The sequence below is a fragment of the Schistocerca americana genome, chromosome 1, assembly GCF_021461395.2.
Source record: "Schistocerca americana isolate TAMUIC-IGC-003095 chromosome 1, iqSchAmer2.1, whole genome shotgun sequence".
Lineage (NCBI taxonomy): Eukaryota > Metazoa > Arthropoda > Insecta > Orthoptera > Acrididae > Schistocerca > Schistocerca americana.
The window spans coordinates 736,888,181-737,032,359 of record NC_060119.1 but is presented as its reverse complement, the minus strand read 5'-3'; positions in this window follow the sequence as shown (position 1 = coordinate 737,032,359).

Here is a 144,179-nt window from a genome sequence, read left to right as displayed (position 1 = left end):
GTTCTCCAAGGAACCGCTCATGGCGCCTCCCGCCGTTGACCACGTCAAATGCAGAGAGAACCAGCCGATTTACTCCATTTGCCTAAGCCGGACAAAATATGTAATATTCCTATTTTGTCCCTGTACCCTAGGATAGTGACACTAAGACGATCCTTCTGCTGGAAATACAAATAGTCCGTACCCCAAAGAAGATTCAAAACTCTTGACTACCTTTTTAGCACCAATACAATACGCGGTATGAGCACCGGAAAATTCCGTTTCTATGAGCGGCGTTTTGGAATATATCAAGTACGCATACCGTCGCATGCATATCGATTTCAGCAGCTTCTGTTATTTTCCGCTGCCACATACGTAGCGACAACTCTCTCAGTTCCGTCGTAGCATGGAAAACATTTACGGAATCCTTTGTGGACATCAGCAGCTCTTAGATGTTGCGGCCAGTTGGAATTACGGGCTTAAATCGCCAGTGGCACAGCACGTTGCCACATTGCCTCATTGCCGCTGATGGTTATCAGGTAAAGCCGTATGAGCATAGACTGTGCTTTCGAACGCCAACGTTGAGCGTGTGGAGTTCTACGAGCCTCTGAACGTTTGGAAACGATGCGACTTGTGCTTACGGTACGTGTCCCTCAAAGTGGTATATGCGGTCGCAGTTGACGGATGTATCTGACTAGCAAATGACTCTGTACACACATTTCGTCCCTTGTCTACATGGTAGTCATATTTTTTCTTTGTGTGTGTGTGTGTGTGTGTGTGTGTGTGTGTGTGTGTATAAATAAAAACGGCAACAACCATGAACATGTTACAAAACAAAAAGGAGACTACCATGTCCAGATATCGGCTTATAGAGTCACATTACAAATAGTGCGATACAAATTTATAATTGTTCTTCATAAGATAAAAATTATTTAATCACTTTCACTTTTTAGTAAAATCCTGAGATCGTCCTTAGTTGATCACTGTTGCCAGTCAACAGCTGAATCTTTACAAAATGTGATATAAGTATCAGAGCCTATAAGAAAACAAGAAGGTTAGTAAAAAAATGTTTGGATCATGTGAGATACGAAACAGCAAGACATCACCCATTTGCCTACAACTCTGCGTGTCTACTCATTACGCTCCGTCGACGATGACTGCTCTACGACCATATTTTCCATCTCACAATCTCCTGAAAGCTTTAATCGTAGGTACGTTATTAACGGATCTTTGATTGCAAGAAATTTTACCAAGAATAATGCGTTTTTCATGCATGCTGAATGTGCCGTTGCCTCGAAACGGCATACTTCCATAATATACAATAATTCTTCGACCATCAATACGGCGTTACCCGTTACTTTACTACAGCAAATAGTAGAATGAACGACGGGTTTTCGAGAGCTCCTCAATTTGCTGGTGCTTAAAAATGGCTCCGAGCACTATGGGACTTAACTTCTGAGGTGAACTGTCCTATACAACTTATAACTACTTAAATCTAACTAACCTAAGGACCTCACACACATCCATGCCCGAGGCAGGATTCGAACCTGCGACCGTAGCGGGGTGCATAAAAACGGCATGTTTTTATGTACATATGAACTTCATATAAAAGCCAATATGGCGTGTCACGACCCTGTACTCAAGAGAGATGGCGTCATGTGAAGCATGTGGCGTTCTTCCATGTCATTCGTCTACTTTCAGAACCACGTTGAGAATATCTGACAAGCTGAATATTGCTCTGCACATTCGGAAAGTCTCACAAAAGTGCTTTTTCTATACTATGGCATCATAAAGTCGGTTCAAACGCACGGTCCACGTGACGACGGCTTAAGGCAAGCGAGTAACAAGGAGCTGTTCTCCTGCTCCTTTATCTGGTTTGCCTTCGCTGTACCTCACAGATCGCGATGAGACGTTCCGCACTACATCTGAGTGACGAGGAGTGAAAAAGTACGAGGGACAACGGGGATGGATTATGTAGCATAGATTATCCACGACAATGGATGTTGGCTGATTGCAGAGTTATCAGTACTGGACACGGCAACCAGTGGAAAGAATGAAAGGAAAACGGCGAGACACGGCGCCGATTCGCCTGTCTCAGGTCGCGCGTGTGCCAGCTACCAGTAGAACGTGCGTTCGGCTGAGCGGGCCGCCGCTGACAGCCGATTCGGGGCGACCTGTGGATCGCAGCGGGGCGCGTGATCCTCACTTGCGGGCTTTCGCGCCTGTTGCGTAACGCATCCTGCCCGACCTCACGCAGCGCCTACTCGCCTCCGCCCCCGCAATGCTTGTTCGGCGTTAAAGACTGTGCTGTCAGCTCTCGGGGAACTTCTGCGCCCACTCAGCGACCCTAGTCCCCTGTCATTTTCATTGCCGTAGTGTGAACATCTTTAGCGACAGCCGATTTATGTGTATGTGAATGTGTGTGTGTGTGTGTGTGTGTGTGTGTGTGTGTGTGTTTGTGTTTGTGTGTGGACGGGTAGGTTGGGTTTGTATAGTTGACGTCACATCACTTAAGTCAACATTGAAGACTTAAGGAGTGGAACACAAGTTGGGATTGTTTGCCGAACGGGATTAACTGTGGCCTTAACTTCAGATGACTGTACTCCCCGATAGCTGAGTGGTCAGCGTGTCGGTCTGCCGTCCTACGGGCCCGGGTTCCATTCCTGGCTGGGTGTTGTGCTGTCTTCATCATCGTTTCATCCCCAACCGGTGCTCAGGTCGCCCAATGTGGCGTCGAATGTAATAAGACCTGCACCAAGGCGGCCGGACCTGCATCGCAAGGGGTCTTCCGGCCAATGATGCCAAACGCTCATTTCCATTTCCATTTTTCAGTTGACTAAGCACAACAGAAGTTTCGATTAGGACGATTGGACGAATGCGGACCAATTTCCAGAAGAAAGATGGGCGGAATAGAAACATCTCATCTCGGGGGAGACTGCGCTGTCGGAATCAACGCGCTTTTGGCGTACGAGACGAATCTAGAGACTTATTCGTTCGAAAATTAAACAGGAAACCATATGGAGGATTTGTAGGGGCTTCCCAACGAAGGTTTGACAGTGTATTATTAACAACCTTAGCAAAATGTGGGTGGGCATCACAGTGATGCTGTCTGTCAACATTCCTTAGCGTTTGGACTTTATGGCAAGCTTCAATTTTTGTAAAGCTGTGCGGTAGTTTTAGCGCCGTGTTCCAAAAAGTTAATGAACAGTGGGTCCTTGCACTTAAAAAAAAGGCACATCATGACTTTCCCGGAGCTTCTGTGTCTGTTATTTCGAACACACTGCAGAAGTTCCGGTGGGTAGCCTTTAGACATCCGTCACACAGACTCGATGTCCCACCATGCGATTTTCAAATGTTTGGCCCTGACGAAGGACCCTCGTGGCCGTCTATTTGCCTTGGACGACGAAAAGGGCACGCTTTGGTGCAATCATGGTTCTGTAGGCGTCGACAAACATATTTCTATGAAGGCAGTGACCTGATGTCTCAAATTGGGATAAGTATATTAACAGTTATAACTATCACTTTTGGAATAAAAAACAGTTTATTTACTTTTTCCCCGTGTTTCGTTTTCATTAGACTGAGCACTATGTAACTGTAATTTAGTTTAATATAAATATATAGTAACTAGCTTTACGATGGGTTGTTCAACTAGAAAAAATTGTAACCACTCCATGCTCGTGCCATCTCTTAATTTACATCCTTTTTTTTTCGTGTTGCCACCTCGTTTTGTTAGTTTTATTTTCTGTTGTCCTGAGTTGCTGCTTTGTCTGTCCGTCAGCGGCAGCAGCAGCGCCTATCGATATAACCCTCACGTGTTATCATTGCTGCACTGCTATGGCTTCCCGGTTGTGGCCTGTCGTGGAGGCAATAGGAACGCGCCAGGAGGGCTGTTAGGACCTGCCAGTCGTGGAGTTGGAACGAGGCACTAGTTCAGTCAGGTTGGAGTAGCAGTGAGGCCTGGATGTCCATGGCTCGCCCGACTCATGCCGCCACGCAAAACTTGAGCCAGGCACGGTCTTCGTGGATTGTCGGTCGGTTGTCCTACTGGACGACGTGAGTTGGCTCTCCGATCGTTTATTGGTTGGCTGTGTGTGCGTGTGTCTCGTCTCCAGATTTATCTTCATGATTGCACAGCCACTGCTGAGTGTCGTTCAAGTCTTCGTGCAAATGTTTGTCGAACTGTGTGTGTAGTTGGTGTCTTTTCCACTGACAACTTGTTTCAAATGTTGTCGGCGAACTGGCAGTGAGTCAGTCGGTTGGAGCGGATCAGCAAGCAAGTCTCCGCGCGGCGCAGTCGGCCAGGCCCGCTGGCGGTCTCTATGCAGTGTCGGAGCGTGTGGGGGCTGTTCCAAGTGCTACGAGGTTCGTGGCTCACCGACCCAGTACATTAAAGTTGAGTGGTGATTTAATTACCCGAGTCACGTCTGTTCATGTTGTCTCCTTGGATGGGGGTTTGCTGTTGGCGGTATTCCTGGGAGCAGAACCGAGTGTTAGAGTTGGTGAAGATTTAGCTGCCATGTGGTGAAATTAACTATATTTGTCGGTTTGAAATTCATGTGCCTTGTGGCCGTTGGTGTTCCGGTTACCTGCCCTGGTCGCTGACGTAATTTCAGGCAGTGTCCTTTCCTCACCTGTTGTCGCTGTCCAACATGGTGTGTAGTTTTTGACAGCTCAATGTATTTTTGGTTGTGGGCGGCTATGTCTGTAATGTTTTGGCTTTGGAATTCTCATATACTGGTCGGTGGTAAGCAAGACGTCTTGTCAGTGGGTCCCTGACTGTCTCTTGGTTGTGTTGCCGGTAGATAGAGTATAGCTGGGGCGACTTGTTGTCTCACCTAAGCGAACGTTAAGATTTGAAGGGCAAACCGAGCCCCCTGGAAACTTCTGAGCGCCGTTGCCTATACTGCCTTTCTTGTTGGCTTTAATTGTGTATTTTTAATGGCTCATAGCCGAGGGTTGGAACATGTATGTTTGTAATTGTGTTTTTAAAATCAAAGGCCTTCAGCTGTTTTAAAAGTAAGTTTTTCTAAATTGGGCAAGTCTTACATTGTCTGAAGATAAAGCTTGGGCTTTCTGCCTGTTCAAAATTTATTGTAGTGTATTGTTTTTAAAAGCATCGGCCTTCAGCCGCTTTAAGTTTTAAGGTTCTTACTTCTCAAGTATTACATTCTTTCAAGATAAAGCTGTGGGCCTTCTGCCTGTTGAAAATTTATTGTAGTTGTTCTTAAAATGATGGGCCTTCAGCCGCTTTAAAATTTTGGATTCTTACTTATCAAGTCTTACACCACTTGGGCTTAAATACTATTTAAGGTTAAAAGCTTTGGGCCTTCTGCCTTTGAAAATTGGTTGCAGTTTTTTTTTTTTTTTTCAAACAAAGACCTTCAGCCGTTTTGGAGTAAGGTTTCTTATTTGTCATAAATCTTGGGCCTTCTGCCTATTGAGAGGTTATTTTAGTTATGTTGTTTTAAATTTATCTGCTTTCAGCCGCTTTTAAAAAACTTGATCTATCTGACTAGTCAAGTTTTACATCGCTTGGCTTTAAATACTATTTAAGGTTAAAGCCTAGAGCCTTCTGTCTCAAAAAAAATATATATTTATAGCAATTGTATTTAGTTCATGGGCCTTCAGCCGTTTTAGATTTAAAGACGTTTTCTGTCGATAGTCAAGTTATAAGTTGCGCTGTAATGTTTGGACAACTAAATAAAGGGTTACGTTTGGAGTTTAACTGACAGCCGCTCATTCTGCCCCCCTTTCACAATTCCTACTACTGGTCCTGTCCTGCGGGTTTAGCAGGGCGTCTCAGATGATTTGACGGATCTCTCAATAACTGGACTACAAATTTTATTTATAATATCAGATGCTTAATGTAAGATCATTAGAATCAAATACATTTTGCTCGGAACGTGTATTGCCTTCTGACTTACTGAGTCAAGCATTAGTCGAAGGGCAAATGGCCTACAGAGATGTAATTGTGGTGTCACCGCCAGACACCACGCTTGCTAGGTGGTAGCCTTTAAATCGGCCGCGGTCCGTTAGTATACGTCGGACCTGCGTGTCGCCACTATCAGTGATTGTAGACCGAGCGCCGCCACACGGCAGGTCTAGAGAGACTTCCTAGCACTCGCCCCAGTTGTACAGCCGACTTTGCTAGCGATGGTTCACTGACAAATTACGCTCTCATTTGCCGAGACGATAGTTAGCATAGCCTTCAGCTACGTCATTTGCTACGACCTAGCAAGGCGCCTTTACCAGTTACTATTGATGCTGTAAAACATGTACCGTCAAGAGCGATGTTCACCAATTATGGATTAAAGTTAAGTATTCCAACAGATACGTACTATTTTTGCTAGTCTCATTTCCATGACCTGTTCCAGTTCTCACGCCAGCCTGCGTGAGCTTAAACGCGTGCCTTTCGGCTTCCTGTCATAGTGGATTGGCTGTCTTGCCAGTCCACAACAGTAATATCTACAGGAAATGTACAGCTGGCTCTGTGTGTAGGTTTTCTCTCACTCGGTGCAGGCAAAACTCGAAAACATGCCGACGCAGCGTGGGAGCAGGGATGCAACATTCAGGTGCGATCAGTAACTATTTTAGCTTTCAACTACAGGGCGGACGTTTCTTTATATCAATATTAGTGATTTCTTGATCTGGTCTACCCACTTACGAAACAAGATAAAGAGGCTACATCGCTCAGTATGCAGCCAAATATAAACGTCAATCTTTTTCGAGAAATAATATTTTTAAAGCAGAAGACAATATTACTTCGCGACAGACAAGTCTGTCTAGATGACCAAGGAAGGAAAAAAATATCCTCGAGACAGGACACACTAAACAACTTACAAGAAACAACTTTGCCGCGCAGGTGATGTCTCTAGTCTTTCGTCTATAGCTACCGAATAACAAAGTAATGCACATAGTGAATTGCGTAGCAAAGTAGGGCTTTCGATTTGAAAATTGATCTTTAATTAAACAGCACAGTCTACAGCGTTAGGAAATAAAGAGGTTGTCAGTTCAGTAGCAAAGAACGTTATGTGCATAAGGTAATGGTCTGGATTCGAATCCTATGATGTACAGCAGTTAGGATCCGATTTTAATTCTGGTTGTTCTGTTTGGTGCATTGTGTTTTACCATTTTACCCACTGTTGCATCTGTGACAAGTAGCTATCTTCAGTGGATTAACTACTTTACTATTTACACTAACAATTTAATACCTGATGAAAATAACAGAGTCATGGTTTTTGAAATATTTTTCTAGAACGGCGCTGATATCTGGCGGAATACCCAACACCACAAAATGTCAACAGATCGTCGGGAAAGTCTGAAGAATTACAACAATTTAATAATTATATTACACGTTATTAACCAAAATAAATAGTATTATGATGGAGAGCGAGAAATAGAATAACTATGCAGGGTGGTCCATTGATAGTGTCCGGGCCAAATATCGCACGAAATAAGCGTCAAACGAAAAAACTACAAAGAACGAAACTCGTCTAGCTTGAAGAGGGAAAACAGATGGTTCTATGATTGGCCCGCTAGATGGCGCTGCCATAGGTCAACCGGATATCAACTGCGTTTTTTAAAAAATAGGAACCCCTATTTTTATTACATATTCGTGTAGTACGTAAAGAAATATGAATGTTTTAGTTGGACCACTTTTATCGCTTTGTGATAGAGGGCGCTGTAATAGTTACAAGAGTATAAGTACTTGATATCACGTAACATTCCGCCAGTGCGGACGGTATTTGCTTCGTGATACATTACTGGTGTTAAAATGGACCGTTTACCAATTGCGGAAAAGGTCGATATCGTGTTGATGTATGGCTATTGTGATCAAAATGCCCAACCGGCGTGTGCTATGTATGCTGCTCGGTATCATGGACGACATCATCCAAGTGTCCGGACCGTTCGCCGGATAGTTACGTTATTTAAGGAAACAGGAAGTGTTCAGCCACATGTGAAACGTCAACCACGACCTGCAACAAATGATGATGCCCAAGTAGGTGTTTTAGCTGCTGTCGTGGCTAATCCGCAAATCAGTAACAGACAAAATGCGCGAGAATCGGGAATCTCAAAAACGTCGGTGTTGAGAATGCTACATCAACGTCGATTGCACCCGTACCATGTTTCTGTGTTCCAGGAATTGCATGGCGACGACTTTCAACGTCGCGTACAGTTCTGCCACTGGGCACAAGAGAAATTACGGGACGATGACGGATTTTTTGCACGCGTTCTGTTTAGCGACTAAGCGTCATTCACCACCAGCGGTAACGTAAACCTTCCGCATATGCACTATTGGACAACGGAAAATTCACGATGCCTGCGACAAGTGGAACAGCAGCGACCTTGACGGATTAATGTATGCCCGCATCTCGTGGTCGTGCGGTAGCGTTCTCGCTTCCCACGCCCGGGTTCCCGGGTTCGATTCCCGGCGGGGTCAGGGATTTTCTCTGCCTCGTGATGGCTGGGTGTTGTGTGCTGTCCTTAGGTTAGTTAGGTTTAAGTAGTTCTAAGTTCTAGGGGACTTATGACCACAGCAGTTGAGTCCCATAGTGCTCAGAGCCATTTTTTTTTATTAATGTATGGTGTGGCATTATGGGAGGAAGGATAATTGGCCCCTATTTTATCGATGGCAATCTAAATGGTGTAATGTATGCTGACTTCCTACAAAATGTTCTACCGATGTTTTAAAAGATGTTTCACTGCATGACAGAATGGCGATGTACTTCCAACATGATGGACTTACAAGGATAATGACACTACACATTGTTAGTCGTCCTAGAAAAAGCCTTCGACGGTATGAAATGGCGCGAGATATGTGAAAACCATCAGAAAGAAAATGTATACGTTACAGGGAAAGACGAGTAACCGTTAGAACGCGGAAATGTTTTGACAAGCATATATGAGAAGGCCGCTCGCAAAATCGTGGTGCTTTGTTCCTATTTGAGCTATGAACAGGGGGCGAAAAGTTCTTGGTTTATCCCGGAACAGCGGCCATTCGTCTAACCATTCGGTACTACTGTAGCCATGTTACAGAATACAAAGGAAGGTTTGAATAACGAATCGGAGCTGGCGCCCAGACAAATCAAGCGAAGCGATTAATTCCTTTTGCAAATGATCACCTAATGGCACCATTTGTATGTGCACTGTTCCGATTTCACGAGCAAGTAGCGGTCAACCTCGTGGATTTTACGCACAAAACACCGAACTGGAGCGAGACTGGTGGTTCAAATTTGGTGCATCGGTGTAACAGGCCTTGGTCTAAGATAAGCTTTAGCCATTTGAAAAAATGTTGATTCGTTTGGAATTTACGTGAAAAAAATATGTTTTTCATGGAGGTTTTTGAAGCGCGCCGCTTCTGTGCTTTAAAATTGTACGAATCGGTTGAAACTTTGCACGGAGGTAAATAAATGGACAAAGTAAAACGAAATTTATCCATCCAGTAATCTTCATCTGTTGTGGAGATATGATGGTTTACAGTCGAGCTAAATGTAACATGTAAAATTCGTTCTTAGGAGGACTGAATGCCGGAAAACAGTTCAAAGTGAATCAAATTTAAAAAAATGCATTCCAACGCTAAAATTGAAAACTTGCTTTCCAAAATCTAGCTCCATTCGGATATTACATGCAAAAACATTTTTGTTAGTTTACGCTCACCACTTCTACGTTTCAGACTTCTGCGAATCAGCTCCAATTTTGTAAGAAGGTAAACAAACGCATGTAAATAATGGTCGTTGTGTTGTTTTTTGAAAAATTTATCCGTTGCCACGATACAGCAGTCTAAATTTACACGTAAAATCTGGTTTTGAGCGAATAGCACGTTCTGAGACTCTTTAAAGTGATACAGACGATGATAAAAAATGTATTCTTACGTTAATTATAAGAAGCGTTGGCAAAATCGTAGTACATATTCTAGGTGCGAAAAATTCATGCGTTTGCACATGAAACTGTGTTTCGAAGAAATGCGTTACATTTTAAGCGCTGCATTTGGATATAATTTAAAAAACTGATTATTACAGTTGATTATCTTTCGTTCTTTATACATTAAAAATTTTTTTGGCTAGCGGCTTAAAATCATCGAAAAACCTTTGGATGTGCAAAACAATGCATGTACCGTACCAGAATTATGCCTAGCCCAGTACAAATTGACATATTGTTTGACTGAGCATTTAAAGCTTTATCGATGGGTCACGGCGAAAATTAAACTATCGCGAAAATTGCTATAGAAATAATTGTCAGAAAAAAGTCACCTAATTTCTAATCAATAGAAAATGTTTTACTCTGCTTTCTTCAAAAACTACTATGCTATTTTGGAGAAAATTTATTTTCGTTCAAAATAAGCTTAAGTTCGTCGATTGTCGCACATTACTGAAAAATTAATTATGTTTCGTCGTGCATACATTGTTTCGTAGTTCTTCTGTTTATTTCAGCCAATCATATTTAATTCGAATTGGTTGTAGCAACATTTCGCACCGTAATTAGTCGCGTGAGTTGGCGCCGGTTTTTTACTTTTCAATTTTATTATTGCATACTTTAAACAGTGACAAGAATTTTAATATGAGAAATAATATCGGATGTACGTATGCGTTTCAATAGTTTGGTTATTTGCTGAGCGAATTGTTCAGCTTGCGATACAGTAAGCTTTTAAAAAATTTCAGCTGTGTAATCTGGTCGTATCGTAAGATTATCTACGTAATATAAACTATTTACATACATTATTATCATAAACTCCGTACAGTATTTAATATTTCGTTCGGTATAATATTTATGTTTGCTGTTACTTTATTCAGTGTAGTAATGATTTGTGGTTATTTTTCACAATTTAAAAAAATTAAAAATATGAAATAAAATAACAGAATAATAAAAATAACAAAAATATACGAGAAAGATGTCAAAAATTAGAACATTACACCAAAAGCCTCTTGTGAGCATGTGACTGTCTGCTCTGAGGACACAGAACGCTATACCGGGCAGGTTCAGCCATCCCAGGCGAATAAACGTAGAGGCTCCAGACTAACGACGCCGAATTATAACAACGAAGTTCAAGAGACACCAGAAAACCTATGCCGGATCAGTCGTTGCCCGAGTCAACGAAAATTTACAACGATTGTCAAGCGGTGGCGGTCAAACGTGAAAATTATGGCAGAGTAAAAGTTGGGAGCCAGAATGAAAAATTCTACTATCATAGCACAAAAGAAGCGAATATGTCCTGAGCAGAGTTAGGGATGTAAAATAAGGGAACTAGCTTTTCGACGTATCTGGCAACTTTAAAAACATTTAGATCAAAACATCCTAACATATTCGCGCTTTTTACGAATTAACTCTACTTTCCCAGCGTGGCAAGCTCTGTTAGCTGCTAGATATTGGCACACCTGCATCTTGCAATTTATGGGCTAATGTCTCTCATCCTGTGCCCAAAATTCAGAAGATTCGCCAGCCATAGTAAACGATTTTTATTATTATAAAGCTGAAGAGCATGTATGTAATAGCTAAAAACTTTTTTTGGGAAGAGTGGGCTAAAATTTCTGGGGATGGATTCGTTATGAGGAGGGGGGGGGGGGGGGGGTTGGCAGGAGGAGTACATTAAAACAATTTCTTTTATTTCTGTGGGGTAGGGTGGGGGGGTTTGAATTTTCCCAAAGGGGATCCTTTCTCCCCTAAACACACCCCTATTACACATATGGTGAGGGGTGTAACAACGAACAGACACAAACTTGTAATCCTTCTAGAGAAAAGGACACCTCTACAATAGGAAGTATCCGTGAGTAGGGTACATCTATAATAGAAAGTATCTCAGAGTGCATGCATCCTAAACTTTAATGACACTTTGTTTCATACTGCGCGGCTTGACAAATACTATGCTGGATGACATAACAGGCATCATATTATACGACATGACATCATATATGATGTTACTTTATTTGGCATGGTGCATTATCTTACACAACATGAGTCCTAATACTAAAATAAATAAGCGCGAATATGTAAAGATGTTTTGATTTAAATGTCTTTGAAGCTGCCAGACAAGTCGAAAAGCTAGTTCCCTACACTTACATTTCCAACTCTGCTCTGGACATATTCGCCTTTTTCATGCAGTGATAAGAGCATTTTTCATTCGGGTATACACTCCTGGAAATGGAAAAAAGAACACATTGACACCGGTGTGTCAGACCCACCATACTTGCTCCGGACACTGCGAGAGGGCTGTACAAGCAATGATCACACGCACGGCACAGCGGACACACCAGGAACCGCGGTGTTGGCCGTCGAATGGCGCTAGCTGCGCAGCATTTGTGCACCGCCGCCGTCAATGTCAGCCAGTTTGCCGTGGCATACGGAGCTCCATCGCAGTTTTTAACACTGGTAGCATGCCGCGACAGCGTGGACATGAACCGTATGTGCAGTTGACGGACTTTGAGCGAGGGCGTATAGTGGGCATGCGGGAGGCCGGGTGGACGTACCGCCGAATTGCTCAACACGTGGGGCGTGAGGTCTCCACAGTACATCGATGTTGTCGCCAGTGGTCGGCGGAAGGTGCACGTGCCCGTCGACCTGGGACCGGACCGCAGCGACGCACGGATGCACGCCAAGACCGTAGGATCCTACGCAGTGCCGTAGGGGACCGCACCGCCACTTCCCAGCAAATTAGGGACACTGTTGCCCCTGGGGTATCGGCGAGGACCATTCGCAACCGTCTCCATGAAGCTGGGCTACGGTCCCGCACACCGTTAGGCCGTCTTCCGCTCACGCCCCAACATCGTGCAGCCCGCCTCCAGTGGTGTCGCGACAGGCGTGAATGGAGGGACGAATGGAGACGTGTCGTCTTCAGCGATGAGAGTCGCTTCTGCCTTGGTGCCAATGATGGTCGTATGCGTGTTTCGCGCCGTGCAGGTGAGCGCCACAATCAGGACTCCATACGACCGAGGCACACAGGGCCAACACCCGGCATCATGGTGTGGGGAGCGATCTCCTACACTGGCCGTACACCACTGGTGATCGTCGAGGGGACACTGAATAGTGCACGGTACATCCAAACCGTCATCGAACCCATCATTCTACCATTCCTAGACCGGCAAGGGAACTTGCTGTTCCAACAGGACAATGCACGTCCGCATGTATCCCGTGCCACCCGACGTGCTCTAGAATGTGTAAGTCAACTACCCTGGCCACCAAGATCTCCGGATCTGTCCCCCATTGAGCATGTTTGGGACTGGATGAAGCGTCGTCTCACGCGGTCTGCACGTCCAGCACGAACGCTGGTCCAACTGAGGCGCCAGGTGGAAATGGCATGGCAAGCTGTTCCACAGGACTACATCCAGCATCTCTACGATCGTCTCCATGGGAGAATAGCAGCCTGCATTGCTGCGAAAGGTGGATATACACTGTACTAGTGCCGACATTGTGCATGCTCTGTTGCCTGTGTCTATGTGCCCGTGGTTCTGTCAGTGTGATCATGTGATGTATCTGACCCCAGGAATGTGTCAATAAAGTTTCCCCTTCCTGGGACAATGAATTCACGGTGTTCTTATTTCAATTTCCAGGAGTGTATGTTATGTGCAAGTGCCGAGATGGAGTAATGAGACTGGAAAGCAAAGACAGAAATCCTCGGAATGAAAACTGTGAACGCAGGTATGCAGTCTTTCTCATCAGTTCTTCAGCCAGTATGTGAATCGATGTAATTAAGGAAATAAAAGAAAGGTAGGATTAAATTTCATGGTGAAAGTAAATCAAAGAATTGAAGGATGCGTTAGTGGAACGAACAGGGTACTGACCAAATAGTAAGGATCGGGAATGAATAAAGAATAAAGTAGTGAAGATCAGCAGAAATGTGATTAACGATAAACTTTACAAAAAAATTATGGATGCCGTAGGGATGACGTGCAGGGATTTTGTTAATCTGAAAACAAACTACCGCATGACAGACAAAGCAAGGAACACACGAGAAAGAGACTATTACCGGCAAATCATCAATGGCGGTAGAAGACTTCCGGCGTAAGAAGTCATCCACTTTAAGCCAACGGCCTTGTGTAGAACGGCGGAGGAACGGACAGAGGTTCAGGTGATGGGAAACTACTGCTTCAGGCAGAAGAACCAGCAATGATCAACGGTATGAGGATGCAGAAGGCAATGGAAACCAATACATTAAAGACATATAATGTGTATCCACAGGTCATATGGCCTGTAAGAAAAAGTGTCATGATTATCTCTCCATTGGCAAAAGATTCCGCCGAACTAGTCCCCCATTGGGACTTCCAGGAGGGGACTACCAAGGGGGAGGTGACCATGAAAAAAAGATTGATTAACCAACGGAAGGATAATGTCCTACGAGTCGGGAGTGGAACGGCAGATTTTTAATGTGATACAGAGGTTATAAAATCTGAAAACGGAAATGATACGGCTCAATCTACATATAGTTGGGATCAGTGAAGTGGAAAGGAAGGAAGACCGGGATTTCTGGTCAGATGAGTGTAGGGTACTATCAACAGCAGCAGAAAATAGTATAACAGGAGTGAGATTCGTTGTGAATAGGAAGACAGGGTATAGAGTGAGTTATTGTGAACAGCTTAGTGACAGGGTTCTCTTATGAAAATCGACAGCAAACCAACACCGACAACGATAGTTCAGGTATGCATGCCGACATCGCAATACGAAGATGCAGACACAGAGAAAGTATATGAGGATATTGAAAGGGTAATTCAGTATGTAAAGTGAGATGAAAATGTGATCGTCATGGGGGACTGGAATGCGGCTGTAGGGGGAGAAGTAGAAGAAAGGGTTAAAGGAGAATATGGGTATACTACATATGACAAAGGGGAAAGATTAATCGAGTTCTACAATAAATTTCAGCTGGTAGTAGCGAATACTCAGTTCAAGAAAGAAAGAGCTATACTTGGAAAAGGCCGGGAAGTACGAGAAGATTTCAGTTAGATTATTTCGGAATCAGATACTGAGTTGTAAGGCGTACCCAGCAGCAGATATAGACTCAGATCACATTTTAGTAGTGATGAAGAGTGAGCTGAAGTCTAGCAGACTAGTGAGAAAAAACAAATTCCCAAAGAAGTGGGATACAAAATACTCAGGAATGAAGAGATACGCTTGAAGTTCTCTGGGGCTACAGACACTGCGACAGGGAATAGCTCAGAGCGGTTCGGCTGAAGAGAAATGGACATCTCTGAAAAGGGCACACACAGAAACTGTAACGAAAAACATAGATACAAAAAAGATAAAGAAGTAAAAACCTTGGGTAACACAAATACTCTAGTTGATCGATGAAAGAAGTAAGTACAAACATGTAGACATACACGTCACTTAGAAATGAAATAAATAGGAAATGCATGTAGACTAAGGCGAAATGGCTGCATGAAAAATGTGAAGAAATCGGAAAAGAGAAGATTGTTGAAGGACTGAATCAGCTTATATGAAAGTCAAAACAATCATCGGTGAAATTAAAACCAAGGGTGGTAACATTAAGAGTGCAATGGAATTTACACTGTTAAATGCAGAGGAGAGAGCAGACAACTGGAAAGAGTACATTGGAGGCCTCTATGAGGGGGAAGACTCGTCTGATGACGTGGTTGGAGGGGACACAGGAGTCCACATAGAAGAAATAGGTAATTAAGTGCTAGAACCAGAATTTAAAAGGGCTTTGGAACACTTAAGATGGAATAAGGCCGAAGAGATAGATAATTTTCACCAGAATTTCTAAAATCATTTGGGGAAGTGGCAACAAAGCGACTATTCGCGTTGGTGTGTAGAATGTATGAGTGTGGCGATGTACCATCTGATTTTCGGAAAAACATCATCCACACAATTCGGAAGATTACAAGAGCCAACAAATGCGAGAATTATCGCACATTAGGTTAACAGCTCATCATCAAAGTACCTGAAAAAATATGCGAAAGAATGCAAAACAAAACTGAAAATCTCTTGGACCACTATCAATTTGCCTTTAGGAAAGGTAAAGTTATCAGAGAGCTAGTTCTGACGTTGCGGTTGATAATGGAAGCAAGAGTGAAGGAAATTGAAGACACGTTCATACGATATGTTGACTTGGAAAACGCGTTCGACAATGTGAAATGTTGCAAGATTTTTCAAATTCTGAGAAAGGTAGAGGTAAGATATCCGGAAAGACGGGTAATTGCAATATGTACAAGAACCAAAATGGAACAAGAGGACTGGACGACCAAGATTGAACTCCACAATTTAGAAAGCGTGTAATATAGGGAGGTAGTCCGACAGAGACTGAAATATGTACTGTAAACGATTGAGGTCGTTTCGTCAAAGCAATACTCTAAAATGAAGAAGTGACACGTAATAGGATATAAGGGAGGATGCGTCAATGCATCAAAGTAAACAGAAGCTAGATGATAAAAAAAAATAGTATTGCAGAGGAAGATTTATTTGGAAAGTAACAGTAGTAGTTTCCGTTGTAATTTAGAGTCATTTGTTAAAATATACTGTAATTAGAATGAGATTTTCACTCTGCAGCGGAGTGTGCGCTGATATGAAACTTCCTGGCAGATTAAATTTGTGTGTCGGACCGAGACTCGAACTCGGGACCTTTGCCCTTCGCGGGCAAGTGCTGTACCATCTGAGCTACCCAAGCACGACTCACGCCCCGTCCTCACGGCTCGTCTCCTTGTTTCCAAACTTCACAGAAGCTCTCCTGCGACCCTTGAAGTACTAGCACTCCTGGGAGAAAGGATATTGCGGGGACATGACTTAGCCACAGCCTGGCGGATGTTTCCAGAATGAGATTTTCACTCTGCAGCGGAGTGTGCGCTGATATGAAACTTTCTGGCATATTAAAACTGTGTGCCGGACCGAGACTGGAACTCGGGACCTTTCCCTTTCGCTACCCAAGCACGACTCACACCCCGTCCCGTAAAAGACGAGGTAAGGGCGGAAGTAAAGCTGTGAGGACGGGTCGTGAGTCGTGCTTGGGTAGCTCAGTTGGTAGAGCACTTGCCCGCGAAAGGCAAAGGTCCCGAGTTCGAGTCAAGGTCCGGCACTTAGTTTTAATCTGCCACGAATTTTCATACTGTAATGAATTTGTCAAAAGTAAACAGCTGAAGAATACTGCTCATATATTCGTATAATGGTCACATGTTTATGAGAAGTTTTAAGTATGCATAAGCTGTGTGAAATAGTCTTTAGAAATTTATGTGTTCTGGGAGCCCTGTTGGCATGAAGCAACCTTTGCTACTGCGTAAGACAAAATAGTATCGCACAATCAGCATTACGACTGATGCGTCCAAAACTGATGACTGGGATAGTACACAGAAAAATTAAAAGTCGGTGTCTATTAGAATATTAGTTCAACTTTATGATGAAATATCAGTGCTAGTAGTGACCATCTTCTCATATATTTGTGAATGTTGTGCATGTCGTATAGCATGTGGAAATACTGATATTCACGCCTTGATTTGAAGCCGTGTTATATGTGCCTAGATATGTGACGTCATTACACGGAAGTGTTAAAAGTCATGGAATAGCGTTATGCACACATACAGATGGCGGTAGTATCGCGTACACAAGGTATAAAAGGGCAATGCGTTGACGGAGCTGTCATTTGCATTCAAGTGATTCATGCGAAAAGGTTTCCGACGTCATTATGGCCGCACTAAGGGATTTAACAGACACTGAACGTGGAATGGCAGTTGGAGCTAGACGCATGGAGCAATGCTATCGGAAATCGTTACAGAATTCAATATTCCGAGATCCACAGTGTCACGAGAGTGCCTCTCGCCACGCACAACACAGTAGGCGAATGCTTTCACTTAACGACCAACAGCAGCAGCCTTTGTGAATAGTTTTCAGTGCTAAGAGACAAGCAATATTGCCTGAAATAACGCAGAAATCAATGTGGGACGTACGACGTATCTATTACTTATGACAACAGAGTGAAATTTGATGTTAATGCCTTATGGCAGCAGACTACCGACGCGAGTACCTTTGCTAGCAGCACAAAATCGCCTGAAGCGCCTCTCCTAGGCTCATGACCATATCGGTTCGACCCTTGGCAACAAGAAAACCGTAGCCTGGTCAGATGATTTCTGGTTTCAATTGTCAAGAATTGGTGGTAGGGTTCGAGTGTGGTGAACAAGGCAGTGTGCAAGCTAGCGGTGGTGACATAATGGTGTGAGTTGTGTTTGCATGGAATGGACTGGGTCCTCATGTCCAACTGAAACGATCATTGACTAGAGATTTTTGTGGATAACAATGCACCATATCTCCGGGCCACAGCTGTTGTTCCCGATTGGTTTGAAGAACACACTGGACAGTTCGACCGAATGATTTGATCACCTAAAATGAATCGTATAGAAAATTTATGGGACATACACGAGAGGTCAGTTGTGGCCCAAAATTCTGCACCGGTAACTCTTCCATAATTACATCTACATTTACATCCATACTCCGCAAGTCACCTGACGGTGAGTGACGGAGAGTACCTTGAGTACCTCTATCGGTTCTCCCTCCTATTCCAGTCTAGTATTGTTCGTGGAAAGAAAGATTGTCGGTATGCCTCAGTGTGGGCTCTAATCTCTCTGATTTTATCCTCATGGTCTCTTCGAGAGATATACGTAGGAGGGAGCACTATACTGCTCGAATCCTCTGTGAAGGTATGTTCTCGAAACTTCAACAAAAGCTCGTACCGAGCTAAGGATGCCTATAGAGGCAGCATGGCTCCATATTTCTACAAGGGCTTCCAACGACTGGTTGAGTCCATGCCACATCGAGTTCTGCAATACACCGGCCAAAACGAGGTCTGACACAATGTTAGGGGGTATCCCACGACTTCTGTCACCTCAGAGTATGATGTAAAACTGTATTACGTCGCGAGCATGGAAGTGCTAATTTATAAGTCTTTTGGTGTATCAGTATTTGCTAACAGGTTATTAGCTCTCCAGGTATCATGAGATAATAGTGTCATGGAAAATCAAGCGGAGGAGCATTTTGATACTTAATGACTATGATTAACAGAAATCGAGGATTAGTGGATCGTTTTCCACGACACGTCTGCCATGTGATAATTGGGCGAATAAAGTTAAATACCCGATATTTCAAAATTAAATCGAAATTTCGTGCAGGTGGCCCCGAGAGGAACCAACTTATGACAGGAAATCATATTCGGCAACGCCATGTTACATAACACAGGAATATGGAGACGGAGCAAGGCCTACCAGCGGGTACCAGCTCCGCGCGACACTGAAATTAAGCCATGACGGATTGCAGGTGGTATTCGTCGCATATGAAATCGAATTCCTTTGCAGTAGATATTTAGCCTTTAGAGATCACCACTTGCATTGCTGAGAGGGGCAGACTACAAATGCATATCCAGTGGGAATTAGAGACCTGCTTCTTTTTTGGCACGTGTTACTGGGCCTCACTTCACCCGAGTAGCGTAAAGTGTGCTTCGTTTGCGAGAAAGCCAAAGGAAACTAGGTTGCTGTTTCAGGTATACTTACAGGCTTCAACTATGTCACAGTACAAAGTAAATGACGTTTTTCAAAGAGATGGATGTCGTATGTACACAGAAATATCAAGAGGACATGTTGAAGAGATGCAACACAATCCCATCCACAGACACGCGCACAACACGTATTGCGGACAGATTGTGTAACCGTTCGGAGAGTGCAGCATGATGCAAGCCAAACATACATACCACTTTGCGTAAAGTAAAGTGCTTAGTCCTGTTATGTTGATGAAGATGACACAATGGCAAGGCACTGGGCTCGTATTCAGGAAGACGGCGGTTCATGCCTCGTCTGTCAATCGATAGTTAGGCTTTCCAAGGCTTAACTAAATCGCTTAACACCAATGGTGCGACTGTTGGTTTGCAGAGAACATTCTTGATTTCCTTCCCATTCCTTGATCATTTTAAGCATTTTTTCTTCACGTATGACCCCGATATCGATGAAACGTTAAACTCTAATAATCTTTTTTCTGCGCTCTAGAAGTGCACGAGATGGCCTTCTATCCATGAATCCCTGTCCACCCATTGCACAGCAGAGAAGAGAAATTTTTTCCTATTTCCCACTATGTGTGACGACGTTAACATTTCTTCAAATTTTGAACGCTAAAGCTGTGCCTCGTTTGTTGTTCAGCTGTACCAGCTCGCATTTTAACAAATTACAATTTCATGTTTCATCCCTTTGGCGTGGACGACTGATACACTTCTCTTTTCGTATAACTACCTTAGGATTACGATTAAGATAGGATTAAATTACTTCAATTAGCAGTGGTGGATCCTCTTGTGACACAACTGTCCAACTGTCCAATGAACCACCACCGAAATATTTCCTACTTACATAATACTCCCCAAGGAGTTCACCTGCCTCTATGACAAATTGTTTGATAGAACAAATAGATTTCCAAATACTTGTTTGACATTAGTGGTCCTATCTTACCTATTCTGCTCAACCCGTACGCTAAACCCATTTGTGCAAGCCGGATCCAGTATTCCAGCCCAGTAGTTCAGTGGCAAGGTGTGAAAAAGGAGCGGAGAAGGAGGTGACTCCTACTGTAACAACTGGAGCAACGCTCCAGCGTGTATCCAGCAGTCTCACCTTCCCCTGCTGCTGCTGCTGCTGCTGCTGAGCTTCGCCAGAGCGGGATTCCTCTGTTCCTTTCCGGACGTTACGCCAATCGGACATATACATAGCACGTTTCTAAAATAACCGTCTTCGGACTGGTTTGATGCGGCTCGCCGTGTACCCTCTCCCGCGTCAAATTTTTGGCATCAGAGTAGCACTTGCAAACCATGTCTTCAATTACTTGCTCAGTGTATCTCAATCTCTGCCTTCCCCTACAATTTTTACTCTCTACAGCTCTTTCTAGTGCCATCGAAATTATTCCTTAATATCTTAACAAATGTCTTGTAATCATGTCCCTTTTCCTTGTCCATGTTTTCCATATATTCCTTTTCTCCGCGCTTCTGCGGAGAACTGCTACATTCCTTACTTTACCGGTCCATGTAAAATTTGTCATGCTTCCGCAACACCACATCTCCCATCCTTAGATCATCTCTGTTACGGATTTCCCACAGTTCAGTACCGTATTATGCTGTGCTGCAAACGTACATTCGCAGAAATTTCTTTCTCAAATTTAGGCCTACGTTTGATACTAATGGGCTTCTCTTGGTCAGGAACGTCCTTTTTGCCAGTGTTAGTCTACTTTTTGCGACCTCCTTGTTCCATCCGTAAGGGATTATTTTGCTGCCTAGTTAGCAGATTTCCTTCAATTCTGCTACTTCGTGATCAGCAATTCAGATGTTAAGTTTCTCGCTGTTCTCATTTCTGCTACTTCTCACTACTTTCGCCTTTCTTCGATCTACTCTCAATCCATATTCTGTACTCATTAGACTATTCATTCCTTTCGGCAGACCCTCTAATTCTTCTTCTCCTTCACCGAGGCCAGAAATGTCTTCAGTGAGTCTTAACATTGACATCCACCTTGAAATTTAATTCGACTCTTGTCCGTTTATTTCCATCATTGCTTCTCGATTTATATGCTCACCAGCAGAGGCCAAAGACTACCTCCCTGTTTTACACACTTTTTAATTCGAGCGACTCATTCTTGTTCGTCCAATCCTGTTGTCCTATCTTGGTTCTTGTACATGCTGCATATTATCCGTCTTTCCCTATATCTCATACCTACCTCTCTCAGAATTTGGAACATCTTGAACATTTTACAGTGTCGAACGCGTTTTCCACGTCGACAAACCTAAGAGCGTGTCTTGAATTTTCTTCAGTCTTGCTTCCGTTATCAATCGCAACGTCAGAACTGCCTCTCTAGTGACTTTACCTTCCCTAAAGCCCAACTGATCTTCATCCAGGATATCTTCAATTTTCTTATCCATTCTTCTGTATATCATTCTTGTCAGCAGCTTTGATGCATGAGCTGTTAAGCTGATTGTGCGATAATTCTCGCGCTTGTTGGCTATTGCAATCTTCTGAACTGTGTGGATGATGTTTTTCAGAAAGTCAGATGGTATATCGCCACACTCATACATTCTACACATCAACGTGAATACTCGCTTTGTCCCCCAATGATTCGAGAAATTCCAAATGGAATTTTATCTATCCCTTCTGCCTTCGAAAGCCCTTTTAAATTCTGATTCTAATACTCGATCCCCTACCTCTTCACTATCGACGCCTGTTTCTTCTCCTATCACGTCATCAGACAAGTCTTCCCACTCATAGAGGCCTTCAGTGTTGTTTTTCCACCTGTCTGCACTTTCCTCTGCATTTAACAGTGGAATTTCCGTTTCACTCTTTATTGTTACAATCCTTGCTTTTAATTTCACCGATCGAAATTTTGACTTCCCTATATGCTGATTCAGTATTTCCGACAATCATTTCTTTTTAGATGTCGTCACATTTTTCCTGTAGCCATTTCGCCTGTTTCCCTGCGCTTCCCATTAATTTCACTTGTAAGTGAGTTGTATTTCTGTATTCTTGAATTTTCCTGGACGTTTTTATTGTTCCTTCTTTCGTTGATCAACTAAAGTATTGCTTCTGTTACCCATGGTGTCTTCGCAGTTACCTTCCACGTACCTGTGTTTTTCTTTCCAATTTTTGTGATTGCCCTTTTTAGAGATGTCCATTCCTCTTCAACTGAACTGCCTGCTGAGCTATTTATTATTGCATTTTCTACAGACTCGGAGAACTTCAAGCGTATCACTTCATTTCTTAATATTTGCATATCCCACTTCTTTGTGCATCGATTCTTCTCGATTAGTCTCTGAAACTTCAGCCTACTCCTCACCATTACTAAATTGTGATCTGTGTCCGTAATTGCTATTGGGTACGCCTTAAAATCCAGTATCTGATTTCCGAATCTCTGCCTGACTACGATGTAATCTAACTGAAATCTTCCTGTATCTCCGATCTTTTCCAATTACATCTCCTCCTCTTTTTGATTATTGAACAGAGCATTGACTAATACCAGTTGAAAGATATTAAAAAGTTGAATTAGCCTTTCTCCTCTCTCAATCCTGCTACCATATCCATATTCTCCCGTAACCATTTCTTCCAGTCTTTCCCATACAGCCCCATTCCAGTTCCCCATGGCTATTAAATTTTCATTTCCCTTTTCGTACTGAATAATACGTTCAGTGTCCTCATTTAGTTTCTGTGTTTCTTCACCTCATATTTGCAAAATCAGCATGCATATGTGAACTATTGTTGTCACTGTTGGTTTGCTGTCGATTCTAATGAGAACAACCCTCTCACTGAAATGTTTATAGTAACTCACTCTCTGCCCTACTCTCTTATTCATAACGAGTCATATTCACTTTATATCATTTTCTGCTGCTATTCATATCTCCTTATACTCTTCTGACCAGAAATTCTTGTTTACTTTCCATTTCACTTCACCGACCTCCAATATGTCTAAACTGAACCTCTGCATTTCCCTTTTCAGATTCAATAGCTTCCTTACCGCTTTCAAACTTTTGAAATTCTCTGCCCCGAGTCGCCTTTCGTTGCTATTCCATCATTTTCTCATGGTCACCTACCCCTTGACAGTCCCCTCTCGGAGATCCGTATGGTGGACTAGTCCCGAATGTTTTGCCAGTGGAGAGATTATCATGATACTTTTTCAATTTCAGGCCACATGTCCCGTGGCAGATGATGTGTGTTTAATATAATGGTTTCCAGCCGTTGATTATTGCTGAGTCTTCCGCCTTTTAGGAGCAATTTTTTCACTTTAAAGACAAGAGAGTGCTCTGAACCTCTGTCCGTTTCTCCGCCCACACTGATAAGCTCGTTGGCAGAATGAGGGTGACTTCTTATGCTGGAACTCTTAGAACGTCATGTTGATGATTTTTATTCGCAATTTAAGCAGTGGTATGTTCGAACCCGGTCCCCAGGACGTTTTCATTTGTAATCAAAGCCGCTACTCCTAGATCAGTTGTAATATCTGCAATGTCAGTGGTCACTAAAATATATTTATAGAGCTGTAATAACAGCAATAGTCTAATCAGTAACTCAAGGCAAGAGTTATCTCTCATTTGTTCCAGTAACAAACACGGTGACCAGACATTACTGTGTTCCGTGAGATGAATTGGTGTGCAGTTTTGAGTTTGATGACGTGAGATCCTATGTGTACTGTGGCTAGCCTTAGAAGGTAAAACATGTGAAAATTCGGATAAAAGACCAAGGGAAACTTTCTCTCACGTAAAGATAGAAGATAAGCTCCATATTAAGGATGAAGGGAAACCGTCGCTTAGAATCAGATTAGTGAAGCATCATCGTAGAGCTCGAAGTTTAAGAAGAGGAGGATGAATTTTTTGTACAAGCAATCAGACTAACGTAAGTGCATTTTTGTATAGATTTTATGAAGGTACTCATTTCCAGGCACTTTATGTTGCGGAGAACGCCTGAAAAAACTCCACGACCTAACGAGCAATTGTTCATTATCATTCCTCAGTGAAGAGTGACGTCTTAAGCTGCGCTTAGAATTTAATGTTTATTGTAGTATAATTTTCAGTATTTGGTAGATAAAAAAGTTTAGCGACATCACTAGCTTTCATCAAATTGTTCAGCTGCCATCAACGCATCTTCAGTCCATTCGCTCAGTCCTCTAGATCAACTGCTTTTGTAATTTTTTCTGAAACAGAGGAGTATACAAAAAATAAACTATATTGTCATGATAATTCAAACTAAAACTAATTTTCGTCTGTTTCATGCACATTTTGGCACTTCGTCAGTACCTCCCAGACACCCTCGGTCTGAAGTAAACCCCTGATGTCCAAGAGAAACAAATCACCACGACTTTATTTACAGGTAGAGAATTCGTAGGCATTTTCTGTAACGTCGAGGCATTTCGCTACAATCGACGTTGTGAAAAGTAAACTTTTGAAACGAGGAAAGAAACTAAGAGAAGCAGTAATGAGTTTCACGCGACGAAATTAATATAGTAGGCGAAGCGAAAGAACTCTGCTACCCTGCAGGCAAAATAACGCTTGGAGGACGGAGCAAGGAATTCGTGAGAAGCAGACTAGCACAGACAAAGAGAGAATCCTCCGCTAAAAGAAGTCTAATGTCAAACTTAGGCCTTAACGTGAGGGCTAAATAATAAAACGTCTGGAGCACACTGTTGTACTGAAGTGAATCATGGACTTCGGGAAAATCGGAGAAGAAGAGACTCGAAGCGTCTCAGGTGTGGTGTTACAGAAGGATTCTGAAAATAAAGTGTAGAGATAAGATAAGAAATGAGAAAGCCTTCGCAGTATTGAGGAGGAAAGTAATGCGTTTAAAACAATGACAAGAAAAGAGGGCAAGATGATAAGTCATGCATTAAGACATCAGGAAGTGACCTTCGTATAATTAAACGGGACGTAGAGGGCAAGAAAGGTAGAACAAGGCAGCGATTGGAATATATCCAACAAATACTCGAAGACATTAGGTGTAAATGCTACTCTGAGATGAAATAATGTGAACAGGAGAGCCGCATCAAACCAGACTGAGGAATCATAACCCGAAAATATAGGCTTAGCCGTGTCTGGTTCAAATGGCTCTGAGCACTATGGGACTCAACTGCTGAGGTCATTAGTCCCCTAGAACTTAGAACTAGTTAAACCTAACGAACCTAAGGACATCACAAACATCCATGCCCGAGGCAGGATTCGAACCTGCGACCGTAGCGGTCTTGCGGTTCCAGGCTGCAGCGCCTTTAACCACACGGCCACTTCGGCCGGCTAGCCGTGTCTGTATTTTTCATTGTCTGCCGATGACTTGCAGACGCAGTAAATTTAAGAAATATATTCACAAATTGCGAATACGAATATATACGTCAGCTGTCAAATGATTAATTACATAAATGGAAGTTTGCTTCTGTCCGGAAGGCGTGCATGGATAGCCAATGTGGTTAAGGCGACCGCTAGCGTTAAGCGACAAATCCGGATTTGAGTCCCAGCCTGACACAAATTTTCATGCGTCATTTGTCATTTATACAGCTTACGTATAATCGTATGCGCAATTTGAGAAACATTTCTTCGACCTGAAAATAATTACTAACCCTCATCTGGGTTCACCATATATCTGTAGTGCTGTGGGGTCCATATGCTATATATCTTCACCCAGTCGTAAGACAAGACAGAAACGTATTTGCATGCAGAGGAGGAGGAACTCCAGAGCACATTATATGGGAATGCCTTCTGTAAATGGACGTAGTTAGTGCTGAGCGACAACTGACTCGGAAAACATGTTACGATATTTGGTACCACAAGTCAGCCTCGTACATCATTGTCAAGATTTATGCTTCTGTGTACATAAAGGTTTCAGAGTCACATCATCATCTGAATTAACTTGTTCCCCGTGTGCAACAGGAACAGCAGGGCCGCTAGATCATCCGTCTGCACAGCAAGGAAACCGACAGAACAGGGTGAGTCGGGTCGTCATCACGGCAACGGACCGTGTCACAGATATCGCAAAATCGAGGGTATCTTTCCTGCAACTAGAGCATCCATGAGAAAAAGTGAGGACAAACTCTGTCGTCCAAAGATAAATAAACGAAGTCGGTAACGGATTCTTTTAAAACCTTCTCTGAAATGACCGCTGAGCCGACGGGATGCACCAAATAACCAAACACCACTTATTGCGAGTAACGAATACCCGTTAGCGATTAGGATAGAGCAAATAAATAAATCATGGATATACTAAAACTTTTCTGATTCGAAAATGTAAATTTCCCGCAAAATTAACACATTAAAAAGAAGTTCCTGACAAGAAGGATAGTAGCGTTCTGGTGGTACATTCTGTTGGTCCGTTTGAGCATTACAGCTTTGGTCCTTGAGAACTAGTAGTCCATTTCTCACCTTTTAGCAATGTGATACATGGCATGCGAATACACAGAAGAGAAGGAGCAGGAGGAGGAGGAGGAGGAAATGATAGGAAACTTCACTGGTTGAGTAGGTATTGATATTTCGGTAAATAAAAAATTGAGTCAAATTTACTAATAACTTGGAACTATGAGCCCATTTATTAGTATGACGTTGCACTTCATCTGTCCTGAATGAATGTACTGATTCAAGGTTTTCGAGAAATCGTTGTACACTCTTCAGAGGCAAACTAGCCGACGACTACTGTAACTGGTCCTTGATATCCCCAGTATTCACAGTGGGACGGAGATGGCGTCCGAGCTGGTCCAACAGATATTCTATCGGGGACAGATCTGGGGATCTTGCTGGCTACGGCACACAGCTCATAGACACGTGACTCTTGTAGAAGAGCTCTCTCCTGTTCAAAATATTCTCGCACGACAGGTAGCAATGAGGATGCAGTATATCCGTCAGAGTTCCTTCAATCGTCAACAGCCGTCACCTGAAGTCATACACGATGCCTCCCCACGCTACTGTGCCCCTCCAAAACATTGCAAGAGGTTGTCGCCATACTCGTTGACGATGGTTACCCAAGGTAGTGCAGATCCCCTGATCATCGTTGAACACATTGCTACGTCATTCATCAGCAGTTCATGCCTTACATTCACAGTACCACTCCAAGTGCAGGCATTTGTTTTGCGGTGTTAACTGAAGGGCTGTGCTTGTGGACAATATGGCAATCCTCCCTTGTGCAGACGTGATCGACCAGAACCTGATCGCTAACATGGCTGCCCTTCACAGTGATCACTCAACATCTAACGCTATTCACGCCCTTCATACCCAACCAAGCCTGTTAACGGTGAGCACCCTGACGCTCGTTCTAACCGTCGCAGAGAACTGCATCTCTTAGTCATTTACATATCTACCAAGGTTTGCGAAGAAAAAAATGAGCAGCCAATCAGTTGCAAAATTATAGGTTTATTTAATACGCTTGACCATGGTTTCAACCATTATAAAAAAACGTCTTCTTCTGAAGGATATCACTAACAACCTAAACAGGTTAACAGTGAATTATTATTATTATTATTATTATTATTATTATTATGTAGTATTCTGCCTAGTGGCAGGTCCTTGTCTTCGTACGGAGAATTTCTGATCCCACTGTTCCCTGTCTTCAGCTTCTTCCTTCAGTCTCTTATATCTCCTTCCATCTTTCATGTCGTCCAGATGTTGAATTCTTCTTCTTCCTCGTCCTACGTTTCCTCTGGGTTTTCCTTCGATGACATCGTGTATGAGTCCCTCGTGTCTAAGTACATGTCCAATCCAGTTGGCCTTTCTCTGAAGAATTGTACGCGGAATACTTCTCTTCTCTACTACTCTTCGCAGTTCATCGTCATTTTTTATGAGATCTGTCCACTTGATCTTTTCCATTCTCCTTCAGCACCACATTTCAAAGCTCTCCAAGTATTTTTCCTCCTTCTTTCTCATGGTCCATGTCTCTGCTCCATACAGTGCAATGCTCCAGATGTAGCACTTTATCAGTTTTTTCCTCAATGCCAAACTCAACTTGCTGGTCAACAGAGTCCTCTTCGTGTTGAAAGCAGCTTTGGCCATGGCGATTCTTGCTCGGATTTCGTTGATGCAGTGGGAATCCTTTGTGATAAAACTTCCCAGGTGGTTGAACTGATTCACAATTTCCAGTTCCCGATTGTCAACAGTTATCTTCAAGTGTTTCTCACGTTTTGATATGCGCATCACTTTTGATTTTTCGATGTTGATTTCCATGCCATATTTTCTTCCCGATTTCACCAAATTGTTCATCATGTGTTGCAGCTGCGTCTGATTTTTGGCGAGCACTACCAAGTCGTCCGCATACTTGATGGTGTTGATGAGACGTCCTCCTACTTTGAAGTTTCCGCATCCTTTCAGCGCTTCTCTCGCCAGCATTTCTCCATACAGGTTGAAGAGACTTGGCGGAAGACAACATCCTTGTCTCACACCCCTTCCTATTTCCACACTGTTCGTTTCTCCATAGTTCAGTCGCACCTTTACCCTTTGTCCCAGGTACAAGTTCCTTATAAGTCACCGATCTCTCCAGTTGATTCCTATTTCCTTAAGGATGTTCATCAATATATTCCAATTGACTCTGTCGAAGGCCTTCTGCCAGTCTATAAAACAAGCGCAAATTTCTTCGTTAACGGCCAAAACTCTCTCTGACAATATCCTCATCATGCCAATGGCGTCTCTGGTACCTTTCCCTTTCCTGAAGCAAAACTGGTCTTCTCCCAGCACTTCTTCAACAGTGAATACATGTTAAGAGTGTGTGTGTGTGTGTGTGTTTGTGTGTTTTTTTTGGTCATCAGTCTACTGACTGCTTTGATGCGGCCCGCCACGAATTCCTTTCCTGTGCTAACCTCTTCATCTCAAAGTAGCACTTGCAACCTACGTCCTCAATTATTTGCTTGACGTATTCCAATCTCTGTCTTCCTCTACAGTTTTTGCCCTCTACAGATCCCTCTAGTACCATGGAAGTCATTCCCTCATGTCTTAGCAGATGTCCTATCATCCTGTCCCTTCTCCTTATCAGTGTTTTCCACATATTCCTCTCCTCTCCGATTCTGCGTAGAACCTCCTCATTCTTTACCTTATCAATCCACCTAATTTTCAACATTCGTCTATAGCACCACATCTCAAATGCTTCGATTCTCTTCTGTTCCGGTTTTCCCACAGTCCGTGTTTCACTACCATACAATGCTATATTCCAGACGTACATCCTCAGAAATTTCTTCCTCAAATTATGGCCGGTATTTGATATTAGTAGACTTCTCTTGGCCAGAAATGCCTTTTTTGCCATAGCGAGTCTGCTTTTGATGTCCTCCTTGCTCCGTCCGTCATTGGTTATTTTACTGCCTAGGTAGCAGAATTCCTTAACTTCATTGACTTCGTAACCATCAATCCTGATGTTAAGTTTCTCGCTATTCTCATTTCTACTACTTCTCATTACCTTCGTCTTTCTCCGATTTACTCTCAAACCATGCTGAGTACTCATTAGACTGTTCATTCCGTTCAGAAGATCATTTAATTCTTCTTCACTTTCACTCAGGATAGCAATGTCATCAGCGAATCGTATCATTGACATCCTTTCACCTTGTATTTTAATTCCACTCCTGAACCTTTCTTTTATTTCCATCATTGCTTCCTCGATGTACAGATTGAAGAGTAGGGGCGAAAGGCTACAGCCTTGTCTTACACCCTTCTTAATACGAGCACTTCGTTCTTGATCGTCCACTCTTATTATTCCCTCTTGGTTGTTGTACATTTGTACATATTGTATATGACCCGTCTCTCCCTATAGCTTACCCCTACTTTTTCAGAATCTCGAACAGCTTGCACCATTTTATATTGTCGAACGCTTTTTCCAGGTCGACAAATCCTATGAAAGTGTCTTGTTTTTTTCTTTAGCCTTGCTTCCATTATTAGCCGTAACGTCAGAATTGCCTCTCTCGTCCCTTTACTTTCCCTAAAGCCAAACTGATCTTCACCTAGCGCATTCTCAATTTTCTTTTCCATTCTTCTGTATATTATTCTTGTAAGCAACTTCGATGCATGAGCTGTTAAGCTGATTGTGCGATAATTCTCGCACTTGTCAGCTCTTGTCGTCTTCGGAATTGTGTGGATGATGCTTTTCCGAAAGTCAAATGGTATATCGCCAGACTCATATAGTCTACACACCAACGTGAATAGTCGTTTTGTTGCCACTTCCCCCAATGATTTTAGAAATTCTGATGGAATGTTATCCATCCCTTCTGCCTTATTTGACCGTAAGTCCTCCAAAGCTCTTTTTAAATTCCGATTCTAATACTGGATCCCCTATCTCTTCTAAATCGACTCCTGTTTCTTCTTCTATCACATCAGACAAACCTTCGCCCTCATAGAGGCTTTCAATGTATTCTTTCCACCTATCTGCTCTCTCCTCTGCATTTAACAGTGGAATTCCCGTTGCACTCTTAATGTTACCACCGTTGCTTTTAATGTCACCAAAGGTTGTTTTGACTTTCCTGTATGCTGAATCTGTCCTTCCGACAATCACATCTTTTTCGATGTCTTCACATTTTTCCTGCAGCCATTTCGTCTTAGCTTCCCTGCACTTCCTATTTATTTCATTCATCAGCGACTTGTATTTCTGTATTCCTGATTTTCCCGGAACATGTTTGTACTTCCTCCTTTCATCAATCAACTGAAGTATTTCTTGTGTTACCCATGGTTTCTTCACAGCTACCTTCTTTGTACTTATGTTTTCCTTCTCAACTTCTGTGATGGCCCTTTTTAGAGATGTCCATTCCTCTTCAACTGTACTGCCTACTGCGCTATTCCTTATTGCTGTATCTATAGCGTTAGAGAACTTTAAACGTATCTCGTCATTCCTTAGTACTTCCGTATCCCACTTCTTTGCGTATTGATTCTTCCTGACTAATGTCTTGAACTTCAGCCTACTCTTCATCACTACTATATTGTGATCTGAGTCTACATCTGCTCCTGGGTACGCCTTACAATCCAGTATCTGATTTCGTAATCTCTGTCTGACCATACATAATCTAATTGAAATCTTCCCGTATCTCCCGGCCTTTTCCAAGTATACCTCCTCCTCTTGTGATTCTTGAACAGGGTATTCGCTATTACTAACTTGTTACAGAACTCAATTAGTCTTTCTCCTCTTTCATTCCTTGTCCCAAGCCCATATTATCCGGTAACCTTTTCTTTTACTCCTTCCCTTACAACTGCATTCCAGTCGCCCATGACTATTAGATTTTCGTCCCCCTTTACATACTGCATTACCCTTTCAATATCCTCATACACTTTCTCTATCTGTTCATCTTCAGCTTGCGACGTCGGCATGTATACCTGAACTATCGTTGTCGGTGTTGGTCTGCTGTCGATTCTAATTAGAACAACTCGGTCACAGAACTGTTCACAGTAACACACCCTATGCCCTACCTTCCAATTTATAGCGAATCCTGCACCTGTTATACCATTTTCTGCTGCTGTTGATATTACCCGATACTCATCTGACCAGAAATCCTTGTCTTCCTTCCACTTCACTTCACTGACCTCTACTATATCTAGATTGAGCCTTTGCATTTCCCTTTTCAGATTTACTAGTTTCCCTACCACGTTCAAGCTTCTGACATTCCACGCCCCGACTCGTAGAACGTTATCCTTTCGTAGATTATTCAATCTTTTTCTCATGGTAACCTCCCCCTTGGCAGTCCCCTCCCGGAGATCCGAATGGGGGACTGTTCCGGAATCTTTTGCCAATGGAGAGATCATCATGACACTTCTTCAATTACAGGCCACATGTGCTGTGGATACACGTTACGTGTCTTTAATGCAGTGGTTTCCATTGCCTTCTGCATCCTCATGTCGTTGATCATTGCCGATTCTTCTGCCTTTAGGGGCAATTTCCCACCCCTAGGACAAGAGAGTGCCCTGAACCTCTATCCGCTCCTCCGCCCTCTTTGACAAGGCCGTTGGCAGAATGAGGCTGACTTCTTATGCCGGAAGTCTTCGGCCGCCAATGCTGATTATTTATCAAAATTTAGGCAGTGGCGGGGATCGAACCCGGGACCGAAGACGTTTTGATTATGAATCAAAGACGCTACCCCTAGACCACGCGTACCATGTGTTTCTGTAGACAGGAACATCTCAAACTTATTTGTTTTTTGTTTGTTGGTTTGTTTTTTAATCGTTTCTACCATTTACAAATGACTCACTGTCTAGTTACTAAGGTATGAAATTGCACATGTACAGAAAGTGAAACTTATTTGTAATAAGGATTAATCATAATGCAGTTTTAAATACTTATAGACTTACAAATAATTAAGAAATGAAAATCTTAAACTTATCCGTTTATGAATAGAAGTTAGAAATTAAGGAAGATAAAAAGATATTGTGACATACCACTTTATGACATTATAAATTCGGAAAAATTTTCTAAAATAACGACAATCTTGCATTTAATAAGAATAAATGGTTCAAATGGCTCTGAGCACTATGAGAGTTAACTGCTGAGGTCATCAGTCCCCTAGAACTTAGAACTACTTAAACCTAACTAACCTAAGGACATCACACACGTCCATGCGCCAGGCATGATTCGAACCTGCGATCGTAGCGGTCGCGCGGTTCCAGGCTGAAGCGTCTAGAACCGCTAGGCTACAGCGGCCGGCCAGTAATAATACATAAAAGAGAATAGGAAAGTAAATAGATCTGTCTTAGAGATCCCACAACCTAGCTGTCTCGGACGTGAGGGCTGGGCAAATCATCGATCCTGTTTCATTCGAGGCAGCGTACAAAATATTTTTAATATTCATTTGATAAACTTATGTGTACAAATGTGTATTTGTATTACGCTTACATTACATTTGTTAGCGGTCGTATGTGCTTTTCATAGGGCATAATCGCTATATTATTTGCGCACCTTCGACCTCCTTATTTCTACATGTTGTGTGCATGGTGTTTGTGTTGTCTGTAAGGTAAAACCCAATCCAACTTTAATTACCAATTGCATCATTTTCATCACAGGTATTGTTTCACCTAAGCTTAACAACAATTATATCATTTAAATTGCACGTATTACTCAAGTATCTACATATTAAAATAACAGTTGATCCATTTCCGTGGCCGGCCGCGGTGGTCTAGCGGTTCTAGGCGCGCAGTCCGGAACCGCGCGGCTGCTACGGTCGCAGGTTCGAATCCTGCCTCGGGCATGGATGTGTGTGATGTCCTTAGGTTAGTTAGGTTTAAGTAGTTCTAAGTTCTAGGGGACTGATGACCACAGTAGTTAAGTCCCATAGTGCTCAGAGCCATTTGAACCATTTTTTAATCCATTTCCGTGTTACTTACTGGGTGACATGTTGTAGCGGAGCTACATTAAAAAATAGCCGAAAGGCGTCAGCGAAATAAAAACTTTCGCCTCTATAATATTAAAAATATGCCCAAAATGGTGGTCGTCATTGATTAATACTTCACCAGTGTACAGCTCATGCACTGGCATCGCATACCTAACGCTTTGGCTAAGGAAAGCTTCCAGCTAGAGAGAGCACTAGTAATATGTACGAGGATGTTGTGTAGTAATTAATACACATTATTACGTTAAACTTGCTTCAAAAACTTGAAATTAAAATTGTGAAAATAAAAACTAGGTCACATTTAGCTACGCACACAAGTAAAATTAATAAAATGGCAATAAATAATAAGTTATTTTAGTGTAGAAAAAACGAACTATGCAAACTGTGAAACAGCGTAAATACTGTACTATACAATAATATCAAGGGGAGGGAGGGGGGGAAGAGAGAAGATGGTAACCACGTATGTAATAAAAAAAAAAGTGTGTGAGAAACTGTGAACATCAAAACCTCGAGGAATATATTATCATTAATAAAGAATATCATCAAAATTAACTGACCGCTGCTTATTTTTTCTTCACGAAGATTTCATCCTACGGCTGCTATTCCAGCCACATACAAAATTTAAAATATCCACCACTGTTATCTAAATGTTCGAAGTTACATTGGCGCCCGACTGTACCTTCTGGGTCAGGTAGTGTGTTATGACATTCATCTGCAACAGCTGACAGAAGAATTTTTATCGGCTGAAAAATAAATCTTCAGTACCAGGAATAAAACTTTTTGTTGACAGGCATGGAATATGGAGCTTCAGTACCAGCAGTGGGCCGAGCTAAAGAGCAGCAGAGATTAGGCTTCCACCGTCGGAGGGAGAAGAGAGAATAATTTTTCAAGCAGAGGGATCCCACAAATCTTATAAGACCTATACAGGGTTTCTATATGGATAAAAGTAGTAAAAGTAAGCAGCAGGCATAAATGTTTGCAATAAACCGAGGAGTTAGGCAAGGGTGGCCTATCTCACTCAGTATTTTAACATATATATATATATATATATATATATATATATATATATATATATATATATATTGATGTAACCAAAACTTGAGTACAGAAATTAAAACATTTTAAAATTAACGATATGAATATTAATACACTACTTTTTGCTGAGAACCATGTAATTGTTAGTGAGAATGAAAATGAGTAGAAGAAACTGTCTTTCACTTAAGTAAAACAGTCAGAAAATATTATCTGAACGTCTCCATCACAAGGACAAAATCAATAGCATTTTAAGGATACCAGCAAATGCGAATTAAGATTTAAATTGACAAGCAGATCATAGAGCAAGATAATAGATTTAAATATTTAGGAAGCAGTATTATTACATACAGGGAAAACAGTGATATAAAAAATCAGTTAGAACTGTTTAATTATTTCTGTGGAACTCTACACAGAAAGTTGTGAAAGAAAGTCCACAGAGAACTTTACTAAAGTTCTATATGGTTATATGTATGGTTACGAAAAGTGGACCCTCAAGGAGAGAGATGAAAAGACTGTAGAAGCATGTAAAATGAATTTCGTTACATACGTGGCTGGATCTGCTTTGATGGATAAAAAGAGAAATGATGACATCCGAGCAGAGCTGAATATGCAAATTATAACTGATATAATAAAATGGTATCAGTTAAGACGGAAAGAACATACAGACCGCGTGCAAGATACAGGACTTACTAAAGCTATAAAAGAACATAAAACAAGTGGCAAAAGATCTTTAGGCAGACCAATGAAGTGATGCCTTGATCGATTTTGAAGGACATCGAACGGAACAAATGGCCCAATCCTTGGTGTAGATGATGATGATGATGAGACGAAGCAAAGATAGGCCGGCCGCTGTGACCGAGCGGCTCTAGGCAATTCAGTCTGGAACCGCGTGACCGCTATGGTCGCAGGTTCGAATCTGCCTTGGGCATGGATGTGTGTGATGTCCTTAGGTTAGTTAGGTTTAAGTATTTCTAAGTTGTAGGGGACTTATGACCTCAGATGTTAAGTCTCATAGTGCTCAGAGCCATTTGAACAATTAGAATCAGAATTTAAAAGGGCTATCGACGGCAGAAGGGATAGTTAAAATTTCATTGGAATTTCTCGAGTCACTGGGAGACAAAGCGAACATTGACGTTGGTGAGGAGAAGAAACAGGCGTCGATAGTGAAGAGGCAGAGGATCGAGTATTAGAATCAGAGCCGGCCAAGGTGGCCGAGCGGTTCTAGGCGCTTCAGTATGGAACCGCGTGACCGCTCCGTTAACGGGTTCGAATCTGCCTCGGCCATGGATATGTGTGATGTCCTTAGGTTAGTCAGGTTTAAGTAGTTCTAAGTTCTAGATGACTGATGACCTAAGATGTTAAGTCCCATAGTGCTCAGAGGCATTTGAACCATTTCGAAGCAAAGATAATCGTCCTCTTTCGGATCAGGTAGGCCAAAGGTGTTCGCTTTAAAAGTGCAAGACAACATCTCGAGCTATATTGTCAGCGGGGGATCTGTTGGTGCTTTTTCGAATTCAGCTACTGCGGTCCGCTCGCAGTCCTGCAATAAGCCATGCAGCTTCCAAAATAAGCGACTCTGTGTCCCACGTAAATGGAATGCGACAATATTTGGTATAGGTGATGTAAACGCGAAAGCGTGCAAGCCCGGGCCTTATATAAGCGGACAGCGTGTACCGTACGGTGAGTGCGCGGCATTTTACATAACGCCGCGCCGCGGTACAGCTACGGCGCGGCGGCAGATACAAGTACACGCCCTTGTCCCGGCTCGCCTTACGTAAGGCGCGGCTCCCACGCCGGCCCGCGATACCGCTCCAGGGGTCGAAGCGGGCACCCGGCAGACTGCCTCCTCCCGCTGCCGCTGTTCCGTCTCCGTTACGCGCCGCTCTAGTTCCTGTTAACTCCTGTCCGCGCCGTCTCGCGTTCCTGTTACAGGAGATCCCACTGAACTGTCTCCGTGTAGTTCTTTCCTAACATGGGTACCGAGTTGTCAAAGGAGGTTTCATCGGCTTCATCTGCATGCTGTGACAACTGCTTCTCTCATGGATAGACGCAAGAAAACAAGTAACAAAAATCCACACGCAGTGTGTGTTGTAATGGCATAAAAAGACTTCTGCGCTCATTCTGTCTCCTGGCAATCGTAGTAGGTCGTACCACTCGCTCCTTCCGGCTCATGGATTTCTCCCTTACTATCTGCGCCCATCCTGTCCACCATTTCCCAACCCTCATCTACCTTGGCCTTACCATTGACCGTCACCTCACCTGGATCCCTCATCTCCGCTCCATCCAATCCAAAGCCCACAACCACCTCCGACTCCTCAAACTCCTCTCTGGCCGGACATGGGGGTTAAACCCCTCTACCATCCTCCACACCTACAAATCCTTAGTCTGTCCATCCTCTGTTATGCCAGTCCCGCTTGGATATCCGTCTCTAACCCAAATTCTATAACTCCCTCCAGATCCTTGAGCGCCATGTACTCTGCCTCGCCTTCCATATATGCCTCCCGACCCCCACGCGGATCCTCTACGACCTGATTCCTTTCCCCCATCTGCTCCTATTCCTCGAACATATCTGCATCCTCTACACCTCCCGCCGCCTTGATCCCCCTCATCCCCTGGTTGCTCCTCTCCTCTCCAACCCCCGCCCTCTGCCCTGCCTTCACTGTTGTCCCCCCCCCCCCCTACCCTCCATCTCTACACTATTCATCTCCTTTCCCAAGGTGGCTCCCATCAACTCCCTCTCTCGGATGATGCCCTCTCTCCCTCTTTATCCCTCCTATCAACTCTGATCCACATCTCCCCCTCCTTTCCTCTGTCCTTTCCCTGGGCTGCCTCTACCCCCCCCCCCCCACCCTTCCATCCTGTTTTCTCCCTGCCTAACCACTCTCTGCCTCCCTTCTCCCACCCCCCGAGTCCTTTTGCATTCCCCTTCTCTGCCTTTCCCCACTCTTTGTCACGTCTGCCCAGCCCTCCCCCGCCCCCCCCCCCTCTTATGGGTCCTCGTCTTCCATCGGCTCCTTCCCCTCTCCCCCCAATTCGTTTTTTCCTCTCCTTCCCCCCTTTTCTTTCCCAACATCTGTCCAGGTTTTGCCCATCTGCCCTCAGCTGTGGTATGTCATATTTGTACCAACTTTTTGGTGCAGTGTTCAAGTGAGTGTTCAGTGTTGTGCGTCCTTCCAAAGAGTTGCGAACAGAAACCAGACTGTCGCTGGGTGTGAATTTTATATCTCTTGCGAACAGAAACCAGACTGTCGCTGTGTTTTTTTAATTGTCTGTTTTTTATTTTTCTGCTTCCTGTGTATTTTATTAGCATCATCAACTCTTTGTTTTACGTTTTAAGTTCCACAATTTTCCGCCATTTTACCATTTAAGTCGCCGATTTTATCGCCAGCTTTTATTATTTATTATCTTCATCTTTTTAAAACAAATTCTTTAGGCTGAAGAGCGGCATACTAAGCTGCTGCCAGCCCACCCCATTCGGGGGGAATCGAGACTCAATAATGAAAAAAAAACATTCTGCCTCGCTTTCCGCATCAACCTATAGTCTCCCGCCGAGACCTGAATCGGCTGATTAATTTCCCTCTCATGTTCCACACTGAGAACTATTGTATCATGAACCACCTATTAATTGCATCCCTGTTTGCCTACTTTCTTATTATGCTAGGTTTGTAGAGCCACATTCCTTTCATTTTATGCTAGCGCTCCTACACACACTCAATATCCTCTATCAATGTCTATCCAGCCTCCTCTTCCTGACCATGGTGTATACCCATAGTGCTATTTATCTCCTCATCCTTCCAGATTTACCTGACAGGTACTTTTCCTCTCCTCCAAGAGATGAATCCTTTTCCACGCACTCCTCTGCTTCCATTTCAAACTGCTAGGTTCAGGATCCCGTCCCTCATAATTCCTACCACATTTTCTTTTCACTCTCCCACGAAACACACATCACCCACTGCATACTTCATCTTCAAAATTAACAGTTCCCATTCTCCTTCCTTCCGTCTGAAAATCACAAATTCACGCTTAGGCAGCACCACCGACAATTTCACAAAATTACAAAAAGACATTAGATTTTACATAATTAATCAAAAACAAAAACCGTCTTTTAAAAAATCTAGGTAAATTATCTGTTGTTTGTAAACAATATATAATTTCAACGCAGTTTTTAGGCTCCTACAAGTGGGCACAGGCTTTGCAACGAATTTCTAGTTAGCTATAACATTTAGCCTGTTGGACGCACTATCAAATATCTCATACATCTGGCGAAAATATTTCCAAGATGTAGAACGAATCTTAGACTTTGCAGCGGAGTGTGCACTGTTTTGAAAGCTACTGTCGTATTAGAACTGTTTGCTGGACTCACATTCTAAAGCGCGTCGCAAAAATCCGTTTTTAAAGCAACAAACTACATCCTACAAACGTTGTCATATACTGAGTAATACGCTATGAAAACATTTATATAGAAAGTGGTGAAAAACAATCCACCGATGATATTTGCACAAGGTTAAAAAACGTCTCTATAGCGATACATTCAATTTTTCTGTAAAAGAAGCGATTGAAGGACGGAAACGTCGACTTCCTTTTATCCGATTTACTTCTGTCTTGGCTGCCGTAAGATGAACAGGTAAACTTCCGAAATTTCCATGAATAATGATTACTTTCATTTTAATTAAATGGTGTCTACGAATTACTGTAGTACTCCTTTTGAATGTCACAAATATATTTTAATATGTTTATAAGTTGTTATTTTCCAGATGCATCTATCAAGATATAGTGCACACATTGTTTGAAAACGGAACCATCGCATCGTGTCATTTAAATATTTAATCAACCATAAGTCAAAGTTGTAGATTTTCCTTCACGTAGTCCGATTCAAGATTTTTTAAAATTTTTATCTAGTAGTAATAACAGTCTTCTCACGGTCATTACGCCTTCAACCAGTGATGAATCACAACAACTACCAGGGCTTGATACATCGCGAGCGATGGCACGAAAACATCAGAAATAACAGGAACTAAAAGAATCCATAAACTTATTGCTAGATGTGTATTACAAATCTAACTACATCGTGCCAATGCATTTGTAGCGTGTCTTCCCCAAGGTAAACCTTTATTCATGTACAGCATAATTTTAACATTATTTAAGTATTTCTCTTTCTTTATCCACCAGAATCGTTAAGATACGTTACAATCCTATGCTGCAACCTCGTCTTCCTTAGGCGGTACTATCACTGTGAATTTTGAATGTAGGAGAGCGGTACAATCAGAAGTGAAACTACATTACTGGGCATTAAAATTGCCACATCACGAAGATGACGCGCTACAAACGCGAAATTTAACCGACAGAAAGTGATATGCAAATGATTCGTTTTTCAGAGCATTCACACAAGGTTGGCGCCGGTGGCGACACCTAAAACGTGCTGACATGAGGAAAGTTTCCAACCGATTTCTCATACACAAACAGCAGTTGACCGGCGTTGCCTGGTGAAACGTTGTTGTGATGCCTCCTGTAAGGAGGAGAAATGCGTACCATCACGTTTCCGACTTTGATAAAGGTCTGATTGTAGCCTATCGCAATTGCGGTTTCTCGTATCGCGACATTACTGCTCACGTTGGTCGAGATCCAATGACTGTTAGCAGAATATGGAATCGGTGGGTTCAGGAGGGTGATACTGAACGCCGTGCTGGATCCCAACGGCCTCGTATCACTAGCAATCGAGATGACAGGCATCTTATCAGCATGGCTGTAACGGATCGTGCAGCCACGTCTCGATCACTGAGTCAACAGATGGGGACGTTTGCAAGACAACAACCATCTGCACGAACAGTTCGACGACGTTTGCAGCAGCATTGACTATCAGTTCGGAGACGATGGCTGCGGTTACCCTTGACGCTGCATCACAGACAGGAGCGCCTGCGATGGTGTACTCAACGACGAACCTGGGTGCACGAATGGCAAAACGGCACTTTTTCGGATGAATCCAAGTACTGTTTACAGCATCATGGTGGTCGCATCCGTGTTTGGCGACATCGCGGTAAACGCACATTGGAAGCGTGTATTCGTCATCGCCATACTGGCGTATCACCCGGCGTGATGGTATGGGGTGCCATTGGTTACACGTCTCGGTCACCTCTTGTTCGCATTGACGGCAATTTGGACAGTGGACGTTACATTTCAGATGTATTATGACCCGTGGCTCTACCCTTCATTCGATTCCTGCGAAACCATACATTTCAGCAGGATAATCCACGACCGCATGTTGCAGGTCCTGTACGGGCCTTTCTGGACACAGAAAATGTTCGACTGCTGCACTGGCCAGCACATTCTCCAGATCTCTCACCAATTGAAAACGTCTGGTCAATGGTGACCGAGTAACTGGCTCGTCACAATACGCCAGTCACTACTCTTGATGAACTTTGGTATCGTGTTGAAGCTGCATGGGCAGCTCTACCTGTACACATCATCCAAGCTCTGTTTGGCTCAATACCCCGGCGTATTAAGGCCATAATTACGGACAGTGGTGGTTGCTCAGGGTACTGAGTTCTCAGGATCTATGTACCTAAATTGCGTGAAAATGCAATGACATGTCAGTTCTAGTATAATATATCTGTCCAATGGATACCCCTTTATCACCTGGATTTCTTCTTGGTGTAGCAATTTTAATGGCCAGTAGTGTATTAAGGAAGGTTGTGTACTGTGCCCGAGTAAATTAGTCGAACAGAGCATTGTCAACCAAATGCAAGGTTTCGTGCTCGAGTTATGTTCCGTTACCATTAATCTGACAGGAACATCCATATTTTCTAAAGATAGAACCCCTAGGACAACCGTTCCACTGAACTTCGAACGTCGACACCGACGGAATGGCGAGAACATTTGAAATGCTTAACAGTAAGCTTTGAGAAACGCTTCCACGGAAACACTCACAGCAGTTTTGAGCCTGTATGGAGGCACTAGAGAGAACAGCAAGAGCTCAGTAGAAGTACTTCACAGAAGGGCAGGGCAGAAACTGCTGGACGTTCTCCGGCCCACATCTACGGCCACGAATCTACATCTGTACTCTGTTATCCATTGTATGGTTTGTAGTGGAAGGGGCTTTGTGTACATCTGTTACATCACCCTTTCCTGTTCCAGTAGCGAATAGTGCTCTGGAAAAACGATTGTTGTTAATTCTCAGAGTGAGCTAGAGTATCTCCAATTTTACCTTCATGCCATACACACACACACATATATATATATATATATATATATATATATATATATATATAGGAGGCAACGAGGAATCCCAGACCATCGGAGACGGAAAAAAAAGAAAACCATGTTATTTAATGACGTATGTCTTTGGTGATACTCTAAAGAAGGCCTTCAAGATGAAGTGACCACTTGGTCAGAAGCTGCTGAATTATGTAAGCTCATCTTCAGCAAGAGGAATAGTGAGGTGATGATCGTGAAACATATATGCAACTAATGGGTCATGTCGTAATGGAGCGGAAACAGCTAAAGATGACCCATCATTTCAAACAACCTGGCAGTTTTGTCTCTGTTACCGGTCCTATAAGCAATGAAATCATTTAGCACGTAGTAACTTCTATCAAATTGTTGACAACCTATTGTGGAACAAGAAAAATCACTAAAATCTAAGTGAGTCATCAATGGATCGTATTAAGTGGCCATTTTCATATACTGTTGTCAAACATGAATCATGAGAAGTAATGACATAAGTACAACTCAGGTAACTGAGATGAGGTTCATTCTTAGCATGGCCGGAAAGGCACGAAGTGGCAGGAACCGGTCCGGAATGAGGAATTCCGAAAACAGGTTAAAGTTGTAAGACTACAAGACAAAATAACCTCGCACCGGTTGGGATGGTATGGACATACGCGAAGCTTGGATGCTAACAACCCACTAAGATTAGCGCAAAGATCAAAAAGAAGAGAAGAATCAAGTACAAGGACCTGGGACAGTACCGGAGAGAAAGTTTAAGGACTGTAAAGGGTGGAGACTCCGTGTTCACCGAGCCTTTGAATAACCCGGAACGATGTGGGATATGATGATGATGATGATGATGATGGTAATACGTAGGAAAAAGTAATATATTGGTCAACTCTTCTAGAAGTCTACACTCTCTGAAGTTTAACTGTAAACTACATCGTGATGTGGAACACCTCTCTTGTATTGCCTGCCACTGGACTTGGACGAGCATCTCTATGGAGCCTTCGCGCTTGATAAATGAACCTGAAAGGAAACGCTCTGAGCTTGTTTGGATCTTCCCTATTTCCTCTATCAATTCTGTTGGTACGGATCCTTGATTGATGAGCAATATTAAAGTACAGGTCGAACGAGGATTTTTAAGGTACATCGTTTGTGTGTGAATTACATTTACTGAGGATTCTTCCAATGGGTCTCATTTTGGCATCTGCCTTACCTGCGATTAGAACGCATTATTTTTATTTCGTGATTCCACTTTAAATCACTGTGTACACGTAATTCCAGTTATTTAATGGATTTGACCGTTCACAGTAATTGAAATGCAATTGTGATATTATATAATAATGGTCTTTCTGCCTTTCTCAGTGCAATACGTTACATTTCTTTTTGTTGAGGGTCGACTGCGAAACCCAGCATCCTCTGCAGATCTGACTGCATTTCGCTGTAATTTCTCTGTATATATCAATTTCTCTGTATACATCACCATCGTCTACATCTACATTCACAAACATACTCCACCAGCCACCGTATGGTGCGTGGCGGAGAGTACCTTGTACTACTAATAGTTATATCCCTTATAGTCACAGAGCGAGGGAAAAACCGACTACATGCCACAGTACGACTCCTAATTTCTCTTTTCTTATCTCTGTGGTCCTTACGTGAGCTGCAGGTTGGCGGCAGTAAAATCGTTATGCAGTCAACTTCAAATGCCAGCTCTCTAATTTTCTCAATAGTGTTCCTCAGAAATAATGTAGCCTTCCCCCTCCCTCCAGGGCTTCGCACTTGAGTTCCCACAGCGTCTCCGTAATACCTGCGTTTCGATCGAACCTACCTCTGAATTACTTCAATATCTTCCTTTAATACGACATAGTGGGGCTCTAAAACACTCGATCAGTACTCAAAATTCAGTTTCACCAATGTCCTGTACGCGGTTTCCCTTATCGCATGAACCATACCTTACGAAAGTTCTCCTAAAAAATCGAAGTCCCCGTTTGCCTTCCCTACTACACTCCTTGCAAACTCGTTCAATTTTATATCGGTTTGCGACGTTACACGTAGATATTTCAGTGACGTGACTGTGTCAAGCAGCATTCTACTGACACTGAATTCGAACATTACGTGGTTATTTTTCCTACTCACAGATTTTTCTACTTCCAAAGTTACCTCCCATTCATGACACCAAATTTTGTCCAGGTCATCTTGTGTCTTTCCTTAGTCACTCAACTACGACACCTCGCCGTACGTCACAGCGTCTTCAGCAAACAGTCGCAGATTGCTGCTCAGCCTGTCTGTCAGACCTTTTATCTAGATATAGAATAATAGCGGCCCTGTCACACTTCCGATGGGCACTCATGACGATACGCTTGTCTCTGGTAAGCACGCGTCGTCGAGGACAACGTACTGGTTCTACTGTATTACATAAGAAGTCTTCGAGGCACTCACGTACCTGGAACCTATCCCATATGCTTGTACCTTCGTGAACAATCTGCGGTGTGGCACTGTGTTAAAAGCTTTTTGGAAATCTAGGAATATGAAATCAGCCTGTTGTCCTTCATCCAAGGCCCGCAGGATATTGTGTGAGGAAAGGTAAAGCTGAGTTTCACAAGAGCGATGCTTTCTAAAAGCGTGCTGCTTTGTAAACACAAGCTTTTCCGTCTCAAGGAAATTTATATTAGAACTAAGAATATGTTCAAGGATTCTGCAGCAAACCGATGTTCTTTTGCTCTTCTTATACTATACGGGAGTCACTTCCACTTTTTTTCGTATCACTTGGGGCCTTGCGCTGAACGAGAGGTTCGCGATAACTGCAAACTAAGTAAGGGGCCAATGCCGTAGAGTACTCTCGGTAAAACAGAAATGCCATTTCGTCCGGATCAGCAGAGTTATTTCTTTGCAACTCTATCAGTTGTTTCTCTACACCAGGGATGCCTGTCCTTCATATGGGAGTCCGTTCGATGGTCAGACAGTGATATTTGAACAATCCTCCAGCATGAACGATTTCTTAAACAGTAAATTTAAAACTTCAGCTTTCCTTTTGGTATCCTCTATTGCCACAGCAGATTGTTAAACGACCTCCTGGACAGAAGCTTTCAACCCGCATTGTGATTTTACGTAGGACCAGAATTTTCTCGGGTTCTCGTCAAGATTCTTTGCTAAGCTATGACGGCAGTAGTTTATGCTTCGCGCATCACTCTTTTTACAGACGCACGAATCTCTACTAAAGTTTTCCTGTCTTCATTTCCAAGTTCTCTTTCGAGCGGACAGTGCAACGTCTTTGCTTTCTCTGCATTCTCTGAATTTTGTTATTAGACCACTGTGGGTCTTTACCATCCTTAATCCACTTACTCGGCACATACTTCTCCAGGGTGTGATTTACAGTCCGAGTAAACTTTCCCCTTTATTCCTCTACGCCCATCACACTGGAACGAAATGATGTCCATTCATTTTCTATGTTTGTTGCCAACATCTGCTTATCTGCTATTTCTATCAAAATTATTCTCCTAGCCTTTTTGATTGTTTTGTTAACTTCTGTAACCATCATTGCTATTATGACATCGTTGAGTACTAATACCTATCTCAACATTGACACCGTCAGTAAGTTCGGACTGTTTGAAGCTACAAGCTCCAAAATATTACCATTTCGCGTGGGCTTTCGAACTAGATGCTCAAGACAGTTTTCGGAAAACTGGTTCGAAAGATCTTCGCAAGGCTGTCTGTCCACACCCATTGCGATGAACCCATAGACTTTCCAGTCTACACTCGTTAGGTTTAAGTCGCCTCGAACTAATATTGCATGCTCTGGGTATTTCCGCGCTACTGAGCATAGACTTTCATTGAATGACTCTGAAGCTGTCACGGTGGAATCGGGTGGACAAAAGAAACATCCAACAATTAACTCGATTTCACCTAAACCACATAACTCCTGTCCGTAACGTTACGCATAGGTAAGAGAGCGATTGGGATGCCCACAATTGGTACAAGCGAAGGTGAATTTACTGCACGGCTGAACGCTAGCGGAACCAGGGCTCAAGGCACGCCACGGCCAGCCCTGCTACGTGGCCAGTTCTGTAGGGGAATTTTGACAGCTCTTGCTCACATGGCCTTTGTGCAGGAGATGCTCCAGGAGATGGCGGAGTCACAGACAATCTTAAAGAGGGCAGAGTTGCAGCTGCTTTGAGATTCGACAATAATTCACAGTCAAATATTAACGCAAATCTGAATACCTAGGTGACCTAAGGTAAATGAGGAGCATCCAATTCTATCTATCTATCGCTTGAACCTTGTCCCGCAGATATGCAGGGTCAGCCATGGCTAATCGGATTTGGCATGTTAATGGTTAAGGGGTGGCCGGATGCTCTTCCTGCCGCCACCCCGTACCCCCCGGGGACGGAATTAGTGTACCCCAACTGTCTGCGTCGACACGGAATAGTGCGAAAGTGTTCAGACGTCTGCGAGCGGTGTAACTGGGGCGGAACATGGGGACCAGCACGGTATTCACCTAGCGGGATGTGGAAAACCGCCTAAAAACCACATCCAGACTGGCCGGCACATCGGCCCTCGTCGTCAATCCGCCTACCCGAGTCCAGGAAGCAGCGTGTTAGCGCTGTCTGCTACCCTGGAGGGTCAAATGAGGCGCATCCAATGCTACCACAATATTTTCAATAATTTTAAAACTACAGAAGTGAATAAACATTTTCCCAATGAATTTCTGAATTAATAACAACAAATACTTCATGCAATTTCAACATACGGTATCTCACATGACAGCGCTGCAATACGTCTCTGAAAGCTATGTATCTGTCTCTATTTTATTTCTTGATTTATTGCGTTTTTCATATCTTTTCATTATGCAAATGTTTGTCAGAAAATCGTATCCTCCACAGTTGTAGCAAATGAATACAGCATGAATACCTCACATTTTGTCATACTTATGTACTTATTTAATGAATGCTATTTTTCCAGTAACTGTATTTAAATGTCTCTTACAACTGGTAATACGAAATCGTGGTAATTTAAGAAATGGTCAGAGGCATGTGTTAGTTGACGCCACGTTTATAAAAGAATGCCAAAAGAAATATCTGACGTACAACCTTAGATAATTGTTTAATCAATACTTAACGAAAATCCGTTCTCATTTATCATGTGCAAACTTGTGCAAGAAAATGGTTCAAATGGCTCTGAGCACTATGGGACTTAACTTCTGAGGTCATCAGTCACCTAGAACTTAGAACTACTTAAACCTAACTAATCTAAAGACATCACACACATCCATGCCCGAGGCAGGATTCGAACCTGCGACCGTAGCGGTCGCGCGGTTCCATACTGTAGCGCCTAGAACCGCTCGGCCACTCCGGCCGGCACTTGTGCAAGAATTGTGGCTTATCGATATATGGACAAACCTATATTTATATTTATTGTGAATCTTCTGAGTATGATCGAATGCTTATAACATTTTGTCTACTTCAGTATTGTTGTAATATATTGATTTAGTTCAGGAAGTGGTCAACATGAGTCAAATGTTGTCTGTAGAACTTAAGAACCTTCAGCCAATGGAAAAACAGACAGTAGCGGAACACTATGGAAGTAAAGTGGAGACCGGGAGCGATTCGCGAGACTTGGATGTCGTTCTGGAAGCAGGCACACCTGCCTGTGATAACGTGTGATATTCGTTCATGTCGGTGATAGACTCAGGGCGGTGAAAGGCCACTACAATACTTTATCTCCAGAAGGGACTTTATGTTTCGAGAGATCTGAATGTGTCCAGGGTACGAGCTTGCATTATGAAACTGAGGATAGAGTATGAGTTACTGTTCTTTGTATCACGTGTGTTAATTTATAAATCATCGTGCTGAACACTGAATTCTTTTTAGCTGATGAATATTTCGTGTATTGTACAGGGTGTTTCAAAAATGACCGGTATATTTGAAACGGCAATAAAAACTAAACGAGCAGCGATAGAAATACACCGTTTGTTGCATTATGCTTGGGACAACAGTACGTTTTCAGGAGGACAAACTTTCGAAATTACAGTAGTTTTGAAACACCCTGTATTTATGAAACGGGCTTAATTTGCCCAGATCTTTGGCGACCATTCAGTTAGGGGATTCTGCTGCCATTTTCATAACGCTCTCGACGTAACGTTACTGCATTTGAAAAGGGTATTTTCTGACTTCATTTTAAATGAATACTTTAGGACCACTTGCCATTTATTTGAGATGTCCTTTCATGAAGAAACATTATTCAACATACTTCTACATCTACATCTACGTGATTACTCTGCTAATCACAAAAAAGTGCATGGCAGAGGGTTCTATGAACCATCTTCATGCTGTGCGATCCCTGATTTCTCTTATTTTATCGTGATGACCATTTCTCCCTGTGTAGGTGGATGCCAACAGAATGTTTCCGCAATCGGAGGAGAAAACTGGTGGTTGAAATTTCATGAGAAGATCCCGTCGCAACGAAAAACGCTTTTCTTTTAATGACTGCCACTCCAGTTCACTTATCATGTCTGTGATACTATCTCCTCTATTTCACGATAATAAAAAACGAGCTGTCCTTCTTTGTACTTTTCCGATGTCATCCGTCAGTCCCACCTGATGCGGATCCCACACCGCACAGCAATACTCCAGAATATGGCGGACAACATAGTGTAAGCAGTCTCTTTGGTAGACCTGCTGCATCTTCTAAGTGTTCTGCCAATGAATCGCAGTCTTTGGTTTGCTCTATCCACAATATTATCTATGTGATCGCTCCAATTTAGGTTATTTGTAATTGTAATCGCTAAGTATTAAGTTGAATTTACAGCCATCAAATTTGTGTGACTTATCGCGTAATCGAAATTTAGCTGATTTCTTTTAGCACTCATGTGAATAAATTCACACTTTTCTTTATTCAGGGTCAATTGCCACTTTTCGCACCATATCATTAGCAAGTCGTTTTGATCATCTGATGACTTTACAAGAAAATTCATCTGCAAACGATCTAAGACGGCTACTCAGATTGTCTCCTACGTCGTTAATATAGATCAGGAACAATGAAGGGCCTATAACACTTCCTTGGGGAACGCCGGATATTACTTCTGCTTTACTCAATGACTTTCTGTCTATTACTACGAACTGTGACCTTTCTGACAGGAAATCACGAATCCAGTCGTATAACTGAGGCAATACTCCGTAGGCACGCTGTTTGGTTAGAAGTCGCTTGTGAGGAACGGTGTCGAAAGCCTTCTGGAGATCTAAAAATACGGAATCAATATGACATCCCCTGTCGATAGCACTTATTACTTCATGAGTATAAAGAGCTAGGTGTGTTTCACAAGACCGATATTTTCTGAATCCGTGCTGACTATATGTCAATATATCGTTTTCTTCGAGGTACTTCATAATGTTCTCTGTCGTCTACATCACAGAATCTTTCTTATTAAGTTGTTCATTTAACTTTTCTTTTGTATTTCTGTGTATTTTAATCACTCGCAATTCTAGTTAAAGCACAGACTATTTGACTGCAAGATCGCAGCTACATACCCCCGTTGGAGGTTCGAATCCTCACTCGGGCATGGGTGTGTGTGTCGCTCTTAGCGTAAAGTTAATTTAAATTAGATTAAGTAGTGTGTAAGCTTAGGGACCGATGACCTCAGCAGTTTTGTCCCATAAGATCATACCACAACTTTCCAATTTTATTCGCAGTTACGGGTTATTAATTGCAGTGAATTAGCTGTGGAGCATGAAATCAGACATCAACAGTTCGACCCTACGACTACTTCAAGCTATTTTTGTAAACATAACCGTGCATAGTCCAACTAACTAAGGAACGAGTAGCGACAGGTAAAGACGCAACTGGTTTGCTTGTGTTGAATGGTGTTTAGAAGAGAAGCTACACTAGCGGTAACCGTTAGGTACCATTGCAAGTCACAGAACAAATTCGATCCCAATAGAGTCAATATTTTGGTCGACTGCAGTGAACACACCTCATCTTATGGCATCCATTCTGTCTTTCCAATATACGTTCCATGACTCGATAAATATTCCAGAGATTTCTACCTCAGGTATCAGCCAGATTTTGGTACCTGGAGTAATTTGAGCGTGAAAAATTTCCTGGAAGACATTAAATTCGAGAACTTTGTTTCGGATCCTTCGATGATTTACTGACAAAATTTTGACAATCGAAGTGACGTTACTGAACACTTTCTAATTTCGCTGTCAGCATGTCGAGTGCTCATCAGAGTACCTCAAACTACTGCAAAACTACAGCCTAGCGTTAAAAAGACGTCTGTGTTCTCCACAAGAACTGCAAAGCACTCTGCTACCCGAGTAACTCCTTCCTTTCTGTAGTACACCTCTAACTTATCCAGATGAGTCCTACAATTCTCCAACTGGTGAAGCAGGTCCAGAAATCTGCTGCCAAGACCGTCACAGAGTCGACGGAGCCCTTGGTGAGACGCTCCACTCTGCTCCAAACCAAAGGATAACTAGCACACCCGTCTCCTCGTGTGGCTGCCCAGACCGTGCAGAAAGGAGCGGCCACCTGTCCACTCCCAGGGTGAATCGGTAAGCTCATGCGGCAGCCTCCACACTGACCTTCCGCCTCGCTCAATGCGAACATGTTACCATCTGCCACTCACTGAAAGTCAGTAAACACGGCATTTACCTGCACGACGGAGTTTGCAGCCTGCTGGTTCTCCTGGATGAACAGAGCGAACTGGGACTCACACGATCACTGTTTGAGGAATACATGCCGACATCTAAGGAAATGTTATACTACGCGAGCTTAAAACGTGTTCCCAAATTCTACAACAGACCGACATTAGAGATTTAAGTCTATACTTTTGTACGCCTGTACGACTACTCTTCTTGAAAACGGGAAGCCCTGAGCATTTTGCCAACCTGCTCCAGCGACCTACGATACACAATTGGTAGAAGAAGAGCAAGTTGTTTCACATAGTCTACGTAGAATCTTATGTTCATGTTCTCAAGCCCGGTGGCCTTTCATCTGTTGAGGGATATTACCTGAATTTCTATCCCCTTGTCACTATCATTTTGACGTTCGTGGGACGATTTAACGGAGGAACACCAGCAGATCTTCCTCAGTAACACAGTTTTGAAAAAAGGAGTTTAGTATCTCGGCCTCCACTCTGCCATTCTCTGTTCTAATACCTTCATAGGCGCAAATTGTCTGGACAAACGGTTTTGCTCCGCTTACTGATTTAATATAAGAATGGAACTTTTTTCGAATTCGTTGATCGCTTCAAGGTGGCCTTCCTTATTGTAATTTTGGATATGTTCAGTTTTTGTTGTCTATGAGGCTTTAATAATGTTTATATCTGCAGTGAATTTCTCTTTGTTTTCTACTTTCCTCGGTAAATAGATGTCTTAGGCGAACTGTAGAATATTCTTGAACTTCTCGAGTTTATGCCCAACGTTTACAGTCCCGGAGACGAATGTTTCGTGCTGACTGCTCAGTTAATACGAAATCTGTTTCTTGGCGCTCCTAATAAGTAGAAATAACTGCCTACCTTTCTTTGTATTCCTGTTTACAGCCTAATTCAGTGATTCTGTGACGGCCTTATGACCACTGATTCTCTGTTTTACGTTAACTGAGTGGAAACGTTTTGGCTGGTTGATAATCAGTGAATAACCAGATAACCAGAACCTCACAAGCCGGTTCACTAACGAACTGCTCAAGGTAATTTTCGTTCCCTACTACCAACCGTAATCTCTTGAGTCTCCCAGTATATAGCTAATAAATTGAAATTTCTCCCTAGTACTCAAAATTGACGAGGAAATTTACGCACAATTTTCTCTAAGTTTTCCCTGAAATGATCCATTATTGCTGCTCCTGAGGCAAGGGGCCTAGAAGAGCAACAGATTACCATGTTTGATCCACCACATTATTTCACATACGGAATCCGCATTAGCCTTACTACCGCATTAATCACGGCTATAAACACATATCCAAGCTGTCAGCCTGCCTTTGCGATTAACGTTCTAATCGGCGTTTAGCATTTCAATGCTGTTAAAGTCTGATGTCAGCTAGCGCTCTGTCTCTAATACAATTGTAGGAACGTCTCCATTTCAATGCAAAGTCGCTATGGTAGTCACCCGGCACCGATGCGCGGCGTTGAGACTGTACGCTGCTCATAATCTACGTCGTAAGTGGCTGCTTTATGCACCTCCAAACTGAACTGCGATCAAAATGATGAAGGAAACCTTACCAGCAAGCCAGGAGACGACTTCGGGCATCACACGTACTACCTACAATATTCGAAAAGTGTCTGGATCTACAATCAACATCTATGTTGTTACTAAACACAGCCTTCCGAAATGCCTTCACAAAAGAAGACGAAGTAAATATTTCACAATTCGAAACGAGAACAGCTGCCAACATGAGTAACGTAGAAGTAAATATCCTCGGAGTAGTGAAGCAACTTAAATCACTTAATAAAAGTAAGTCTTCTGGTCCAGACTGTACACCAATTAGGTTCCTTTCGGAGTATACTGATGCATTAGCTCCATACTTAACAATCATATACAACCGTTCGCTCGACGAAAGATCCGTACCCAGAGACTGGAAAGTTGCACAGGTCACATCAATATTCAAGAAAGGTAGTAGGAGTAATCCACTAAATTACAGGCCCATATCGTTAACGTCGATATGCAGCAAGATTTTGGAACATTTATTGTGTTCGAACATTATGAATTATCTCGAAGAAAACGGTCTATTGACACACAGTCAACGTGGGTTTAGAAAACATAGTTCTTGTAAAACACAACTAGCTTTTTATCCACATGAAGTGCTGAGTGCTATTGACAAGGAATTTCATATCGATTCCGTATTTATGGATTTCCGGAAGGCTTTTGACACTGTACCACACAAGCAGCTGGTAGTGAAATTGCGTGCTTTTGGAATATCGTCTCAGTTATGTGACTGGATCTGTGATTTCCTGTCAGAGAGGTCATAGTTCGTAGTAATTGACGGAAAGTCGTCGAGTAAAACAGAAGTGATTTCTGGCGTTCCCAAAGGTAGTGTTATAGGCCCTTTGCTGTTCTTTATCTATATAAACGATTTGGGAGACAATCTGAGCAGCCGTCTTCGGTTGTTTGCAGATGACGCTGTGGTTTATCGACTAATAAAGTCATCAGAAGATCAAAACAAACTGCAAAATTAGTTAGAAGACATATCGGAATGGCGCGAAAAGCGGCAGTTGACCTTAAATAACGAAAAGTGTGAGGTCATCCACATGAGTGCTAAAAGGAACTCGTTAAACTTCCGTTACACGTTAAATCAGTCTAATCTAAAAGCCGTAAATTCAACTAAATACCAAGGTATTACAATTACGAACAACTCAAATTGGAAGGAACACGGAAAATGTTGTGGGGAAGGTTAACCAAAGACTACGTTTTATTTGCAGGACACTTAGAAAATGCAACAGACCTACTAAGGAGACTGCCTATACTGCGCTTGTCCGTCCTCTTTTGGAATACTGTTCTGCGGTGTGGGATCCTTATCAGATAGGACTAACTGAGTACATCGAAAAAGTTCAAAGAAAGGCAGCACGTTTTGTATTATCGCGAAATATGGGACAGAGTGTCACAGAAATGATACAGGATTTGGGATGGAGATCATTAAAAGGAAGGCGTTTTTCGTTACGACGAAATCTTCTCACGAAATTCCGATCACCAACTTTCTCCTCCGAATGCGAAAATAGAGAATTGTGAAGGTGGTTCGGTGAACCCTCTGCCAGGCACTTAAATGTGATTTGCAGAGTATCGATGTAGATGTAGATATGGAAGCACATCCCCAACACCATGTTCAGGGGCGCTCTGGAACACACAATTGACATACATGAAGGAAAAATTACTACCTCCATGCCACTACCTGATCAGTCCAGCGTACAGTACGGGACATGGTGCCTGTCATGGAGAAACGTTGACATGGGTCTAGTCTCTCCCCTATGACTGCATTACAAGTTCGGTCGGTACTACCATCATTTAAAGGGCAAACGCAGCAGCTATATTGTAATTCTTCCGGTGCTCCAATGATACCTGAGAAAGACACCTTGTACTAAACCGGATGTAATAATGTATCCTGTATCTGTAGTGCCATTAATAATAATAATAACATGCGCGCTGTGGCCGCGCGGTTAGAGGCGCCATGTCTCGAATGGTTCTGCCCCTACCGCCGGAGGTTCGAGTCCTCCCTCGGGCATCGGTGTCTGTGTTGTCCTCAGCTTAAGTTAGGTTAAGTAGTGTGTAAGTCTAGGGACCGATGACCTGAGCAGTTTGGTCCCTTAGGGATTCACACACATTTGAACATTTTAAGGAGGCCTATAAATTGGACAGTATCTCGATGACTTGCGTGTCACTAACATAATACGGCTATCCAACCGGAGAAAGGGGACCTACAGTTTAAAGTGGAAGAGAAACGACATGTCGTTTTCTGGAATTTTTCGTATGAGTGAGAGGTGAAGACTAGGTTAACACTCAGACTGAAAAAATCCATCGCGCGACCTTGGTTTGTGCTCGCGACGTTTCGGCTTCCAAGAACGCGCTTTTATGCTAGACGACCAGACCAGATGAGTTCCATAATGAAATATATGTTGAATTCTATACAAAAAAACACCGACTAAATGAAACTTTCAGTGCACAGTATTCATCAAAGGCAGAACGCTGTTTGGGAGAGGGATCGCAATGCTTTTAATTCGCAACAGCAAATATAGATAATCTCACCTTATTCCAGTCCCTTACCGTCTTTCCCTGAATATTTTATTTACCGAACCAGAAAGACGAATTTTAGGTCACCAGCTCCCTTCTCCGCAATTTTATACGTATAAGTTTTTGAAAACAGCCACAAGTCGCACTTCCTTTTATTAATTTTATTTTTTTATGGTACATAAACTTACGTTTAAAGTACAGTAGTAGATGATAATGACAGCGCCAAAGATTACACACAGTAGTACTTCTATCGTCTATGGTATGGTGTGTCCAAAGATAATTTACGATTACACAAAACGAAATTTATATTTTAATCAAAAGGCTCTGAGCACTATGGGACTCAACTTCTCAGGTCATTAGTCCCCTAGAACTTAGAACTAGTTAAACCTAACTAACCTAAGGACATCACACACATCCATGCCCGAGGCAGGATTCGAACCTGCGACCGTAGCGGTCTCGCGGTTCCAGACTGCAGTGCCTAGAACCGCACGGCCACTTCGGCCGGCCATATTTTAATCGCCTCTTTCATGGGGGTGATTATAGACATGTCTGTACATACATCTTCAAACAAGTGTTCAGTGCATAGTGCTGTGGAATGTGGAAAAAATCGCAAATTGGCGTTCATAAGAAGAAGAACAACACCAAAAATGTGACAGGAGCGTAATATGTAAGAAATTGTCCACGCAACCTGTAAGTACAGTTCAAAATATTACTACTTAATAGGAAATACCAACCACCAGAACTGTTTATAACCTATAGGCACAGTGCCAAAAATGTAAATAAAATAGCTAACATATGTACATATTCCAGGCCACTGATGATGCCTTGCAGAAAATAAAGGCGAAACGCGTATGGCACTAAATTGTGTTTTATTCAGTTGCTGTCAGACGGTCCATAAGTAAAAATTATCAATATACCGTAATATCTGTACATGTCTGCTTATCTTTCAAAATACATCTTTAAAAGTTACAATATCTTTCAAAATACATTATAAAAAATAATTATTTCAAATGTCTTTCAAAAATGACTCTGAGCACTATGGGACTTAACTTCTAAGGTCATCAGTCCCCTAGAACTTAGAACTACTTAAACCTAAGTAGCCTAAGGACATCACACACACGCACGCCTGAGGCAGGATTCGAACCTGCGACCGTAGCGGTCGCGCCGTTCCAGACTGTAGCGCCTAGAACCGCTCGGCCACCCAGGCCGGCTCAAATGTCTTTGTAAAGACGCAAATTAAAATGTAAATTTCTTTTTCTGTAGTTGCAAATTATCTTTGGAAACAATATACGAAGAACAAGTACTGTTGTACAGTCAGTTTTGTGTGGTGTTGTCAATGTCATTGTTTACTACTGCACTTTAAACGTGCTTGAAAGGTAAGTTTAAGTACTATAGTACAGCCAGTTTAGTCTTCAGTGCTGTCAGCCGACTTGAAAAGTAGGTCACCATACCGGAAATATAATAGGTACTTTAAGTTATGTCTGTATAAGTTTTCCATATTATCTCAATTTGTTATTTTTACATTGTATATTCTGATGATTCTCTTGTTCATTTGAAGAGCTAAGTCGATAAATAAAAAATACCAAGTGTGACTTGTGGCTATTTTCAGAAAGTTAGTTTCAACAATTGCTCAGTCCCTGCAGGCAATGTTTGGTCTTGCTAAAAAAGTTTTGTATGTCTCCAGTCTACTGGTTTCCGTCTACGGTCGTTCGTCCAGTAAATGATGCCTTTCGATCAATACCGACGGCGCAGGTGTTTTGTAACACTTGCAGAATCAGTTGCCACCTTACCGTCGGACAACCAGCCTCTTGCTGGAAACAGATATTGCTGACAAATTGCAGAGCAGCGATTTTGCATATCACAACCCGGAAAAAAGTGACACATTGTAAAACAGCATCTTTAGTTTATGTTTGAAAAATTGATGTAAAGTGCCCCAACGTGCTCGAAAAATATAATGTAATTTATGCCAAGAATACTTCTTTGAAATTTAAAGGAAGCTTATACTATTTCAACATAGGTTTTTTTGAATTAATCGTTTAAGTCGAGTTTGCTCAAGTATTTTTGAGTTGCCAGTGTTCTCGACCGCTTTTGATACGATGGTTCTGAGCAACTTACTCAACTTACATGTCAATTTTTAGTGTTCTCAGAAATTCTTGTTTTTTGTTTTTTTTTTTTGTTTTTAATTTGTGGCACCCACGATCCAAAAAGTACAAAAGAAGTTAGACAAAGTCACCATCTCGAAAACAGCAAAACTCGCTCGACACTTAGAAGCTCTAATCATGCTGCGTGGTAGTGTGTGTTCACCTTCATATGAAGCTGAAACTTTAACTCTGTTTCTCCCGCCGGAGGTTCGAGTCCTCCCTCGGGCATGGGTGTGTGTGTGTGTGTGTGTGTGTGTGTGTGTGTGTGTGTGTGTGTGTGTGGTTCTTAGCATAAGTTAGTTTAATTAGTGTGTAAGTCTAGGGACCGATGACGTCAGCAGTGTTTGGTCGCTTAGCAATTCACACTCATTTTTTATCGCTTCAATGTGTTCATAATTAAGCTCCTACACAACTGTCGTGTGAACAGCACATTATCTATCTATATCAAGAATATACATTACTCCCTTACTGCATACTACACCTATTTAATTTCCATTAACGTTTTATGAGATGCCACGAAACAAGAACTTTCCTAAGTCCTGCGTGGTTGGTTTCGGTGCTAATGCTCCTAATATCGATGCAGCAAGCTACGCATGAATTTAGTTACAAGTTTCTCAACTTCATTTTGGACTAAAATTTCTTTCGACTGTTTCTGTTTCCTTACACCATGATGGACGTAAGCAATATCGAAAAATCTTCGTTTATTGACTCCTGTTTAAGTTATTAAGTCTCCTACGTACATGTAATACCCGCCCCGCCCCCCCTCCCCCCCTCTATCAATGGGGCGTCCACGTATATTAAGAACAATCTACTTTACAATTAGACTTAAATTTTATTAAATTATTAACGCTGTCGAACTAAAAACAAAAAACAAAACCCCATTGAAGAAACAAAATGGTACCGTTCAATCGCCCTGGTCGCGTGAAATAGAATGCGGTGGGTTGTCTGTAGGGTTATCAAGAACGCGTTGTACCACTTACACAAGTTTTCATAGCTTGTCACGTCCACAGACGAGATAGAAACTGGGAATACTTGTCTCGCAAATGAAATGTGAAGCCAAGTACTCCAACTTGGGCATTTCTTAAAAGCGTACCTAGTCGCTGTCTGGAGTGAGAGACATACATTGACGCTAACAGAATAAAATATTCGCCACAACATTAAATCTAAACTAATGTCTCCTCCAGACGACACTGAACCTAACCATACATAGAAAAGCGCCGAGCCACCTGGCACTCAAGTGTAACAGACGTAAAGCTCGCCTCCAAAAGAGGGGGCACAAGGCTTCCGCCTTACATCTCACAAATAGTTCCTAAGTGACTAAAGCTTCTCCTAATTGAAATGAGAAGGAACAATCTGTATGTACCTTAAATAAATTTTTTAAAGGTAAGATCACATTCAAAATTGTGTTTTTTTTTTAATGACAGGTTTCCGCAGGTAAGACTGTCATCTTCAGATTTTTTCTTTTTTTTACGTCATGTTGCATTACTCATGCCATCTTAACATTTCAGTGGAGCAGTGCAGTGTATGCTGCACGTTCCACATAGGTTTGTAATTTTATTTTTGATAAACCCATGTGGAATTCTCAATACACACTCCACTGAAATGTTAACATGGAATGAGTAATTAACGCATAATGGAACATGATGCACAGCCAAAAATTTTTAAACACCGGACGATGACACATTTACTTGTCGAAACTGGCCAACTAAAAACAGTTTGGAACAAGATCTTGGCTATAAAAAATTTCTTTAAAGTTCTCTAGTACACTCCATCCACCAAACGTGGATCCAAACTGTTACACAGCACCTCTCACACTGTTTCAACGCAGACAGTATCTACAGTTAACTATTTGTAAAGTTTCTGCTAATAAATTATTGTAAGTTGTTGCTAATCTGTGTTGCTGTCAATTTTCCAGAGATGTTGCCTGACCCGATTGGCCTGTGACGAGGCTGTATAGTTGCTGCGTGCAAGCAAGTCACATAACCAGTAAATGTAGAAATAAACAAAAGTAACGTTTTGGACCGCAGGCAATGTATTTAGGAAGCAACGATCTTCAGAACTGAGCTCATAAAGACGAACTACCGCGCTTTGAAATGTTCTTCAAGGATCCAAAATTATTATTTAAAATTTTGATTTGAAAAACGAGGTGAGACGATATTCTACAACTTTCACAACTTACTGCATCAGCCAAAAGTATTTAATCTGTTAACACTGCAGACCTGCCAACATAAATTAAGCTAACACGCTAATACACACCGGAGAAGTGCAAACCGCTTCACAAAAAGTTCACTACAGCCAAAAGCAGTGGTTCGAACAGACATAGCGCTCCGTTTACTGTACTCCCTGTTGAAACTAACCAAACTGTTTGCGTTCATAACACACGTGTCGCAATTTGTTTGCTAGATTTCATGGGGATTATTTCTGTTTGTCGTCCAGATAAGGGAGGCAGGTGGTGCGCTACATTGTGTATTGCAAGATACGCGGTTTACTTTTCTTTGTTCTTATGAGGACATAACCCGTTTCGAACTGAAATGTCTATGGCACGTCGAGTTGACTTCCATTTCGATTATCGAACTGCCTGCTTCGTTCGGCGGAAGCAATAAGTTTCTGAAGGTCGTCCATCATAAAGCTAAAGTCTGCTTTTCATAACTACTTCTCCAGGTTGTAGGAACAATTAAACGAATAATGTGAGACTTGGATCAATCAATCCATGAACAATTCGCTATAGAAAGACATCCTGCCGCGCACCGGATAAGAAAGAGGAAAAGAGTTGATGATTTGACTGAAAGAATTCTTTCGCCAGCCATCATAAGTAATTTGCAGAATCCGTTGGCAATCAACGTACTAGTTCAGCGCCCATGCTTTTGAACAACATGAAGGACTTGGCTAAAAAGACAAGAACAAGGGCAAACTTCGGATGCGATATATCTTGAAGAGATCTGCGGGAATAACATTTTACTACTGCCGCCATATTCAAATGCTACAGGCAATTGAAAGCAATGATTTACTGTTTTGTACTATCATAGCTTCGGTCTTTAATCTACGGTGCCAAAGAAGTACAATACTCACGGGAGCCTAGAGTCGTCGGTTTTCATGGTTGCTATAGTGCAGCTGCTACAACTATAATTTTACGTTTATCTCACTAGTCGTGGTTTAGCGCCAAGATTTGTTGAATGACACAGTAGCAGTACAGTTTGGTCATATTGTCCGAACTACATTGAGATTCGACATGTCATAGAACTCATCCACCTGAAACGTGCAGGTTGTTCCAACATGTTGAAAACCTTGAAATATCTACTGGTGTGCGTAAAACGTCAAGAGGGGCGCAGTGAACATTTATAACAACTGCGCCACTAAAACGTAGAAATATTATGAGATTCTCTATTACATGAACAAATGAAGATTCCATAAAACCATTTCAGTGGTCTACTGTTTTAGTCTACCAACGATATCTGTTCTTATGATGCAATATCCAACCTGACTTAATTTTAAGAATGTTTTTGCATCGAAAAACTTGCAGCTATCCCACAAGATTTACTAAAGAATACCTCATGACCAGGACACAAGACTGTATATTCTGTAATAGAGCTTCAACCAATGAACAGAGCTTTCGAATAACTGACACAACAGGCCCTACAAAATAACCTATTTTATGATTTATGGGGACGAAAGAATGTAGGAAAATAATATCTAAAGATTGGCTTAGTACGTATGACAGCAGTGTTCCCAGTATATCTCAGCGACACATCATTTGTACAGAACACGAAAAACAGCGTGGCTAAGTGTGCCGCACCTCCAAGACGCCATAAGCCATTTTACGGCTGATTCTGGAAACAGAGGTAGACTCTCGGGACATTTGAGGAAGAAGTAATTATAGCAACAGCCTAAACATTACATACAAATGTCCAAGCTTTGACCCACCTTTTTCTGCAATAGGTTTCCTATGTAACTAAAATCACCTAGTCTGATTTCTGTAGCAGAGCACACAGTAGTCATATACATTCGAAAATTTTATCTCCCGTTTATGTCAGGAATGGACTATATTTCCAGATTCTGGAAAGTACTTAAAAATCAAAAAGTCAAAACGCTGATGTTCTGTGGGATGTTTCCATTATACGTATGAAATTATTCTACCAAGCACCGAAAGAAGGTTCAGAATTAACATGTGATACATGCGACTGAGATTAGGGTCCGAACCTGCTCTCCTATCACTGTCTACGTCTGTAGTGCTGGTGAGATCCACATTAGAACAGAAATGTTTTGTAGGATAAAATTTTCACTCTGCAACAGAATGTGCGCTGATATGAAACTTCCTGGCAGATTAAAACTATGCGCCGGACCGAGACTCGAACTCCGGACCTTTGTAGGAGACGAGGTAATGGCGGGATTAAAGCTGCGAGGACGGGTGGTCAGTCGTGCTTGGGTAGCTCAGATGGTAGAGCACTTGCCCGAGAAGGGAAAGTTCCCGAGTTCGAGTCTAGGTCTGGCACAGATAAATGTCTTCGCCACAACCTTTCTTCCAGGAGTGCTAGTTCTGTGAGTCTGCAGGAGACGAAGTACTGGAGAAATTAAAGCTGTGAGGACGGGGCGTGAGTCGTGCTTGGGTTGCTCAGATGGTTGAGTACTTGCTCGCGATGGGCAAAGGTCCCGAGTTCGAGGCTCGGTGCGGCACACAGTGTTATTCCGAGGTCGCACAGTAACAACGAGACTTGGCCCTTTGCTACAGATGCTTTGTGTGCTGTTGCTCACTAGGGAGACTTCCCTTTCAAAAAGAATCAGAGTTCACGCATTTATTGTGTCACCGAGAGAAAGTACTGATGTACTTGTCTCGTGACCCTGATGTCGGCAGCCCTGCACTAAAGACCTGCGCGGTCGCAGAAGGATGGGAAACACAGGCAGTTCAGCGGATCTAGTCATCGTCAGAACAGCAAAACAGTTCGTGCCTGCTTCCCTCCAAATTAACATTTATCTGTGCCACTTTCTGGCTACCGCGTAAAGGATGTAGAGTTAATTAACTCGATTTTGATCAAACCGCCGTCGAGAAGGTCGACTGTCAAAGTTCACGACGTATAGGTGACTGAGAACGCCACACAGTAGACGCGATTTTACGTGCAGGTAGACTCCATCAGACACACTTCACTACTTCAGTCGCCTTACAGCGGCTGTCAAGCGTACTTGGGAGAAGTGTACTCTATCTCATTAACGTGAGATTCAGAAGTTGCCGTGCTAATGGCAGATGTTCATTTACGGAAGCGAGGAAGCCAGGACCCAGTCAGGGGTAGCGGCTATTGTGTATTTTTGCTGCCTCGCCTTGCCCAGCGACCAAAATGGGTCGGGGTGGCGGTACTAAACAGCGATAGTGCGGAGCTCTTTCATGTTCTTCGGAGGGTCTTCGCAGATAGGCATCTGACGCTTTCAGGTCGAAAACATGGCCGGCAGAAAATAATGGCCTAGCGAGCTGCTCTTGGAATTTCAGGGGACCTCTGATTCAAGGCTAGTGGCTGGTCAAAACATGTGTCATCAGTATATTAGTCACGGATATGCCAATGAAGCGGCCGATTTCTTAGTAGCAGGAGGAGGTTTTGTGGTGTGACTGGTGTCAGATAGCAATGCGTTGCTTTTGGCCAGATTTCGTACATAGAAAAAGCCTCGCGATTGGACCATTGTGTTTTGCATTTTCTTTTATGGGCAGGCAGGCATGTTTCGGTGGGAAAAGGTAGCAGGACCTTCTTGCAGAGACACGGACGAGTGTTGCATCTAGACTTCTTACAGGGAATCAGAGCTGTACACAACTTGTGCCTTTCAACTGCGGGTGAAGGATCAGCGCATTTTAGCAGACGAGCAGGGAGCACAATTGCAGCAGTAGAAGCGCGCCCTCGTCTTCAATCGAGAGCCATCCGCATGAAGGCAGCGTTCACTCTTGTAGCTGTGTATAATTACGGTGAACGTAAGTAGCAGCACTGGAGTCACAGAGCATTCTTGACCAGCACTTGGGATATTCTGTACGAGTATCTGTCTCAGTTTCAGTCTTGGTGCGTTGTATGTGTGAGCTTTGCAATTAGTCACCAGGCTCACAGTCATTGTTTTTCGTGTGGGGTTAACAAGCTTTGTGACTGATTTTCTGATCGACATTAGCATCAGCAGGGCATACACTTTTTTTTATTGTTGGAGTGTTGGAGTGCTGACACATTATCTGCGTATCCAGTAAAGCTGGCAACTGATGTTTTATGCATGGGGATCACACCAAACTGTATCGCATCAAAAACAGCCTGAAGATGACGTACTGAGGCGTTGAAACTGTTAGCGACAAAATAAAATAAAATCATATGGACGGCTATAGGTGTTTTTATTTATTTGTCACTCTAGTATTTGTGTCTGCAAACCATTCCACATTTTCTCATTACTTATACACATTATTTATGTTTTCAGTGACTAAATTAAAGTGTTTAAATTAAATATTCTAAGTGTAAATCTCCACGTTAGTATCTTTAGCTAGGGTCACAAAAATAAGTGTTATCGAGGTAAGATGTAAACCTTAAACACTTAGTGTAGATCTTAAAGGCGTGGCAGGCTCACAGTTAGGTTCCTGGGTTGGCGTAACATCTCATGCGCGGGAGTTTTGCAGTATCTGAAACATACAGGGTGAGTCAGAAGGAAAGGTGCGTGCTTTTATGAATGATAGCATTACTGATTCTAAAACAAAAAAACTTGATTTGGACATATGCCCTATTCCGAATGGTTTCCGAGATAGAACACTTTTACTGTACATATCTATTTATTTTCTGTTTTATTCATTGTCATTGTTTACAAGGTACCACAGTAATATAGAGGAAATTGTCGTCAACCACGTTGGCCGGCCGCGCACTACTTCAGGTTGTGACCACGAAGGCCATGCCTGTTCTAAATATCTCCGACGTAGACTGGTTCAGACGCAGATCGGAGACGTCGCTCTCCCACTGTGTTGCCTCTGTCTCACGTGTTAGCAGTGAGGCTGCCTGCTGCGCCCACTCTGAACCAGTCGGAGCCGGCCTCGACTCCTCTCGACGACGTAATGAGCGTTTTGCCTGTCTCTCCTACACTGCCGTACGAGGCAGTACCAACGGACAATGACCGTCAGCAGACACAAGCCATCTGTCCCAACCCCAAGGTTGCTGAATATGGAGCTGTACTGACTTCCGCTTTTATGCCGTTTGGCCACATGCCAGATGACGGCCTTCCATCCAACATCGAACATCATGTTAGCTGAGCCGTAATAAAAATTACTGTTTTGAAAAGCGCGCCGCAGCACGTAGTGTAAAGCAATCACCCTCCGTTGCTCGTGGTGGCACCGCTGTCGCAGTCGCAGCTTTGGTGTCTCCCTCTGGTGGGAAAGGGGAAAGGTTGCCTGTTTACGAGCATTTAAGGTGCGCTATGAGGTCGCTAGGGAGTAGTCTGTCAGTCAGTCTGTGAGTCTCGGCGGGTCGGTCGGAGGCAGTTGGTCAGCCAAGTCAGTCTGAGACGGTCAGTCGGAGTGAGTCTGCGGGTAGTTGTCAGTCTCGGCGAGTCGGTCAGTTGGTCAGCCGGGTCAATGTGGGGCATTCAGTGCCTGTCTGTCGTCCGCAGTGCTAGTATGTGTTAGGCCGCCAATCTGCTCGAGTTTGTTCAGGTAATGGACATTGGCGGTTGGATTGATCGGTAGGTCGGTCTCTTCCCGGGGCAGGGATGTCGAGTAGCCTGAGGGGATGTTTCCTTCGCAGGGGCGAGTCCAACCGAGTGATCGCGTAGTAAATGTCGGTCTGCCGTCTGGAGTGCGAGGATGTCTGTCGTTCGGATCGACCTTAAGGCCGGTTGGATCGATCGGTTCGTCGGTCGTGCACTGAGACACAAGATGCCTTGTCCGTCTTGAGCATCGGCGCATGCGAGATCGCCACGCGGCCACAAACTGGCTTTACTCCATGAAATGCTGTATGCTCTGGACTTTTACATTTCCCTTTTCAGGAGGTTCATATTGGAACCTTTTGTGCTCCCCATGCTTCCTCTACTGGTAGTGGTGTGGCGACTCTCCTGTCTGACGGTATCGTCGCTGATGCAGTTACCTCTCTCCCTGGTGCCGGCCTTATGGCCCTCCCGTTTAGTGGTGTCAGGATCATTAACGTTTATGTGCCATTTGACATGGGTGGCCTCCGCAAACGTTACATTTCCTTCTCTGAGGTGGTCATCCTCTCTTCCTGGGTCGGCAAGTGGCAGTGATTATGAGGTACGATTTCAATCCCACAGACCAACTTCTGCATCACTCTCCGTGCACGGCGCTAGCGGTAATTCCCAGTAACTCAACCTTGTGGACTCCTGGAAGCATGTTCATGGTGATCGTCCATGGTTTATGCTTTTCTAACCATTCTTCCAGTCGCCTCGATCGTATTTATGTCTCCTGTGGTATTGTTGGTGAGGTGCAGGCTTTTGCAGTATGGGCAATTGCGATCTCTGACCATGAAGTATGTTTCACTGCCATCAACGTTTGACGCCAAAGGGTGTGGCGCGGCCAAGAACCATGGAAACAGAACCTGATCCATCTTACTTCACCTGAATGCCGGCATCTCATTGAGGCCACATGGACAGCTTGTGGCCGACGCCGTGATGCATAACAGTCTCGAATGGCGCCACCGACAGAAGACTTTGATTAGTTGTCTTACGACTGATGATGGGTGGCGCTCACATACCCCATGCGTTATAGTGACCGTTCTCCACGCACATTATGTTTGCTGTACTCTGCACAACGTCACCACCATGCCAACATCACGGCGGTATCCCGATTTGCCTTTGGCTCGGTTTCTGGGGATGCAACGATGAATCTGCTAGGTGGCGTCACAGACATGTCGTTGGCCCTGATGGCCTCCCACTGGAGTTTTATCGGACATTTCGTCCGCTAATGTCATCTGTGTGGACGGAAATTTGTCGGGGCTTTATGTTACCTCTCGTGCAGATAAGACGGTTTCCTTGACTGTCTTCTCATTCCCATCCACAAGCTTCAGGGATATGAGATTATCACTTTCTGACATTGCTCAACAGCGACACGAAAATATTTACCTGGCTATTGGCTGCATGGCTTAAACGGATGGTCCAGTACGTGGTATGCCCTGATCAAACTTGTTTGGAAGGTGCCAATAATGTCCGCACTGCCCTCTGTTGCTACCGGGACACAATCGCTCTTGCTCTCGCTCGTCGTGTGCTTGGATTACTGGCAGCCAGGCGTTCGATCGCGTCGATCACGACTACCTGGAAGGGGTACTCCGCAATGTGGGATACCCTGATACCACCATCGACGTCGTAATGTGTCTCCTTTGTGGAGCTACGTACCATAATCTCTTCAATGGCCGTCTTATTCCTGCCATCTTGATCCATCATTCGGTGCGCCGTGGCTACCTGCTCTCTGCACTGTTGTATGATTTCGCCATGGAACCTTTGCTCTGTGGCGTCCGTCAACGCCTATCTGGGATCTCTCTCAGGGGTCATGTATTCAGCTGCACTGCTTACGAGAACGATCTCGTGACCGTTCTTCGTAGCAGCGCTTAGGTCGGGTAGTCACTGGCATCGGTTAACACCTATGGCAAAGCTTCTGGTATCTGTCTTAACGTCTGCAAATCGAGTCCCAGGTGCGGGGCTGCTGCTATTCGATGTTTAGGATTCGATTTCGCAAGAAATCTGTGGCGTACGATTGCCCTCAGCTGCCGGCGGCTACTCTTCCTAAAATGAGCTCAGCCCATAGATCATCGTTTACGAGCCATCGATCTTCTGCAATGGACACAATATCAAAACGCATATTTGGCATCACGTATCACCCACGTGACACAGACACTTCCAGTTCCATGGTTCATGGTCCGCCGCATTCTAGCGACATTGCGTTCATATGTTTTCCACGGTCTACTGTTCAAGATAAGGTACAAAACCCTCACCCTCCCACGCTTCAGGGTCAGTTTAGACCTATATCAAGCGACCTTTCCGTCAGCTCTCAAGTGGTGCTGTGGCGCCGTTTTCCTACTTGCGTTACCAGCCTGTTGCTGGAGGCGTTTGCACCACGCTTTTTCTAAGCTCCTATCCAGCTTCCGTACGTCCCGCCACCCTTCTTTTACTTCCACCTTTTTTTTGCTCGAATTGAGCTACGTCTGTACTGCGATATTGGCAATGTAGCTGACATCCACGAAGGTGACCTATGGCTTTCGTAAGCTGTATAGGTCACCGAATGTGGTTGAGGTGAAGCATCTCCACGTCGACTGGCGTGCCGTGTGGCGATTGAAACGTGCTCCTTATCTTGCCAATGACGTCCGGTGTGTGTGATACCTTACGGTTAATGGGAAGCAAGTATTCCGGTCACACCTTCATGGGATTCACTGTGTGTCGCCTGCGATAGTTTTGACATGGACGACATCGTTTGGTGTGCGGACAGGTGTCTCGTTCTTAGGGCGACAGATGTTACGGCTCTAATTACCCGTACGATTCTCCCATCAGATGCCACACCCGCTCCTCTTTCCGGACTCTGAGTACTTCACACAAACGAAGACAAACCCCGTGAAGTGGATTTGGGCACACGCAGTTCACTACTTGTTTGCTGACGGCGAGAAAAATGTCCTTGATTTGGCACTTACTTAATGAACGCTATTGTACAGCTGTCCGCAATCACAAATACAGACAATTTTTCTCAAATTTCCTTTGCACTGTCCTCCTTAACCCACCAAAGAGTTGGGGTTTTTCTGCAGTGAGGAGCTGATCCACCCCTTTTCAACTCTTAAAACTGGTCATTCTGCGGTTCTCCGAAAACGCATTCGTCAGTCTCACCCAGCCTGGCGACTTGCCGCTCACTCCACCTAGCAGTACCGGTTTCCTAGTATTCTCGGTGCTATACGAAAAAGAAAAAGAAAAAAAGAAAGAAATCACTGATGTTCTTCGTATCTCTTCTCCACGTTCCCTACATTTGCTTCCGTTACTGAGAGGGAGGGGGCCCACTTTGCCTCCACCCCTCCCTTTGGGGGTGAGGAAGATCCCGTTTGGGGAAAAAAAAGAAAAAAACTATGTTCGAACCCCGTCACAGCTTAAATTTTGAATAAAAATCATCAGTAATGGTGACTGCAGATTTCCTGCATAAGAAGTCACCCTTATCCTGCCAAAGGCCTCCTCATAGAGAGCGGAAGAGCGGACAGGGATAGGCGACCTTTTCTTGCCGTTGATTAGAAAAATTGTCCTTGAAAGACAGAAGAATCTGAAATTAACGACGACATAAGGATGCAGAAGGAAATGGAAACCATTGCATTAAACACACATAATCTGTATCCACGGGACATGTGACCTGAAACTGAAAAAGTGTCATGATAATCTTTCTACTGGCAACACATTCTGGATTAACCCACCATTAGGATCTCCGGAAGCAGACTGCCAACAGATAGGTGACGACGAGAAAAAGATGGAACCATCGAAAAGGGCGGATCATCTCCTGCGAGTCGGAGTGCGGTTTTTTAGCTGTTTGAACGCGGTAGGGACGCTAGCAATTCTGGAAAGGGAAATGCAAAGGCTCAATCTAGATATATTAGGGGTCACTGAAGTGAAATTGAAAGAAAACAAGGATTTCTGGTCAAACGAGAACAGGGTAATATCAACAGCAGCAGAAAATGATATAACGGAAGTAGAATGTTCAAATGTGTGTGAAATCTTATGGGACTTAATTGCTAAGGTCATCAGTCCCTAAGCTTACGCACTACTTAACCTAAATTATCCTAAGGACAAAGGCGCACACACATGCCCTAGGGAGGACTCGAACCTCCGCCGGGACCAGCCGCACAGTCTCTATGACTGTAGCGCCCTAGAGCGCGCGGTGGAAGTAGAATGAATAAGAGATTAGGGCAGAGAGTGAGTTACTATGGACGGTTCAGTGATCGGGTTGTTCTCATCAGAACAGACAGTAAACCAACAGTGACAACAACAGATCAGGTATACATGTCGACGTCGCCAGGAGAAGATGAAGAGATAGGGAAAGTATATGAGGCTACTGAACGGGTAATTCAAAGCGTAAAGGAAAACCAAATAGACATGGGCGACTGGAATGTGGCTGTAGGAGAAAGAGTAGAACAAAGTGGTACAAGAACACATGAGGTTGTTAGAGAGAGAGGAAAAACAGTAATTGAGTTCTGTAATAAATTTCAGCTAGTGACAGCGAATACTCTGTTCAAGAATCAAAAGAAGGGGAGGTATTCTTGGAAAAGATCGGAAGATACGGGAAGGTTGCAGTTAGACTGCATCATGGTCAGGCAAAGTTTCCACAATCAGATACTGAATTGTAAGGCGAACCCTGGAGCAGATATAGACTCAGATCGCAATTTAGTAATGACGAAGAGTAGGCTGAAGTTTAAGAGACTTATCGGGAAGAATCAGTGCGCAAAGTTGTGGATTACGGAGGTACTGAAGAATGAAGTAATACCCTTGAAGTTCTCTGCAAAAATTAATAGCGGTTCAGTTAAAGAGGAATGGACATCTCTAGGTCAGGCAGTGAAAGTAGCTGGAAAGAAAACCGTAGGAACAAAGATAGAGATGAAGTCCCATACTCCTTGACAGAGCGTAGGGGAACGGTGCGGAAGACCCGCAGCGCCGACTAGGCAAGGTCCTAGTGGAGGTGGTTTGCCATTGCCTTCCTCCAACCGTAATGGGGACGAATGATGATGATAAAGGCGACACAACAACACCCAGTCATCTCGAGGCAGATGAAAACCCCTGACCCCGCCAGGAATCCAACTCGGGACCCCGTGCTCGGGAAGAGATAACGATACCGCGAGACGACGAGTTACGGACAGGAACAAAGAAAGTAACTGCAAAGAAACCGTGGATAACGGAAGAAATGTTTCAGTTATCGACGAAAAATGGATGAACAAAAACGTTCAGGGAAATCCAGGAATGCAGAAGTACAAGTCGCAAAAGATTGAAATGAACAGGAAGAGCGGGGAACCTATGGCTAAATGGCTGCATGAAAAAACTGAAGAAATCGAAAAAGATATGACTGTCGACGGCCTCAGCATCCAAGAAATTAAAAGCAATCTTCGGTATATTTAAAAGCAAGAGCGGTAACATTAAGACTGCAATGGGAACTCCACTGTTAAATGCAGTGGGAGAGAGCGACATCTTTGAAGTGATGGAAGATGAAACAGGAGTCAATAGGGAAGAGACAGGAGATTCAGTCTTAGATTCACAATAAAAAGGAGCTCTGGACGACTTAAGGACAAATAAGGCAGATGGGATAGTTAACATTCCATCGGACTAAAATCAGTGGGAGAAGTGGCAACAAAACGACTGTTTTTGTTGGTTGTAGAATCTGTGAGACTGGCGATATACAATCAGACATTCGGTACACATCATCCATAAAATTCCGAAGATAACAAGAGCCGACAAGTGTGAGAATTATAGCACAATCGGCTTTCCAGCTCATTTATCCAAGTTACCGACAGAAATAATATACAGAAGAATGGAAAAGAAAGTTGAGGATCTGTTATGTGCCGGTCAGTTTGGCTTCAGAGTAGGTAGAGGCACCAGAGTGGCAGTTCTAACGTTGCGACTGATGATAGGAGGAAGACTGAAGAACAATCGTAGACACGTTTATAGAATTTGTCGACTTGGAAGAGGGGTTCGAAAATGTCAAATGGCGCAAGATGTTCGAAATTCTGAGAAAATAATGGTAAGCTATACGAAAGACAGTTAAAAATCAATATGCACGAGAGCAAAGGGGGGCCAAGACTAGAGGGGGAACAATACTAGAAGACCACGTACAAAATGCTCGGATTAAAAAGACAGGGATGTGGTCCTTTGGCTGTACTGTTCAATCTATACACCGAAGAACACAGAAATGAAAGGAAGGTTCAACATTAGGATTAAAATTCACGGTGAAAGAATACCAGTGATAAGATTCGCTGATGGTATTGGTATCCTCTGCGAAAGTGAAGAGGAATTACAGGATCTGTTGAATGGAATTAACGGTCTCACGCGTGCAGAATATGGATTAAGAGTAAATTAAAGAAAGACTAAGGTGATGAGAGGTAGCTTAAATGAGAACGCCGAGAGACTTCACATCAGAATTAGGGATCACGTAAGTAGACAAAATTAAGGAATTCTGCAACATGGGCAGCAAAAAAACCCACAATAGACAGAGTAAGGATGACATAAAAAGTAGACTAACAATGGCAAAAAAGCATTCCTGGCTAAGAGAAGCCTCTAGTACCAAACATGGGCCTAAATTTGAGGAAGAAATATCTGACAACATACGTTTGGAACATAGCAATGTGTGGTGGTGAAACATGTACCGGGGAAATATCAGAATCGAAGCATCTGAGAACATGGAAAATTAGGTGGACTGATGAGGTAAGCAATGAGGAGAAATATATGGGAAACGCTGGCAGGATAAAGGGATAGGATAATGGGGCATCTTAAGACATCAGGAAATAACTTCTGTGATACTTGTGATAGCTGTAGAGGATACAAACTGAAGAGGAAAACAGATATTGGGATACATTCAGCAAATAATGGAGGCCGTAGATTGCAAATGCTACTCTGATACGCCTCAAAAATGAGATCGACAGGAAGTGCAAAATGGCTAAGCAGGCATGGCTAGAGGACAAATGTGAGGATGTGGAGGCTTATCTCACTAGGGGTAAGATAGATACTGCCTACAGGAAAATTAAAGAGACCTTTGGAGGAAAGAGAGCCACTTGTATGAATATCAAGAGCTCAGATGGAAACCTAGTTCTAAGCAAAGAGGAGAAAGCAGAAAGGTGGAAGGAGTATATAGAGGGTCAATACAAGGGCGATGTACTTGAGGACAATATTATGGAAATGGAAGAGGATGTAGATGAAGATGAAATGGGAGATACGATACTGCGTGAAGAGTTTGACAGAGCACTGAAAGACCTGAGTCGAAACAAGGCCCCGGGAGTAGACAACATTCCATTAGAACTACTGACGGCCTTGGGAGAGCCATTCCTGACAAAACTCTACCTCTGGTGAGCAAGATGTACGACTTCAAGAAGAATATAATAATTCCAATCCGAAAGAAAGCAGGTGTTGACAGATGTGAAAATTACCGAACTATCAGTTTAATAAGTCACAGCTGCAAAATACTAACACGAATTATTTACAGACGAATGGAAAAACTGGTAGAAGCCGACCTCGGGGAAGATCAGTTTGGATTCCGTAGAAATGTTAGAACACGTGAGGCAATACTGGCCTTACGACTTATCTTAGAAGAAAGATTAAGGAAAGGCAAACCTACGTTTCAAAGCATTTGTAGACTTAGAGAAAGCTTTTGACAATGTTGACTGGAATACTCTCTTTAGAATTCTAAAGGTGGCAGGGGTAAAATACAGGGAGCGAAAGGCTATTTACAATTTGTACAGAAACCAGATGGCAGTTATAAGAGTCGAGGGGCATGAAAGGGAAGCAGTGGTTTGGGGGGAGTGAGACAGGGTTGTAGCCTCTCCCCGATGTTATTCAATCTGTATATTGAGCAAGCGGTAAAGGAAACAAAAGAAAAATTTGGAGTAGGTATTAAAATCCAGGGAGAGGAAATAAAAACTTTGAGGTTCGCCGATGTCAGAGACAGCAAAGGACTTGGAAGAGCAGTTGAATGGAATGGACAGTGTCTTGAAAGGAGGATATAAGATGAACATCAACAAAAGCAAAACAAGGATAATGGAATGTAGTCGAATTAAGTCGGGTGATGCTGAGGGAATTGGATTAGGAAATGAGACGCTTAAAGTAGTAAAGCAGTTTTGCTATTTGGGGAGCAAAATAACTGATGATGGTCGAAGTAGAGAGGATATAAAATGTAGACTGGCAATGGCAAGGAAAGCGTTTCTGAAGAAGAGAAATTTGTTAACATGGAGTATAGATTTAAGTGTCAGGAAGTCGTTTGTGAAAGTATTTGTATGGAGTGTAGCCATGTATGGAAGTGAAACATGGACAATAAATAGTTTGGACAAGAAGAGAATAGAAGCTTTCGAAATGTGGTGCTACAGAAGAATGTTGAAGATTAGATGGGTAGATCACGTAACTAACGAGGAGGTATTGAACAGGATTGGGGAGAAGAGAAGTTTGTGGCACAACTTGACTAGAAGAAGGGATCGGTTGGTAGGACATGTCCTGAGGCATCAAGGGATCACAAATTTAGCATTGGAGGGCATCGTGGAGGGTAAAAATCGTAGAGGGAGACCAAGAGATGAATACACTAAGCAGATTCAGAAGGATGTAGGTTGCAGTAGGTACTGGGAGATGAAGGATCTTGCACGGGATAGATTAGCATGCAGAGCTGCATCAAACCAGTCTCAGGACTGAAGACCACAACAACAACAACTCTGATATGAAGTGGTTGGTATAGGAGAGAAATTCGTGGCGGGTTGTATCAAAGCAGAAAGATGGCTAATTACTCAAAAAACAGAAAATCTTTCGTAGAAGTCAAAATACAAGGCTACCGACGCAAGAAACATGTTTAAAAAATCGACCACGACATTGGATAAATATTTCAGCCAACAAAAGACATCAGTTACGTCCAAAAAGACTGGCTTGGCGTTACGGAAGACGACTATAAAACTGGTCAACAACTCATAGAGATTTCGGTAGTTAGGGGTTCGGGGTGACTCTTGTACAGTCATCACGATTACGTTCAGAATAATGTCTGGGCGGTTTTTCTATAACACTACTATCTGTTTCTTGTACCATATTTATCCACCCGAGGTTGGATTCCCCCTCTGATACCCACTACCGATGTTCAAATCATCAACTAGTCATCCACATTTGGGTTTTCTGCAGAGTTGCTAAGGCGCTCAAACTCATACTAACGTCATTAGCGCATTACAACCTAACTTCCCTCTATCGTCTCTTCATCACTAAGTCGATAAGACGATAATCTTCAATTACAACCACATTATGTGAGTGAGCCTCTACGGAAACTGGTAAGAATGAGGAAGTTATCCACAGACCGAGCTGTAGGGAGGCTGTGAGTCAACCTGGATTATTGACTTAGTGAGAGTATTTCTAGGGCAACGCCGTTTTCCGGCTTTGATAACGTATGAGGAAATCTAAAACCAAACCTGTCGACTGAAAGATTATTTTGATCACACATCTAAGGTAACTTCACCGCATTCAAGGCCACGAGTATGAGCAAAATAACAACTTGTACAGTATTTCGGATTTCATGTTAAATTCAATTTTTCCCACAAATTGCTGGGTGAGCCGTTCATGTAATGCTGTCAAGCCTAGTAAACCACTAGTGTGTTCAAACCGACGTTCCAGTTGATAACGAACTTAACTATTCAGAAATAAATTGTCAGTGTAACGCTAAATATATAGACAAAGGCGGTCAAATGAATTATAAAAATTAATTATGTGGGGACTGCAGTATAGTTGAGATATCATTACAGCTTACAAGGGAACCTCCCCATCGCACCCCCCTCAGATTTAGTTATGAGTTGGCACAGTGGATAGGCCTTGATAAACTGAACACAGATCAATTGAGAAAACAGTAAGAGGTTGCGTGGAACTGTGAAAAAATATCATAACATGCGAACTGAGTAGTCCATGGGCCACATAAGCAACATAATGGACAATGTGAGCTTAGGAGCGATGTGGTCTCGTGGTAGCGTGAGCAGCTGCTGAATGAGAGGTCCTTGGTTCAAGTCTTCCCTCGAATGAATATTTTACTTTATTTTTTCACAGTTATTATCTGTCCGTTCGTTCATTGACATCTCTGTTCACCGCGCGTTTAGTAGACGAAAGGACGTGCCTCTCCAATGGGAACAGAAAACATTTGATCGCAAGGTCATAGGTCAACCGATTCCTCCACAGTAAAACACATCTGATATATTCTATACGACACTGGTGACGGCATGTGCGTCACATGACAGGAATATGTTGTCGACCCACCTAACTTGTACACTTGGCGAATGGGTAAAAAGATTCTTCTACCTTGCCCGATTTAGGTTTTCTTGTGGATGTGATAATCACTCCCAAAAAAGTGATGAAAACATAAGAGTTTGTCACATAAACTGAAAATAAAAAAATTAAACTTGTAACTCGATAAAAGATTTGAACCAAGGACCTTTCGTTCCGCAGCTGCTCACGTTACCACGAGACCACTGCGCTCCTGCGTTTTCATCGTCCTTAATGTTGCCTATGTTCCCTTGAACTACTCAGTTTGTATATTTTGCTTATTTTTTGATAGTTACACACAACTTATTCCTGTTTTCTCAATTGATCTGTGTTCAGTTTTCCAAAACCTATCCACTGTGCCAACTTATAACTAAATCTGAGGGGGGTGCGATGGGGAGGTTCCCTTGTTAGAAGGAAATGTCACATTATTACAGAAATAGTCAAAATAGCAAATAAGTTGTTACCTACTGTCTTTTCACATTCAGCGCATCTTCAAAATATTTGCCACACGTAGGCGAGACCGTCAAACTAGAGCCATAATTAACAGAAGTGATTAAGTTTTGTTAATGAATTTAGTCTACATTACAAATATTTTTATATTTTATACTTTAAATATAACTAGTTTCGGTCGTCCGCTGTCACAATTTCGCTCATAATGAAACGATATTTATTGTTGTAACATGGGATAAACGTAAACTCCTGATAGGGGAAATAATGACTACTTTGCATAACATTTCGTCACAACATTGTCGTTATTGGTATGTTAACAACGTCTTGTATTTAAGACCTGTTCTCTGGTTGGACAAGCGGCTCTTGTGTCCCGTGGTGTTTCAATACGTTAACTGTGCAATTAGGCATAAATAAACACGTGGTATATCCGCGAGGCAAATGCCGGGATGGTTCCTTGGAAAGGGCACGGCCGATTTCCTTCCCCATCCTTACCTAACCCGAGCTTGCGCTCCGTCTCAAATACGTCGTTGTCGACGGGACGTTAAACAACACTAACCTAACCTGGTATATCCGCAATACCCACTTGATGACACAGTGAACGCCGCAGCTATCAAGTATCATACTTCGTTCAAAGTCAAACAGGAAACACTGCAAAGTCGAAGCATAATAGGAAAAACAAATTATTACAAAATTTTAAGAACAATATACTGATATTTCTCGTTGCACAAGTGCTATATACCGGATTTTGGAGACAATCTCTAATACAGTGCCTTGTAAACGAGACCATAATACACTACTGCCCATTAAAATTGCTACACCACGAAGATGACGTGCTGCAGACGCGAAATTTAACCGACAGGAAGAAGATGCTGTGATATGCAGATGATTAGCTTTTCAGAGCATTCACACAAGGCTGGCGCCGGTGTGAACGTGCTGACATGAGGAAAGTTTCCAACCGATTTCTCATACACAAAAAGCAGGTGACCGGCGCTGCCTGGTGAAACGCTGTTGTGATGCCTCGTGTAAGGAGGAGAAATGCGTACCATCACGTTTCCGACTTTGATAAAGGTCGGATTCTAGCTTATCGCGATTGCGGTTTCTCGTATCGCGACATTGCTGCTCGCATTAGTCGAGATCCAATGACTGTTAGCAGAATATGGAACCGGTGGGTTCAGGAGGGTAATACGGAACGCCGTGCTGGATCCAAACGGCCTCGTATCACTAGCAGTCGAGATGGCAGGCATCTCATCCGCATAGCTGTAACGGATCGTGCAGCCACGTCTCGATCCCTGAGTCAAGAGATGGGGACGTTTGCAAGACAACAACCATCTGCGCGAACAGTTCGACGACGTTTGCAGCAGCATGGACTACCAGTTCCGGAGACCGTGGCTGCCGTTACCCTTGACGCTGCATCATAGACAGGAGCGCCTGCGATGGTGTATTCAAAGACGAACCTGGGTGCACGAATGGCAAAACATTTTTTCGGATGAATCCAGGTTCTGTTTACAGCATCATGACGGTCGCATCCGTGTTTGGCGACATCGCGGTGAACTCACGTTGGAAGCGCGTATTCATCAGCGCCATACTGGGGTATCACCCGGCGTGATGGTATGGGGATCCGCTGGTTACACGTCTCGGTCACCTATTGTTCGCATTGACGGGACTTTGAAAAGTGGACGTTACATTTCATACATTCCTGCAAAACCCAACATTTCAGCAGGATAATGCACGACCTCATGTAACAGGTCCTGTACGGGCCTTTCTGGATACAGAAAATGTTCGACTGCTGCCCTGGCCAGCACATTCTCCAGATCTCTCACCAATTCAAAACGTCTGGTCAATGGTGGCCGAGCAACTGGCTCGTCACAATACGCCAGTCACTACTCTTGACGAACTGTGGTATCGTGTTGAAGCTGCATGGGCAGCTGTACCTGTACACGCCATCCAAGCTCTGTGTGACTCAATGCCCAGGCGTATCAAGACCATTATTACGGCCGGAGGTGGTTGTTCTGGGTACTGATTTCTCAGGATCTATGCACCCAAATTGCTTGAAAATGTAATCACATGTCAGTTCTAGTATAATATATTTTCCCAATGAATACCCGTTTATCATCTGCATTTCTTCTTGGTGTAGCAATTTTAATGGCCAGTAGTGTACTTGACCGTAACTACCTGTAACCTAAACGTGGTAACCATGACGAGATACATTGTATCGTCTGACGTCGTGTATGTTAGGCACCTTCATCTTTCTATGTTCCTCGTCCTTGTATCCTAGTGTATCTTAACAGTAAGCATTATTTCATTTTGACTAACCTGTTGATGAAATACTGTTATTTTGACTAGGATGTAGCGATGGCAATGTTGTTAGTAATAACAACATTTTTACCTTTTTTCTGGCTCCATTATGAAATATTTTCATTAACATACGGGCAGTTCAGATGTTTCATGCACCACAACAAATGTAAACCACTCGTGTATGAATGGAACACCAATGTGAATTATGGTATTGCAGGCAGCAGACTAAAGTCTATGAGAGCCTTTGCGACATGTGCTCCTTGAGCTGCTATTCATAGCCAACAATTTTATACAAAATGTTTTCTTTAAACTGTGTTGCACAGATTCATTGTATTGAAAGAGTGGCACCATTATCAGGTAACCACCTTCAATTCACGGATTAACGTTACATCAGGCTAAACGAAGGTTGCTTGGTTTCTATACCGTGTTTCATGACTATCGCATATTTCTGTGACCTATTGTTTCATTTTTCATGATTATTTTATTGAGAGTACTGGGCACGTTTGCTTGAGAGGCAAGATTTGGAAGGAGCCCTCCCAGTGCGGTCTCTAGTTCCCCTTTGTCGGCAGAAGGCAGTCAGTGAGTCTCATTAGTAGGAGCCGAGCTCCTCAGCAAGCTGAGCAGTTTCGCGGAAGTGGAGTCGAGGCAGTCTCCATGCTTTTCTTGGCTAGAGCCGGTGTATGTCCTCACTGAGGGCAGAGACCGCTATGACACCACTATCGTCCTCAGGGAATAGTTGATATTTTTGCCTTTTCTGTACAGACATTAAAGAATGGAACGCCTTAGTGCCGCCCATGAGAAAGTCGGTTACTTTCGCTTCTAATTTTTTGTGTATGCCGTCGAATGAGTGACCCCCACCACTGTCCTTGGCGCAAAGGGGTAAACCAATTGGTGGCACACCGCTCCAGGCCAGTACGAATCACTTGTTTGTGAATGGTGGGCTCCATTTGGTTCCCAAGTCGTGCAGCGACCGTAAACCATAAAATTACCAAATATGCAGCTACCAGTCGCAAAATCATGTTTTATTTATTCACTTTTGGAAATCGATTTCAACTGATTAACAGCCATCATCGGTGCTTTCAACCAATATGTGCCCCGAGTAGTAATACTGTCTGAAACTGTTTAAGACAGTATTACTACTTAGGGCACATATTGGTTGAAAGCACCGATGATGGCTGTTAATCAGTTGAAATCGATTTCCAAAAGTGAATAAATAAAACATGATTTTGCGAATGGTTGCTGCATATTTGGTAATTTTAATCTCTTGTTTGTTAATGTGCGTCTTTTACACAAAGAGTGGGAAGCTTTTGCCGTGTTATCCTGTTTTTGTTTATGAAATAAACAATATATCATTTTGTCACTTTGGCTACAGCATACAGTTGTCCCCTCCATGTGGAATTCCTTTTGTGGTAGGTTGGGAGTTGATGCTGGAGGTAGGAGTTTCTGGGCTATTCGTCTCCTAGCCACAATCTGGTGTTGATAGGGACACCCTAGCTGATTTTCGGGGATGTAAGCGTCTCAATTGTGATAGCACGAGCCACATTCTGAGCTGCTTGCAAATTAATTGTTCTGCCACGCAACTTGTTTTGCCTACTTTATTATAATTTTTGGTCTCCTTTGCCTCATAAACTTCTAATTCGCAAGCTGCTTGGGTGAAATCTTGCTGCATTTTCTCCACATAGTATTCTACAAAATCTAGAACCCCTCCCTCTCCCTCCACAGTGCTATCGTCATTTTGTTATCATCTGTTAAGAACTTTGCCTTCTGTCAGTTTTGTGTGAATTGTGAGCATCATTAAGACGCAAAAGGATCTGTTAGACTCAGACAGGACTTGGGTTTCAAGATCCTTGAATTGTTCTATAACTTTTCCATAGTTAGACGACCCACTAATAACAAATATACCCTACTATGTATTTCAATGGTTGTTCTCACTGTGGCAGCGTTTCGTTATGTAGAGTACCCAAATAAAACCAACTGCCATTTGAAGTTAAAGAGACACACATCGAGTTTCAGCACAATTGTTCATCTGTTTCTTTTGTACTTCATAGCACATCAAAATGCCAGTTCTGACTTCACATTCAGATTTTTTTCCATAGTTTTCTAGGTTTTGTAGGATTTCTTCTTTCTTGTGGCTTATAAAACCATATCTGTTTTGGAACTATATCTTCATTCATTCTGTTAATATGTTCTTTTCATTTTCTTCTGTAATCGTTCACACTTTCCCAAATATTGTCATCATCTATATTCATGGATTAGGTTCAAGAAATCTGTTCTAGCTACAGCTTCTTAGCACCATAGTTTCTTGGTTTGACCTACATCCATTGGCCCTCTGATATTTCTATTGCAAAGCTTTTCTTTTAAGATACTTGCCTTTTTGCAGTCTCTGTATGTGTTCCTGGTTACACGAGTCGATTTTTCCTTTTTTTGAAAAAAAAAGGTAAGCTCATTTCTGTTATCTTCGTTTCTTAATCCACCTTCTGGTTTACATCGTTTAACTGGCCTTAGGAATTCCATTTCTGACGCCACTGTTCGATTTATGTCTTCCTCGTTTGCTGCCCATGGCCTCAGATCTGTAAAGTAACAATAAAATAGCGTTTAGCAGAATTTCAGTTCAGTTCTTTAGGTTCCTTAATGTTTAATGGATTTGTTATTGTTTGACAGACAGCTGAAATTTTGGTGTCTTATTTTTTGTATGGTTATCATAATCAAAAGAAATGTTGCATCCTGGGTAGTTAAAATGACACTTGCTCAATTATTTTATTTTCTATCACAATTTCTAATAGCACCTATTGTTTTCCTTGGAATGTCATTCCTTTTGTTTTGACTACATATTTTATAATTATAATTTTGACCAATATCTTTAATTTAAAATTCCTTTTTTGTTGTGGTTCTTGTTCTTTGATTGTCAGTGTACATTAATGTTTCTACATAATGGTCCTGTTCATTTCCTACTTTTCAATCATGCCATTTATATCTACAAGTATGTTGAACAAAATTATTCTGTCTAATTCTGTTTAACTTTTATCAAAATTCTCGTTTTCATTTTTTCGATCTTACTCATGTCCATCTGTGTAGCATCCAAGTTTCACTCCCAGACTTCCGTACATTAAAACTGGTGTTGCAGTTGCTTTATTAAGTTTGTTTCTGGTACCGTTTCTTGTTTTATTATTCACTTGGACTATTATTCAACATTATGTTTGCAGTACCATACACGTGCTCAAAAATGTAATCTTAGTTTCTGTATCCTGATGTTTACTGAAACTTATAACTGCTCCTAGACCCCAGAAGTGGCTCATAATTTGCCATAGTTTGGATCTGTTTACTTTAATGAAGCCTTTTTGAAAGTCCATAAATGCGAGATAAGTTTCTAGGTTCAGTTCTCTATTCTTAAAGAGAGCTGTAAGCCATTCTGATGGAGTGTCACAGGTCTTTCCACATTCTTTTATCAATTGTAATAATCATAGTTCAAGAAATGTACCACCATATTTTAACTACTGAGAGTTTTTGCATCTAGACCAAAAACTATTATGTCTTTGTTTTTTTAATGCTTTTTCTTAATCCTGGTAGTGTTATTGAGTCTCCTGTATTTAAATTTCTATCAATGTAGTCTTCTATTTGTTTTACCTCTTGCAATGCTATGTTCTACATATTTGACAGCCTAAACTATAAACCTTCGTAGTAGTTTCCACATTCCATCGTCGATTAAGTTTAATCTTAAACTGTCTTTTTCTGTTGTTTAAGGTGTTTTAATACTTTGTAAGCTACTAGTTATTAATTTTCAGCCACAGATATTATATTCCATATTGCTTTTATATCTCTCTCAAGCTTGTTGTTGAACTACTCTATTAAACGCTTTTACTCTAATCCTCTTCCTTTCACATTCTTCATGATATTTTCAGCTAAGTATACTTCTACATTGTTATTACGTTGTAATTAGTTTTTCCCATGTTCTTAACATTCTAATGTCTGAAATCACGGAACATGACCTGATACAACTTATGAGCCTCTAAATACTGTAGCATTTTACCCAGATCACAAATTTCGTTGTTAAGAATAATATAAACAATGAATGATCGTTGACCTATCGCTGTCCACCTATATTTGTGAATAACTCTCTTGCTGGGTATTTGTTAGTCTCAGTTGGTGAAATGATGCGAACTGCTGAATTGCATGAGTATTTCTATTTAAAACTTCCCCAAAGGTAACTACCACTTCAACAATGGAAACTTTTCCCACTCTCCCATAACGCATAAATGATAAGTTTCTACTATTTCATTCGATACCTTCTGGAGTGTGTCATCGAATATTATCGTTTTGTCTTTTTTCCCTTTTCTGGGGCATAAGACTCATAATAGCCATATGGCAGCTACCTAAAAGGAGCAGTCAAGTGAAAACGGTGCAGACAGAAAAAAATGAGTAAACTTTATTATTTCAAACGTAATCGCCATGACTGCCTATACATTTATCTCACTGCGAGATAAGACGGAGACTCGCTTCATAGAAAAAAATGTTTGCGGTTGCCTACAGAACCATTATTGTATCCAGGCATGCACTTCTTCGTCGGAAGCAAAGCGACAGCTACGAATGTCTTTTTTCTGGGCTCCAGGGATTCCCAGCGAAACTTCCATAGTCTAGTCGAAGCAACCTGTCAACAAAATGCCCAACTTCATGCTCTCAGGGCTGTTCCGAGCACGCTGTAGAAGTTTCGCTGGGAAGCCCTGACACAACTTCCATAGAGTCCCGATCTCTCCCCATGCGATTTCCATATTTTTGAGCGCTGAAGGGTAATTTTTGGCCACCGATTTGCTTTGGATGAAAAAGTGCACTACTGGGTACGATCAACAGCAAACATTTTTCCATGAGGGTATTGGCCATCTTGTCTCACATTGGGATAAATTTATTCATACCTGTAGCAATTACTTTTGAAATTATAGGCAGTTTACCTACTTTCTTTGCATCTGTCACTTTCATTTGAGTGCCACTTATATTTTTAATCTTACAGATACAATTCTTTCAGAGTCACAGAAATGGTCCAATAGTTTCGATTTCCATGAATTATGTATCATTATTTAAATTAAAAGAACTTGATATAGTCACGATAACTGAAACAAAAGTAAACTATCAGGTACAAAAGAACCTGACGATTACATAATATGGTTCAAATAAAGTAAACACGTACCGCGTTTTGCTGTTTTAGATAGAACTGGACATGAAGAAATGTTATATCTTGACGATGTAAATTGTCGCCCTGACCATATTGGTGTGGAAAGGGAAATCCTTTCGAGCATTAAGGGGACAGGAAATCTGTAGAGGGAATCCATCTTTTTAAAGAAGCAGTGTGGTGGTTAATAGGTCAAATCAACGAGCTGTTGGAATATACTTACTGGAGTAACCCTGTCTCGCCCATGAGCAGACTTCTAATGACATTACTGGTAAGGACATATGCAGCTTCTGCATTTAACATGGTTCCTGAATTACTGTGATAATGGCCACAGTAACACATCGCAAATAATTATCCGTGATGTCTCGGGAATCATAGCAGCAAGGTCTCCACAATACATAAAGTGTCCTTCTCGAACAGAACTACACTCCGCGATTGATGGGTTCAGTGTACTGAGTGGATTTCCTGGAGTCACTGGTATAGTGGGTTGTACTCATACAAGGATTCAATCTCCTAGGGGTATAAAGCGGAGCTTTTATGCAACAGAAAGTCATATTTTTCGTTTACCTGCCAAACCATCATTGATCGCAGTTTAATAATAATGGACATCGTTGCTCGATGGCCTGTTGTGGAATTAAATTGTGTTGCTGTTTTTGGCCGAAATGCCAGTTTCTCCCTAACACTATACTACGCCTTTTATTTTCATTCTAAAAGTTTCGCATTACAGTCGACCAACTCTAAAAGGATATTAGTTTCAAATATCGAGAAATTCGACTTACTTTTCTTGCCCCGCAATAGCGCAGCAACAAACTGAAAAGCATGCGTAAGTACTAAGGGGGTTAGAAGTAAGTACGAAAGACAGCGACTGTCATTACCTTTGCATGTACAATGGGCGCCTTCCTTTGTAATACATTTAGTTAATCCCTCTCAAATTCCTCGTAGCTAAAGCTACGCTGAGTTTTACGTTAGCTTAACAAAAGTTGTGAGACACCTCCCAATATCGTGTCGGACCTTCTTTCACCTGTCATAGTGCAGCAACTCAGTGCGGCACGGACTCAACAAGTCGTCGGAAGTCCCCTACAGAAATATTGAGCCATGCTGTCTCAGCAGCCGTCCATAATTGCGAAAGTGCAGCCAGTGAAGGATGTTGTTCGGAATGGTAGATGGGTTTTAGGCGCCTGGGACATACCGTTTCTGCAATCTACGCAATTGCCGTTGTTCTTAGTCGTTAAGTGAGGGCTGTCGACCCATGTGTTGTCCGTGGCGACAATAAAGCGCGAAATTTAGTATTCTCGGCACACCATTGACACTGTATTCGAGAATACTGAATTCCTAATGATTTCAGAAATGGAATGTCCCACGCGCCTAGCTCCCATCTACCGCTCCACGTTCAGAATCCCTTAATTTCCGTCGACAACTATAATGACGTCGGAAACCTTTCCACATACTAATCCCCTGAGTATAAATGACAGCTCCGCCAACGCAATGCCTTTTTAAACTTTGTGTACGTGATAGTGCTGCCATCTGTATATGTGCATATCGGTATCCCACGTCTTACGTCACATCAGGGTAATCGCAGTTAAGCTGTAACTGTGGTCACGGAATCCTCTTTTATCACGCTTTTCAATAGATGTTGACGCAGCCTGCCCTCAGAGGATGAGAACCCAAAGACAGCTGCTGAAGGCGATGCCGGCACTTGTTGAGGGGTTGTGGGAGGGGGGGGGGCTTAGCCCATGGCTCGTGCTGGGCGACGTGGAGTAATTATGGAGGAAGCGGCAGGCTGCAGACCGTGATTAATGGGCTCATTTGACGGGGCCGCCCTAGCGGCCGCGCTGCACAGATAAGCAGGCGCGATGTATGGCCCGCAGTACAACACGCACGCTGTCACTGTAGCTGGCGGTGCACCTCCGCCTATAAATCGTCCCGCAACCTGCTTCGAAGGACTTCCACGAGAACGCGGCTTCAGATTTTCGGTGACCGAGACTACTATCTGGTTCCCTCTCTCCAAGTCGCCATAGGGACTGCATTGCACAACCCACGGACCAGTCGACGTTCACTAAGAAAAAAGCTGTCACGCTAGAATTCTACATCTACATCTACATCTACATTTATACTCCGCAAGCCACCCAACGGTGTGTGGCGGAGGGCACTTTACGTGCCACTGTCATTACCTCCCTTTCCTGTTCCAGCCGCGTATGGTTCGCGGGAAGAACGACTGCCGGAAAGCTTCCGTGCGCGCTCGAGTCTCTCTGATTTTACATTCGTGATCTCCTCAGGACGTATAAGTAGGGGCAAGGAATATATTCGATATCTCATCCAGAAACGTACCCTCTCGAAACCTGCACAGCAAGCTACACCGCCTCTCTTGCAGAGTCTGCTCCTTGAGTTTGCTAAACATCTCCGTAACGCCATCACGCTTACCAAATAACCCTGTGACGAAACGCGCCGCTCTGTCAATCCGATCTGGTACGGATCCGACACTGATGAGCAACACTCAAGTATAGGTCGAAGGACTCTCCCAATGAATCTCAACCTGGCACCTGCCTTACCAACAGCTAATTTTGTATGATCATTCCACTTCAAATCGTTCCGTACGCATACTCCCAGATATTTTACAGAAGTAACTACTACCAGTGTTTGTGCCGCTATCATATAATCATACAATACATCATACATACATACATACATCTTTCTATATATTCGCAAGACATTACATTTGTCTATGTTAAGGGTCAGTTGCCACTCCCTACGCCAAGTGCCTATCCGCTGCAGATCTTCCTGCCTTTCGCTGCAATTTTCTAATGCTGCATCTTCTCTCTATACTACAGCATCATCTGCGAAAATCAGCATGGAACTTCCGACACTATTTCCTAGGTCATTTATATATATTGTGAAAAGCAATGCTCCCATAACACTCCCCTGGTTGCTCAGCTGTGGCTGACTTCATCGTGCGTCGAGCTTCGTGGATTTATTTTCTGGTTGTATTATTTCTGAAGGCTCAGCATCTTGTTGCGTTAGAGTCATAATGCCCTTAGATGAACGAAACGTATTTGATTCAGCTCCCAGATTTCAGTAGTCATCCGTAAAAAGATAGCTATCTTCACCGTCCGTCCATTTTCTTCTGATTTTATTCATGTCGTACAAGCGACGTCAGAGCAGTAACAACGGTGGCAGCTTGGATTAAGAACTGTAAACAACAGACGTGCGTTCGGCCAATCACTTCTGAGCAGGCAGTGTTAAGCAGCGGAGGCGCAGCCTTAATGTGTCAGCGTCCAGAATGTTTTGAAAAGACAGGAGCGTGGGTACCTGCAGCGACTTGATTAAAATACAAAACGCAGGCATTTCCTTCAGGAAAAAATCATGACGGGTGACGACACTTGATGTTATCAATATCAACCTCGCAAAACGAAAAAGGACAGAAATTCATATTGAGAGTCAACGCTTTGACAACATAACCGACATTCAAGCCAACGTAACACGTGAGTTAGACAACATACCAAAGAAGGGCTTTTCTCACAATTCTGAGTGTCCTGTGCGTTGTATTCAAACGGAGGGAGTCTTTGTAGAACACTTGAAGCATTAAAATCGCCATCTTAACTTCTCTCTATTTTTTTATTAATTCAGTCACGAATTGTTTTTGGACTGATGGGATAATATCAGTCAAAAATACGAACGTTTTTCCATTACTTCAGATAGCATCTGAAGGATATACAAACTATTGCTGATTCATTCCACTGAAAATCAACTGCCTTCCACCTGTACTTTTCAATTTTATTTTGACGTTTCTCTCGTATATGATTATCACACGGATAAGTATGATTATCACACGGATATGATAAACGTCAAAACAAAATAAAAAATAGAGGATAGTCTTCACATATGGTTCAAATGGCTCTGAGCACTATGCGACTTAACTTCTGAGGTCATCTAGAACTTAGAACTAATTAAACCTAACTAACCTAAGGACATCACACACATCCACGCCCGAGGCAGGATTCGAACCTGCGACCGTAGCGGTCGCTCGGTTCCAGACTGTAGCGCCCAGAACCGCACAGCAACTCCGGCCGGCAGTCTTCACATAGGAAGTACGTACATGAAATCATCAAAATAAAGAAAAAATACAAATTGTCGTAAAAATCAATAGTACATATCACATAAACATCAACATAACATAACAAACTACAGCTGCAAGGAAAATGCCTTTCATTGGAATAAATAATAGCTCATAGACTTTTACATTCGCCTTATGTAGTCGATTCAGCGAAAGTAATTATTACTGATTGTTCATTGCTACATTATTATACTGAGCAGTTATAATATCACGCAATGAGGCTATACAGGCGATCCAACTGTTTTCAGTTTGATTCTAATCTTATCACAATAGCGACAGAGTTGTTACTCTCACAGACCCAATTAACATAGGATGTAAATATTTATGTGCAATTTATTTCAATGTGAGATATGATTCGGAACATATACGTGATGCATCTAACTTTCCTGACTGCGCTATCAGTAGAAATAGGATGTGACGATGATGATCATGATGATGGAGGATTGTAAAACGGAGACATACACAACTGGTTCTGAATATTAATTTCACGGGGGTTCAATGGCTACACGTTGCCCAGTCAAACTCCTCCCAACAGCTGCTCAAGGAAGAGCCTAAAAAACGATAGTTACCGGTGGTTTTCGAATTGTCTCTCTTTTATCATGTAAAACTTCTAATACGAACGACCCCTTTACTTTCCAGAAAGGCTATCTGTAATCTCTCCAACCTTGTTTCGTTCTTGCGTGAAGTGATTAACCAATATGTCATCCACAGTAATAAATTGCCACAAAAATCAGGTGTGTTCTATTAAAAATCGTCTAAATGTTGCCGAGAATTTCTTTTCCGCGTTTGCTTTGGTCAGCGGAGAACAAAGCCAAACGATACCCACCTGGAACAAAATTTTCTACCAACTAATTTTTAAGAGAAATATGCCAATTTTTCTTGTAACACGTTTGTGAGAATACTTTATAAATATCTGATCAGGGACAAAATACTGCTCGGGGGACTAGAGTTAAGGAGGGCACTTTACCTAGAGTTCAGCTGCTATAGCTGCTCTTTTGATTTGTGTTGCGAGATGCAGAAACCATGCATTGGCTATAATAAATGCTCTGAAACTTCAGACAACGCAACTGCAAACTAACCGTCAGTTTTCAGTCGTCTAACCCACTACCCCGCGTTGCCAGATGGTTTTCATCTGTTTTGGAATGTTTTTCATGTGGATAATCCTGAAGAGAAAAATAGATATTTCTGAACTTGGCCAAGAATTTCATAATGTAGAAAATTAAGGGCCACATCTATGAAAATTCATTACCAGTCCCCGTCGGGCGAGTAATTTTATGAAGGAGCTCTACTTTAAAAAGCCATGTAGTCAGACTACTTCCACCGGTCAAGTTACCTCCTCTCTCATATTATTTCAGAACATATATCAACATATATCAAAACTAAAATTTCATTTTTAACGATATTATCCTTACAACAGGTTGAGTCCGCGCCTCGCAAAGGACCTTGGAAACCAACCAAGATAGAGGAGAAGTTCCTATGTTGGATTAGTATTCGGAGGAGCTTCGCAGTAAGCGAACGACATTGACATTTTGAATCCTTGTTTACAGAAATGAGGCGTGCCTGGAAAGCACCGTCAGCAACAGCAGGGTGCGACCTTTTGAGCCTCGCTCCCGCCCACAGTTCAAAAGACCGTACATTTCGCTACAGAGTAAAAGATTCTTTCTCGAAGCTGTGGGGATGTGGCTTCTGGTTTGTGGATTTATCAGTTGTAAGAGCGAGGGAACTCACTTGATCACCCTTGGGTCGATTTTTTTAATACCAGAGGAAGGTGTATCCGATCAGTTAACGCAGAAGTTGATACAATGGAAAATGCAGATTGCGTGTCTTAATCATCAGACAACTGTGCTGCTGGCGCCTAATAAGGCAATTTCTTCTGCAAATCAGACATTACATATGCTTACAATAACAAAAGGAGGAAACTACCCCTGCACAATCACTTAATGACCCCTAACTAATTTTTCCTTTGAATGCAATTATTATATATGTCTGTTTAGTTTACAAAAGTTTGGAAGACCACAGACCTGCTACTACCTCTCACTTCGGCACCATAAGTTATTTAGGAATTTAAAAATAAAACTATTGCGGTAGGATCAATAACGAATACTGATTATGGATGGAAGAACAATTATTTACAGTAAGCAGTTGAATGCGAAAATGCATCGACTAGCCACATGGGTAGGAAATTATTTTTGCGCAAAGCTCGCATGGACAGAATTACTAGGGAAAGGGAACTGGTGACCAACTGCCATGTAAGCTCATGAAGTTTCGGACATTGTTACCAAATCCTAGCGTGCACTCTCTGGAGCAGAGCCCAGAATCCGAAAGCAATCCGATTTATTGCGTACTCCTACCACTTCGGAACATCAAGGGCTGGTGTCCAGCACTGTGCTAACATGACATCACGTCTTCAGAATGTACACTATCTGAACAAAGGTAATAGGATACCCCCAGGTACTCACAATGTGGAATGGTTTCTGGACAATAACATACCTGGAATGGACTGGCCTGCTCAGAGTCCCGACATGAACCCAATGGAACACCTTCGCGATGAGTCAGAGCGCCGACTTGGCTCCAGATCCCAGCATCCAACATAACTGTCTTTTCTAGTTTTGACTCTTGTGGAAGACTGGTCCATCATTCCTCTCCAGCTATTCTCGTACCTCTTTCAAATGGTTTAAATGGCTCTGAGCACTATGGGACTTAACATCTGAGGTCATCAGTCCCCTAGAACTTAGAACTACTTAAACCTAACTAACCTAAGGAGAGCACACACATCCATGCCCAAGACAAGATTTGAACCTGCAACCGTGGCGGTCTCGCGGTTCCAGACAGAAGCGCCTAGATTCGCTCGGCCACACAGGCCGGCTCGTATCTCCTTGAAAGTGTCCCAGGCAGAGTTCAAGCCGTCAGAAAGGCGAAGGATGGACAAATTCCTTAGTAATATCCACTAATAGCCGACCAGATACTTTTGATCAGACAGAGCGCGTGATCATTACCATGAGAGACTCTTGAGAAATCTGAATTTAATGAGCGCGAATTAACACCTCTGCCCTAAAAGAGTGACGTAAGCAGTCCTCCTCTCGGCCAACACAAGTGCCGAATAGCATGAGGCGGCACTTTCTTTCTTTTATAGGTTAGTTTAGGCATGAGTCCGATTTCTAAGATTAATATACAGAAAAAATAGACTCAGCGGCCGCTAAAGCGTACTCATTAAGGGACCTTTTGTCACTTCTTTTCAGTGCACTGCCAGGAGATCCCTGAGCGCAGTGGTCGTTTCGTCGTGTTCTGACGTGCCCAAGAAAGATGAGACTATTATGAAACTTCCTAGCAGATTAAAACCGTGTGCCGGGCCGAGACTCGAACTTGGGACCTATGCCTTTCGCGGGCAAGTGCTCCACCGTGCCTAGGTAGCACAGTCTATTGTCCGCGAATGACAAAGGTCGCGAGTTCGGGTCTCGGTCCGGCACACAGTTTTAAACTGCCAGGCGGTTTCATAACAGAGCACACTTCGCTGCAGAGTGAAAATTTCATTCAAGGCTATTTAAATGAACCAGCCGCTACATTAATTAGTAACTTTAACACTTGAAAGTGTGGTCGATTTAGAAACCAGTAAGATAGTTCTCATGTTCCTCAAGAGCACAGTTGTGTCGCTAGTAGATTTTTAATCACTAAAGTTGCTGCGAAAGTAGCTTATTAATTTACATGAATTATTAGTCAAAATTTTAAAACAATCCATGTCTACCGCATTCACTCTTCAATGACTCTTACAATTACAAAATGCTACTCATGCTTCGTTAGCTACTTTGTCAGAGGAATGAGAGTACTCAGAGCGTCTTCTATTTTAAAGTGTACTGAATTCTCTTCCCTCAGAAATTCGTTCGGGAAGAGTCCGCTGCTTTACAGCGTACTAAATTCTCTACCTTCAGACATAGTTGTTTTACACAACCCGCCAGCGTTTTCGATTATTTGTCGCAACTATGGACATTTGGCTAAAACAGAGTTTTCGTTTTGAATATTCTACCTTATCCCCATTCTGATAAAAAAGTGTAAACATATAAAGACTAAGCACCTCTCCAGTAATTAAAACTTCCGGGCTAAGAGGCCGTGTTCCAATACTAGAAATACTTCTCCCTGACGTTTCGTTGCCAGCTGCGGGCAACATCATCTGAGGTGAGTCTACGACTGGCTGCTAGGCCGTGGAGGTCCGGTTTATATAGAGCGCGTAGAGGGCGCCACCACTCGTCACGTGTTGTCAACAGTAAAACTATCTCTGGCTGGCGTCATTACTCTCGATCGAAGGTAATCGATTGTCACATCTTTGGTACAGATTCGATCGCCATATCTTATCTAGCTTCAAGCCTTCTTCTTTCCTGTTAAAATTATTGTGGTGTTTAAAAATCTCTACAGCCTCTCTATACATACGTGCATAATAATGCGATGTCTTAGCTAGCACGCTCGTCTCACTAAATTTTATTTCATGGTCACCCGTTTCAAAAACATGTTCCGCTACAGCGTCCGTGTGTCCCAGTCGACAGTTCCTTTTATGTTCAGTTAGGCGAGTATTGATACTTCTGTTTTAATTACTGAAGACGCCGGCCGTGAAAGCCTACACGCTATGATTACTAAGCACCTCTGTTATGTGTTTAGTTGTTCGCCTAACGAGTAACCCCAACAACTCTGATGTGCCTTTACCTTAGACGGTTCCATTCGAATTGGCCTCGTTCCTTCTGCTGCCTACGCGGCAATCAGTTCGCATTAGTTTTCAATATATTGTATACGTCTAGCACTGTGTTTGTATACCTGATCAGGCCCGTACCACACTACCTTCTAATGGGACGGAAGCAGAAGATGGGAATTGAAAAACGTGCTCTAATTACAGCTCTGCATCAAGAAGGCTATTATACTAAGACAACAGCAACAAAAGTCCATACCGATCGAAAAACCTTTATTACACAAACGAAATAAGGTGAAAATATTGCAGTGCGCACAGCAACATAGGAACTGGAGCGTACAGCAATAATAGAAGGTGTTATTCATGGACGAATCTATATTTAAGTATTTGAAATCCATAGTCAAATATTTGCTCGTCGACTTGTTGGTGAACATATGAAGAGCCAGTGTGCAACGCCAGCGGTGAAGCATGGTGGAGGGTCGGTCAACGTGTGAGGATGTTTCACGGGTCATAAAGTCAGTGATCTAATAACAATTAATGGGACATTAAAGAAGGAAGGATACTGATCAACTATCTAGTTCCGTCGGGCAAGAGTCTTATTAAAGGATGGGTTTGTTCTGCAGCTGGTCAGTGATCCAAAACATACTACTAAACTATGGACGGATATGTCTGTAGGAAAGAGAAATACGGGAAACTGAAGAACATTATTTTGTCCATTGAACTCTTATGTGACGAATTTGACAGAGAGTCAGAAAGCAAATGATGAACTAAGAAATAATTTACAGACGTGCTGGACATCAAAATCTTATATCCAGAATGCCGAGAGTTTTCGCCGCTGTTGTCAGGGCAAAGAATGGATGCTCTGAAACAGCTAAAATCTAAACCATATTATTTTGTAGTTAATGATGGAAAGAGAAAATATTTATATTGTTGGTCTGTTTAGCTTTTACGATGTGTTTTTAATAAATTATACAGCTTTTTTGTGGGTGATTTTAAACTTTTGACGGGTAACGTATTCCACCCTTTATGAAAGGCCTATAAAGGTCAGCGACTGTAAAACAAAGGATTCGTTATTAGTATCAAAACGTTTTTGCTTCAACTCAGAATTTAATATTGATTTAAATTATCTAGCACATGACGCGTTTCGGAAATAATTCCCCATGCTGTGTGCCCTTTTTCCTTTCTCTTACTACTTATGTCCTGTAAAATGAGGCGGTTCATTCTCTTGAGAGACTACACCGTTTTGTAAATCTCGGGAATTTTGAATGTCGTGTGCAGAATTTCACGCTTGCTAATTATCACTTTCGCACCTGCCTAGTCAACAAGGTGCGTGAATAGATCAGACACACAGCTCACTTCATTACGATAACGATATTGAAAGATACACATCAATTGGAAATCAGGTGCTTCGCCTCCGGCGATGTAGACCAAGGTGCAGTATTTCTTCAGGATGCAGTTGAAGTTCCTCCTTGACGAAGGTGGAATGGATTAGGAACACGTAGTCGTCCCAGGTACAAAGGTTACCGGTCGCTTTTACTTGTCGGTTTCGGAGAGTGGCAAAAGCATACTGTTGCTTGATGGCTGTACCACGAGAATGTTCCCCTCACACTGTCAATAGCTCTGTTCCAAAACATCAAAAAGCGACTATCTGCCACACCCATAGTACAGTCCTGATGGTTTCTGTACAAATTTTTCGTATTAAATATTATACAGGGGGGTATGTGAGTGACAAACGTTGTTCAGCAGCAGCAGGTAAATGAGAAAAGAACGCAAAAATCAATGTTTAACAGCCCATAATTATTGAGGCCATTAGAGACTAATTACTGTAGTACAGTTGGAAAAGACTGCGAATTATGTATGACGGGCAACAGGCGGATTCCATATTTCTAGAGTTCGAAAAAAGTTTGGCGCGATACCCCACTGCAGCCTTTAACGAAGGTGCGAGTATATGCGGTAGGTTCCGAGGAATGTGAGTGGCTCCAAGGCTTCACAAGTACTGTCCGTCTACTTAGCTGGGTGGGTCCGCCCCGACAGCTGAGTGGTCAGCGCGACGGACTGTCATGCCAAGAGCACCGGGTTCGATTCCCGGGTGGGTGGGAGATTTTCTCCGCTCCGGGACTGGGTGTTGTGTTGTCTCATCATCGTCATCTCATCCCCGTTAACACGCAAGTCGCCGAAGTGGCGTCGTCAACTGGAAAGACTTGCACCAGGCGACAGGTCTACCCTAGCCACAAGACATTCCCACTTCAAAACAAGCCGGAACGGTAGTTCAGCCTGTTCGGTAAGAGGGTTAGCTACCCTCTGTAAGAAAAAAACTAAGTGAATTAATCAACGACAAACCTAAACGTGTGTCAGCAGACATCCGCCCCGAACAAATTCAACGAACAATGTAGAACAAAATGAGATAAAAAAAAGGTGGTAACGTGCTTGGTTCCCGTGCAAGTGGGCCCGGGTTCGATTCCCAGCCAGGCTGGAAATTTTTCTCCGCTCGTGGGCTGGGTGTTGTGTTGTCCTCGCCATCATTTCATCCTCATCACCGGCGTGCAAGTCGCCCACTGTGGAACTGAAAAAAGACTTGCACTTGGCGGCCGAACTCCCCTGTCTGGGGCCTCCCGGCCAACGATGCCATAGGCTCATTTCATTTTTTTCTTTAGTAATGAGCCCCCTATGTTGCCCTCGACAGTGAGTGTTCATCAGAGTCAAGGATATCGTCAGCAGCGCTCCAGGGAAGAGTGATAAGGCCGCTAGTATTTCCTGTACACATAAATGATTTGGCGGAAGGGGTGGGCAGTAATCAGCAGTTGTTTGCTGATGTGGTGTGGTGTATGAGAACGTGTCGAATTTGAGTGTTTGTAAGGGGATACAAGATGACTTAGACATAATTTATAATTGGTGCGACGAATGGCAGTTGGCACTAAACGTAGAAAAATGTAAGGTGACGCGAATGAGTGGAGGAACAAAGCCGTTCGGAAACAGCATTAGTAGTCACCTGCTTAACACAGTCACGTCGTTTAAATATCTGGGCATAACGTTACAAAGCGATATAAAATGGAACGAATATCTGAGGATTGTGGTAGGGAAGGCGAACAGTCGACTTTGCTTAATTGGGAGAATTTTGGGAAAGAGTGGTTCATCTGTAAAGGAGGACGATAGAGAGACCTGTTCTTGAGTACTTCTCGAGTGTTTGGGATCCGTACCATGTCAGCTTAAAGAAAGACATCGAAGCCACACAGAAGCAGGCTGCTAGATTTGTTATCGGTAGAGTCGAACAACACGCAAGTATTACGGAGATGTTTCGGGAACTCAAATGAGAATCCCTAAAGGGAAGACGACATTCTTTTCGAGGAACGCTGTTGTGAACATTCAGAGAACTGGTAACTGAAGTTGACTGCAAAACGATTCTACTGCCGCAAACATACATTTCGAGTGAGGACCACGAAGATAAGATAGAGAAATTATGGCTCATACAAAGGTATATAGATAGTCGTTTTCCCCTCACTCCATTTTCGAGTGGAACAGGAAAGGAAATAAGTAGTAGTGGTACAGGGTACCCTCCGCCACTCTCCGTGCGGTGGCTTGAAGAGTGTGCAGACTTCTTAAAATGACCGTCCCGGTAACTGCGTGAAACACTTCAGGGAAGCCACAAAACAGAAGAAATCAGGAAGACTACACAGGAATTTTGATCCAACTCTAAAGTGAGTCCAAAACTTTAACTGCTGCGCAACGGCGATCGTTAAAGTGGATGGAGAATGAAAGTTCTCAAGTTTTTTTCCGGTATGTCATCTACAGCGTAATCCAGTCATAGATGATAAAGGGAGATTCCGTAGAGCTATAAAATCGTCGTGTGTTAACTACTACGTTTCATCCACTTTCACAAACAGTCCCAGACAGTTTCTGTGGAGTTAATGTCAGGTGTAATACGGTGCTTGAGTGTCTTGCAAACCAGAAAGGAAGGCGTGTAGCTCTGTTAACACGGCTGCTGTCATCTTTGAAGTAGGGAGTGTCCACAACACACTCACCATGAAGAATTAAAAGGAAGGACAGCACTTGGTCAGGGAGGATGCTGAAATAGCCATTCTGGTTCATGATCACAGTAACCTGAATTCGTGGGGAAAGTCATGGTACGAAAAACAGCACCAAAACATCACAGAACCACCTTCAGCCTGAAGTATCGTCCCGCTGCCCACCAACGCGCACACACACACACACACACACACACACACACACTGCTGGGTAAACGCCTCATCGGGCAGTAGGTGAACGGACGCCTTGCATCATTAGACAGCCAAAATCACGATCCGTCGGAGTACAGTACACGCCTATGATCAGTTACTGTCCAGTTTCCGCATCGTTTGATTCATTTAGGACGGGCAGCTTAATGTACCGCTATTAGCAATGGCCCTTTGTGGTGTAGGTATTTTTATTCTTGTCTTCAGTTGGAAAACTAGTTCGATGCAGCTATCCATTATACTACATCCTGTGCAAGCCTCATCATCGCCGAATAACTACGGCAACTTACATTCTTCTGAATCTGCTTACTGCATTCATCTCAAGAGATTTTTACCACCCACGCTTCGCTCCAGTAATAAATTGGTGATCCTTGATCTCTTAGAATGTGTCCTGTCACGATTCCTTCTTAGTGCAACAAATTTCTTTTCTCCCCAGTACTGTTCCACACCTCCTCATTAGTTACGCCATCTACCTATCTGATCTTCAGCACATAAAATCAGCATCAATTCCTGCCATGTCCGCTTCGTCTTATTATCAAGCGACCATTCAGATTACACTAATACGACATGACTGTACTATAATTTGTAACCTAAACTTCGATAAGTCAGTACTAGTTGTTGCGGAACATCTGTTATTCATTGTTTGAAAAGCAAAAACCAGTAACTATCCCAAAATTGCTGGCAGGGGTGGCCGAGCGGCTCTAGGCGCTACAGTGTGGAACCGCGTGACCGCTACGGTTGCAGGTTCGAATCCTGCCTCGGGCATGGATGCGTCTGATATCCTTAGGTTGGTTAGGTTTAAGTAGGGCTAAGTTCTAGGGGACTGATGACCTCAGACGTTAAGTCCCATAGTGCTCAGAGCCATTTGAACCAACTTCCTAACACTTAAATTTGTATTCGACGTCGAAAAATTTCCGTTCTTCAGAAACGCTATTTTTGTCATTGTCACTACATATTTTATATTCCATCTACTTTGGCCTACGTCACAGGGGTTTTGAAACCCGAATAAAAAAACTCATCTGCTACTTTAAATGTGTTGTTTCCTTATCTAATTCCTTTAGCATCACCTGATTTAATTTGACTACATTCAATTATCCTTCTTTTGCTTTTGTTGATGTTCATCAACAGCAGCAGAAAATGGTATAACAGGTGCAGGATTCGTTATGAATAGGAAGGTAAGGCAGAGGGTGTGTTACTGTGAACAGTTCAGTGACCGGGTTGTTCTAATCAGAATCGACAGCAGACCAACACCGACAACGATAGTTCAGGTATACATCCCGACGTCGCAAGCTGAAGATGAACAGAAAGAGAAAGTGTATGAGGATATTGAAAGGGTAATGCAGCATGTAAAAAGGGACGAAAATCTAATAGTCATGGGCGACTGGAATGCAGTTGTAGGGGAAGGAGTAGAAGAAAAGGTTACAGGAAAATATGGGCTTGGGACAAGGAATGAAAGAGGAGAAAGACTAATTGAGTTCCGTAACAAGTTTCAGCTAGTAATAGCGAATACCCTGTTCAAGAATCACAAGAGGAGGAGGTATACTTGGAAAAGGCCGGGAGATACGGGAAGATTTCAATTAGATTACATTATGGTCAGACAGAGATTCCGAAATCAGATACTGGATTGTAAGGCGTACCCAGGAGCAGATATAGACTCAGATCACAATACAGTAGTGATGAAGAGTAGGCTGAAGTTCAAGACATTTGTCAGGAAGAATTATCGCACAATCAGCTTAACAGCTCATGCATCGAAGCTGCTTACAAGAATAATATACAGAAGAATGGAAAATAAAATTGAAAATGCGCTAGGTGACGATCAGTTTGGCTTTAGGAAAAGTAAAGGGACGAGAGAGGCAATTCTGACGTTACGGCTAATAATGGAAGCAAAGCTAAAGAAAAATCAAGACACTTTCATAGGATTTGTCGACCTGGAAAAAGCGTTCGACAATATAAAATGGTACAAGCTGTTCGAGATTCTGAAAAAAGTAGGGGTAAGCTATAGAGAGAGACGGGTCATATACAATATGTACAACAACCAAGAGGGAATAATAAGAGTGGACGATCAAGAACGAAGTGCTCGTATTAAGAAGGGTGTAAGACAAGGCTGTAGCCTTTCGCCCCCACTCTTCAATCTGTACATCGAGGAAGCAATGACGGAAATAAAAGAAAGATTCAGGAGTGGAATTAAAATACGAGGTGAAAGGATATCAATGATACGATTCGCTGATGACATTGCTATCCTGAGTGAAAGTGAAGAAGAATTAAATGATCTGCTGAACGGAATGAACAGTCTAATGAGTACACAGTATGGTTTGAGAGTAAATCGGAGAAAGACGAAGGTAATCAGAAGTAGTAGAAATGAGAACAGCGAGAAACTCAACATCAGGATTGATGGTCACGAAGTCAATGAAGTTAAGGAATTCTGCTACCTAGGCAGTAAAATAACCAATGACGGACGGAGCAAGGAGGACATCAAAAGCAGACTCGCTATGGCAAAAAAGGCATTTCTGGCCAAGAGAAGTCTACTAATATCAAATACCGGCCTTAATTTGAGGAAGAAATTTCTGAAGATGTACGTCTGGAGTACAGCATTGTATGGTAGTGAAACATGGACTGTGGGAAAACCGGAACAGAAGAGAATCGAAGCATTTGAGATGTGGTGCTATAGACGAATGTTGAAAATTAGGTGGTCTGATAAGGTAAGGAATGAGGAGGTTCTACGCAGAATCGGAGAGGAAAGGAATATGTGGAAAACACTGATAAGGAGAAGGGACAGGATGATAGGACATCTGCTTAGACATGAGGGAATGACTTCCATGGTACTAGAGGGAGCTGTAGAGGGCAAAAACTGTAGAGGAAGACAGAGATTGGAATACGTCAAGCAAATAATTGAGGACGTAGGTTGCTAGTGCTACTCTGAGATGAAGAGGTTAGCACAGGAAAGGAATTCGTGGCGGGCTGCATCAAACCAGTCAGACAAAAAAAAAAAAAAGATGTTCATCTTACACTCCTCAGCCGAAACATTATGACCACCTACCTCTTGAGCCTGTATGTCCACCTTTTCCACGAAGAACGGCGACGAAGATTTGTGGCATTCAAGCAGTGAGGCCTTGGTAGTTCCCTGGAGGAAGTTGGCACCACATTTGCGCACACAAGTCACCTAATTCCCGGAAATTCCGGGAATGGGATAGGGGCGATGAGTCTGACGCAACGTTCAATCACATTCAATATCTGTTCGATCGGGCCAGCACATCAATTGGAACTCGTCACTGTGTTTCTCGAACCACTCCATCACACTCCTGGCCTTGTGACAGGGTGCATTATCTTGCCGAAAAATGCCACTGCCGTTGGGAGACATGATCGTCATGAAGGGGTCTACGTGGTCAGCAATCAGTGTACGATACCCCTTGGTCGTCATGGTGCCTCGTACGAGCTCCACTGGACCCACGGATGGCCACATAAATGTTCCCCAGAGTATAATGGAGCCAATGCTAGCTTGTCTCCGACCCGCAGTACAGGTGTGCAGGACTTGTTCCCCTGGAAGACGACGGATTCGCTCCATCCCATCGACATGATGAAGAACGTATCGCGATTCATTAGACCAAGCAACGCTCTGCTACTGCGCTGACATGTTGCTGACATTGGCAGATACATGGATCATCGGCAGCGCAGGTCCATCGTTAGGAGTGTTCGGCGCACTGTGTGTTCAGAAACGGTTGTAATTTGTCTAGCATTAAAGTGTGGTGTTAGTTGCGCTACAGTTCGCCGCCTGTCCTTTTTTACCAGTCTGCCCAGCCTATGACGTCTGACATTTCTAATGAGGGGTAGCCGCTCAACCCCACCACATGTGGACGTTGTTTCACAATGGTTTCGCCACGTATTGAAGATACTCACCACAGCACTCCTCGAACACTCGACAAATCGTGCAGTTTCCGAAATGCTCATGCCGAGCCTCCGGTCCATTACAATCTTCCCTTGGTAAAACTCAGATAGATCACGCGGATTCCCCATTTTACACACGGACAGAACGCTCACTGGTTCTACACGTACCGTGCGTGTGTCTGACTGGCAGTCTTTCCTCATCAGGTGGCGCTGCTATCGTCTGGACGGGTTTTTATCATTAGTAAGTCAACGGTCATGATATTCTAGCTGTTCAGTGTAAATATTCCATTCAAGACACTGTCCATTGTCTTCGACTGCTCTTGCAAGTCCTCTGCTGTCTCTGACAGATTACAATGTCATCGGAATACATCAAAGTTTTTTTTCTTATTGCTAAACTTAGATGATTCCTTCACCAAAGCCGCGCGGGATAGCCGGGCGGTCTAGGGCGCCTTGTCACGGTCCGTACGGCTCCCCCCGTAGGAGGTTCGAGCCCTCCCTCGGGCATGGGCGTGTTTGTTGTCCATAGTGTAAGTTAGTTTAAGTAGTGTGTAGGCTTAAGGTCCGATGACCTCTGCAGTTTGGTCCCATAAGACCTTACCACAAATTTCCAAATTTCCTACTCCAAATTTTTCTTTCGTTTCCTTTTCTGATTCTTTAATGTACAGATTGAATAACTTCGGGGATAAGCTACAACCACTGCTTATCTTTCATGCCACTATACTCTTATAACTGCCGTCTTCCGAACAAGTTGTGAACAGCACTTCGCTCCCTTTATTTTACCTCAGAATTTCAAAGAGAGAAGTCCAGTCACTATTGTCAAAAGTTTTCTCTAAGTCTACAAATGCTGTAAAGGTAGGTTTGCTTTTCCTTAACCTACCTTCTAAGGTAATCCGTAGGGTCAGTATTGCTTCGTGAATCCTACATTTCTCTTGAATCCAGACTAAGCTTCCCCAAGGTCGACTTCTACCAGTATGTTCCATTCTTCTGCAACGAATTCGTGTTAGTATCTTGCAACCATGACTTACGAGGGTTGGAACTTTAATAGTGGCAACTATTTATTTACAGCTCGTACAAAATAGATACGTGTTTCAAAGTTTTACTTTCCTTCAAAGTGGTCACCAGCAGTGCGTATAACCCGTTGCCAGCGATGTGGAAGTCGTAGGATACTCTTAGCAGTGCCAGTGTCTCTAAGCTGGTCGTAGGTTGTGTTCCAAAAATGAACAGCACACTTTCTGCAGGACCTGACAGACATTTTGCAGGACAATGCTCAATCATGTACAGTGCAAGCTGTTATCGTGTAAAGTGCAAGCTGTTACTGATATGTTTGACTGTTGGGGCTGCTAAGTGCTATGCCAACTACTGAACTCCCCTGACTTAAGCCCTCGTCAGTTCAACTCGATTTTTAAACTGAAGGAAACACTTCACGGCATTCGCTTCAGAACTGCTACATATTCGTCGTGCAATAGACTGCGCCGCTCGAACTGTCAACACAACTGACACTGCTAAGAGTATCCTACGACTTCCACATCGTTGGCAACGGGTTATACACAATGCTGATGACTGCTTTGAAGGTCAGTGAAACTTTGAAACACTTATCTATTTTTTACTATCTGTAAATAAATAGCTGCTATTATTAAAGTTCCAACCCTCTTATTACAAATTATAATACTTAAAAAGAAATAGTTATCAAAAATGATAGTTCGGTTATATTCATACCCGTTCGCACCCGATTTCTGTAGAATTGGAAATACTACATTCTTCCTGAAGTCCGACGGTGTGTCGCCTGTCTGATGCATCTTCCACTGCAGATGGTGAACTTTGTCATGGCTGGCTCTCCGCGCCTATCAGTAATTCCGACGGTATGTCCCGGCACCTTGTTTAGACTTGTGTATTTCATGCTCTGCCAAATTCTTATCGTAGAATCATATCTTCCATCTCATCTTCATCTATGTCCCCTTCCATCTCTACAATACTGTCTTCAACTTCATGACCCTTGCATAGACCCTCTATATACTCATTCCACCTTTCAATTTTCCCCTCTTTTTGGCGTACCTGACGCAAAATGTCCAACGTCCGCTCTGAAACTGGTTGAGGTGAGCCGGCAGTCTCAAAAGGCACTGCTGTCAAGTTCGGAACAGACTGTCACTGACAAGATGTGACACTTGTCTCCGACTATTGTCGCCTATGATTTCTTTAAGACCACTCACGCAGCTCTAGTTTGCCTATATATAAATACATAAATACTTTTTCCCTTTCATTATTTTATCCATACAAATTATAAAAATGTGTGTGTGTGTGTGTGTGTGTGTGTGTGTGTGTGTGTGTGCGCGCGCATATATGTGTGTATGTATGTTCCACATCTTCTCCTAAACCACTAGACCGATTTCAACCAGTCTTTGTATACGTAACAAGTGCCGTCGGGAAAGAATCATTTTCGGGGCTACAACCACTCATCTATCAAGGGGGTAGCAGAGCGAGTGAAGAAACAGTATAGCCCACGACGCGAGAATAGCGTACTTTAGTTATCCATTATTTGAGAATGAGAGCACTTACAGGCTTGCAAACAGCTTTTCACTTAATTTCAAACGTGTACGACTTTCTCTCTGACGATCCCTGCAAAATAAAGACAGGAGCAAAGTTGTTCGCTTGCTGCATTTTCTCTGTGCATCCAGTAAAACTGCCACACGAAGCACGATGTTTTAATTTATTACTTCTTTGTGACGCATTTTGCAGACAGTATTCACATAAACCACTGAATATGCCAGAAAAATTACATCATTGTACAGCACTTAGTTCATGAGCTACGACGTTATAAACACTGAATGCGTGAAAAACTACCGCATCATGCTATCGTTTAAATTTATTGCTTCGTTGGTACTACCTACATTCTCAACATATTCCGCAGACATTACAGAAATTTGCCGCTGAATGTACCTACAAAAATACATTATTCTACGATACATAGTGCAGGAGGCCTGACGTTAAGTACAGAGTACCGTGAAAAACTGCTACATCATGCATGACATCTTAATTTGTTACTTCTTCGTTACTTACTTTAATCGCAACACATTTCGCAGACAATATCCACATATGCCGCTGAATATGCCTACAAAAATACGAGTATGTCATTTTGCGACAGATAGTTAAGGAAATATGACGTGATAAACACTGAGATGCGCGAGAAACTGCCGCGTCGTGCCTGGCGATTTAGTTTATTACTGCTTTACTGCTACCCCCATTCACAGCACATTTCGCAGACAGTATGTACATATACCACTGGATGTACCAGCAAAATTATATTATTTTGTAGCACATAGTTTAGGAGGTGCGACGTCATGAACATTAAGCTGCGTGGAAATAAAACTGCAGTGCGAAATCCAGTAAACATAGAGGTGTAATATGTGCAAAAATACGTGTGAAATGTGTTAAATATGTGTGAAATATATGTGACACGTGAGTATGCGACAAAATCCGTGGATAAAAAGCTCATCCTTAACCCTGGAAAGGATTTAAGTCAAATCTGGTGCATATGTATGTTACAATCTGAAAAGGAATACTTTAGAGGTAACAATCACGAACTGTTGGGACGAGTATGACAACGTGGTGGGTGAGAGAAGGGAGTACGAGGATATGGACAGACGTAGAGAGGAAAGGATGAGACAGGTACAGATGGACAGAGGTAGGGGACAGAGAAATGGACAGGGAGAGGGAAGAGGAGGAGATGGAAAAAGGTAGGGGGAGGGAGAGACAGGCAGAAAGATGGGGGGAGAAGGAGATGAACATTGATGAGGTGGGAGAGGAAATGGGCAGAGAAATGGAAGATGAGGAGATGAACAGGGCGAGGCGAGAGAAGGAGACGAACACGCAAAGGAAAAGGGAGGAGATGAACGTGAAGAGGGGGAGGACGAGGAGGATAGAGAAAGGGGGAAGGAGATGAACCCAGAAAGAGAAGGCGGAGATTGAGAAAGAGAGAAAAGAAGGAGGAGGAGATGGGAGGTGGGACGAAGAGATGGGCAAAGAGGGAAGAAACAGAGGGGTGAGGAGTGGTACAGATGGACACAGAGAAGAGGTGGTGGAAATGGACAGAGAGAGGGAGAGGTGCAGCTCATGGATAGGAACAGGAGAATGGATAGAGGGAGGGGTGAGGATAGGTGGATAAAGAGAGAGAGAATGGGTGGAGCATAGGGGAGGAAGGAGGAGATGGACTAATAGAAGTTGGAATAAATAAATATCCAGACAACACCGGGTTTTCTCAGCTAGTCTTATCACCCACTGAAGATCCAAAGAAACTGTTACATCTGCCTAATATCCTGCAGGGCCCAGCGAGCACACAGAAGTGCCGAAACACGACATGGCATCGACTCGACTAATATCTGAAATATTGCTGGAGAGAACTGATACCACAAATCCTGCAGGGCTGTCCATAAATCCGTAAGAGTGGGTAGAGATCTCTTCTGAACATCACATTGCAAGGCATCCCAGAAATGTTCAATAATGATCGTGTCTGGGCAGTTTGGAAGCCAGCGTAAGTGTTTAAGAAATGCGTTCTTGGCACCATTCTGTAGCAATTCTGGGCGTGTGGGCTGTCGCATTGTCCTGCTGGAATTGCTCAAGTCCGTCGGAATACACAATGGACATGAGTGGATGCAGGTGATCGGACGGGATGCTTACGTACGTATTGCCTGCCAGAATCGTATCCTTACGTAGCAGGCATACCATATCACTCAAACTCCACACGCTCCACACCATTACAGAGCCTCCACCAGCTTGAACAGTCCCCTGCAGGGTCCACGTATTCATAAGGTTTTCTCCATACCCGTACACATCCGTCAGCTCGATACAATTTGAAACGAGCTTCGTGCGACCAGGCAACTTGTTTCCAGTCATTAACAGTCCAATGTCGGTGTTGACGGGCCCTGGCGAGGCGTAACGCTTTGTGTCGTGCAGTCATCACGCCTGAATAAAAGGAGGCGAGGAATATTGTGTTGTCAGTAGAGAAGCAATCACAGAGGAATGGCTCGGTCAGCAGAGCTCACTAACTTCTACTGTGGACTGGTCGTTGCATATCGCCCGAGTAATCCATCAGGATTACTTCGACCGTTATAATGCTGCTCAAGTTGACTATTGCTGATATGATTGTGAAGCGTAAAAACGAACGAACAACCACAGCTAAACCGGGACCAGGAAGACCTTATCCACTGAAGAACAGGGACCGTCGGGCATTGCTGATAATGGTTATAAAAAATCGTGTGAAATCAGTGGACTGGATCACTCGTGAGTTCCAAAGGGCTACCAGCAGTATGGCTAGCACAGTGGCTACGCTCAGGGAGTTAAAAAGAATGGAGTAAAAGAGTCGAGCAGCTCCTCATGAGCCACATATTTCTGGTCAATGCGTAAGTGGCGGTTGGAGTAGCTGTAAAAAGTGGTGCCACTGGATGGGGACGACTGGAAACGAAAGATTTGGAGTGATGAATCATGCTATACCCTGCTGGAATCTGGTGGAAGGGTTTGGGTTTGGCGAACGCTTAGAGAGCGTTACCTGCCATCATGTTTAGTGCTAACAGTGAAGTACGGAGAAGGTGGTTATGACGTGGTCCCTTTATTGACATTAAGGAAACGCTAAATTCACTAAGGTATGAACACATCCAGCACTGTGTACTGCGTACAACAGATGAACAGTTCAGAAACGGTGATTTTTTTGTACCAGCATGACAATGCACCCTGTCACAAAGCAGCATCTGTGAGGCAATCATTCGTGGACAATTACATTACTGAAAAGGATTAGCCTCCCCAGTCTCCCGACCTCAGTCCAATGGAACACCTATGGACTTTGCTCCCGACCCCAGCGTCCATCATCACCACCTTCTCCGGTTTCGGCTCTTGAGGAAGGATGGGCCGTCATTCATCCACAACCATTAACACATTGAAAGTTCCCCAGCAAAGTCATACATTCATAAAAGCGAAAGGTGGAGACGTCTAATATTAACACTTCTGATCACGCAGGGTACAGCGTGCTGCTCTTTTCAGGTACCGGATTCACTCTTGAAATTAATGATCCCAGCGTAAAATGATTCCTAGTCCTTAACTGGATGGTACTGCCACACTGCCAATGCACGTCGTGTTCGATGTAGTCATAAATCAGGTCTATAACAGGTTTATAACTTTCTGTTCATGTCACTCGAGATACAGTCCCTGTACTAAAAAGCAATCACCAGAGAAAAACTTTTGATTTCCTTAAATTTCAAAATTCCTAGGAGTCGCTATCTTGTTTCATTCAATAATAATAGTAAATTAAAGAGAGCACAGTGAACGGAACATAATCTTCTTCCTTGCTCACAGAGTGTCTACTTGAGACCTGCGTAATACTTTATATCGCCGCACCGCAACGAACACCTAGTCACGCAAGCTCAGCTCAGCCCAGGTGGTCGCTACTAATAAACGCGTCAGCTACCTTCATTTCCAGTATCACTTTCAATTGAGTTATAGAGCTGCCTGTTCCGACGATCAATCGTGATGTCAGTTGAAGAAATATATGTGGCTTAGGACGATCCTTTTTGATGTACGTGACTTATGCAACACAGTGAAAAACAGACAACGCTGCTAGGAAAACAATTTACATACCAGCACGTATCCACACAAAGGTAAAACGACTGTGTAGCTGGAACAGCTACTGTCTTGCGACATCACGCAGACAGAGTGTCTACTCCTATTCAGCACGTCATCAGCGAAATAATAAATGAAAATCAACTATTTTGAAAAAAAAAACATGAAAGATAAATTACATTGTTATTCAAGTTCTAAGGCGGATTATTAATTCATGAACCGGTTATGTGCTTCTCGAACCATTCTCTACGTGTAAATACACTGACGGAAAAAAGTCGGAACACCAAAAAATAATTAATGTAGAGTAATTAAATTTCGAGAATACATTTGTCAAAGTAACATATTTAAGTGGTTAACATTGCAAAAGCACAGGTTAATGTAAGCTCGAGATAAGCTATTGCAGCTATGAAAATGCTGGTACATGAATAACCGGCGTAACTTCCAGACTGTTAAATGCAAGCATGCAGACGAGAATGCATAGTGTTGGCTCTGCGCACTATGAGACTTAACGTCTGAGGTCATCAATCCCCTAGAACTTAGAACTACTTAAACCTAACTAACCTAAGTACATCACACACATTCATGCCAGAGGCAGGATTCGAACCTGCGACTGTAGCGATCGCGCGGTTCCAGACTTTAGCGCCTAGAACCGCTCGTCCACCCCGGCCGGCAATGCATAGTGTCGTATATTTTATTTTATTTTTATTTATTTATTTATTTATTTATTGTTCCGTGGGACCACATTTAGGAGAAGTCTCCATGGTCATGGAACGAGTCAATACATGAAATTATAACAGGATTGTAGAAACAGATAAAATGAAATATAAGAAACATATTCAGGCGACAAGTCGTTAGTTTAAATAAAGAAATCAAGAATGTAACACTGGAATTTGCTTAATTTTTTAGCTCTTCCAGGAGCTCCTCGACAGAATAGAAGGAGTGAGCCATGAGGAAACTCTTCAGTTTAGACTTAAAAGTGTTTGGGCTACTGCTAAGATTTTTGAGTTCTTGTGGTAGCTTATTGAAAATGGATGCAGCAGAATACTGCACTCCTTTCTGCACAAGAGTCAAGGAAGTGCATTCCACATGCAGATTTGATTTCTGCCTAGTATTAACTGAGTGAAAGCTGCTAACTCTTGGGAATAAGCTAATATTGCTAACAACAAACGAAATTAAAGAAAATACATACTGTGAGGGTAATGTCAAAATTCCCAGACTATTGAATAGGGGTCGACAAGAGGTTTTCGAACTTACACCATACATAGCTCGAACAGCCCGTTTTTGAGCCAAAAATACCCTTTTTGAATCAGAAGAATTACCCCAAAAAATAATACCATATGACATAAGCGTATGAAAATATGCGAAGTATACTACTTTTCGTGTTGAAATGTCACTTATTTCAGATACTGTTCTAATGGTAAATAAAGCGGCATTTAGTTTCTGAACAAGATCCTGAACATGGGCTTTCCACAACAGCTTACTATCTATCCGTACGCCTAGGAACTTGAACTGTTCCGTCTCGCTTATAACATGCCCATTCTGTCTGATTAAAATGTCAGTTCTTGTTGAATTGTGGGTTAGAAACTGTAAAAACTGAGTCTTACTGTGATTTAGCATCAAATTATTTTCCACAAGCCACGAACTTATATCATGAACTACATTATTTGATAATGCTTCAATATTACACACAAGATCCTTCACTATCAAGGTGGTGTCATCAGCAAACAGAAATATTTTTGAATCACCTCTAATACTAGAAGGCATATCATTTACATAAATAAGAAACAGCAGTGGCCCCAGCACCGACCCTTGGGGAACGCCCCATTTAACAGTGCCCCATTGGGCCGAAGGTCAGGTTGTGGGATGAAGTTCCATGTCTGTGGCACTTGGTCGGCCAGTACAGGGGCGGTAATGCTGTTCATGGATGACGCTGGAGTGGTCGTCCGATGAAGTCCCGTATGTGTTCGATTGGGACACCCCCTGGAATGCTGTTCAGAAATGGCAGCACAACAGGTCGAATCACCAGACAGACGTAAAATTTTGTAGTCAGGGTGCGTGGGATAACCACAAGAGGCTCCTGCTGTCATAAGAAATCGACCCCATATCGTAAGTCCAGGTGCAGGTCCATTGTGTCCAGCACGCAGACAGGTTGGTTGCAAACCCTCAACTGGCCCCCTTCAAACCAACGCACGGCCATCACTGGTACCGAGGCAGAACCACTTTCATCAGAAAACACAACGGATTTCCACCCTGCCCTCCACTGAGTTCTCGCTTGATACAACTGAAGTCGCATATGGCTGTGGTTTGGGGTCAATGGAATGACACTGTAGTGCGTCTGGTTCGTAGCTACCGTTGAATTAACAGATTTGTAACCGTTCGTGGAGTCACTGTGGTGCCACCTGCTGCTCAGATTGCTGCTGAAAATGCAATACAATGCGACTGAGTCATACACCGAACGCGATGGTCTTCCCTAACGGCAATGCCACGTGGCTGTCCGGAGATCAGTCTTCTTGCGCCAGCACATTCTTGTTACCACCACTGTCAGCAGTCATGTACAGTGGCTACATTCCTGCCAAGTTTTTCTGCAGTATCGCAGCAGGAACACCCATCTGTTACACGACCTCGTTTAAACTCAGTGATGTGTTGATAACGGTGTGTTTGTTGCCTTAAAAGCGTTCTTGACTGACATCAACTCATCGCGTCCAATCTCAAAGGTAATTAACGCTCAGGACCGTTAGAGTGTGTATTTAAATCAAATATGATTTGCATCTTCATAGAGGTGCACCTACAACCACTCTTATGCGACTGGCGCGAAATTTGAATAGCGATCATCTTTCAGATGTAGAAACACGTCTACCAATGTTTGTTTATGTGGCACAACTCCTTTTTGGTGTTACGATTTTTTTTCCCGTCGGTGTCGGCCGTTGTGGCCCAGCGGTTCTAGGCGCTTCAGTCCGGAACCGCGCTGCTGCTACGGTCGCAGGTTCGAATCCTGCCTCGCGTATGGATGTGTGTAATGTCCTTAGGTTAGTTACTCTTAAGTAGTTCTAAGTTTAGGGGACTGATGACCTGAGATGTTAAGTCCCATAGTGCTCAGAGCCATTTGAACCATTTTCCCGTCGGTTCAGAAACAGTATTCTTTTGAAGACTGGTATTAGGGATGTTCTCACCTTTTTTCTCTATAACACATACGTACAAAGCCGCTATGTTCGTAGTTTAATGTCTCGCTGACAGCAATGTTATTACACATGAGAAAGAATACACGATGAAATAGAAAGCGCCCTTTTCGTGGGAACTGAACATTCTTTTGCACATAACGATGTTGTGGTTTAGGAACATCACGATAACTTGATAATGCTATCCGTGTGAGTGAAAAAGAAATCAACGCCTTCTCCACTACATCACGCTCGTTCGGGTGAAACGCCGAGGCTTATCGAAAAAAATGCTTCGATTCGAGATATCTGGACGGAATTTGATTGAGATGAGAATTTCCTGAGATACAGAGATTTGTGTTACCTTGTATAGAGAGTCCAGTAGGCGCAGAGGTAACATGGGTGTCAATCGAGGATGTACTTTACGATCACTAGTGTCCTTACTGTACTTAAGTAAAGGACATGATCGCTAATACTGATTACAACTGAACCTTTTGTAAAGTTATTAAAGTATGTGTGATTCAGTCTTCTAAATAAACAAATCTGTGATACACTGTATTCTAGCAATGCTGTAAAGATAGCATTAGACTAAATGTAAAATTAATGATCCATACCCGGACTATATATATACGTGAGAGAAATTATGTGCAAATGCAATCCACGGTTTTATAGGTTCCACGAAGTATAATGAAATAGTAAAATTGCAGATTTATGCCAGAGGCTGCTTACAAATTAGGCTTGACGACTTACGCTTGTTGTGAACTGCTTGAGGATGTGATATCCGTAACAGGTTGTGCTATCAAAGAAACGCTAGCGAGGACACCTTGGACGGCTACGGCTCCTCTGAACAGTCCGCAGCTCGTCGTCCAGTGGCTAGCGTTGCTGCTTCTGGATCACGGGGTCCCGGTTTCGATTCCCAGCCGATGGTTCAAATGGCTCTGAGCACTACGGGACTTAACTACTGTGGTCATCAGTCCCCTAGAACTTAGAACTACTTAAACCTAACTAACCTTAGGACATTACACACATCCATGTCCGAGGCAGGAGTCGAACCTGCGACCGTAGCGGCCGCGCGGTTCCGAACTGTGCGCCTAGAACCGCTAGACCACCGCGGCCGGCATTCCCGGCCGAGTCGGGGATTTTCTCCACCCGGAGTTCAAGGTGTTTGTGTTGTCCTCATCTTCTCATCATTATTTGGGAAGTGGCGAGACTGGAAATGAAAAGGTTTGGAAATTGTACGGGCACTGATAACCATGATGTCGAGCACCCCACAGACCATCATGATCATTGTCATCCTCTGAACAAGTCGGAAAATGCCGCGGAAGTACTGCAAAACCTGTGTTGACATTCAACCAACGAAAGCAACCACACACATTCAGCATATATTGTGTTACGAATAGATCCGTCCGACGTCACAAGACTCTACCTTCTATGCAAATGAAGATAGAAACTTGGAGTAAATTTTAGCTTACGTATCGAACCTTCAAGTTCACCTTGACGCCAGCTGTAAGTTTCCAGTTCATACGGTTGCTGGTAGGAGTCTCACTTAAGAAGCTGGCTAGCTCGCCCGCTCTTGCTCATTTATTACTAGACGTGCACTGAGTTGACATAGTGATAACACAGAAGCAAAGGCATTTTGCGTATTCCGTTTCAATAGATGCAAGTCAGTGACGAGGAGCGTCCAATAAGTAATGCAACACATTTTTCTCTAAAAATAGGTTGGTGTTATTTAAGATTCTAACGCACCATATTATTCCCCACTGTTTTGGTTATAAATCTCTATTTTTCAACGTAATCTCAGCGTAGTGCGACGGCCTTACGCCACCTTACTGAGAGGGCCTATACGTCCGCATGGTACCGCCCTACTGGCCACATCGGAGCCAGCGTCTTGCTGCGTCGGTAAGCCCGCCCCAACATGATTCACGTACTGCTCCCCGCAGAGTACGTCGTTCATTGGGCCAAACGGGTGGAGGTCAGAAGGTGTGAGATCCAGGCTGTAGGTTGGATGACGTTTTTTGAGCTTCTCCCGGGTAAGCAGACTTGCGTAAGGCTTTGCGTTGTCAGGGAGAAGTTCTTCTGCTTTTTTGTGGCCAACACTCCATAGTCGTATCTTCAGTTTCCTGGGGGTAGTACAGTACACATCAGAGTTGGTCGTTGCTCCATGAGGGAGGACATTAAACAGAATAATCTCTTACGAGTCCCGGGAGACCGTCGCCATTACTTTACCAGCTGAGGATGCGGCTCTGAACTTTTTCTTCGGAGGAGAGGTGGTGTGGAGTCACTCCATAGATTGCCGTTTTGTTTCCGGTTCGAAATGATGAGCACATATTTCACCCCTATGACGATGTTCGACAAAAAGTTTTCACTATCAGTCTCGTAACGCGCAAGCAATGCCGCAGAAATGGTCTCTGAGGTCTCCTGTTAGGTGGCGAGGAACGCAGCGGGCAGACACCTTTGACTACCCCAGCTGTTGTACGAGTGTATCGGCACTACCAACAGAGACGCCCAGTTGAGCCTCGAAGTGTTTGATTGCGATCCGTGGCCCACCTCGAATGAGAGATCCGTACATTCCCAACACTGCATGAATCACAGCTGTGTGCGGCGGCCAGCGGGCACGCTGGAGATTGCACAGATCTGCCCGACCTTGTTGCGATAGTAACAGATGCCTCGCCCAACGACTCAGAGCTACGCATAGCGCCTCTACGCATCGGAAATTCGTGCATCTATAAGGGCTGTAGCCTGCATAATTCACGATATTACAGTTTTGATCATGGCTGTTACTCAGCAACCTCATACTAGTTTCAACAAAGGATTAAATGGGCAACCGGTTGCACGTGAACTGTAGGTACATTGACTTAGGTTTCGAGATCTATTAGGAGTATCTTCATCAGAATGAAAACTTGCTAAAGCGTAAAATTACATTGCTTTTGGTGTTGTTCCCAGCTGGGCACTCGTGGCAAAGACTAGACCGTTTTATTTTACTTTTGACTTGCGCATATCTGCTCCAAATTCTGATTACTGCTTTTTAGCAATGTAATGCTACGATTTAGTAACATTTCATTCTGATGAACACACCCCTAGTAGATCTCGAAACCTAGGTCAATGTACCTACTGTTTATGTTCAACCGGTTGGCTGTTTAATACTATGTTGATTTCACGATATCCCTCAATAAATTCCTCATTTTTCCAATCGAAACTGGCTGAAGAAAAAAATATGTTGCATTACTTATTGAATGCCCCTCGCCAAACTGTAGAGTGTGAATTTCTTACAGAGTACAGCACTGTACTCCCTACAGCACAAGGCACTTACGGGTCTGGTATTGCATCACTAGCCCTCAAGGTCGCCCGATCTCGCAGTGTTTTTGTTTTTGTTTCCTCGTTGGTTTGTTTACGACAGACTTCGTCTATGTGCCTTCCCTGCCAATGACAACGTATGAACTCCGATGCCGCATATCATTAGCAGTGAATGTCATACTCGAAAAATATGGGACGAGTGTGACTAGCGTCAACTTGATTTTTGTGTGTCCGGTAGAGAACAAATGGTTCAAATGTCTTTTAGCACTATTAGACCTAACACCTCAGGTCATCAGTCAACTAGAACTTAGAACTGCTTAAACCTAACCTAAGGCAGGATTCGAACCTGCGACCGTAGCAGTCGCGAGGTTCCGGACTGAAGCGCCTAGAACCGGGGTAGAGAACACATTGAATGTCTGTGACAGGTAGAGGAAAACTTTTGGTCCTAAACCGTATTGTAAAAAGCAGTCCAAGATTGTATGTGCATCCACGTTAAAGATATAACATTGCGAAATCGTACGGCTCTACTGAAAATGTAGTCCTATGTTTAAGTTAAAATTCGCATAAAACATATAGTCTTGTGAAAGCTGATATTTTTGAAGCACTCTGTATTTCCGAATCTACATATCACTAGCGACGAAAATAACCTTTCCGGTGCTAAAAACCACTTACCGTAATATAGTTGGCAGCGTTTTTCAGTGATTTACAGAGTACACGTAACAAGAATTTAAAAAGTGATGCAATATGAAATGATTACCTTCCTTTTTTAAATTATTGAGAAGGAAGACAAAGCGTTTCGGAAACATCAGTATTAACACACAATATTGGAGGTAAAAAACAAGACAAGGGTAAGATATGACACAACGAGAAGTATAAAATAAGTCTATTAAGAAGTGTGAAACAGTGAGATCTGACGATGGAGATGCTAAACATGACTGCTCTAAACGAAAGAAGTCACTGGTTGGTATAAGATTTGGATTAGCTTTGGTTTAGTTAACAGTGGTAACATACGTGCATGATGAATGAAGAAATGCTACAGATGGTAATCACTAAACCACAAAAAATTCAGCACATGCACTTTCCTCAAAATGGATCGCCGAACACAGTGGTTTACTGAGTTCAAGACGATATAGCACTGGGTGTAAACGTTACTCTGCGACTGGAGCTACCATCGAGACTTCCAGAGGGATAATATTGTCATGTCGTCAGTCCAACCAAGTCCAAATCCTAAAGCAGGATCGTGAATGAAATACAACAATTAGCACTGAAAGGACATGTATTACGGAAGCCGACGTACTGACGGAACAGAAGCGCTGGATGGAGAGTGTTGTTATTAATACAACAAATGAATATTCCAGAATATGTAAGCATTGTAAACATCAGAAATTTCTAGAAGCTTTCATAAATGGTAAAAACTAAATTTTTGCTGGTGATAGTGTTTGAAACAAAGACACGCAACATGGTGTCAGGGGGAAGGGGGGAAAACAGCAAACGCGCCACATTTAAGTGGCAGTGCAATCGAGCTGCATGCGAATTGAGAATTCTCTCTCTCTCTTTTTGTCATTCCCTTCATTTTAAACGACTGTGACGATAGATCGCTAGACTGCTACTTTTTGTACAAACAGTCACTGAACCTGTGAACGGCTTTCATACCATGGACAAATGGCGAAGTGTAAACACCGCTGATACCATGATTCTGCGGAACTCAGTTGAGCTGACCGAAAAATGCCGCACAGAATGCTAAATGAAATGCCGCGCTGTTCCGGGAACTTCCGAGAAGGACCAGCAAAACCGAGTGACAGGCCGAGGCTTGGCCTACCCACGCCCCCACACGCACCACGCGTGGAATTCGGCACGCCGTTTCCGGCCCTGCGCTTAAGGAGTAGCGGTTAGCGTCGCTGGTTCAAACCCCGGTATTTATTATCTCTGGAGGTTTCTTGAACGACTGCTGAGCTGTGTGGTCCAAGTTAAAGTGCACATTTACCAAAAACATTACGTCATCCCACCTGTTGTATAAGGTGTACCCAACTGAAAAGGAGTGCTTCGATGTAGCGGCATTGTATGTAATCCCAGTGGGTGAATGTGTTTGCCGAGAGATGGCGTGGTGGTATTCCCAGTTGCACAAGCGCAATTAACGGCTGCACAATAATTACCTCATTTCTGCAGAGCTGTTTCCGCACTTCGTTGCGTGATGGACTTCTCCGGATCAGCTCAAAGAGCAGTTACCCAGTTTCTTCGCACAGAAGGGAAGCATGCTACGTAAATTTAAAGTAGGATGTACGGAGATCAGTACGGTGCAGTATATTTTGGTGGTGTCAGCGTTATGTGGCGGGCCGCGTGAATTTCGACATGCCACACCCTGGGCCGGTTTCTCGATTTCTACTGTGGAGGAGCTCTTACGGGTGAATCGTCGGATCTCCACACGTGACATTACTATTGAACTGTCGATAAGAAAAGGAACTGTGCATGACATAATCCACGGGAAGCTACATAATGTCAAAGTTTGTGCATAGTGGGTGCTCAAAAATGTTTCAAAGGATTGGAAGACGTCGAGAAGGGGCGTTTGTATGACCCATTTGTTGAGATAAGCAGAGCAAGGAACGTATTTCATTGCTCAGATTGTGACATATGATGAAACGGGGTTTCACCACTTCAACTCTGCCTCCAAACGGACGAGAATGGAGGGGTGGCACCTCGGCACCACTTGTATGGAAAAAGCCCACGCTGCCCTGAGAGCCGGAAAAGTGATGCTCATTTACTTTCTCGACGAAGAAGGACCTCTACTCAGTATTGCAACACGTTAATGTGGCTCAAACAGGCCACCAAGAATGAGTGCAGAGGCAAACTCTCAAACGGGACTCTCCTTCTCCAGAACCACATCTGACCAAGAAGACTCTCGAACTTCTACGAAAATTTCCATGGGAGGTCCCGGAAAATGCTCCTTACAGTCTCGATATCTCCCCATGTGACTCGCATACTTCGGCCCTTAAAACAATCTTTGGAAGACCAGTCATTGGCTTGTGACAAGGTAGTGCTGGACTCTGTGGTAAACTCCAACCATCAACAACACAGAAGTTCCTATACTGAAGCCATCCACTCCGTTCTCACGCGCTGGGGTCGGTTCATCGATGTCAATGGTAGTTACGTGTAGTTGTGCTATTCCACATGAACTGTAATTATAATATTGTTTTAAAATTTCTTTTACGTATAATTGTAGTACCCTTTTAATTTGGATACACCTTATGTTATGTTTGGCTAGTCGGTCGAAACTTTTCAGCCATTTATTCGGTGGATAACACTGATGTATACCTGACGTGTACCTGAGTTACTGCTGTTTTGGAATCCATTGGTGTCCTGAACATACGGACCATAGGAAAGATATACTGTCTATATCCCGACTCCTGTCCTTACGTTAGAGACTGGAGTCATAGGGACGTGACATTTCTCTAGAACTCCCTGCCAGCCAGCCCAGCTCCTGTCACCATCGTGGAGTACAAGGTCTCAAGATGATCTACGTACAATAGATTGTATCGATCAAGACTGTTCTTAGCAAATTTTAGCAATGTAGATTGTACCAGATAATATCACGTCATAACCATAATCAGCTCCACATCCAAATGCAATGAAAAACAGCACTGAGAACTGAAACCACGTTTATTGCGGACACAAAGTTACAAACAGAACAGAGCTCCTAAACGGAATGTGCTGCTGTTTATACAAACAGAATATTCCAGAATATACAAACGTTACAGACATTAGAAATTTCGATTGCCTTCCAGGAATGATAAATACTAAATAACAAATATTTGTAGGTGATCGGATATCTGTTAGCAAGCCGCAACACGGCAGTGAGCGACGTGAACCACAACTGCACAAGGCCTGAAGCACCGCTAGCGGTAATATTCACAGAGACAAATCGTCTAGGAAGCGCTAAATGACACTAATCTTACACTTCATTTAGTTAAAAGCGATAGTGGAGTTGAATAATTCCATTTAAAAAGGAAATATATGCAGGGAAAAGCCAGCAAAGAAAGTGGATCCTACTCTCATAGTGGCTCGTAATTTATGACCCGTCGGGCATAAATTACGTTGCTCTTCAGCGGCTATGACTGGCAGCTATCCTGAGGACGCACTCTCCAGACTATGTCTACATTACAAGTGTGTGCTCAGTCGTAACAAAGGAATTAGTGAGCCGGCTTACTGACCAACCATTACGAGGATCGTATTCGTTGGTCATTAATACCCAGGTAGGTTTTTGACATTTCCATTAAAACAAATTACGAACTGGTGGCAATATGCGCTTCCCAACTTCAGCCAAATTGCAGTCAAAGGTAGTCTACACTTCATGTGCCATTCTGCCTCCTGTATAGAAGAATTTGCTCTCTTTTTCATTTCTCCCGCTGTACTTTCCGTATGTTCTATTTTTCTCCTTCCTGTGCTCGCCCTTATTTATTCCTTGTCTGTATTCTCAGATAATTGGGAGTCCTATATAACAGTTTTAAGTCACCTTAGTTTGCAGGCAAGAGGGCTGCTCGAACCTTAACATTTATGACTATTTTTCTAGCAAAAAATGGCTCTGAGCGCTATGCGACTTAACTTCTGAGGTCATCAGTCGCCTAGAACTTAGAACTAATTAAACCTAACTAACCTAAGGACATCACACACATCCATGCCCGAAGCAGGATTCGAACCTGCGATTTTTCTAGCAATTTTGTTGCTCTTGTAGTACTTCCCTTCACTTGCTTGATTACTTTTTCGATGTACTGTAATCCTTCATTAGACCCTTTCTGACAGCGTTTTTTTCCTTTCTTCATTCTACTCATTTATATGTTCCATTTGGTATATACGAGTTGTTCTTACAGAAACAGTAAATTGTTCGTGTACCTCTGTGTTTTAACACATTCTTCACAGACGGAGCGAGACTGCTCACTGACTAGCATTGACTAGCATACTGGACTTGTAATCGGGAGGGCGATCGTTCAAACCCACATCCGGCCGTACTGATTTAGGTTTCCCGCGGTTTCTCTAAATCGCTCCCGGCAAATGCCAGGATGGCCACGATGTCGGCAGTACGTTAAACTCTTATCTTCCTTCCTTCATTCACTCTTCTCAGGAATTTGAAAGATTTATTTCACCCTGCATTGTCGGAGGCCTACGGTAGTTCCAAAAGGTTGTCAAAATATCTATATGCTTCTTTATCCAACGCTGAATTATCAGCCACAAAGTAAGAATTGCTTTTGCGACTTACTTACTTTTTCTGAATGCAAGCTGGCAACCTTCCAATGCCGCTCGAATTGTCTTTCCATTCTTTCATAAATAATTATAGCCTTTAGGGGCTGTCATACACTTTAATGACATGAAGGCGAGGCGAACGACCATTTTCTCCACCGCCTTCTTTAGGAGAGACCATTGGGTAACTAGTAACTACTCACACCGAACGTCTTTGGCCACTGTAACCCACGTCATTGATCCAGATTCCTAGCAGTTACGGTGACCGAATCCGCGGAATTTCTACTTGTACAGTAATGTCCAAAAATTAATCATAATCGAGAAAAAGCGTAAATAGGAAGAATAACGGCGTACATCTGCTGAAAATAGCTGTCAGTATCATCATACAACCCTGAATTGTGTTTTTTATATACTGACTTCTCTGTACGCTTACTTCATGTTCGATTTCTCAGCGTTTCCCACGGAGCCATTTCACTTTATATGCCATACATTTTCTATCCTTTTCATCTTTTGGTTACACATGTTGTTGTATTTCTTATGTTCCCTGAAAACTTTTGTATATCCTCCCTCCGACAGTCAGGTGAAGTATTACCCAAGGTATCTTTACAGTAACTTTTCTCAAATCTATACTTGTCCGTTCAACTTCTGTAATTATGTGTTTAGAGCTCACAGTCCCTCTTGAAATAAAGTGATGTTCAGCATCACAGTATTTACACGGCCGGAGAACGTCGAATGCACATCGTTATGTCTCAGTATTTCAGTAGCCTACCTTATACTGTGTTGATTCTTCCTCATGATTCTCTTGGACTTCAGTCTACTCCATGACAGAGCCAATACTTGGCATTAACTGCAGGAATAATTCTAAAAACATCTGCAACTGTTTGCAGACGTTACTAAAAACTGCCTGAAGTTTCCCAGCCAACTGTGTATCGGAAGCTCAAAGCAGTTGGTGTGTATGGCAGACGTTGAGGTGTACCCTTTTGTTCCGGAAGTGAGAGACATCGAGACTGCACCGTTAAGTGGGAAAGTGGCTGTGTTCTTTATAGATGACCCCCCCACTTCAGCTTGCAAAAGTATTCTCGAGACACATTCATATGGAGGGAAACTGATAATTGGTATAATTACATCGTAAAAAAATACTGTTAATCACATCTGCGGCTTTTGAGGTACAAATGGTCTGTATTTCGTCATAATTAGCGACCATTTCTGACCACATCGAGCTGTTCTCATCGATGCATTTGTCGGAAGTCAGAAGGCTGGCCAGCGAATGCTCTGGATGTAAATTGTTTAGAGCACGTTCCAGATGAAATGTGTGTGTGAGGGGAGGGGGGTGGGGGTTGGAGGCGTTCAGCGTACCTTGAGCCAACACCAAGCTATCTGTCAGACTTCTGCACACCTCAGTGATGAGATCTCTTGTGACGACGATTGGTACAGCCCATCGTATGGCCTTCGGTGTTTCCTACAATTCATTGTTTTTCGTACCTATGATTTTCTCAGTGTTTTTGGAATTAAAATTACTCGTTATCACTTGACGATCGTTTTCATTAATTACATTCCACTAATGTGAAAAAATCTCTAAGCCCGACACAAAAATAGCGTACAGGAAGTGAAAACATAACACGTATATCACGAACACAGAATTTTTGGAACATCTCTAAAAACAGAGGGAATGATGTCAACAGCAATTGACATTGCTACAACAACAACAACAAACTATCTTTTCACTGAAGTGAAGGAAGAATGATCAAGCATCTGTCTCAGCAGCAACAACGATACGAAGCATTTCAGGTACCGAATGATGACTTTCAACGCTCGTAGTTTCTCTCCTGGACCGTCTGGAAAATTTTCTCTGTACATCAGCCGGCCTAGTCCGTCGTTTCATTTCGCAAGGAAATGTGTCAGCTTGTACTGGGCTACTGTTCACATGAATGTCATTTTTAACCTCCACATGGGAATTTCATTATTACCACTGACTACCAGACCAGTCATGTCATTAGTAGATCATTGATTTATAACGCCTTAGCAATGCACTAACAGCTGCAGGGAATCCTTATATGCGATGAATAATAAATTACAATGTTTCCATATTTGACTGCTTTAAATTCGTCCTCCACATTAACTCCTAGCACTCTCTCCTCTTACTTGTTTTGTAATATGCACCACGTATCGTTCGAAGATGATCAAATTTATAGTAGCAGAACAGGCTCTTGGAACCAATAAGGGGCTCAAGAAGGACGACGTAGATTTTATATCTACACATTTTCGATTTCCAAAGAAACTCAGAGCAACAAAACATTAGTCCTATATATTTTCAAGTGCCGGCAGATGTTTCGTAATCTTTAACGGTCGATCGCCTAACACCTCATTGTGTGCTGTCGATGCAGTCTTATAATTTTTTTCTCGAGGATCCTCTTCAAGCTGATCATGTTCTAAGCAGTTCAGCCGGCCGCGATGGTCGAGCGGTTCTAGGCGCTGCAGTCTGGAACCGCGCGACCGCTAAAGTCGCAGGTTCGAATCCCGCCTCGGGCATGGATGTGTGTGATGTCCTTAGGTTAGTTAGATTTAAGTAGTTCTAAGTTCTAGGGCACTGATGACCTCAGGAGTTAAGTGCCATAGTGCTCAGAGCCATTTGAACCATTTTTAAGCAGTTCAAAACGAAGGAGCACTCTCTTTATAAAACTGCACAAACCTTAGAGTTCCTGTTCCTGATAAACCTTACTAAGCAAAGATTCATATGACAGCAGGGTATTGTAGTTGATTCATTTGAAGTAAACACACACAACACTACTTTAAGCAGCTGTACAAACATAATTATTCCTCCAGTTAAATTTACCCTTGACTTATTTTGTTGCAAGCGTGTATCTGCATATCAGAAAAATATTTCTCTTATGTCAACTCTGTCGCAGTGCTAGTACCCGTAACATGCGTTTTGTTTTTATTATCTACTAAAGTATGTCCATTGGTAATTGCTATTCAGCTAAAAAAGTCTTCATCACTTGAAGGACGAGATGGGAATCAAGATGTCAGTCAAGCTTTAATTGTTCCACTAAATGTATAATACAGCTACATCTTCCGTTACAGATTTAAAACAGTTCGGAATATCTCCGCAGCTCGTACCTTCATCGTTACTTGACTTGTACTTTTGTTTACAAGGAGTACAGCCTGATTTAGATGAGCAATTTCCATTGCAAAAGGTGCCTGTAATTATGATCGACTCTGCTGAAAGCGTATATCATTTCTTCGATGATTATAGCATGTCAAACGTGCTTCAAGGTTACCACGATGCGTAAGTAAAACTGAATCGATTATCCGCTCTACTGAACAGTATAAACTATATGCGCAAGAAATTGTGTATCCTTCATGTCGTTCAGACGTTTCGTGTAAGCGTTGTGGGACACCTTTACGTTAAACTGCTCGTTGCACATCCAACAACAAAAACTCTTGCAAAAGAATTATCTGCTAACACACTTCCCTGTGAAGTCCAAATATAGCCAGCCTTGGAGAGGAAAAGCGGGAATAGTTGTGGATGGATAGGTATGACAGTACAACACGTGAAGGCTGTGGACGACAATTGCGGCAGAAATTTTGAATCGATAGCTGCACGTACTAACTGCAATAACTCATAACAAATCGGTCGAAAAAGGTAACATAATTACTTGAGGCATTATACGTGTAGTTAAAATTTAAAATTTTGTATTTCTGGGGATTCACAGCCTCCATATGTTTAAAAACGTGATCATGATCCGTAGTAAGCTGTAATGCGATTTTCATTTAATCGTGTGATTAGCTAATTTCGACTACGCGTCATCGCCAAGGACAATTGTAACATCTGTAGTTCATGACATTTGCAAATCATTCTTAGTTACAAGTAAAAAGTAGCCATATTCCGTTCCTTCGTAAAATGACGGAATATGGCTACTTTTTACTTGTAATTAAGAATGATCTGAAAATGACGTGAAGTACAAATGTTACAACAAATCTGCTTGATAATGACGCGTAGTCGAAATTAGTTAATTGCACGATTAAATAAAAATTGCAATACAGCCTACTATGGACCATGTTTTGTAACACCCCACCCATCACTTAGCTGGTTTTGTCGTGTGTTCACCCCAACTAATTGACTAACAGATCAACAGAGAGTGCAAAACTGCCGCAATAACGGATAACGCCCGAAATTATTATGGCCCTGTGACTCCTGATTGAACTGCAGTGGCAGTGTTGACATTAATTTATTCAGAATTGGTCACTTTTAATTAAAAATGGGGTGCACATTGATGTTATATTCAGCTATTGAACACCAGATGCAAATGTTGAACATAAAATTAATTAAGAAAGTGACTTGGGATTTCAACTACTTGATTGAAAACAGATGCAGTCGATTAGCACAAATTTATTTTAACTCCCGACCTTCAATCATCACATTACAGGACTCTCCTATCAGACAGTGGTAACAAATTGCGTTTGCGTGGAGTAAAGTGCGATAACTCAAAAGTAATTCCTATCGACTGACTCAGGCGTAATGCGAAGTGCGAGAAGAATTTTACAATACACGGCCCATGAAACCCTCGTGGAAACTTTGCCGACGTGATCCAAGAAATTAATCAGTGGCCGGAGCGGGCGCAATATCACTGAATACAGCGTGGCGGAGCGGCGTCGTTGTGTGGTCGTCGGCCGACCTCGTGGTGCTGCAAGGCTGCACTCGTCTATTCACTCCTAGCTATCTTGCACAGTACATATCTGAACCAAAACTTTCTATCTCCAAGCTCAATCGTTCCATTTGCTAAGTCATAAACTGCAGAGAAGCTCACTCTTTCTCAGGCAAGCTGAGTAAAGAACGCCACATCCGCACTCTAAGCAAGCTGGGAACGGAAGACCTCTACGGAGACTTCTCACAGTCTGCTCTTCGCCTCGGTTTCCCCTCCAGCAAAATCACTTACGCCAATTGCAGCGCAAGTCGCGTCAATTATGCGTCGCTTCCCAGTGCTGACCAATGTCTGCTCTGGGAAGTGAACAAATTCCCACAAAATTTCCCTTTCTCTCAACTTCTGTTATTTAGCTCCTCCCAGGCCACCCATCAAGGTTAGCGTCTGCACAACACCAAGTTTTCCGGAATTCTGACTCCCAGGGGAGTACTTCAAATTCCTGGGTCCTATGTTCCCACCGGAGGCCGGCGTATTTCATTCTGCCGCTCTTCACCTGATTTACTTCAGACTCTGCGGACCATGAATTCGGCGTGAAGTTGCTATAGTCACGAACACGCATATTTTGACCTCTGTTGACCACTCCACCGTAGCTTTGCCCGGCTTTCTCGCATGTTTCACAGAAAACGGGACGACGGACATTTATCAACAGGCGTACAAGTTCTCCATCTGTTTCCCGGTACACCAGCATGGAGTCGGGGTCAATCACCCACTCACTGTCACTCATCTTAAGGCGGCTGGAGGCCGCGCCATGTTACCACTTTCTCAGGGCTTCAGCTGCCTTCAGCTGCCTATTGTCGCTTCCCTTCGCCATTCCCCAGCTGGCCATGGTCAACTCTAAATACTTCCCTGGGGTAAACTAGCGCCCAGTAAATCGACTCGTTTCCACAAAGTTCTCATGTCGTGTGAATTACTTTAAAACCATCAACTGACATTAATTATTCCAATACGTCCATACTATACCCTCTACAAGATGCATTGTGCCTTGTCAGTCATCTTTGTTCAGCCCTACTGTTCGCTCAACGTTAGTTAGGTGATCTTTAATGACTTCATGCAAGGGGCACAGTTCTTGCCATCTTACAGTTTACATTCATTAATAACAATAGTATATCACAATAATTAATCATGTAGAGTCATTAAGTTCTTCCTGAAGCTAACATAATGTCTACCAGAAAGCGAATACACAGACAAACAAATGATTAAAATTTCAGAAAATTTGAATGATTTATTCAAGATTTGAGCTAGTCAGTAATGCGCTGGTTCACCACTGGCACTTACGCAAGAAGTTATTCGGCTTGTCCTTGACTGACAGAGTTGTTGGGTGTCCCCTTAAGAGATATCGTGCCAGATGCTGTCCAGCTCGCGCGTTATATCGACAAACTCCCTAGATAGTTAGAGGGCCCTGCCCATAATGTTCCAAACGTTCTCGATTAGGGAGAGATACGGCGACATTTCTGGCCAAGGTAGGGTTTGGAAAGCATGAAGACAAGCAGGAGAAACTCTCGCCGTATATGGGCGGGCATTATCTTGCTGAGATGCCTTGCCATGAAGGGCAACCAAACAGGTCGTAGTACACGGTGTCCCAAAAATAACGACTCGATTTTAACTTGTCATAATATTGAGACAAATGTCACTAGGTAACTGAAACAGCGCTAGATGTAATCGGCATGGTCTAGAGTTTCAGAAAAAATCCGCTAGACGTCGCTACGAGCGCTGACCTCAGTGCCAAGGTGCCTCAACGTTGGAGAGGGCGTACAGGACCACGAGACCAGGCTTTACACTCTTGGCCTCTGGGGAGTTATTCGGCTTGTCCTTGACTTACCTTGAGACACTGATGAACTAAAATCCAGAATATCAGCTGCTGTAGCTTCAGTGACAGAAGACACCTTACGCCCAGTTTGGGATGAATTCGGCCATCGGCTAGATGTCGTCCGTGCAGCCAATGGAGGACATATTGAACATTTATGACGGATTTTTATAAACTTCTGTCTTTTCTGAGTAATTTAGTATGCAATTTGGTGGTATTAAGCCCTTCTTCCTAATAAATACATCTATTTAAAATCGCGTCATTCTTTTTGGGACACCCTGTATATCGTCGACGCACCACTGTGCTACAGCAGGGCGCCGCGGATGACAACCAAATGCGTCTTGCTATGCAATGAAGTGACTCGCCAGACCATCACTCCTGGACATCGGGCCGCATGGCGGGCGAGAGTCATGTTGTTACCCCACTGCTGACCGGGGCGCCTTCAGACACGTATTCACTGGTCATCCGTGCTCACTGCTAAGAAATTTCAATCGGCATCGTACTTACATTGAAATCAAACTTTAGTGCAACGCTCACGGAAGTGAGTATATAAACTGAATACACTACAGATCTCATCTCGTGTCTGTCCGAACATGACCAGTGCAAAACTGAGGGCGGCGATTAAGATATAATAGAAGAAAAAGAAGGCCAGTAGGTGGCACAAGCTTTAACTGTAGAAAACAAGTCAAAGAGCAACTTTACAACATGAAGATCGTTCTACTCCAACAACGAGATTCCAGCCCTAAGACAGGTCTGGAGGCGCCCCGGACAGCAGTGGGATATCAAACCGGAAAAGTGATGATCCACGGTGCCACTTCTTCTCATAGCAGGACTCCTTAAAATGGTTCAAATGGCTCTGAGTACTATAGGACTTAACCTCTGAGGTCATCAGTCCCCTAGAACTTAGAGCTACTTAAACCTAACTGACCTAAGAACGTCACACACATCCATGCCCGAGGCAGGATTCGAACCTGCGACCGTAGCGGTCGCGCGGTTCCTGACTATAACGCCTAGAACCGCTCGGCCACCGCAGCCGGCGCAGGACCCCTCAGTTTGTCATTCGCGACACCTTTACAGCACAACGCCACGTCAATGACATTCTACGCCACGTTTTGTTGCCCTTCATGGCAGTCTGTCCTGCAAGAATGCCCGTCCACCCGCATAGAGTTTCTACTGCTTGTCTTCGTCCTTACGAAACCCTACATTGGATGGCAATGTCGCCGGATCTCTCCCCAACTGAGAGCATATGGGACATTATCGGCATGGCCTTCCAACTGTCTCGGGAATCTGAGAACCCAACGCACAAATTGGACAGAAAATAGCGCGACGTCCCTCAGGAGGACATCCAACAACTCTATCAATATTAAACCGAATAACTGCCAGAGGTGGACCGACGCATTATTCGCTTGCTCTGTTTGTGAAGTTCTTTCTCTTGAATAAATAATCATGTTTTCCTGAAATCGTAATTTTTTGCATTGAACATCACATCTTCCGACTTCCGTCCTATTCGGATAATCCCCTAATCATATGTCTTTTTTTTTCCTTCTTAGAAAGTATGTGAAATTTCTGAAATTTAGACGTGCGTGCATTCTGGTCTCCTAAATTCTAAAATACACACCAGTTGTTTCACACATATCAACACAGTAAGTGTGCGTCTAATAAAAGATCTGTTATACATGTATATTTACAAGTAACTCTATCATGATACTGCGTTGGCTGGTGTTTTACATTTTCTGCATAATGTTTATTAAACGAGCGTACAGCATATTGTGGCAACGGCCTTGCAGCAGTAGATACACCGGTTCCCGTGAGTTCACCGAACTTTAAGCGCTGTCGGGCGTGGCTGGCACTTGGATGGGTGACCGTCCAGCCGCCATGCGCTGTTGTCATTTTTCGGGGTGCACTCAGCATCGTGATGCCAACTGAGGAGCTACTCGACCGAATAGTAGCGGCTCCGGCCAAAGAAAACTATTATAACGACCGCCAGAGCGGTGTGCTCACCACACGCCCCTACCATCCGCATCCTCAACTGAGGATGATACGACGGTTGGATGGTCCCGATAGGCCACTTGTGGCCTGAAGACGGAGTACCTGTAAAACACATTGTACGCTTCAGAATAATCCGAGATAAGTAAATAAGAATTTAAATAGTATACTGTTTCATGCAAACGGTACGTGATAGAATGAAAGTTTCTGTCAGTTTCAAGACATGAAAGATAATTGCCGGTATCAACGAGAGAAACACAAAAAAAACACTGAAGCACCAAAGAAACTGGTATATCCATGCATATTCAAATATTGACATATGCAAACTGGCAGAATACGGCGCTGCGGTCCACAACGCCTGTGCAAGACAACAAGTGTCGGGCGCAGTTGTTAGATCGGTTACTGCTGCTACAATAGCAGGTTATCAAGATTTAAGTGAGTCTGAACATGCTGTTATAGGTGGCGCATGAGTGAACGGACACAGCATCTCCGAGGTAGCGATGAAGTGGGGATTTTCCCGTACGACAATTTCACGAGTACACCGTGAATAGGGATCCGGTAAAACATCAAATCTTCGACATTGCTACGTCCGGAAGAAGATCCTGCAAGAACGGGACGAACGAAGACTGAAGAGGATCCCTAACCGTGACAGAAGTGCAACTCTTCCGGAAATTGCTTCAGATTACAATACTGAGCCATCGACAATTCAACGGAACATAATCCATATGGGCTTAGAGCCGAAGGCCTGCTCGTGTACCCTTGATGACTGCACGACACGAAGCTTTACGACCCGCTTGCGCTCGTCAACACCGACACTGGACTGTTGATGATTGAAAACATGTTGCGTGGTCGGACGAGTATCGTTTCAAATTTTATCGATCAGATGGACGTGCACGGGTATGGAGACACCCTCATGAATCCATGTACCCTGCATGTCAGCAGGAGGCTCTGTAATGATGCAGGCGTGTGCAGTTGGCGTTGTATGACACACCTGATACGTCTAGATACGACCCTGACAGGTGACACATACGTAAACATCCTTTCTGATCACCTGCATCCATTCAGGTCCATTGTGCGTTCTGACGAATTTGGGCAATTTTAGCAGGACAATCCGATACCCCACACGTCCAGAATTGCTACAGACTGGCTCCAGGAACACTCTTCTGAGTTCCCCAGACATGAACATTATTGAGCATATCTGGGATGCATTGCAACGTGCTTCTCAGAAGAAATCTCCATCCCGTTGTACTCTTATGGATTTATGGACAGCCCTATAGAATTCATGTTGTTAATTCTCTCCAGCACCACTTCAGACGCTAGTCCAGTTCCTTTAACGTCATGTTGTGGCACTTCTGTGTGCTCGCGGGGGCCCTACACGATATTTGGCAGGTGTACGAGTTTCTTTGGCTCTTCAGCGTAATTATCTCACTGAATTTTAAAATGTTGACCTTTACTACAGGACTGTGTTGGAGCACTAATCTAGATCGCGTCAGATGGACGTTGTCTGATATTCACACAGTTTGTAGCATCGCGATCCCAGAAAATATGTTTATGATAAATAGGGTCTAAATACGTAATTAAACCGTTGATTGTAATTCAGCATCATAAAAGTCATACTAAAGCCGCCGAAAGCCTTTATACAGATAGTTTATTATTTTTGTCTAGCTTCGGTCTTAAGTCATCATCAAGCCGACAACGACTCTGAGTGTTGGCGTGTCCTCTGGCGTGGGGTTATCTTCACTTGTCTCGCCAGACTGAAGCCTATAATGAATAGTTGTAACACATGATTGGACTCTACTCAGCTATATGAACCAGTTTATGGCTCTGTAGTACTAACGTGAGGAGGTATTGAATAGAATTGGGGAGAAGAGGAGTTTGTGGCACAACTTGAGAAGAAGAAGGGACCGGTTGGTAGGACATGTTCTGAGGCATGAAGGGATCACAAATTTAGTATTGGAGGTCAGCGTGGAGGGTAAAAATCGTAGAGGGAGACCAAGAGATGAATACACTAAGCAGATTCAGAAGGATGTAGGTTGCAGTAAGTACTGGGAGATGAAGAAGCTTGCACAGGATAGAGTAGCATGGAGAGCTGCATCAAACCAGTCTCAGGACTGAAGACAACAACAACAACAACAGTATTAATGGTATTATGGTTTTCCGATATTTATCCACTTATGTTGTCTAAAATGGAAGCTCATACCTTGTCCCCTGTTGACGATAAACTATTTTGTAAATCCACGGCGTTTCATACAGTGGACTGTATCATGCCTTTATTTTTTATGTCAACGAACTGTTGCCCCCCTCCCCACCCCCCCACCCCCCCCCCCCCACCGCCCCCCCCCACCCCGATCCCCCTGTCCTCTCCCCACCACGTTATCTGATAATATTCGTTAACGTAGTGATGATTTACGATTAAGTGTGTCGAGAAGTTAATATTAATATTTTTCAATACTTTTTGGCTGTTTTAAGTTGTATTACATTTTGCCTACAAAATGATTGTATTTCATCTTACTGTAAACGTTAGAAGTCCTCAGAAAGTGCCCAGAGGTAGATGGGTAGAAGGCACTAAATGTCCGCACGCGGTTCACGCTACAGCTGTAGACTTCTCATATATGGCCTGTTACCTCTCAACTGCCACTTGCTGGCATTCAAAACATGTTGACATCGCGTAATCTCAGAGCCGGAATATCAAATGTAATTCATAGACTTGCTACTAATCACTACAGCACGATCCTGGCCGTGGTGCAATAATAAAATTGCAATAATACAGTGCTTTGATGGTGTGTTCTTCAGTAACCCGAGCTCCCCCGCAGTTCTACACTGCCGCTACCAGTCAGCGCACGTACTACTGTGAATATACTGAACATGCGCTCTTCTTTATGACATCAAGTTTTGGAGCAGCTTTCTGCGAGATGCCACAGAAAGGAGATTTATGTAATTAAGAAATTCCGTTTCATCGCTTTACGTACCAACAACCATACTCACATATCCACTGCAGTCAGAATTATGGTTTCATTCTGGGAGTTTATGGCTCAACAGTGTGGTTATCTACGGCTAATAATCGCAACACGAACACACGCCTCAGTTGTTGTGGAGCTCCATCGAGACGATGTACGGCGTGTTCAAAAATAATCATACACTAATGAGCAATCGAATAAGACAGTAATACAGCGGCGCTTACCTCCCGTTGATACTGAGGCTACACGCGGAAGCTTGTACTCTGCGAGACATCGGACGCAGTGGGAGACCACCCTGATTCATGGCCACTCAGCAGCCGGCGACGTTATATGGAGACTACCTAAAGTTTCGATCAGTGAGCGCAAATTGCACTCGTTGGCGTTCCAAATGAAACACGATGGGACACGATGAGGTACAATGCAAGTAACGTCGTCTCCACGGAATGGTCCTCAAACCGTTTAATTCGTGCGCGAAGGAGTGGTACTTGTCTTACAAGTTAGTCAAGGAACAGGTTGCGCCATAAACGAATAAATGGCTCCAAATAGTCGTACACTACTCTTCTCTATATTTCACCTTGAGAGACGTCGCCATATCATATGCTTGATTGGTGCCTTGTTCACAAGTGGTATTCAGTCGCATCAAGTGATTTTCTACACACTGGTGCTCCTTCACTGGCTTGTAACAACGAGTTCTCTACAGCTTTGAGATCTTTTACGACATGTTTTTTCCCTATACTAGTCTTTGTACCCTGTAATGTGCGATGTAAAGCAAAGAAAGGAATATCAGGATATAATGTGCTTTCGACGACAGTTTGGTGATCCGGGTCATAATGCTGCATGTGTTTACTGACCTAACTTTGGAACGCGGTATGCTCACCACTCAGCTTGTGAGGTTCGTGTCTGATCAACAACAACTGTGTAAGCTGTAAATAACTTTCGTTTAATGTTGCAAACTTGTCACAGAAATACACGCATTTACACAGTTTACCATGTGACAATGTTACGACACTTGTCAAACGAACGCATCTCGTCCTCAGAAAGTGAAATAATCCTAAAGACAACAATGGTAAATTTTAACTAGAAGTTTTTTTACAAAATTATTCTCACAGCTACATCATGATGTTGGCCAGTACTACGATAAATCATCCGATTCCGGTTCAAAATTCGGTACTATTTAGGATGACAGGTCTACCGAGGATGTTTAGTTTTGTGACAAGTTGAGCAAAAGATTACCCAAGGTCGTTCGAGTTTACAGTTGACGCAAGTTGATGAACCAACAAGTTTACGCCTCTGCGCACGGTATTTATCTTAGCTGTGAGGAGCTGTCGTCTGCAAGGCTGCTCTCGCCCACTGTAATTCCTATAAAATCTAATTAAGCCTTTTCTGTTGTTGTTTTTTTCAGCATAAATTCTCCCTATGTTTCTCATGATGCGAGAAAACACGCACTCATCCCTAGTCTTGGAATATGGCGATGTGCACGTGCGTGGCTGGAGCAGCGTGCGTATTAAAATGCCCTCAGTCCTCGCAATTAACTAACTGGCTGGTTCGTTTCTACACAGTGGGAGGAGCTCAACAATGCTACGGCTAATATCTAGTTGAATGTCAGCCGCGGTAAACAAAGTGTTCACTCAGATATGTCCTCTGGGTCGTACAGAGCCTTATGCGCTCCGTTCTGCACTTGACGCCAGTTCAGAGAAGAGTCCACGAAAATTTTCGCTCTCATCTTTCTCGTAGCCGAACTCTCTCCCCACCTGGGTTATTTCGTTCTCCACGTCACGGCTTTTTTCGACCAATAGGAGCGTTTGTGAAAACTCTCTCTACCAATCGCAAGGGCCCTACCACTGAACTGCATCTAAATCTCAGCACTTTACTCTTTCCTAGTTCGTTTCCGCCAATAGGATGTTTCGTGCCCGCTCATATGTGCACCATTCGCTATACAAGTGATCAACTGCGTCATTGGTTTTGTTCGTATCCATTTGGAATTCCGAAACACAGTGTTCCAAAGCTTCTTTCTGTTCTACTTCCGGTGGCCCTTTACCGTCTCTGCAGAATGTGTCACCTGTCCGGTCGCTGACTCCCACTGCGGGACGTCCCTGTAAGAGCTTCCCGTAGAGCCTCCCGGGGTGCGGCCTCTGTGTCTGCCCACGCTGGCTTCCACACACATTTCCTCTCGCTCCTTGGTTCACCTTCTGCTCATTGACATGCATTACATAGCGTCGATTGAGTGTCATCCCTTTTGCATTACATATTTATAGGCAAATCTGCTTATTACTGCCGAAGTAAGTTAGGTGCCATATACACCTTCTCGTTATGATGTGTAAAACTCTTACGTAATGTGCGAAATTGACCTTCATTTATTCTGCCACCTTAGAAGCTATATTGTGACACTGTAAACTTTCCCCACATGCATCTTTTCAGGGGTTCTTCCGGCCCTGACCTGATTTTCGAGGATGATAACGCGCGACCGCAGGTGGATGAGCTGTGGAACGAAAGGATATTCGGCGAATGGACTTCTCCAGATTTACATCCATTGAGCACGTTTGGGAAGCCTTGAGGAGACGTGTTGCAGCACATCCACGAGCATCAACGACAATCCAACTGTAGTTAACAGCGCTGGTGGAGGAACCGAAGGCCCTTCAACAAGAACTCCTTATCAATCTTGTTGCCAGCATGGGAGCACGTTGCAGAGCGTACATTCCCGTCGGTGGGGATCACATGCCCTATTAAGGATAATTTTCCGCCTTTTGTAATGTCCAGGAAATGATCATTAACCCTTGTGACTTATGTGTAATTTTTCTGTTTGAGTAAAAGTATCATTTCTGTTCGTCTCATTGCATATCCCTCTGAGTTACCTTATTCACCATACTGTAGCAGTTCTTTCTGTGTATGGTCCAAGTTTCATCGAGCTATGTTACTTGGAAGTGACACATCATCACAAAGCTACTCCTGTCCTTTACTTTTGCACGCCTGTATGTCTAAGTAAGCGTGTATTTCCACTGTTACATATACAAGTGTTATTACATTGTAGAGATCGATATGCATACAGTTGTATGTTTGTCCTCTGTACCATATGGGCTCTATGCCCGAATTCCGCTCTAGAAAACAAATATTTTACATGGAGCTCGTGGTGCGCAGCAAGCTGCGGAGCGACAAATACAAGGTTTTCAGTCAATAAAAATTTCTGGATATGACCGCATTGTCAATGCGTAAAGATCCGACGTTTCGGCCACTATTGCAAATGGCCTTCCTCAGGGTGTTTTTGTCGAGTAGAAACAACACCCTTAGGAAGATTATCTGAATAGTGGCCGAAACGTTGGAAGTTTTACATGCTGACAATGCTAGCAAAAACACCCTGATGAAGGCCATTTGCAATAGTGGCCTAAATGTCGGAAGTATAACATACACAGTGCTGCCCTCCAATACTAAATTGGTGATCCCTTGATGCCTCAAAACATGTCCTACCAACTGATCCCTTCTTCTAGTCAAGTTGTGCCACAAACTCCTCTTCTCCCAAATTCTATTCAATACCTCCTCATTAGTTATGTGATCTACCCGTCTAATCTTCAGCATTCTTCTGAAGCACCACATTTCGAAAGCTTCTATTCTCTTCTTGTCCAAACTATTTATCGTCCATGTTTCACTTCCATACATGGCTTTTTATCGTTACCTAAAAATTTAAAAGGGAAAGGTGTTACAACCAAGTGCAACAGAAACACCGAGACACTAATTTGATATTTTGAAAAACATGTATTTTTCCTCATGCACCTGTCGAAATCCATACCTGTAGCCAAAGTAACAATCGTATTTTGATAGAAATAAATTTGTTCTAGACCAATTTCGGTAGTCTAGTGGATAGCGTTGCTACCTCTGGATCACGGGGTCCCAGGTTCGATTCCTGACCAGGTTGGGGATTTTCTCTACCCAGGGTTCGATTCCCGGCCGGGATGGGGATTTTCTCTGACCTGGGACTGCGTGTCTGTGTTGTCCTCAGCATTTCATCATCATCCTCATCATTCATGACAGTGGCTATACTGCACTGTGAAAAAAATTGGACTGTAAAAAAGTTGGGCATTTGTACAGGCGCTGACGACCCACAAACCAAACATCATCATAGACTATTTTCAGGATAAAATGTGTCTTTCGATGTGTTCTGTTATCTCTAATGAAGAGCAGCGCAATCTGCACGAAATACCTTATCAGCTAGAACGTAAAAGCTTTTTTTCAGTCCTTCGGTGCGCACTCTGACACTCAAGTGAGAAGTTTGCTGCAGTGGGAGATTCTGCACGCCCCCGCTAGCCAGGGCAGGCTAGAGCGCTGCATTGGACCTGTCACGCGGACCAGCCAGTTGTTCTCGTTTACGTAACGTGTTTTCAGAGCACTCACATTGCAACCGGTATATCTGGATGTTACGTTTTCTCCATTCCGGCAATTTTTCTGATTCCAAACTTGTTCTCTTCAAACTAGATACACTGCCGTGCCAGCGACCGGTTTCTCCTAATATCGAGGACATTCAAAGTGCGATTTCTCATTTTCCGACCTTGCTCCGAGTTTCAGATGTGAAGCTCGTTACGCGTGACTGTTACGTAAAATTGTAGCTGACGTGCCCGGGCGGATATCCCAGAAAGTCTCTGTCACAATATCCGTGTTTGATGCACATTTCCTCAATATTGGTGCTTAATAATCGGCTACTACCTTGTCTTTACTTCTCAGTGCATCCCAGCAAATTAATACCACGTCTTAAACTCCGATTGCATGCAAAAACAATGAAGTTTAAAAAATAGTAGTCTTCGAAACCAAGCGCATTCGGGCGGGCGGTAGTTCAGTTGCCTATCTGAGCATCCCAATCTTCCTTCCTTCCTTCGCACGCTCATTACTTTTTACCGTGCATTTTTATCTCTTCGAACAGCGTTCATAATCGTCATGAAAAGATCACCTGCCCTGTTGATTATTTCTCCCTCTTGCACAGACAGAAAATACATTACTTCTCAATAACGATTTGAGAATTTTAGCGTGCTTGTATCGAAAGGTCGCAACGAGTGTCAGGCAACGGCATTAGACTGTTTGCCGATGATGCTGTAGTCTACAGGAAAGTAGTATCACACGAAAGTTGTGAACAAATCAATGAGGATTTGCAGAAAATAAATGTGTGGTGTATTGACTGGCAGTTATCTCTCAATATTAGTAAATGTAACCTACTCCGTATAACAAGGCGAATGTCCCCGTTACTGTACGAGTAAAAAATGAATGCCCAGTCTTTGGAAGTGGTAACATCCGTCAAGTATCTAGGTGTGATTATTCGAAATGATCTCAGATGGAATGATCAGATTACACAAATAACGGGAAAGGCGAACTCTAGGTTGCGGTTTATTGGTAGAATTCTGAAGCGATGCACTCCCTCAACAAAGGAAATTGCTTAGAATACGTTAGTTCGTTCAGTCTTAGACTGGAGTTCGTCTGTATGGGACCCTTACCAGTTGGGTCTGATTCAAGAGATTGAGAAGGTCCAAATAAGAGTGGCAAGATTCATGACTGGTACATTTAACCATCGCGAGAGCGTTACAAATCTCGTAGAAAGCTTGAAGTGGGACGCACTTGCAGACAGACGACGCGCTAAACGGAAGGGACTGCTCACTAAATTCCGAAGTCCGATCTTCGCCGAGGATGTAGAGCAAAATTGTTACCACCAACCTTCAAATCGCGTAATAAACACAATTCAAAGATAACGGAAATTAGAGCTCGTACTGAGGCGTTCAGACAGTCGTTTTTCCCTCGTGCGATCCCCGAGTGGAACAGAGAGGGCGGGAAATGACATTGGCGCGAATTGTGCCCTCCGCCACACACCGCTTGGTGGCTAGCGTACTATATATGTAGATGTAGATGTAGAAGCTCTCTTGCCATTCCAGTCAACATTACTCGACCTTCACCAAAAATTTACGTTCCAGCCACTCCCTGTTTAAGATCCTAGGTATCTGCTAAAAATAAGCAATTATGTAATGCAGGAGTATCCACCTCGCAGCCAGCGTATCGCATGCGGCCATTACACGATCGCTAAAAATAATCCATAAAATTTCATTTGTATAAATTTATGATTAATTGAATATTTTCAGCCTGGAGTACGATATTTCATTGCCTGTATCGTTCGGAAGTACGATGCACAGTTTCTTCGGACATGTATGCCTGACCGAAGGAACAGGTACTGTTGTGACTACAGCCGCTATGAAATACGTAATCATCAGCTGTATAATGGAATGACGACAATGAATATTTGTGGTGGACCGGGACTCGAACCTGGATTTCCCGCTCTCTCCCTTTTCATTCTATCTTTCTCTTTTTTTAATTTTTATTTTTTATTTTTGCCAATGTGTCGTCAACCATGTCTCTATAACCGACACTCGTACATTCATTACATAAACTGAGCTGATAAATTACAGCTCCGTCAATGCAGTGATCTTTTGTACTTAGTGTACGCAATAGTACAGCCATCTGTACACGTGCACGTATGTTGGAAGGATCCGCCGACACCGCGCAACCGACTATCAACTAAAATGTTTTCCTGTAAGGGAATCTACATAATGAATGTACGAGCGCAGCTTGTAGACACTTGATTGACGACATGTGGTTGTGAGTTGTGCTCACATAGCTTACAGCTTGTGATAAGCGGGAAATCCGGGTTCGAATCCCAATCCGACGCATAGTTTCATTGTCGTCATTCCATTATACAGCTGATCGTTGTCCACAGTCGTAAATGTGAATACATTTCATGTATAAATATTTCAGCCTGTAACTCCCAAGATGCGATTCTGTCATTGGTCCTCCCCGGGCCCCCGTCTGTTTGCTCAGATATTATTGTCAGTGTTAAGTACAATACGTGCGACCCAAGTAATCTAAAAGTTTGGGCACCCCTGATGTAATGTTTTAGACCGCCTTCCTCGCCGAATGGTTAGCGTCACTGCCTTCGGTGTGGAAAGACCCGGGTTCGGTTGCTGGCATATTCTCGGACTTCAGTGAGACAGACAGGTGTGGAATGGGGCCCGTTCCGTCTCCTGATGCCAAATGAGGAGGTGCTTGAGCAAAGAAGCACCGGCACCATCAGCTTACGTCTTCTGGCAATAAGGGTGTTTGAGGGAGAAGAGACGGGGATTGGCACCTCGTAGGCAGCAGTCGGCCAGTCGGAAAAGACCTGTTTAGCTGTCCTCACTCGGCACGAGGCAGCCAACGCTGACGTGGACGTGAACGGGAAATTCAGCGTCACGAGACACGGCACGCTCGTCCCACGGGACTTGCCGGTTAACGTGATTTGTGGCTGTAGCCCAGTGGTAGCAGTCGGCCGGGTCTGAATCGCAAACTACACCGTTTGTTTACGAAAACGCACAGGTGTAAACTTCCTACGTTAGCTCCACCAAAACCCACATTTCCTCCCTTGTCCATATACAACTCATATTGTTCAGTCTGTAGCATACAAAAATAAAAACAAGAACATATTATAAGACGAAAAGAGAAGTTTCATGTCCAATCAGTAAGGAAATCACATATAAAACTTTGCAAAAACGGACAGACTCACTCTTGAAACAGAGCGCACTAGTATTTACATAGCATAGACTATTACAGAAAATATTTCTATTAATTTAGCAGGGAAGTCCCGCAAAATTTTAGAAAGAAAAGTTGGATATACCAAGACGCGAACCCATTGCCCATGGTTTCAGAACTTGGCACCGCTACCAACTACGAGTGCACCACGCTGAACTTCTGCAGCAAACGAGCCTGTATTTTATGTAACAACTTTCTGAAGGCTATGACAGCTGATGTATTATTAACTGATATTTAATTATAACAAATCCTACCAAGAACGACCTGTTTATGATGCATCTTCAATGTACTGTTGCTGTCTACTTTCATAACATGCGAGTCATAACATGAAAATAACTAAATACAAAAATGCTTTATTATTCCAGTCTCTGATCACAAATGAATTCTTTAGACGATGACCGGTTTCAGTCTGTAATGACCATCTTCAGATCTAAAATATATAAATATATACATCTAGTGAGCAGTGTGTCTTTTAGCATAAAACAGCAATATGTATCACAATATGCTGTCATACACCAGGGAAATGTACAGATATAATATGGTATAACGTACCTTTTTTACACCATGTCCTAAAGTGATAAGGCCATAATGGCATCGTCAAAACATATAATCAGCTTGGCGTCGTCACATAGATTTAAAATATGGTGTATAATAGGCCACATCGTCCACAAAGTGGTTATTGCCAACTAGCTACTGAGGTACAGTAGCATCCAGACACCTGTTTGCCTACACCTTCCCTAGATGTCGCTACTGTGGGCTTGCTTATATGTAGTCATCATTTACGCAAATACATAATCTGATAAAAGCACATTAAATAAAATGCATGTAGCAGACTTATTGAAATTGATGACTATCACAGAAACCAATTGCGATACATTAAAAGATGAATGCAGTTACCAAAGTAAAATTATTATTGTACACGCTATTATGTCGCAGTTGGTGTAAATACAAAAATTCTTTAACCACCAATATGACATTGCTCGTCATTTTATTACGACGAACTGCATCAACAGCGTCGCGTTTTTGAGAGATCCTCAATGTACTTCTGATTAGGAAAACCAAATATTCATAAGTTGCATGTTATAATGCAGAAATATACGCTTCAACTGACACTACAAATACAATATGGCGACTCGCAAGTTCTACTTCTGATGTAGAGAGTGTTCTTGCCTATTATTGGTTCACGTTGCCGAAATACTGCAGAAAATATTTTCTGTTTCGCACGAGGAAATGGGTCCTCAACGCGAAATAACAGGAAGCGACGGTACAAAAACGTACAGTTCCACATTAACATTAACTAACTGGTCCCGTGTTAGAGCAGCTTAATCTGTGAGTGATGTTTCTGCCATGTAACATTTATGAATGGTGAAAAGCTGTATGCCTTTTGCACAGTGATGGAAAAAAATCACAACACAGAAAAAAATGTAGAGCAATGAAAATTTGGGGAGTACGTTTGTCTAGTTAACATATTTAAGTGATTAACATTGCAACATCACAGGTTAACATAAGCGAGAGGTAAGCCATTGCGGATGTTGAATGCAAGCATGTAAACCTGCCGAATGTCAGTTTTTGGGATGGAGTTGCACTCATGTTGCACTTGGTCGGGCAATACAGCGACGATTAATGCTGGTTGTGGATGACGCTGGAGTTAATGACCCGTAAGTGCTTGACTGGAAACATATACGGTGATCGAGCAGGCCGAGGCAACATGTCGACATTCCATAGGGTATGTTGGGTTACAACAGCGTTATGTTCACGAGCGTTATCATTTTGGGAAAAACCTCCTGGAATGCTGCTCATGAGTGCCAGCACAATAGGTAGAACCACCAAACTGACGTACGATTTTGCAGTCATGGTGCTCCTGCTGTCATCGAACCGGCACCCCAGACCATAAATCCAGGTGAAGACCCAGTATGTCTAGCACGCAGACAGTTTGGGTGTAGGTCCTTAACTGGCCTTCTTTTAACCAACATGTGGCCATCACTTGTACCGATGCAGAACCAGCTTTCATCAGAAAACCCAACAGACTTCCCCCATGCCCTCCAATGAGCTCTCGTTTGGCACCATAAATTCGTGGTAGTGGCGTTTGGGGTTAGTGGAATGCACATGAAAGCCGGCCGCCGTGGCCGAGCGGTTCTAGGCGCTTCAGTCCGGAACCGCGCTTCTGCTACGGTCGCAGGTTCGAATCCTGCTTCGGGCATAGATGTGTGTGATGTCCTTGGGTTAGTTAGGTTTAAGTAGTTCTAAATCTAGGGGACTGATGACCTCAGATGTTAAGTCTCATAGTGCTTGGAGCCATTTGAACCATTTTGCACGTAAAAGGGAGTCTGGCTCGGAGCTGTCCTTGAAATAACCGATTTGTAACAGCTCGTTGTGTGGTGCCAACTGCTTCTCAAATTGCTGCTGCAGATGCAGTGCGATGCGACAGAGCCATATACCGAACACGATGGTCTTTCCTTTCGGTAGTGCGACGAGGCCATCCAGAGCCCGGTTTTTTGCGACCTTACGTTCTCGCGGACACCGCTGGCAGCAGTCATGTTCAGTGACTACGTTCCTGCCAAATACTCCTGCTGTATCGCAGTAGGAAAACCCGTGTTTGTCGCCTTAAAGGCATTCTTGAGTAACACAAACTCTCTATGTCCAGTCTCAAAGATACCAACGCTCACGACTGTTACAAAGTGTATTTAAGTCAATCCTGATTTGCATCCTCACAGTGGAGCTACAAGCGCCGCTCATGCGACTGGCACGGAATTTGAACAGACATCATCTTTCAGATGTAGAAACACGCCTATCAACTTTCGTTTATGACGCGCAACTCGTTCTTGGTGTTGCGATTTTTTCCCGTTAGTGCTTACACACTGAACGCTCGTTACAAAGAAATCACAACCTTTCTTATGGCAAATGACAATTGTAGAATTTGAAATAGATGTTCTGAATTTTCTGAGAGTAAAATAATATTTCACACACGGTGTGCTGCTGGTATCATACGTTAATTATAATGGTCAGTCAAATGAAAACGAGAAAGATGGGAAAAACCAGGTAAACTGTTTATTGTTTCAAAGGTAATTGCCATAGCTGGTAATTCGAGGGTTGGAACTTCAATAGTGGCAACTATTTATTCACAACCGATTCAAAAGAGATACATGTTTGCACCTGTTACTGTCCTTCAAAGTAGTCACCGGCGTTGTGTAGAACCCGTTGTCAGCGATGTGGAAGGCGTAGTATACCGTTAGCAGAGCCTGTTCTGTTTGGTTAGCACACTGGACTCGCATTCGGAAGGACGACGGTTCAATCCCGCGTCCGGCCATCCTGATTTAGGTTTTCCGTGATTTCCCTAAATCGCTCCAGGCAAATGCCGGGATGGTTCCTTTCAAAGGGCACGGCCGACTTCCTTCCCTAATCCGATGAGACCGATGACCTCGCTGTGTGGTCTCCTTCCCCCCAAAAACAACCAACCAACAACCTGTTCTGTTGATGGTGCGAATGGAGCGGTCCAGTGCCTGTCGAATCTCTGGAATAGTTCTGAAGCGAATGCCACGAAGTGGTTCCTTCATCTTCGGAATCAAATCAAAGTCACAAGGACTTAAGTCGTATTACTGTTCGTTTTTGGAGCATCAGCTGCGACCAGCTTTGCGAAAGAAGCGGCGACACTTTCTGCGCAACCCACCCATCGTTTTGTACGACAATGTGCGGGCGCATACAGCGCAAACTGTTGCTGCTCTGTTCGGTCGATGGGACTGAGAAGTACCGTACCATCCACCACACTCCCCAGACTTAAGACCTTGTGACTTTGATTTGATTCCGAAGATGAAGGAACCACTTCGTGGCATTCGCTTCAGAACTGTTCCAGAGATTTGACAGGCAGTAGATCGCTCTATTTGCACCATCAATAGAACAGGCTCTGCTAACGGTATACTACGCCTTCCACATCGCTGGCAACGGGTTCTACACAACGCTAATGACTACTTTGAAGGACAGTAACGGTGCAAACACGTAACTCTTTTGCATCGGTTGTGAATAAATAGTTGCCACTACTTAAGTTCCGACTCTCTTATATTTATCCCACTCTGAGACACTTTGGTGAACACCTTCATGGAAAAATGTCTGTGGTTTACTAAGGAATAATGGTTGTACTCAGACTTACATCTCTTGGTCCCAATAGTTGTTAAGATTTACATAGTTTTGATTAACATGGCTTTGTTTAATTAAAAATTTGTTTTACCAAATAGTATTTTCATTTAAGAGTTTATGTCTTTAAACAATTTATTATAAATTATTAGTGCAACATTATTGGCTATAAAATTTCGTAGTTCCGAGCAAATCCAACAAGTAAATTTCGTGTTTTAAAGGATATTCGTGTTTATTGCATGCATATACAGACACAGTAGGCTACTTTACAAGGAAAGACAAGAAAAGCACGATACAGTGTTGACATTGTAGAGTTCATAATTTTGGTATCAGGAAGTTCATTATTTTTAATTGCGACAGTACATCTCAACATACTTTGCACTTTTGAGTAATGAGGTAAAGTGACGAAACATTGTCACACCACCATTATCAGCAACTGCTGTACCGCTACCAACGCCGCTCCGACAATTGCACTCATGATCATCACACTAACGATTCAGTATTTTTCTGCACGGAACAACAGTACTTACCTTCAACTACGTGGTGACACTCCATTTGATAATCTCTTTCGGAATCATGCATTTTATTCATTGTTCTACGCTCAGAGTTTCTACGGTATGGGACTGTATGTGTGGTGCTGTGGATGACAACGGAAATAAACAGAGAAACTCCGCATCAGCCCAACTCTACCCCTCTCATACCTCTCTCTTCTCCTGCTTAATCATGGGAATGCCTAATTCTTTACTGATGCTCTGCTATTTTGTTGTCTGTGTAAGTCAATTAGTAGGTCCTCGATATTAATGTGGTATTTAAAAAATACGCACAACTCACTGGACCTCGAGATACTGACCTCTCCTGCAAAACACCAACTCAGAACATCGAGCTTACTAGGGGAAAATGGAGTGGTTCAAATGGTTCAAATGGCTCTGAGCTCTATGGGACTTAGCATCTGAGGTCATCAATCCCCTAGAACTTAGAACTACTTAAACCTAACTAACCGGAGGACATCACACACATCCATGCCCGAGGCAGGATTCGAACCTGCGACCGTAGCGGTCGCGCGGTTCGAGAATGAAGCGCCTAGAACCACTCGGCCATAACGGCCGGCGAAAATGAAGTGGTTACTGAGCTAATTTACATACTGGTTGCACTTTTCATTACACTTTTATTTCTGAATAACAGCACAATGCAATAATTTAAATGGTAAAGTCCTCAGAATTAAAATCCATTCCCAATTAAGAAACAGTTACCAAACCGCAAGTAATTTAAACGTAAAAAGTTCCTGTAAATTTATCACAACAATTAGTTATTCTCTAAAGCGTCCAGATGAATACGGTTATTAAAATATTGTAGGAGAACAAATTTAAATATCCTGATGAATACAGATATAGAAATCTTGTAGAAGTACAAATTTAAAACAAATACATCTCAGACATGTGGCCTCCACGAAACCAATATAAACAATTCTGACCACTGGCACACACGGTGACAAACCTTCCATGGTATTCAGTTACCTTATTCATCTCTGACAAAGGTAAAGCAGGTTAACAATTACACGGAAGTCTGGACATTAACTAGCATTAATAACCCGCATTAAGATTTAATAACTTAGGTGCCAAACTCCACTTAAGCCAATAGCTTACAATCTGCATCTTTGCTTGAAATTAACCCGAGGAGGTCCCCCTCTAATATGCGAAATAACCAGAGCGCCCACACGTCCGTAATGCCTGACGGCTGCACATACAGCTCGCGCTGTAGGTAAAGGCGAACGTATTCGGCAAACAGGAAGTGCGCAGTAGCCGTCCAAAAATAACATGCTGTGCAAAATGTGACTCACGGTATGGCTGTGGCTTACGTTATTTTGCGGAAGGGGAGGCAACCAGAAAATCCAAATAAAACATTGCAAAGTCTGTAATAGGTTTCACTATCGCAGCCATCAACATCCGAACTCTGAATATAAATCCAATAGCAGATCTCACTTAAGGAAAGCAGAGTAGAGCTGCAGTTCAGGGTATTGTAATTCATAGACACCGAGCACAGAACGTGCCCCAACGTCCTTAAGACAGCAGCCGCCATCAGCACGGGCCTCACCGAGAGAGGCGGTGCAGTAGTTAGCACACTGGACTCGCTCTGGGGAGGACGACGGTTCAAATCCGCGTCTGACCATCCTGATTAGGTCCTCCGTGGTTTCCTTAAATCGCTTCGGGCAAATGCTGGGATGGTTCCTTTGACAAAGAGCACGATCGATTTCCGTCCCTATCCTTCCCTAATACGAGTTTCTGCTCCGTCTCTAATGACCTCGTTGTCGACGGGACGTTAAACACTAATCTCCTCCTCCTCCTTCTCCTCCTAGAACGAACCTCCACAAAATATTACTCCGGCTTCGAATACAATCAATCATCCGTTCGATGCAATGCGACTAAAAGCTTCTACGTCCATGCGTTCGCCGCGCTCATTCTCTCCAGTACGAACGTAGGTTACAACCACAGGAAGTTTCCAAACGGAGATGCGTAGTGGCCTACAGCCAAACTGTCACCCCTCCGCAAACGACGTCCACTATTAGTTTGTTTTTGTTTTGCATGTTGGTATTCAAATGGTTCAAATGGCTCTGAGCACTATGGGACTTAACATCTATGGTCATCAGTCCCCTAGAACTTAGAACTACTTAAATCTAATGAACCTAAGAACAGCACACAACACCCAGTCATCACGAGGCAGAGAAAATCCCTGACCCCGCCGGGAATCGAACCCGGGTGTCGGAAGCGATAACGCTACCGCACGACCACGAGCTGCGGACGCATGTTGGTATTCCGGTGGCTGTAGGTTTACTTATCGCTTTTCACTTTTTATTTTTTGTTCACTGTTGCTGTTTGAGTTTACATATTGTCATTTGAAAATAATAAGTGGAGCTGTGGACTGTAGAAAATGGTATGCGAAGGTGAGAAATCCGAATATTTCTGATATATTCTTCTGTTTGGATTCAATTGAGGGGTGGCAGCAGGGGAGGCAGCCAGAAAGATTTGCGCCCTGTATGGGAATAATGCCATTGGACCGAGCACGGAAAGAAAATGCTTTTCTTGTTTTAAGGAATATCGTTTTGACATCACTCTTCAGGTTCAGGAAGACCTTCGGGATTTGGTGAAGATCGTTTAAACGCATTACTCCACGATAATCCACGTTACTGTAATCCAAAACCGACAAATGT